Source organism: Equus asinus, chromosome 6 (assembly GCF_041296235.1).
Source record: "Equus asinus isolate D_3611 breed Donkey chromosome 6, EquAss-T2T_v2, whole genome shotgun sequence".
In the NCBI taxonomy this organism is placed as follows: domain Eukaryota; kingdom Metazoa; phylum Chordata; class Mammalia; order Perissodactyla; family Equidae; genus Equus; species Equus asinus.
Genome location: NC_091795.1, coordinates 29,037,659 through 29,159,554, shown reverse-complemented (window position 1 = coordinate 29,159,554; position 121,896 = coordinate 29,037,659). Strand labels below are relative to the sequence as shown.

Here is a 121,896-nt window from a genome sequence, read left to right as displayed (position 1 = left end):
CCCTCCAGTCATCTCTGTTGTTTGAAAATGCTTCCCACATGACTCTGGTAGCATTTTCAAACAGCAGAGCACTCTGCCTGGTTGAAAAACCATCATTAAATAGAATTACACCTCAAGTACTGCTTCAAATCCTTTAATATAATAGTTGATGGTAAGATGAAGTTCCTCTGTTCTTAAGAGAATAAGGTACAAGATAAAGTGAAATTCTGTGGTTTGTCAGCCTAGGATTGTTAGAGGAATTCCTTGAAACCAGCGTGTGTTCATTAAAAGGAAAAGGGGTGACAATGAGTGTTCTAAAACTAGAAGACCAAGTGTGTGTCTATTTATGGGACCAATTAATAAAGCACAGACATTTGATTTGAGATGTAAGAGCCCGAAGCATGGAAGGGCATTCTGTTTTGATGGGTTTTCATTTCCTCATACTTCTGAGATGGCAGAAGCCAACCACTTACTAGGCTCGCACATCATTTCCCACCTGCGTGGCTCTTGCCCTCTCCCACTCAGCCCTGCTAGCAGATGGAACTGGTGCCTGGAGAAGTTGAGGAGGAGGACACTTTCCCACTGCCTCCGTGCCTTCTCTAGTGCAAATATGGACAACAAGGTTCTCTGTTATAGGGGCCTCAGGGCCCCTTGGTTTCTCCTCTAGGCCGGGGACAAGAGAGGTAGAGACAAGGACGGGCAGCCGGGCCTCGGCATCCAGAGCTGAACTGTGGAAGACGGGCTGACGGGTACACGAGTTAGGGGAAGGGACTTTTCATTTATATGATTTTTGTTTTGTGGGTAGCAGGGCTTATCATCAACACTGATTTTATAGCTTGACAACAAAACATCTTTCATTAAATTAAAGGGTCTACCCAAATGACATTGAAGTATCTGTAAAAGTATAGTTTATTGAACACCTACTATGTCCAGCACAGGGATGGGCATGTCTCTATAAAACTGCTAATCCTCATGCCAACCTTGCAAAGGAGAGATTATTTATCCCTAGTTTAGATTTGAGGAAACGAAGGCTTATAGAAGGTTAAACAAACATATAGCTAATAAGTCACAGAACCCAGGTCTGGCTCCTTGGAAACCTGTGTATTCCTCTGAGTCTTCTAAGAGCATATGAAAATTCATATCTAAATCAACAAGTGACTGTAAGCGAGCACTCTAAATGCTAAATACTTCTGGACACCACACCAAGTCTGCTTTTAAGTTTTAGAACTTTGCTGTTCTGTTACTTGTCAGCTCTTAAACCTGGTTACTCTCAGTGCTGTTGACGTTAGCCTTGGCTCAGTAAATGAATGAATGAGTGGCTGTTCAGCCTTTCTTTCCATCTCCTCCTTTTCCGTCCTCTGAATCTGCTGCTCTCTCTGCTGCTGCTTTATTTTACATTCCTCATGTCAAACATGCAGAACTATAAAGGCAAAGAAAATGAGCGTTTCATTTGGATGTTTCAAATTTTGAGTTTCCAAGTCTTTGTGACCACCCAGTGAAGCTTACGTGCGCCTGTTCCTATTTTTAAGGCAAGGGCTGCAGTGGCGTGAAGGGTGTCCGTACCACCCAGTGCACCTCCACGTGCACTACCCTCTTTGGACCTGCACACATACCTTCCCATTTGCAGATGAGGAAACAGGTTCCGGGAAGGAAAACAATGCACCAAAGATCTGTTTGCAGAATTAAACTGCCTAACAGATGAACTACTCTATTTTCACAACTGCCCAGTTTCCACTGGTGACCTTTGTAAAACAAACATACTACCAAGTCTTTATTTATGTAATCTACTAGTTTTCAAAACACTGATATTTAATTTTTTTTCCTTGTAACATTTCTATGCAGTAGGCACCAGGCCAAGTCATCAGGTACCAAGCCAGTTAGTGGATGAGCATTCAGCTTCAAGTCCTTGCTACCTTCCACATTTTTTAAAAGTATTTTCTTTTTCCTCATAAGCCCAACATTACAGAGATATTTTTTAAAAGAAAAATGTTAAGACTTTATTCAAGATATATATCAGGCATTATAACAAAACAGCAGAACTTCAACCTTTGGAATACTGTAATTTTACATCCCTTTGATGCACAGTCCAGTATACTATTTTATTACAGATCGTTCTATAGGGACTACAGAAATAAACTAGGGAAGTACGCACAGTCACAATCTAGGATGTCAGCTGTTCTGTGTGTGCTGTTTGAGAATGAAGCACATCCTTTACCATTTCAAATACTGTGCAAGGTGAAGAACTAGGAAGGTGCTCAATGGTGGGTATGGTTGACAAGCACAATTACCACAAACATACGAACAGTTTACTACGGAAAACACACATTTCAAAGGCCAGCAAAGTGAGCAGGCTATTCACACAAAGCCAGGAGGGACAAACTCTCCAGTTTGTAAGTACAACATGACATCTCACCTCAGAGACAGAACGGGTGCTCAATGGCAGATAACTCAAAGTTATTACATGAAAATCACAGACTTTTGAGCTAGCATTTTGTAAACAGCCTGTGTCTATAATCAGCAAATTAAAAACATTCAGTTATATCCTCTAGACAGAACACCACACCACTATGTGTACACTTTGAGGCATTCACATTTTATGTCAGTCCATACACAAATATACAGCTTGTTGGATAAGTAAACACATTTTGCCAGGAATATGACAGCTGCTCTCAGTTGTACAGTGAGTGTTTTTAAGAGAGGAACCAACTCCCTAGTCAACACTTGAAGGAAAAATAGTTACATTTACATTAAGACAGCAGTTTGGATACCTTTATATATTTTAACTCTTGAATGAGAAGTAATACAGCATGTCTGAGAGTAGAGTGCTTCAAACTTGTTTTTGGCATAGTTGAGTGCAAACTTGATATCCTATACTTGCTAAGATTTTCCACTGTAAAATGATGAAAATAGCTTGTTCACAATAGGATTTTAATCTCTGCTGCTAAAGGCATTTATTATTTTGGCAAAAGAAAGTTGCTAAAAAGCTGCTTAAGCTTTTTCTGCACTTGTTTCTGATAATTCTGGGTACTCCCAACTAACAGGTAAATATGTTTTAAAGTGTATATTTTTCCTCTGAAACTATTCAGTGAGCTTGAAGCAAACAGATTTTCTGTCTTCCCTAACGGGTGTAGGTATCAGTGGGTGTGGGGCACAAACAATGAACAGACAGCCTCTCTTTGCCCTCTGAACCACAAATCTGCTTTTAGGTGTATTTTCCTAAATCTTTTGTAAATTACAAAGTCACCTGCAGAGGAATCGTGGGAAGAAGGGATTTAATTACGCATACCTAGTAAGAATCAATTTCAAGTAAAAACCCTTTCTGAAGTGGCTCTGATCCAGCTGATGTCTCAGCAGAGACCACTGGTGTATGTTCGCGTAGCTCAGTAATGGAACAGTCTAACTGTGCCTGTTTACAGCTGGTTGACAGTTCTATGTGGTACATAACACTAACTCTCTAGTCTTCAGGGCATATCTATGAACAAACACAGTCCAAGTATTATAAGTAACTGGGTTGTGACCACTGCATGCATTACACTGAAGAAAACACCATCTCTAAGCACAAATACACGAGTCCTCCATTTAAGCTCAGCTCTCCAAGGAGAGAGCAGCTGCCTCAGACCCAAATGCTATTTAAACCAGATTCGTCTTTTCAGATAAAATTCTCAGTCTAAGCAGGGACTCTCCTCAGATAGTGCTTTATTCTCCTACTAAGCGATCTGGGCTTGTATAAAATGTCTGTTAAGACATGGAGTGCCCATGAGCTTGCGGCTTCTCTCTTGTTCATGATCTGCACAAGCCAAGAAGGGGACAGGAGGGCGTGAGCCACAGCTGCCCATGTTGCTGAGCAGCAAGTCAGATCCGTAAAGATCTCAACCTCTGAAGCCTTTCTAGAACCCAGCATTCTGATTGTTACACAGGTGTCAGGTGTATTTCATAGGGTATCTGAGACAAAGCACAGTCCTAGGTTTGATTTTCTTGTGGTTGGCTGGTTGGTTTTTGCTTAGTGTTCTCTAAAACAAAGTGCTCAGGTTGTAGGCTCCTCTACGTGGAGGAGTCACAGCACTGGGTACTCTGAAGGAGAAAGAGTCATTCATCAAGCACTCTGCAGCACTCAAAATGGTTCCTCACAACAGTTCTGAGTCCACATCCCCCAAGAAGTTTTCCCAAAGGTGAGCCACCTGCCTTAGGCAATAGTAAATCCCCCTAAAGGATTCGGAGGCTCTGATCCTGAGTCCAAGGGAGAGACAAGCTTTCCGTGACTCTTCTCTTATTCTAGGCTGTTCCCCAGACCTCATTACACTCATCTGTCACTACAATCCCATCTCTCTTCATTCTAAACTTCTCTGGTCTACTGATGAAACAACTGTCAAGAACATGGACCATCGTCCTGCAGGAAAAGGGATGTTTTACTGGAGTTGTATTTGGAATCTCTACAAGCAAATCTGAGACATTCTCTAGAGTCAAAAAATTTTTTACACTTCTGTTTTTGCAGTTTTCTCACAAATCAGAACCTCTGGCAGCCCTTACGAGTCCATTATATTAAGCCAAAAACCATAAGTATGTACATCGTAGTCCAAAGTATTAGTACCAAGAACAAAAAAGTTTTAAAAAATTGCTTTGTTTGCATTTACAGGACTAAAAACAAAGTATGCAACAAATAAATTACAAATGTACATCTCAGCAGTGTTGGGGGGATCTTCTTGTAGTTCTAGAAACCACTGCTGTCTAATTATAACCCAACTGGGGAAAATTACTAACTTCAGAAGACTTAAAGATCACCCCCCACACACACCACCTTTCCCTTTAGCCTCTCCCCACCAAAGAAAGAAAAGAAAAGGGAAAAAAAAAGAAGTGGAAGAGGGGAGAGAGAAAAGGCCGTGTCTGTGAGGCTGCACACTCAAAGCACACCAGCGTGTGGATTTCTATGTTATTAGTGAGTAGCTCTTTAAGGCAGAGAAGAAACATTCTGTGGATCCGTTGCTGTTGGCTCATCTCTCTCACGTGGTTTCAGTGGTCAAGGATGAGGTACTTTTCTTCCTGAAGCGAGATCGAAGGATTCTAGGCGGTGCCTGGTAGAAAAAAACAGAAAAAGGCATCCCTCAATTTGGCATAAACATAGAATCTTTTGAGGATAGCACCTAGATGGGTTTGTGTTGAGAACCTCCAGCTCCTTTGGCCAAATGCACGTGTGTGAGAGTCAGCTGGCTGGGGCTGGGGGCTCACTCTGGGTTTCCACAACAGGAGTCAGAGTCCCATCCCAAGCATCTCTGTGAAGCTGAGCCAACTGAGAAGGCCACTGCCTGGCCCTTCTTCATGCTCTCCTAAGTCCCTGGATCTCCCAAGCAAATGGTTGTGCTGAAGGATGACACATCTTCTTTCTGCCTTGGGAACAAAATGATCTTAACAAGTGACTCAGCAGAGAAAAATGTCCCCCATCTCTTCCCCTGGTCTTTGTTGTTTCCTTTGGTAACCGGCCTGATGTTTCTTGGCACCTGCTTAAAATTTCCATCACCAAATTTCCAGTCCTCTTTCTGGATATGAAACCCTTTAATGCACGGAAAACCACTCAACAAAGGGAAACACTGTCCTTAAGTATAGAGGGTTGCACCTCATCTCCCCTGCAAATGACTATCAAGGGACCCCTCCTTCCATGGTACCCACATATCACAGCAGGAGTTACTACTACCATGAAAGAAGGACAATGTTTTCTCCTAGCATAGTAGTCAAGGGCGTTCACACAGCTGGGTCCAACCTATCCTCATCCCATCTCTGTCTACCTCTCTGAACTCAACTTCTTTTTCTATACTGCCTTTCACACCTCTCTTCCTTCTGACTGGAAGCCTTTCCTTCTTCCCTTCTCTGCCTTGCTATTTCTAGTCCTCTTTAGGACCTAGCTCCAAAGTCACTCCTAAGCCCCCAGCCCCATGGCCCAACCTCACACAACCAGGATTGTCACCTCCTTTGTTTTCGTAGTGTTTTGCACATGAGAGGATATCAGAAGATTCTGTACCCAAGCAGAGTGTGCTAGCTCACTGTCTCCCCCACCGCACTATGAGCTTCCTGAGGCCAGGTCCCTGTTCACCACCATTTCACAGAGGGTAGCTCAGTGCCCAGCAGGCACACAGAAGGGAGGGGGAGGGAACGAAGCAGGGAACAGAAGGCTCAGGCCTCCACATCTTGAGTCCTCATGATACACCTTTATGACTAGGCAATGTCTACCAGCCACCTCTGGACATAGAGTAAAAGAAGAATTGGTGAAGCCCATGTTTTAGTAAACTGCCTCAGGCTGCTTAACAGTAAACAGGAAGGCAGGTTATGCACCTTTAAAAAAAAACAAGACTGGCACAAACCCTCAGGCCCTAGGATGCTTTTGGCACAAACCTTCAGGCCCTGGGATATTTTGGGCCCCTCTCCCCATCATGGGGCTGCCCAGGCCATAATGGACTCCTTGAGCAGTGTCCAAACCCGGAACATCTCGAATCAAAACCTCGAACTTCAAAATCAACCCACGTGTGTCCCACCTTGGGGAGGAATCTGCTGAACTCACGCATACTGCAGTGGTAATAACTTCGGTACCAGCGTGACTGGGGACCACAGGCCATTGTGTTTTAGCAGGGAAACCTTTCAATGCATTTCCTCACCTGAGTCTCACGGGGTCTCTACTCTGTGGACAGAGGGACTCCCAACTTGTTTCAGATGGATTCTCAGGCTGAAGTATTCAGCAGATGGGGAATAGGAGAGGCGACATGAGGGGGCCTCCAATTCTGCTGGCCCTACACCTGAGCCCAAGGCTTGTGACTCCTCACCCAGGTCACAGAGCACAGCCCGCAAGGCTCTAGGCTTGGCCCTCCTGCTGCCCAAACTCCATCCACATCTACAACTGGCAATAGTACATATACCAAGTGTATTGTTTTGGTCCTTTTAAAGGGCTGTGCCCCTTTAAGAACATTCTCTGAATACCTGCTTTGAACCAGGTACCATGCTGTGTCCTGGAGATACAATAATGAACAAGCTTTACTTACAAAAACTTGTCAAATAACAGATTCTGAATTTTGCTTCCAAAAAACACTCACTTGGGTTGCTTTTCACTCACACATCCCAGGTTAGCAGTTGTTAACTTTTATTTTGAGACCTATTTCTAAGTAAAATTAGTAGGGTCTTCTTTGCCCCTTGCCAAATAGCTAGATGGTGCCTAGCGGGAGGGAGATCTTCCCACCCCAGGCACTCGGGAGATGCTGGGCACCTCAAGAGCTGCAGGTCCCAGGACCCCCAGATCTCCAGGGCAAAGCCCTTGTGCAAACACACGCTCCAACCCACAGCCCCGGACACCGTGTACCTCCAGGGGGATCTCCGTCTTTCGAGGCGCCTTATACTTGTACATGAAATCCAGCAGGTCCTCCTCCTCCTCCTCCTCGTCAGAAAACGCCAGTGGGTTTTGGACCTGGTGAGGCTCCCATGCCTTCACACCACCCTCATTCACATCTCCCTCAACCACTTAATGTCCATTTACAATCTACACAGAGGAGACAAAGTACAGCGAGGAGGGATCAGCATAGAAAGGAGCGAGGAAGGGCAGGCAAGGGCACGGTTAGGCGCACAGCACGACAAGCCAGGCCTGTTAGGACAGCCGAGGCCCCTGTGTCTGAAGCCAGCATCCTCTGGGGTTACTGCAGGGGGATCTAGGGTTGTGAGGGGGCAACTGTGAGACTGGTCAGGCACTGTGCACAGGAACAGGCTTCAGAATCTACTGATAAGCTACCAAGGGAGATGGGGCACCGTTCCCCTGGGAGAAGAAAGACGCTGCCTTAATTGAGACGTGTCAAACCCTGCAGCTTAGACCTGTGACGCCACACAAGAAGAATGCTCGGGGAAACAATCTCCTCTAGAAAGGACGGTGGCAGTGATTTCAAGGGAGGGAACAGCACAGTTTTCTGTTATACACACAAGCACCGTTGGCAGTGCATTACACTTGTGTATTCAGCTCCAAGCATTCTTTAAGAACCAGGATGCAAAATGCCAGGAAGCCTTCAGAGAGAACCTTCAGCAAAGCTATGCAGATTTTTCATTTCAAAGGCCGAGTCCCAGAGAAGCAAAGGAACCTAGTGGGAGGAGAATCTAGTAGTCATCTTCCCCTCAAAAATGACAGCAAGTTTCCTCTTTTAGCCTGCCTTGATTAAATCCCCAGGAAAAGCTCCAGGATCAGTTCATGTCATTGAATGCACGGTATTTTTTAAGTGTTCAAATGCTGAGCATATTCCATGTCATCCGGCCAGGTGGTCCTATCTTAGTCGAGATATAAAATATTTCCTGCCTGTACCTGGCTTATCTGACACCAATAGATACATCTTTCCATGCTTCATACGTTGTTTTCACCTAGAATCACAGAAGACAAAGCTACAGGGCCCTCAGACCATCTGGTTCAACCACCCTGAGGCCTGCAGATAGAAACCAGAGCTCTTTCATCTTTCTACTGCCCCTAAAAACATGTTCAGCCATCAAATGAGTTCCTGCCATCAAAGGGGACTCGCTAGACTATAACAGCACCCGCTGCGGGTTGAGTAAAACTAACAACGGAACCCGATCTTGAGCAGCTTTCCCAGTTATTGCTGCTGTGCCCCTCAACGGCCAGCAGGAGGCAGCACAAGAGCATAGTTGTCTTAACCAAGAATTTCAAAGCTGAATTGTAGGCCGGGAGTGACCTGCTCAGAAGGGCCAAGTCGGAGATCATCTTTGATCTTTTTGCTGTGTGCATCCCCCAGCCTGTTCACTTGGGTTTAGATTGTCCTCTGGTCCCTTCCCCTGCCTGAATCAGCTGCACCCTTAGGCCTCTGTTGAACATGAGGACCAGCAACTCCAAAGAGCTCTCCCTGAATACTCTGGCTCTTGATGGGCCCCCACTCGGTGACCCCACCTGCGCTTGGAATCTGTACCACGTAGCTTGTGCTGTGTGCCCTGGTTCTCCTCTCAGTCTCATTGTCTCAGCCCAAGAGAAAGCATCCCAAGCTTAAGGGAGCACAGCTGATCTTCCCTCAGTCCCTCTGAACACCTGATGCAGGGCTGAGCACACAGTGGCCACTTGTCCACTAATCTAGGTGGAATTCTTACATCATCTCAGAGAGCTCAGCTCTTGCCCCAAATCAGAACTCAACACCCATCCAAAAGGAAATTCCTTCTGTGCACAGATAACTCCTGCCTGATAGGATAAAAAAGAGATAGACCTGCCCAGGACCAAAAGCCCTCAGACCAGGGCAGAAATTGCAGAATCAGCTTGGCCAGCTCCACCCCAGCATGAAACCCCGTATCCTTGGAGCGGGCTTGGGGACTGGTTTGAGTCGGTGCCTCTGTATAAGCAGTTCCTTGTAAATCTGGGTCCACGGCTTTCCCTGTACTGATCATTCTGGGGTTCAGAAGGCAGCCCAGTGTCACTACAAGATCCTCAGGCATCTAACAAGTCAGCCTACTCACCCAGTCTGGATTCACTGAGACCGAGCAACGAACTCACACATTACCAAAATAATAATAATAATGACTACCACCACTACCTCAGGACTGAAACCAAATGGCTTTCAGTTTGTTCTCCATTGCATGCTTGAGCAGGGCCTAAAGGGTAGGAAAGAAATGGCCCTCTGGCCCACCAGGAGTGATGGGTCAAGGGGCACCCAGATATCCAGGCAGGAATGGAAAACAAGTGTTCAACTCAGTAGAGGCTGGGAGTAAAGGAGGCGAGTGTGGACAGCTCAGAGGGCTGGAAGCAGCCTTAGAAGGAAGCCACGGAGAGAACCTACTAAAAAGAGAAGAATCCTGCTGGTCACTGTGTTCGCTGAGGGTTTTTGGCCAAGAACGTTGTTTGTAATATTCTGCTTTACTCTCGGGACCCATGAGAATAAACATTCTGGACAAGCTGGGCCTCTGAACCTCTGGTTGGCTATTTTGTTGTGACACTGAATCTCTTACCTGCATTCCCCTCTTTGCACTGGCTGTGTGGAAGCCCAGCATCTTTGGCAGTGTACAACTCTATGGCATGCATTTTACATTTTCTTCTCACCTCTGACTCCATCTTACCTGCCTATTCTCTTTCCCCTCAGCTTCATTTTTCTTAATTTGGTTTGATGTATCATCTATAATTCCACAAGTGGACTTAAATCCTTTTTGGAACAAGGAGTAGTATAAATGAAGAAATAAACCCCACAGAACATGGTCCCACTAAGAGGGGCACCAGGATGAAGATGAGGATGAGTGGCTGGGCAGAAAATTCAGCGGTGTACCTCCTCAGCACTCTCCTCCCTGGAGATCTAACTAGAATGTGTGACTCAATAGGTCCTCACCCCTGGCAACAGGCCTGAGCGGGTATCACTATCCACATCTTAATATTCTGATTCCTCCAGACACAACCTGTACAGGAAGAGCGTCTCTCTTGCAAAGTCATGGCCACAACCACCACCTCCAAACCTCAGGTGGTGGCAGCCATGGCCTGGAGCCCAGAGAGCTGCCACCATGGTGCCCAAGGCCGGGTGGCCTCTAGGAAGAGGCAGGGGTCCTGCTGTCTTCCACTGCAGGGGAATGAGTGTGTGGTTTGGGCTGACATTAAGCATGAACAATCGTGTCATGCTGGGAAGTGGCCCCTCCACTTCTCTCTGTGGGGAGGGCAGGGAGGGAGAAACTGGCAGAGACTCAGCCCTTAAAGGCCTGAGCAGATGGTCTGCACCGAGCCCTAGGCCTCCCCGTCCCCCAGGCAGCAGAACAACCCCCAGGTTAGCAAACACATAGCACACAGCACACATTAGTGGGAGCTATTAATGGAAGTCGGCAAACGTGTCTGAAGAAGAGCACACCCGTCTGGAACACTTACATCCGCGTCCCCGACAGCCACCGAGGAGAAAGAAAAGAATATTCTGTTAGGGAAGGGTCTTTTGAGATGAAATTCACACACACGTGCAAGGATGCGTGCACACGCACACGCACATGCAACGCACTTCACGTGCTCTTAAGAGCCAACGGCTGCTCCTGCTGTCAGAGGAAAGACGCTGCCCCGGGGCCACACTCAAGTAAAACACAATTCTCTCTGTCTCTCCTTTAATAGAGAGTGGAAATAGGGATGGCTGCTTTTTACAATGATGTCCCACACACTTGATCAAAAAAAAAAGGAAAAAAATCCACCTCTATGACTAATTCCAAGCAGTAATACAGAGTTCAGTTCTTTGTTACCTCAGGGGAGGTAGGGAGAAAGGAGGGGAGAAAGGGCGGTGGGCATGAGAGGAAGAGAATAACAGAAAAACAGAGGCAGAGACATGCAGGAAGCAATAAGGAATAGAGCGACAGAGGGGCAGGAATGGGCAGAAGTGGGGAGACAATGCTCTCCTGGGATCTGTGATGCAGATGAAAATCACTTCAGGGGACCAGGAGGGTCCCTCTGACCAAAGCATCTGTGACCCTGAAACCCCCTCTCACGGCATCGCTGCCGGAGAGCTGGCCTCCAGCCCCGGGCGTGAGACAAACCTCCCCCAACACCATGTATGGACACTTCCCAAGCCAGAACCCTTCCCTGGCAGGGATGGACAGAGTGGGCAGGGCCCCAGGGGCACCTAGCTCAATCCCACCATGCTACAGAGGAGGGGACTGAGGCCTCACGTGGAGGGACTTCCCCAGCGACACAGAAGGAAATGGGGTAGACTGAATTGTCAGCTGGTTCCTTGCAAGCAGACCTGGGGTGGTGAGTGGGAATTCCAGGGCCCCAGGTATTAAGAGGGTCCTAGAAAGAGAGGGCTGGGGCAAAGGCCCCCAGATCATGATTCTGAGCAGGGCCACCCCAGCCTGAGGTCCCCACCGAGGCCTACCTGCTACTCACTCCCCAACAACCCCCAGGCCCACAGCTCCAGGGAGAACAAAATTTCCTACAATCAACTGCAGTTATATGTAAATGCACTGGCAATGCAGCCTCTGATTATGAAACCACCAGGTGTCTCAGGAGGTAAGGGCTTCCCAGAGAGCAGCACAGAGCAACCCATGAGGAAAGAATGAAGGAGAGGGCAGCTTTACACTCCCTGGTCCCCCAAGTGACAATATCTCAGAATTAGAGGCTTTCCTAATGGCTCATGGAATTTACAAACTCAGAACTTTAAAGGGTGAATAGATAGAAATAACCACAGTCGCCTGAGGCCACTGGGACTGGTGGTTGTTTCCCAGGAACCAGTTCGTCCACCACGCCCCAGTGTTAGCCTCCAGTGCTGGAAACAGCTGGTGCAGGCTGCAGTCCCTCAGTTTCTTTCTTTCTTTTTATTGAGATATAATCGACATATAACACTGTATTAGTTTTAGGTGTACAACATTATGTTTTGATATATACATATGTCTTTCCATTTCTGATGTGGACCAGGATGCCCCGAGGGACACACAGCTGGTTAGAATCAGAGCCAGGGTGGGATGCTGGTCCCCAGTGTCCGCTGCTCAGGGCTCCTATGACTGTCAGTTCACACTGGGCTTACGGCCTCCAACACCCCCAGGTCTTCTACAGACCTTAAAAAAGCTTAGCACTGAGACGCCTTAAAAATTAAGAAACGGAAGGAAAACAGAAAACTTCTTATCATGCAGCGTCATGTCCTCCTGCTCTCCACAGATGTGGAGGGACCTGCCGTGCCTCAGTGGCACCAGCGCCGGCAGCACAGGCAATAAAGGGCACCACGTGTCCCCTCCTTCTTCCGTCACGCCAGCCAGCAGCTGCGGGCCACGGGCGGCCCCTGTCGCCTTCTAAGCCAAAGGCAGTCCCTCCAAGGGGGTGAAAGGGGAGCTGCGTTAGTCTGGCACCTTATTCTCTAGTCCCTCAGGTGTCCAGTGAAAGTTAGAGGAGCAGGTCAGGAGAGAACAATATGGCCCACCGCGGGGTGGCCACAGCTCCACCAAGCCGTCCTTCACACACGTGGAGGGCAGCTGCGGGACTGTCCAGGACAGGGAGACTCCAGGCTCATCCCCTCTCCCTAAGTTTTCCTGGCTGCTCCAGGCATAGTCATCATCACCACCTTCATCCTGCTAAAAGCCCTTTCATAGCCATTTTCACAACAGTGCAGTGAGGTGGGGAAGCAAGGGACCTTTATCTCTATTTTAAGATAAGGAAACCAAGGCTCTGAGTGGTTAGGGACTCACGCACAGTTACACAGCTAGTAAGTAAGTGGCAAAGCAGGACCAGGGCTCCCTTGGCTGCACCAGGACCAAACCCCCTGGAACTGCAGGGCTTTGTCACTTGAGAGGACCTGGGTAAGTTCCTGTGTCATCACCCAGAGCACAAGGAAATCCGATCCAGTGGTGGTTTTAAAATACCTCCATACATTCTTTGACACTCCTCCCTTCAAGAGGTGGAGAATAATTCCCTTCTCCTTGAGTGTGGGCTGGACTTAAAGACTCACTCCCAACAAACAGAATGAGGCAGAAGTGGTGGTGTGTGACTTCAAAGACTAGGTCCTAAAGGTACTGCGGCTTCCCACTTGCCCTCTCTCTCTTAGACCAGTCACTCTGGGCGAAGTCAGCTGCCATGTTGTAAGGAGGCTCAAGCAGCCCTGGAGAGGCCCATATGGTAGGGACTGAGGCCTCCAGCCAACAGACACAAAAGAGCCATCTGCATCCTCCAGCTCAGTCAAGCCTTCAGATGACTGCAGCTCTGGCCGACAAGTTGACTACAACTCTTGAGAGACCCTGAGCCAGAACTACTTGGTTGAGCTGCTCCCAAATTTCTAACCTGCAGACACTTTAAGAGAATACACGTTGTTGTTTTAAGCACTTAACCTCCTGACCCCTCCCCTAGACCATGCAGCTGAAAGGGAGCCCCAGGATCAGATGCCAGCTCATGGTTAGAACCTCCTCCTGAGGCCAGAGTCCAGCACACTGCAGAGGCTGGCTGCTTACTCACCTTTCCAGGTCCTGCAGGTGGAGCAGCAGGTACATACTGTGGGGATGGGGGGCACATCAGTGATATCCCCCACTAGACAGGAATGAGCCCCAGGCAAACAGGGAGGCCCCAGTGAGGTGTGGGATCCCAGTGTGTTCAATATAGGGGTCCCAGGAATGTGGGTCTCTGTAGAGACACCAAGGTGGGAGAGGGGATCATTCCAGATTCAGCTTCCTCTCAGGTGCTAGAAAATGTCCTTGGCTGGCCCACAGAGGTCAGTCCTTATATCCTGCAGCCCTGGGGAATGCAGGGGATGGGGTCAAAGTTTCCTCTAGGAAATAATTCCAACCACACTTGTTCAGATGCCCTGCTCTTTACGCCCTCCAGTTCAGCAGGCCCTCTGAAGGGCTTAGTGTCTGACCATTTGGTGGAAGGCCTAACTGGCTGCTGCCTTGCACATTCCATTGGTCTCGGTGCACATCCAGGCCTTGGTACACAGGAGGAGCTCACTCAATACGAGCTGAGTGTCTCCACGTCCACACACAGCAAGGATCATTCTTCCAACTCCCTTTGCACCCCTTCTAGGGTCCAATGCCAGGCTTTCACTGGATAGTGTCTGACAAAATGCCTCCCAGTTCCTTCTGCAGGGAGGAAAACTCCATATTGATAGTTTGCACAATGGGCATATATTTTTATTTTACATAACTTGTTACATAATATCTCCTTCTATTTTGTACTTTTTTCTCTAGGCATCATGTATTCAAGATCTGCCCCGACCTACACTGAAACTGCTACTTCCGCTGCTGCACTTAATTCCACCTCTTACCCGTCCTCTCCCAGGTTGCCTTCAACTCCTGCCATCTGTCCAGGGTTTGCAAATTATCTTGTTTGCTCTCCTCAGAACCCTAAGAGGTAGGCTGAATAGAGATTACTGTGCCCTTTTCCCAGAGGAGGAAGCTGAAGGGAATTGGGCTTTTCTCCTGTGCCAAGGTCAAATCCTCTGGTCAGCGGCCGTCTGGGCTATCATTCTGAGAAGGTTCTGAGGCTGAATCTAGGCCCTGTGCCAACAAGCGTGGTGACTGCTCTGTGATGTCTGTCTTGCTGTCTCTGCACAGGCCCAGTGCCACCCAGCCCGGATGGAAGCCAGAGGCCCTTTCTCTTACCCCCCCACACCTGGTGTCCGAGGCCCACAGTGGGGGTTGGGAAGGCACACCAGCCCTGTGTGGCTGGGCCTCCTTTACCAGACTTCCTCCAAGACACCCTCACCCTCAATTCAGGGGTTATGACACCCCCAGGGCCTCTGACCGGGGCGCTTTCGCCCTGTGCCCAGGCCCTGGGCCATCTTTTGCCTGTTTTTCTTTCTGAGATAATTTTTATTTTAGGCCCCAGAACAGCTGGGGCAAGTGCCATACAGCGCCTGTCGTCCCTGCTGGGTCAGCACCTCCCTTCTCTGCCTCCTGAAGCCACAGGTGCCAAGGCCAAGGGCGGGCAGGGAGGAGAACCGGCTCATGTTGCAGCACAGCGGGTTCTCCCTCTGGTTCTCCATGAACTGCACCTGCTCAGCCTGCGACCAGAGTGCTCCCCACTGCCTCCAGGGGCCTAGCAGAGGATGTCACTGCTAACAGAGGGCAGCAGGGCCAGCACCAAAACAAATCATCCCAAAGCCACTTCCATCTGGCGCTGGTCTGGGAAGATGTTCAAAGTCTGGGAGACACCTCCCATTGCCTTTTAGATCCCACCAGCTTCTCACTTTCCCACTTCTGAGGCTGCTCTGAATAATTCACCAAGGGGATATCTAGGCAGGAAGCCTGGGTTCCAGTCCTGTGAGGCCTTGACCCAGTGCATGACCTCTCCGAGCCCACTCCCTCTACTTGGTTCACCTCCATAATGACAACATAGAATCTCAGTGGCAAAGGCACTATGGGACCACCTATGCCCACTTCCCAGCCAGAGCAGGCATCCCTCCCTAGAGCCTGAGAACATGATCATTCAGCTTTGGTTTGGGCCCTTCCAATGTCAGGGGTCTCACTGCCTTACATGGCAGCTCATTTCTCTCCCGGACACTTTCATGTTATAAAGTGCTTTTGGAGGTGAGTTAAAGAAGAACAACACTGACAGCAGCTGCTCCGTGGAGTGCCAGGCATGATCCTAAGCCTTTTACATGGATTATTTCATCTGAATCCCACAACAGCCCTGCATACGCGTACTGTCGTTCCTTGTATACAGATCAGGAAGCTGGGGTGCAGAGGGGGAAGCAGCCTGCCCAGGTCACATAGGGGTAAGTGGCTACTGCCCCTTGAACCTCACCTCAGCTGTTCTCACTCTGCCCTCTGAGCCTCACAGAACTGAGGCCTTGTTTTCTTCCAAATGACAGGTTCATCTGAGGCTCGGTAGCCAGTGAGCTGACCAAGGGTGGAGGTGACACCTAATTCCACTTCGTAACCCTATTTCTGGAACAGTGCCCAGTAGGTCAAAAGCTGCAGATGCTCAGTGGTGAGCGAACAGAGGGCACTGGCCCAGAGTCCAGGCCACAGGAGATGCCACTAGCAGGTGATCCTGGGGACAGCTCCCTTCCCTGGGCCATCATCTCTTCATTGGTAAAATCAGACAGTTAGACTGAGTGATCCCTGAGGTCCCTTCCTGCCTGGCCTTTTGCAATTCCATTCTAAGTTCCCCTGAGGGGGGTTCCCTCAGCAGATACCCCCTCCCTGAGGTGGAACTCCCTCCCACAGCCAAGCCTCCACCTCCCCAACCTGGCCAGGGTTAAAACATCTCCCCTCCAACAGAAAAGCCACACTCTTCAAACCTGGCTTTGGGGTCAAAGGGGGTATTCCCGAGAGGAGAGGAAAGTGATGGCCACCAGGCCTGGCTCTGAGCTGTCCTCCTTTGCCTGGCAGGGAGCATGAGTCATCCTTCTCAGGGCAGCCACAGGGCTACTTCTTTCCCATCCACGTCTAAGACCCTCAAAAGTCAGGTGGGGTCCCTGGGGCTTGGGGCTGAGGTGCCTCCTGCAGGCAGCACCTCACAGCTTGCAGTCAGGGTCCAGATGGCCTGGATGTCCCTGTTTGTACACTTAAGGGCAGGGCAGCCACCAGGCACATGTCACAGCCACCAATTCCAAAAAAGTGGCCCAATTCCCATCCTCAGGTTCAACTTCCCACCAGGGGTGAGAGCAGAGATGGTGATCCAGAACCGGCCCTGCACCCCCTTCACCATCAACTCTTCGCTGGCAGCAGCAGTGCTCAATGTGCTTGTCATCTCCGCAGGGAATGGTCTGGGAAACTGTGAGTCCTGGGCTAGCTCCCTACCCCCTGATCCATGCCCTTACCCTCCATACGCCTGAAACCCACTGACAGGTCAGACATTAGTGGGTCCCAAACGTGGCTGCACCTCAGTGGCATCACACATCTGGGTCTCACCCCAGACCTATGACTCCTCTGGGGATGGACCCAGGACTCTGCAAGTTTAACAAGCACCCAGGTCAATCCCCATACAGGCAACCTCATGCCAGGAGTTTGACAACCGGAAGTAGACAGACATCAGAGGTAGAGGTGCAGTTTCTGTAAAGCCCTGGCCTCCATAGGAATTAGACCTCAGAGCTGATGTGGCCCTTGGCATGTGGTGGCTGAGGGTGTATGTGGTGAATGGGGGCTCAGGGATGGGAGGGGAGGTAGAGTGAGAGAAAGGACAGGAAACAGTCGTGCGGGAAAAAGGGACCATGAAAGCTATAAACCCCAGGTGGGTGGGAGGAGCCACGCAGATCCTCAAGACAGGTAAGCCTTGAGTGTGTGGGTCAGAGGAGTGTGAGCCCTGGGAGTATGGGGTCAGAGAAGAACAGATCAGAGAAAGCTGCCTTGGCCCAGGTCCAGTTGTGCTGGTTGCTTCTAGGTTAGCGAGGCCTACATGAGGTGGAAAAGAGGGGAAGTGAGGTGACACCTACCTGAGCTGCCAGCGCTCTCAGAAGCACTCCTGGACATCTTAGGCTGGCCGTGTTTGCCGCTGGCCCGCCCGGACCCGGGTGGTGGGGGGCCCGAAGGAGCAGGGGCACCGTCTCCCCTGATGGTGCTGAGGTCCTGCATGCTGAAGCTCCGGAGTCTCTCCGATAAGGCACCCTGTCCCTGGACACAACACAGGAGGGGCACACGTCAGAGGCCTGACCCACAGACCATGGGCAGAAGTCGGGGGCAGACACAACAACAGCCAAGAGGGAGCTCTGACAGCCAGCAAGGCGGAAATCAAGACCTGGAAGGACCCTGCAGAGGGGCAGGTACCGTGCACTTGCTGGAAACATTGAGAGGGTCAAGGCTCAGAATATTCCAGGGCCTCCTCTGGGGCTCCCAGCTCCTTCCTCTCCTTGAGACGCCCCCATGAGGAGCGAGAGCCTCAGACAGACCGGGGGCCAAGGAAACAACTGGCGTGTGCAGTTCCTGCTCTTCAGGGTTGTCTGCTGCTTCTCTGGCTTTACGTAAACAAAGATCCTTATATAGCTACACTTTTCTCAGTTCCCAGGACACAAGAATCTGGTTAGAAAATCAAAACCTAATAATCTATGTGCTCAGTCCTTACCCTTTTCAAAGGAAATAAAATAGAGACAGTATTTTTCTAAATGTATGACAACAGCAATTTCCTTTATCTGTTCACGTTACGGTTTATGAGGCACATTTACTTCCACTGTCTCATTTGAGCTTCATAAAATACCCAAAAGGTAATGAATCAGGAGGGAAAACAATGATATTTCAAAAAACCAACCAAACCAACCCTGCTGACTATAACCATTTGATATTCTGAGGGAGCCGCAGAATTCATCTCAGCGGGAAATCGCTCTTTTGTTTAGAAAAGCAAGATCAATCCATTCCATTCATGAAAGGGAAAGTCCTCACTGTTGGGATGAAAGAATCTGTGTCAGAGAGTGAAAACAAGCATGATGAAGACTCAGGGCTGGTGGCATTGCGTTAGGTGCCTCAAGGGCTGCAGAGGGAGACTTGGGGGTGGGCAACCTGAGCAGTGAAGGGGCTGGTAGGAGACTGGGATTATTGAAAGTTGAGTTGGGATTTGAGCAAAAGGTGACAGGCAAGTGACCACCAGGCAAATCGATGAACTTGGGCATCTTCAGAAATACAGTCATGAACCACACAACGACAGTCTGGTGAACCACAGACCACATATACGATGGCGGTCCCAAAGATTAGTACCATATAGCCCAGGTGTGCAGTAGGCTATACCATCTAGGTTTGTGGAACTGCACTCTGTGATGTTCGCACGATGACAAAATGGCCTAACGACGCATTTCTCAGAACGTATCCCTGTTGTTAAATGATGCATGACTGGCCTGGAGGGCGTGCAGACTTCCCACAGGTACCTGGGACAGCAGGGGAGGGGCGAGGAGGTGTTTTATTTGGATAATGAAGGAGAATGGTCCTAGAGGGCTGGAGGACTTGGGGACAATAAGGCACAACAGATATAACAGAACCCACAAATCAGCTCAAAATAAAGGAGAACAGCTAACCAGAGGGCTTTGGGCTGGGGGTGGGATTGGTGACACAAACAGGGGCCACAACAGCTTAGTAAGAGGTTTTCAGGGATGGCCACAGGGATTGGGGAATTTTCTTTCATTTTACTTAATTAAAAAAATTGTAATGAAAATGGGCCACCAAAGCACAGCAATTCACTGAAGTGACTTTAGTTCATGAAGGAGCCTCTAAAGGAGCAAATGCAGAATGAGTCCATCAGCAGGAAGGGGGAAAACAAAGGAGCTTGCAGACAGGTTTAGAAGAAATGTCAGCATAAAACAAAGATGCATTAAAATATGAAAAAGATAAGTTCTCAACCTACCAAAGATATAAAAGGCATGTCTCCAGGAAACTAACAGCAACCAAAAGAAAACTATTTAAAGAGTCAAATATGTACAATTAGAATTATAAATCCAGGCACAGGGGTGTTTGTAGGACATTATACAAAAAAAGACAGAAATCACCATGGTTGACTCAGACACTGCTCTGGAATGAGGGTGGGCACGGGGCCCGAGGCCTCACCTTGTAGACAATAGCAGTTGGGTGGTCTTTGCCAAGAACAAGAGAGTGGGACCTGCCACCCAGTGTAACTCCCCCCAAATCTATCAGCCAATGATCCATGATTATTTTACTCAAAAACATTTTAGATGATATCTAGAATTTAGAAGAAATTAGATGACTAATTTCTAACAAAAACTGATTCTGAAATACTCTGATAATTATAATGGAGTAATTCAATGTTAGGTTAACATTCAGGAAAACCATTCACTGTTTTCTCTTTCATTAATCCTCCCATTTATTCATTTCTCTCTTCAACAACTACTTATCAAGGACTTTCTAAGGGCAAGACATCATGCTGGTGTTATTAGGAAATACCAAAAATACAGCTTGAACTCTGACAAATGTAAAAAGACAACGGTACAAATAACCACGCAGAAGTGCCATACCAGAAGCTATAGAAAGTGAAGATTAAGAACCACAGTTCTAGAGTCAGACGTGGATTCAGATTCCAGACATATCCCTAAGAGCTGGATCACTTAACCCTTGTCCATCTCACTGTTTGCATTTGCAGACTAGCATTCACATGGCAGGATGGTGGTGAGGATCAAATGAGATTAAGCTCATAAAATATCTGTTACAAAGCCCAGTGCACAGTAAGTGTTCAAAAAATGTCAACTATAATGACGATGTTACTGCGCTGCTTGAGACACACAAGTTACTGTTGAAATAAAAGACAGAAAGATCACTTCTAGCGAAAAGGACTAGTAGGGCTTCATGATCCCAAGCCCAAATAAACGGTCAGGCCAGCTGTGTGGCCTAACTCCATCAACGTGTCTCCAGCTCTTACAAATGCTCAGCTGTGCATCTGAGAGAAAGCAGCAGCAGGAATCATACACGTCCATTTCAGCAAAGCACTCAATTCCACTCCCAGAAGCCAGCCAGCCTTGCTCCCACAGCACGAGCGTCATGAAGCCTGGAAGTGGCAGAGGTTAGGAAAGAGAAGATAATAATAGCTCCCTATCAACCTAGTCCTGACTCAGAGGAAATCACAGCGGCATGGATGCAAGACTCTTGAAAACACATTAGGCCGTACCCGTCACAACAATCTGAGATGGTGAAAATCAATACGGCTCTCTCACTTGTAAACCTCTCAGCCCTGCTCAGTGTCTACTCAAAGCCTCATTTCCCTTCACCTGCCAGCCCCATTCCACCCTGCCAATTTGGCCCTGTTCTGGAGAACCTTCATGTTGTTATTCTGGGAATAACCAAGAGTTGTTCACTGGTATTCTGCAAAATTGGGTTCTCTATTTTGGGAAAGTAAATTGGATTCCCTAACTTTGGAAAAGCTTAATACCATATTCTCCATAATTCAATGAGCCACGGTTACCATATTAAAAGCTTTGAGAAGTCCTACAGTGTCTCACTCACTGTATCCCAAACATATTTGACCACAGTGGGATATACTGTTAGTTGACCATCCAAAAGTCATTCTCAAACTCAGTTCTTGAAATGATGAGAAAAAATAGATTTCCCAACCTCCCTTGTAGCTGTGGATGGCCATGTGATATAATTCTGGCCAATGGGATGTAAGGGGAAATCTGCTAAGGGATTTCTAGGAAAGGTGCTTTCTCTTCCTGATAGGAGGAATAAAGCCGGACCCTGCTCCCAGCTTTCTGCCTTTGACTGTGGTGGAAACGCCATCTTGTGACTAGGAGACTCAACAGAGACATCCACCCAGAGCCTTGACATCACTAAGTCACTGGAACAATAACAGCACCCACTTACTTCTAGACTTCTTGCAAATTATTTTCATCAATTCCAAGACATACATTTTTTCATCTTTGAAATTGGAGTGGGTCTTACAATTGTTGTTGCCTGGACATCGTGGTCATTGCACACACATGAATACACTTGGTTGTTACTCCCCAAGGCATGACTGGACAGCTGAAACCCCTCAGTGTTCAATTGACAAACCATTTAAGAAGCACTTGAGGAAGGAATATGAGTCCAACGTGTTGTCCAAAACACATTCCACTGACAACTTCTGGTAAGGTCGACAAAGCGGCAGCATCTGAACTGGCATAACGGGTATCAGCAGCATGGATAAAAATCCCAGAGACAAAAGCTCCGCATCCCTACTGCTCTGGGAGGCAGAGAGTGATGCGGCAGGGTCATAAGTGGATCCTGGTGCACTGAGCTAAAAAGTGACTCAGAAGACTCAGACTCTTCAGAAGAGTCTGAGAGTGAAGGAGTGAGGTTAGGAAGACCTCAATCAATTTATTGTGCTTACCTGTTCCTTTTAAATATGTACAAAAGTGACACACAAAAAAATCTATGTCTGAACAAGCCTAAAAGAGTCTTTTTAATAGGTAGAAGTAGAAAAGTCTGGTGAAAAAGCATTATGTCCTAATTTAATTGACAATATTTTCTTCCTTAGTGGTACATAAGATAGCGACGTCTTAGAAACCACAGCATTTTAGATTCAGCGCAATATGGCTGCACTTTTCAGAGAAGCTTTCTCTAACCATCTGGGCTCCGCATCATGTGCTCTCAGAGCAGTCTGTACTTCTTTCTTGTACTCCATACAATTATATTTAACTATTGGCATTGTTTGTTAGTTTGCCCTCCCTGCAGATTATTTACTATCGCAGCCTTGGCATCTGCCACTCTACCTGATTGCATTAGAGGTCAAGGAGTTGAATGAATGAATGTATGACCGTTTATTGAGCAATCCTCTGAGTAAAGTGTGACAGCGGGAAATCCCCATGTCCCACCCCAATGCATCAGCCAGGGTCCCCAACCTGAAGGAGAATCTTGTGGAACAGGGACTTGGGCTCTGTCCACAAGGAGTATATGAGAGATGCCAGAGTGCTGCAGGGTGCAAAGGTCAGAGGGCACAGATCTGAGAGGCCTGTCTGAGGGGACAGTCTGAGGTGTCCCCGAGGAGACCACACTTGACCTGGCCTTGGAGGACTTGGGTGGGTGAAGATGGGGACTGGGTGGAAAGAGGTGTATATTTCTTAGTGTCTGTCATCACTGCCACTTCATTCCACCCCAGATGAGGTCTTTCTAGTTTTTTCTGCTAAGGAGACAGGGGTCCAGTTATACTGTGTTAATGGCCAAATGAATGCATTTGTGAAAGTTCCTGCTGAAAGGTTACAGAGTTTTTTTTAAAGTAACTATGCCAGTGGAGGGCAGGGGCAGGAGTGAAAGTTACTCTTTACCGAATGCCCTCTTCTGTACTTTTAGAATTTTGTACCATGAACGCGTATTACTTTTAAGAAATCATTAGGATTTCATTTTTAGTAACAGCCATAGCACTCTCCCAAGGTAACTGAGGACCCCATTTTGTAAATAGAGGGCTTTCATGATGTTGAAAAATGCCATCCACACCAAAAAAAAAAAAAAAAAAGTAGAACTGTTTAAAAAAAATAAGCAAGAATAGAGAAGGAAGAAGTAACTATTTAAAAAAAAAACAAGAACAGAGAAGGAAGAAGTGGTGTCTCCAGAAATTGCATTATATTCGCTCTCCAACTCCGAGAGCCTAGTCTCAACTCTGGTACAGGGGGCCTTGACCAAGTCAACATCGTCTTTCTCAGCCTTGCAACCTCATTGGGAAATTAAAGGGTTGAACAAGATTCCCTTCCAACTGGAAAATTCTGAGTTCAAGACCCTCCTCTATGGCTCACTATCTGGCTCTAATTGCATCCAAAATAAGAGTTTCTAGTATGATTTAAATCTCTAGAATAAATGTTGGGCCTCTCTAGGCAACTCAGATGAAGGGTGAATAAATTCCAGCCCGTGTGTGTGTGTTTTTTTAAAGTCCTCTATCAATTTCCTCACGAGCCAACACTGAGTTTAGAATATGAGCCATAGGAAAAGCTAAGAATTCTGGGGTCCTTTCGTGAACCAAGGTCAGCTTATTTCAGGTACATGTGAGCACCTGCCCCCAGGGCTCTCACCCCACATGTCAGCACTGTCCTCAGCATCCCACCCCTGGAAGAACCTCTCCACAGCTTAGCATCGTGGGACTGGAAAGGGAGACATACTCGGCCTTCCATGAAAACGAATCCCCTACTTAAATTCTGTCTTACTCTTGACCTCTTTATCCCCCACAGTGTTATAAGCATGGTCTACCCAGTTTTGTTGTTGTTACTTGTTTATTTGCTGTTTATTTTCACAGACTCACCTTGTGGCCCTCTGGGCATGTCAACAAAACGTGGCCAAAGGGTTCTTTCAGCTGTGCTCCTAGAACCCCAGAATTCTGCAGAAGTATCTTCTGGGCAAGGGAGGGTAATCCATTCCTGGTTATTTTAATCTTTTTTTTTTTTTCCTGGCTAAAACTCTTAGAAAATTGGACTTTAAAAGGTAAACTGTGTCACTGAATTTTCTATTAATCTGAGATCTTTAATTTCCAATCTTTCTCCCAATTTGTAAGGGATAAGAAAGCCATGTATCCAACACAAACCAAATTTTGTAGGTTTTGATGTCTTTCTTAGTCAGGGGAGGGGATGGGTGTGTTCTTGGGAAAACCTAGACCTTTAATAATCTGGTATTCCCAGTGAAACAATTTACCACTAATAGACTGCCTGCCATTAAGGTCCATAGAGCCCCGATTTAACACAGCAGCTGAGCCTGGTTCTAAGTCCTTGATGAGGTCCTCTTTTCCAGAGGGACACACCAAGTCACAGGGGAAGGCTCCAGCAGAGCAGGAATTTTAGCCCATCTCAGCTCATACATATCTAACGCCTGTGACTGATGACAATGAGAGTAAAGACAAAAGGTTTGTGAGTCAGGCAATTGATAACAGAGCCACCAGTGTAACCACGTTGCCCACTGGTAATTCAAAAAGAGTTAGTACTTCCCTCTAAAGGGGTACCCACCTCACTGATGGAGTTAACCTCTACAGCTACACATGCTCCATATCAATGCCAAGCAGGCTCCTTATCAACATGCTGGAGGAAGATGGGGGGCTTTTTTTGTGACATAAAATTGGACTAACAAACAAAAGAGAAAGAGAGAAAGAGACAGAATTTCTCCCACAATAGCATCAATTATCAAATCCAATTCATTCTCCAGGCGTTAAGCAAACAAAGAAAAAAACCCAAATAAGTTAATCACATGTTAGACGCTACCAAATTAACACAATAAAAGGCTCTAGAAGGACACGAAGTGGCTCTGGGATTAACACACACGTACACACACAGGTGTTGGTAGGAGAGACACCTGGCTCGGATCCAGACCATGTGTTGGTGGGCAGAGGGGGCTGCTGGCCTCTCTACCCGACTGGATCAGTTTGGAGTTAGTCACGCCTCTCAACGGGGTTACCTGCCCTTCTCTGAGGTCCAAAGAGGAGACAAAATGAAAGAGTCGAGCCACCTGATAAAGGGGAAAAGAAAAGAAAGCCATGGGCACCAAGCCTAAAAAACGAGGTTGAAGCGAGCCATGCTGCCCTCACCTCCTACACTCACTCACTCACTCACTCACTCACTCACACACTCACTCACCCACACATCTCTTCATTCATTCATTCGCAAGAAGGGCTGATGGAGTGTTTACAAAGCTCTGTGTGAAGCCCCACAGAGGAACAAGGACGAATATGATACCATTCCTGCTCCCAAGGAGCTCACAGTCTAGCTGGGGCATCAAGACACAAATGCACACAAGGGAGCAAATGACAAAGACGATAAAATGTGTGACAGAAGTTCAGGAGATGGAGAGAGCACTGTTGGCTGAAACACCCAGGGGAGGCCTCATTCAAACTTGAGGGAGGCAAGGGCTGTATCATCATCAGAAAGGGGAAGGATATGGAGGCCGGAGAGTGGTCTGAGCCAAGGTGTGAGCGTGGAAACCCGAGGAGCATTTGGGACACTGACACTGACCATTGTGAGGAGAAGAGGCTCTGGAACTGGCGAACAACGGGAGATTAGCCTGGAAAAACTGTACTTCAGCTGCCTAAATTTGGACTTTGATGAGATGAGAGCTCCACTGAAGGCTTTTGAGTAGTGAGCAATGTGAAGAAAGCAGGACTTTAGAATAATGAGAACATTCTGGATATACCATGTGGTACACACTGAGAACTAGCTCCTGATATTTGCTCTCCCCTCCTTCCTCAGGTTGCAGGTGGGCACACAGACGTCTGGATAAAGACCATATTTCCTAGCCTCTCTTGTCACTTAATGGAAGACAGAATGCAAACACAAACAACTGGTGAGAGAAGGCTGGTTTTGTGCTTCTGTCTGGAACACTGGCTGGATCTGAGGTGCTGACAGAAGCTGCTGAGGAGGTGACGAGCAGAAGCTGGGAGGTGAGACAGGGTTGTGTTGAATAATGATAGTGCACAGATGAGTCGAGTCCCTGTAATCCAGATCAGGGCCAGTCATCTGAGCCAGGCCAGCACCCAGGTGATGGGGTTTCGGGGTCACCAGGAAGGACTCCACACACAGCAGCAGTCCCTGCCCTCACAGTATAAGTCCGCCATTGAGACACATTGTCTCAGCTGGAAGCTTTGCCTTGTCCGCGCTTCCTCGTGAGGAGAAGTGAAGGCCCTGAGGGGAGGTTAATGTGGTAGCAGATCGCTCTTCCTGAGGGGGAGGGGGGACACCAGAGGCGTATGGGAAAGGGACAATGAGACGAGAGAAAGGACTAAGGGGGAAGGAGGGCATCCACAAGACAAATTTGTTCAGCTGTTAGTGAAAAGTGGAGCTATAGCTATACTCGCATTTACAAACGTGCCCATGTTATCACAAGCGATACAGCTTTAAAGGAACTATATCTTAGGATGACACATATTTGTGATCTAAGTTCCTTCACCTAGTATGTACCACCGACTGCATTTCAGTGTTGCCCCAGCCTTGCCTGCCATGGCCAGGATTTGCTGGCTGCCTTTTGCATATTAATGCACTTTCTTAACTCCTATAGGTGTTTGATATAAAATGGTCAGAAGAGCAGTCAGACAACCTTAAAAGTATCCATGGCTGCAAGCGACTCTGAAATTCTCTATGGCAGACGCTCATCTCTCAGGTATTCAGCCACGGTCCTCAGGGTCTGGTGGTGTAACCCAAATAGAAAAGGGTCAGGAAGTGTCAATCAGGGTGCAGGGATCAGGGAGGGAGCCATGGGGTGCATGGAATGATGCAAGAAACAGTGGACTGGGAGCTAGACCCTGTCACTCTGATCCCAGCTCAGCAACTAACAGCTGTGTGACCTTGGACAAGCCACTCAACATGCAGGTCTCAGTGTCCTCCCCTGTGAAGTAAGCAGTTACAGAGATGGTGTCTTAGGTTCCCTCCTGCTCTAGCAACCCACGGTCTGAGGTTCCCCCTCTCTTGGTGGGGAGGTGCTCACGTGTTGTAAGCTGTCCCTCAGGGACCCACTCACCTCAAGGCTGAAGAGGCCCAGAGCCATGAGGGACCCGAGGCCCAGGGCAGGTGAGTGGCTTGCCCAGAGAGACACAGCACAGGCAAGGCAGACCGGGACAACACCCAATACCACACTCACACCACCACACCACAGAGACAAGACAGGAAGAGAGCCTAGATCCACACCAGTGGGAAACACAGCCTCCTCTCCAGAAGAGTCTGAATTGTAAATAACTTCCCAATGCCAGCATCTGATTTGTTTCTTTTTTTAAGATTGGCACCTGAGCTAACATCTGTTGCCAATCTTCTTTTTTCCCCTTTGTCCTAAAGTCCCCCAGCACACAGTTGTATATTCTAATTGTAGGTCCTTCTGGCTGTGCTATGTGGCCTGATGAGCGATATCTAGGTCCACATCTGGGATCTGAACCAGAGAAACCCTGGGCTGCCGAAGTGGAGCACGTGAACTTAAGCACTCGGCCACGGGGATGGCCCCTGACTTGTTTCTTTTATTTGGTTCAACAGTGAAGAGACAATCATGATCAACTTCAGAGACCAAGCTGCCATACGAGGAGAAGGGAACAATGGTAACCTTTATTAAGAATTTAGTGTGAGCTCTGCACTCTGTGACGTCTTTACGTACATCGTCTTAAACTACTTTGCAGTAGGCACCATTATCACGCCCACTTTGCAGGTGAAGAAGCTGAGGCTCACAGAGGTGCAACAGTAAGTGAGGGAGCTGAGACTTTTACCCCGAGTCTGCTTATCTCCAAGGCCCACACTTGATGCTACCCACGGCTCTACTGGCAGAGACAGCTAAAGATATGCACAACCGTCCTTCATTCCTTTAACATTTACTGAGCACCTACAGGGCATGCAGATAAGACATGAATGTAAATGACTACAAGAGTGCCACAGGGGGATCAAGGAGCAAGAGACCAGTTCCACCTGGAATCCAGGAAGGTTCTGTGGAGGCAGCAGCATTTGACCTTGAAGGGTGGACAGGATTTCAAACAGGAAACAGGGGCAGATGAAGGACTAATAAGCAGAGGCAGGAAAGAGAAAATTCTAGAAACAGGGCACAGAGTTGCGATTTCTAGAACAGCACAGAAGGTGGTGCTGTGAGTGCAGCACAATAAGAGCCAAAAATGTAAGGACAGACAACACAAGAAGGCTAGGATCAGGTTTGGACTGCACCGGCCTCAAACAGGAAGGGAGAGTAGCAGTGACTACTTGGGTGGCTACTGGAATAGTCCAAGCTAGGGGAGGGAAGCTGTGAAGAAGGTCTGGAAGCAAGGAAAGGATGTCAAATAGGCAGGACTTGAAGATAAGTGGGAGGAAGGAGGAGCATGAAGATGACTGAGAATGGGAGCCTGGGGCCTGAAAGGATGGTGATTTCATTATCATCAGAAAGATGGGACACAGAGTGGCAGATTTGGAGCTAGGCAAATGTTGACTAAAGGTACCAAGGAGAGACAGGGAGGATAAGTTCAGCAGAGAATCAGAAACGCTGGACTTGAGTCCCACGGAAGCCGATCTGGGAACCAAGTGCATCAGGTGACAGCCGGAGGTGAGGGAAAGGATGAGATGGTTCTGGGAGGCAGAGGAGAGTAAGGGGCAGGGCCCATGGAGAAATCTCACCCAATACTGAGGGAGTGACAGGAGGAAGGAGGGAGTGAGCAAGAGAGAAGAGTCAGGAAGGAAGAGGTGACCAAGAAGGCATCATGCCAAGAAACAGCTCTTCCCACTCATGTGTGAGCCTAAAAATGCTTTCTCAGACTTCTCAGGTCAACCAGGCTCTTCTTAGCAGTCAGAGAGGCGGGCAGGCTTCTCTCTTTCCACGTGGACCCTGGCTTGTCTGGCTACATATAATCTCCACAAGTAAACTTGGAACAGAAACTAGGCAAGTCACATTAGACCAGCAACTCCGCAAGAGTCCCTGGCCCTTCTTCTTCAGCGGACTTGTGACGCTGGGCCTCTTGTTTGTTTTAATCCACCTCACCATCTATGGAGTGAGTGAGGTGAGGCAACATTCCAAGAAGAAATACTGGGAGGATGGGAATCCAGAATGATGGGGGGGTGAATGTCAAAGGCGAGTATGGTGGAACCACACTGGTCAAAAGTCTTGCTTGGCTCTGCTTCAACACGTTTTGGAAAGCTAAGCTCAGGTGCAAGCTGCTTGTTTGGGAGACGAGAGGGTAGGGCATACTTCCAAACTTTTCCAGCAGGTTGTCCACAACAGTTTAGATAATCTTGATGTTTAAAACTGGTTGCCAAGGTGAATTCTAAATATTAATTTTATGTCACACAGTCTTTGGCTATAATCGAAGAAAGAAGGCTAACTTGGTATAAGCTAGCACAGTGGCTGGGAAGGTTCCTCGGACAGGTGTAGAGACAGCATGAGGCTTCTTGGAGCCCTTGGCCACTTGGATTCAACAGACACAAGGGTGTGACGCCAGAAAAACGAGACGCAGGGACCTGGAGGGGACAGCAGTCTTCTCTCCTTCCTTAGAAATACCCTCTCAGCATGAGCTGATACAGGGAGGTTTTATAAAAAGAAAATCAATACCTGCCCTCTGATTAATTTTAAACAAGTAGTTTTTTGCTAGAAAGAAAACAAAGGTCAGGGCAAATGATTTCAGTCTGGTCAGCAGCCCCAAATCACTAGGCTTATGAATTTCTTGGAATGAGCTTCTGGTTCCAAAAATAAAGTTTCATGGTGGTTTGCAGGCAGTATTTTATTCAAGCAAGAGGTTTAGGTAAAGCAGTGATGGATAAAAGATAAGAAGAAGAGGGAGAGGACTGTTTTTTTAATAACTATTTATGCTGAACTGTTTTGTAGAGTTTGTTTTAATTTTAAGGCAAAATTGAGTGAGAATTTTAAAAAATGAGTAGGAAAACACTACAGTTTCTCTCTCTGTGGACTGTGCCTAGCTGTTCAGATGCTATAACCAAGGCTTGGCTATATCCTGGTGGCCGCTGACCATAATTTCAGGCAAAGTGCCTGAGTTTTGGCCAGGAGGTAGGGAAAGTGGAAGTCACGGTATGAAAGCAAGGCTGGACCAGGGGAGAGGATGAAGAAACGGAAGGTATACCATGGGGGATGCTATAGGCTGAGTTTCCATCTCCTTATTTTCCCAGCGAACCTCATATCCAGAGGCCCCAAAGTGCCAAGTGGGGAAGGGCAGGGTCCTTGTCAAAGTAGAGCACTGCCGGTGAAGGGGTGAAAATAAGACAAAGGAGAACCCAAGAGGTTTAACAGAGGGCTTGGGGCAGTGCTGCCCAATAGAACTTTCAGCAATGATGGAAATGTTCTACGTTTGTGCTAGCCAGCAGCCATGGTGGCTGCTGAGGACCTGAAATGGGGTTAGTACAAGTGAGAAACTGAATTTTAAATTTACTTAATTTTAATTAATTTAAATTTAAATAGCCACATGGGGCAACTGGCTACCATATTGGACAGAGCAGGATTGGAGGAACCAAAAGGTTTCTTCTTCAGATCCATCAATGAGGTTTAATGAGTGGCTATGAGTACAGAACAGTAAACAAGTAGTAACTGTTTGGTTTTATTCTTTTTTTTTTAAAGAGTGGCACCTTAGCTAACATCTGTTGCCAATCTTTTTTTTTCCTTCTCCCCAAAGCCCCCAGTACATTCTTGTATATTCTAGTTGTAAGTCCTTCTGGTTCTGCTATGTGGGACGCCACCTCAGCATGGCCTGATGAGCAGTGCTAGGTCCTCACCCAGGATCCAAAGTGGCAAAACCCTGGGCTGCCAAAGCAGAGTGTGCAAACTTAACCACTTGGCCACGGCGCCAGCCGGTTTGGTTTTTTTTTTTTTTTTTGTCTAAGCAAGAAACAAAGGAAAAGAATCCAAAGTCCCTCCTCTCCAGAAGCTGACAGTCTAATAGGAAACATTAGATTCTAAGCAGAAAAAAACACACACAATCTGGGGAAGAAGAACCCCTAATTCACCGAAGGCCAGCTTCCCTCGGAGCAGCTGTCTTCCACAGACGACTTTAATCACAGCATTGGTACCACTGGAACTGTTCTGGGGAGAGGATCTCCAGAGGAAGGCAAACAGCATTATTTTTTCAAGCGATGAGACCGAGTAAAAAGCAAGGCTGGTTTACCAGGTTTGAGAACTGGGCAGGTGGAAGAGATCTAATATGTGGTTCAAATTTCAAGAGGAATAAGGCAGCCTGGATACCTCGCGGTTTTAAAACTTTTGATCGATTGGTTTTTTTCACTATCGTTTCTCCTATGTGACAATGTGTTTTGCTTAACAAATGAATTTCTAGAGCATTATTTTTAAAAGGCAAAGAGATTTCCAGTTTTAGTCTTAAAAAGACCTGGGGCTCAATTTTCCCTCAAGGTGGAATTACCGGCTGGGAAACAGTTAAGATCTAGGCGCGGAGCCAGCCAAGAACCTAGGGACGCTTAGACAGAAGGTGTTAGAGAAGTGTGTTCTCAGCAAGGACACAAAGCAGCTGTCATAGAAAAGAAGCATCCACATGTCTGGAGGAGACGGATTAGACCTTGGGGAAGCCTGGGAGAAATCTCCCATGTGTCATTTCTTTGTTTTAGCTTTTCCAGTTCTCAGATAAAATACTAACATTAATAACAACTTATATCTGTACAGTGATACAGTTTACAAAGTTTCTTCACACTTCATGATGATGCAAAAACCCTGAAAACATTCTTTTTTTTTTTTTTTTAGGGAAAGGGCTCAGGGCTCGATATTATGAAACAAAAAAAAGGATTAATGAAAAGTGTAGCTACGTTATGTTGGACACCTGAAACTAACATAATGTTATTTGTCAATTATACCGTCATTGAAAAAAAAGTGTAGCCAAACCATCTTTTAAGCTCCGTACTTGGGAGCCATCAAAGGATGGAAAACAGAGCAGAAGACGGGTGGAGGAGGGTTCCCCCAGGGTAACCGAAAAGGCTGCTGTTCAGGGCTCAGGCGGGTGCAGCGCACTGAGCTGGGCTCTTGGGAGCACAACAGATGTCCAAGAGCATGTATTCTCACCATAGTATTTCCCAACTGGCATTAAGTTTTGAGGAAATTAAACATTCATATACTCAAACACACCCCAGTTTCTCATTCTCAAGGTTAATGCTTCTAAGGAGTGAAAGCTGCACCCCAGGAATGCTAAAGCAGGGAACTGTTTAAACTCCAATCACCTGTGCGCTTATAGTTCTGAACGGGGTCTCAGGCAGTGACCCACACAGAGCTGGCTGTTTAAAAAACATCAGGGGAACTTGTTAAAAATAGAGATTCATGGGCCCACTGCCTGAGATTCTGGTTCAGCACATCTGAGAATCTATTAAAAAACAAAGAACAAAGCTTTCCAGGTGGTTTGGACACAAGAGCCAGAAATGGACCCACTGGTGGAGTCATTCTCCTTTGACCCCTGTCTGGCATGATCCATTGTTGCTATGGAAACCACTGATTGACTCCTCAGCCAGACTGGATTTTACTTTTTTTTTTCTTTTAAGTACACAACTGCTTCAAAAATAGAGGGCATTATTTTTGGAAAAGAAGATATATTTCTCTCTCAAGATATTTGTATTTAGAGAGGAAGAGCAAAGCCCCCAAAAGGCAGCAAATTTTCTCATCTGAAACCAAATTCAGCAGGAAGCCAGCGGCATCCCTCACTACTTTAGTCCAACTAGAAAGAATTAATGAGCAGTTATTTCATGAGGCAAGTTTCAGACTGTCTGGAGCTTCCTTCAGGTTTAGCTGTTGTAAGGTGCCCGGGTGGAGGTTTGGGCTCAGGGGAAATTTCCCCAGTGGTCTGAGGGGCTGGCAGTGGCTGACCAAGATGGTATCAAGGTTCTGGAGGCTTCAGCTCGAGGCAGACCTGGAAAAGGATGGCCCTACGGTATTACTGTCAGAATAAAATGTACACACCTGCGGCTGAGTGGCCGGGTGACCCGTGTTGAGCTACCCTGATAAAAGTACCACAGTTACGCTCCATGACTGAACTGAGGAAGGAGCAGTAACCCATTTTCCTTCAGGCTTCAGAAGCAGAGGAGATGAGATGGAGAAATGGGCAGAGAGAGGTTCTCTGTAGCTTTATGTTGCAAAGTTGGTCTGATGAATTCAGAATTTAGCAGTTCTGAGTTCTCTTTTCTTTCAACTTAATAAAAGCATAAAACGGTTGCAACTCCAACAGAAGGATCTTGGAATTCACTGGTCATTGTAAATCCTGATACAGTTCCTTGGGACACCAAAGTGGAATTTCCCCTCCAAAGATACTCACTGGAATCCATCACCTTGCCAGCAACTATTGTCCTAAGGTGGGCAGGGCCCCTCCAGGCACCAGCTGTATGGAGCAGGGCGACACTTCACTACAGTTCTGTGTTATAGAAGGAGCTGGTCCTTCTCTGAAATAAGAATCATTCCCTTTTGGTTCTCCTGTCTCTAACAGCCTTTTTTTTTTTTTTTGAGGAAGATTAGCCCTGAGCTAACATCTGCTGCCAATCCTCTTTTTGCTGAGGAAGACTGGCCCTGAGCTAACATCCATGCCCATCTTCCTCTACTTTATATGTGGGACACCTGCCACAGCATGGCTTGCCAAGCAGTGCCATGTCTGCACCCAGGATCCGAACCGGGAAACCCCGGGCCACTGAAGTGGAACGTGCAAACACCGGGCGGGCCCCTTTCCCAGCCTTTGTCTGCACAACTCCTTCATTTCACGTGCTTTTCAAACAAACACTCAGCCCCAGGTGCTAAGTCTTTATCTCAGAAATGCTCCTAATGTGCTTCTCTCTGTTTCGGCGCAGGGAAAATCCAGCTCAGTCCCCCAACCTGGCTGGCTGTCAGCAAACCTCCATCGCACCATCCACTCAAAGTCCATGGGGCACCAAGATCTGCATTAATCATCTACTTGCAATCCCTTTCACAGCTCTGGCCCCTTCTCTAAAACCCTCCCATCACCATCCAGGACTTATAGCTTCCCTTTGCTAATCCAACTCACCTCCCAACCAATGTGTCTTCCCAACCATTAGCATAACTCTCTCTCCTCCACCCGCAGCTGATCGTAGACCCTGCCCCACCTTTGGATTTAGGGGAAGGGATTGACACCAGAAAACACGAGCGCCAACTGCTGAATTTACTCTGAGAGTAAACATCTCCCAATTTAATTTTTCAGGGCTGAGCACACAATGAGAAACTGACACAACGACAAGGAGAACAGGATGTGAGAAGAAGCCGGGAAGGAATGCAGAGGACTTGTGAACAGGGCTGGAGGGGAACGAGAAGGAAGTCATGCTTGTGTCACAATATCCCACAAACCAGTGTTTATTTCAAACCTCCTCCACCACTAGCTGCTACTGCTACACTCATCATCGTCCTCCATGTTGGAACCACTCAACTTACTCTGGGACCCTGGGTTCCCTCCCCTGGATCTTTTGGGCCACATGAGTGTAAAGGCCACCCATTCACTCAGGTAGCCTCTCCACCTGTCTATTGTGAGTTTAGGTGATTCCCAGTGCATCCTGGGAAACTGCAGAGAAGAGCTCACTCCCTCACTTTTCCTATTCTCCTTCTCCTGGGCTTAAGTTCCAAGTACTTCAGAGGTTCTTTACCTGGGACCCAGAGATGAGCTTCAGGGGCTCTGGGAACCTCTTGATATTGCATATATCATTTTTGTGTTTGTGTGTGTGTGTGCGCATGCATGCATGCAATTTTATGGGGGCAAGAGTCACCAATTTTTCCATGAGTTTTTCAAAGGAACCCCAAAAACAATGAGGATCCACTGATTGGTCCTTAGCCCATCCTGTGTGAGTTGCATGGATGACGAGCAGGGCAGGCTGGAGGGACCGAGATGCTCACACAGCCGGGGTGCTCAAGGCCGGGCACAGTACCTTGGAAGCAGCCATCACTGCTGCGGTGGCCGCCACGTTCAAGCCCCGCTTCCCATAGTGCACAAGGGCATCGTAACTTCGGTCTTTCGCTTGGACCAGGCAATCATCGATTTCCTGCCAAAGGAAAAACAGAGGCATACTGAGTTGGAAGGCTCAAATAAATCTCTGTTCTTTCTCCCTTCTCCCGAGCTCTGGTCTTGGCAGCTTGCCCAACCACTGATTCTCCCTGGGACTGGAAAGTTATAGGCATTAGAGGGTGTGTGTATAGACGGGAGGAGGGAGAGAGACCAAAGAGATATGGGAGAGTGGAAAAAGGGATTTTGAAAAAACAACAACTTACTGACCCAGGAAAGTTTTCTTCAAGTGACACCCTAGGATTGGTCCTAAAGTCCTCTAACCTTCCAGGGGGCCTCCAGGGGGTCCTGGATGTGGACAACCCTACCCTCTACACATAGCCACTCTAAAAGACACTGTAGGAACCTGGGGTGGAGAGAATGCCAAGAATTGAACATCGACCCTCACAGCTGCCACCACCCAGCTGTCAGCCTCTACACACAGTTTCGTCTTCTGAAAAATGAGGACAGTGACAGCACCTAACTCATAGAGCACCCTGAGGACGACATCAGATCATTCCAGTAAAGCATCTGACACTGGGGCTGGTTTCAGTAAGTGAGAACCATTGTCATCTTCCTTATCTCAAGGGGGTCGGGCCCTGGCAGCTCTAAAATTCTATTATTCTATAGCTATTTCATATTATACCCCACTAGCTCCCTATGTGTGTATCAATGGGAGGGACTAGGATACAGAAAGAGATAGATTTTATTTTTGTTGATCAGGGAGATTATTTTACAGATAACGAAATAAAAGCAGAAATTAGAAGTCATCCAGCATCATACCACAAGGTAAAGGTAGGGTGGGAAAGAGGATTGAGGTCTCCTTCAGGGACCAAAACCAAGTAAAATATTGGTTTAGTTCAAATTTGGATCAACTCTGGCTTATTCTTCTTGTTTGTTTGTTTCGGGTTGTTTTGCTGTCATTATTTTGAGAAAACAGCTGTCTTGCGATTACAGTAGCTCCTTTCAGAGTTCAGTAAGACAATGACATTTGGCCTCAGTCTCGTTTGAAGTTCAGCCCATCAGTGCATTTCCTCTGCTCTGAGGTAGGCCGGTGGGGCAGAAAACCCCCTGCTCACTCCTTGTGTAGGCTTCCCCGGGAAGTCATGACCATCAGTTTCCACTGCAACCTGTGACTGACTCTGGAAGCGATTCTTGGCAGCTCCTAAGAGTCAGTCACCTTCACTTCAATGGGAATTACAGTGGTGGCTTCAGGGAAAGCCTGGCGTTTGTGCAAAGGGACGTAGGTACAGTAGGGATCTGATAACCAGGTCAAGAGAGGGATTGCCATTCCTCAAAATCCACCCTTCAGAGACAGGAAGTGCTGTGTCCTGGTTCCTAAAGGGATTCTCAGAAATGTCTACGGTAGTCAGCGCATCCAATCGATATGCTCCCCCAAAGCCTTCCCTAGAAGTCCAAAGTATTCAACTTTCAGAAACAACAGAATTAATATACAAAGCCACTTCTATTTTTCCTATTTTATGTTAAAGAAACCTATCACACAATCAGTCTAGAAAGTCATATAATGTAATTAGCAAATTATACAGTGTTGGACCCGATATGTAATCCCACGCCTGGGAATTTATTCTAGGATAATAAGTCAAAAGAGGGAACTAAACTTCACACTTGGCGTTGTTTGTGGGTCATTATGAAGACCAAGTAGAAATGGATTATGTACAAACAAGTTTAAGATCTCAGAATACAACTATTGTATCTATGTTAAGGTTTTTCTCTTGTTATTTTTGGGTTTTGGATCTTTTTGGTGCACTTACAATTGTATTTTAAAGAAAGGTTACACAGACTGGTATGCATAAGTTATCAAACAAATTAGTAAAACAGAGGTAATGTTTATTGTAATGGACTTTGCATTTATTACTGTATGAAACCTTAACAAAACAATGGAATAATCCATTGAAAGCAAATCCGGTAAATTAGGTTCAGTGGAGACATTAAACAAAAAATAATTTTATAGACAGTGACATTATCTTTTTTTTTTAAAGATTGGCACCTGAGCTAACATCTGTTGCCAATCTTTTTTTCTTCTTCTTCTTCTCCCCAAACCCCCCAGAACATAGTTGTATATTCTAGTTGTAGGTCCCTCTGGTTGTGCTATATGGGACACCACCTCAGCATAGCTTGATGAGCGGTGCTAGGTCAGTGCCCGGGATCTGAACCGGCAAAACCCCGGGCCTCCGAAGCAGAGTGCGTGAACCTAACCACTCGGCCACGGGGCCAGCCCTGACATTATCTTATATGTAACTTAGAATTAAATTTCTTCTCAAGAGATACAAGTTTTAATTCCTACTTGAATCCTTAGTTATTGTTGGTCTTTTCATCCAATTTCTCCCTGTCTGATTTCTTCCAACTCTGACATTAGACAAATCTACATTTTCGTTTCAAGGATTTTGCGAACTACTTTGAAGCAAAGCAAACACAAATAGTAAATGACATGAAACAAATCATTATGACTATTCTCATTAACACTTATTGACGGATAATTACCACAATAGCAGGCATTTTATCGGTAGCATGTGTTTTATCATTGAACAATAAAGTTAATAAAAAATAATGTACTAAAAATTTATTATATTCCCGTCTCTGTTAGCAGCTGTCTGGATATAAGTTCAAGTCATTTAATCTCTCTATGCTTCAGCTTTCCTACCTATGTTAAGTTTTAAAGGTATCTTCTTAAGTTGATGTAAAAATCACATCTGCAAAAGGACAGGGGTGGAACATGATAAAAAGAAGGAAATTCAGTTTGGTGGTTGAAGTATGAGTGAATCTTCTCCTACTTTTGTTTCAACTTATGGAAACGCTGTACAATAAATAATGATAAACAACATATTTTAGAGAATTTCACCACTACTTCTAAATATATCAGAAAAACAGATTTTAAAAAAAAAGATAGAAGGAACAACTTGTTGGGGGCAAATAAGAGCCAATCGAGGGTCTCTTGAAATAAAATAATCTGCCCTTTTTCTTTCTCACTTTTAAATTTTTCACTGGCTGGAAGGAGTGAAAGGCAGAGCAGCACAAGTTACCTTTTCTTTTGAAGACAGCGTGGGATGCACAAACTTCCTGTATAGGAGGCTGGAGCCTTTTGTGTAGGGAGACAGCAGCCAGGCTACAAATGCTATTTTTAGTTCATAATAGAATGGAAACCTGGAGAGAAATGAGAAAATACACATTCCATTAGGTTCTCGGAAGCACCGCCCTGGGCCTATGAAGGACGGAACCTGGCGACACAGACACCTCTCCCGCCTGCGCATGGCGACAAGGCCCCCAGAGTCCTCCTTTCTCCCCTGTGGAGGTGTGTGCACACACATGCACACGCACAGCACAAAACCAAGGCCTCTTTTAAAGCCAGTTCGTGTTTTCTTGTGTTGCCCAAGCAAGCTAGGAGCCCAGGTTCTCTCCAGCAATCCTAGGGCCATGCCTGGCAACAGCTGGCACTTCCTGCAGGCCGCGCCCATTTAGGTGGGAGCCAGGGTTCCAGCCACAGGCTCAGAAGGCCACCCTCCTGCTGCATACCCAGTCATTCACTCTTTTTTATTATTTATTTATTTTTTTGAGGAAGACTAGCCCTGAGCTAACATCTGCTGCCAATCCTCCTCTTTTTGCTGAGGAAGACTGGCCCTGAGCTAACATCCATGCCCATCTTCCTCTACTTTATATGTGGGACGCCTGCCACAGCATAGCTTGTCAAGCGGTGCCATGTCCGCACCCGGGATCTGAACTGGTGAACCCTGGGCCGCCAAAATGGAACGTGCACACTTAACCACTGCACCACCAGGCTGGCCCCCAGTCATTCACTCTTTACTCACAGCCAAGATAGCATAAACAGCTGGAGGATTTACAAGAGGGGGGAGCTGACAAAGAATCTCCAGACTGGGGGCTGGCCCCGTGGCCGAGTGGTTAAGTTCGCGCACTCCGCTGCAGGCGGCCCAGTGTTTCGTTGGTTCGAATCCTGGGCGCGGACACAGCACTGCTCATCAAACCACGCTGAGGCAGCGTCCCACATGCCACAACTAGAAGGACCCACAACGAAGAATATACAACTATGTACCGGGGGGCTTTGGGGAGGAAAAATAAAATCTTTGGGAAAAAAAAAAGAATCTCCAGACTGGGAATAAAAACCTCTCCTTCTTGGCCGTCTTCTTGTTCCAAAAAGAGGCAGAGACAGGAGCCTAAGAGGCAGAGACAGGAGCCTAACTCTTGCCAGGAAAGAGATGCTACCCATCCTACTGAGGTCGATGGCAGGCAAACAGATCTTGATCTTTCTGGTACCAAAAGGAAGATAAGTTTGGGGTGCAGCTACATATTAATTCTGGAGTTTGAAGTCCTGCCTACCATTCGTTTATTCATTCCATAAACACTTACCTGGCATCTGTATGTCCAGCTTGTGCTGAGCACTGAGGAGACAATGGTGAGCAAAGAAGACCCGTTCCCTGCCCTCTTGGAGCTTCCTGTCTAGTGGGAAACGGACAAGATACTGGAGTCCTTGGAACTGACAGTCCAGTCAGGGAAACAGAGATTGATCAAATAATTGCAAATAATATAGAACAGCAACCTGAGACAAATGCTATAATAGGCCTCTGCTAATCCACGTAGGTGCCTTTGTATGTGTTAGAAGAAGCCAGCCCCTTCAACTGGATGCAGTCCTGCAAGTACAAGACTTGCAAAAAGCACTTCATCTGGCCTCTTTTGCCAGATATCTTGTGCTATGAACAACCTGTGCAACCATATTTGGCAGTCCTGATGTGTGCTAACCTTGTCTTTCTATTTTCTGTATTCTGATGCTTGGACATCTTGGGGCCTTGCTGACTGGAAAGACTGCCCCTCCTAGGGTTAGCCAATTCCTGAAGACAGTGAACAACTGGCCTGCAAGCAAGCCTTTCATATGTACAACCAACCCAGAGCCCAGACCCCCAACTGCCTCCTTTATGGAGCTCTCACTCTCTGGGCCACTGTGGCCTGCCCTAAACACCCGAGGGCCAGGTACCAGACAACTAGGGACACCCCCACACCCTGGTGCCCACTGAAATTATTCAGACTAGCCAATCCTAAACCTGCTTCCCCTGCCTTGCCTGTTCCATCCAGGGCAACCAGAATAAAGGTTCTTGCCAACATTTCCTCCCTCTGCCTCCTGATCGACCTCAGTGCTTCCCCTTGTGGCCCTGGGTGGAGAGCTGTGCCTCCTGTTTCCAGGGATCTGTGAGTACAATGAACTACTTCCTTCATGACAGTCATTTCCTTGTCTGTGGGTCTTACCACACCTGATTAAAACAAATCCTGGGTGCCCTTAAAACATGATGCTCTGAGGGAAACTGACACCTGAGCCTGAGGACTCAGAAAAGTAAATTCCTCCCAGGCATCTGAAAATAAGGAGCAATTGCCAGCAAGTCATCTCAGAGCCCTTCGGCTCTCACACAGACCCCCACATCAGCAGCGCTCACCACTCCTTTCCTCATCGAGGTCTCCTGGCCCACTGCCTTCTGCCTCTAGCAGGCTCTTCCTGAATATTCCCTCAGCAACTAGAGGACACTTTCATGTCGAGATTGTTTAATATTTCACGGCCAGAACAGAGACGGGGTTGATGGAACAGAGGTGTGATTCCCCCACATTTGAACACTCCAGTGATTAATAATGGAGGAAATTTTGTCTTGAAAACAACTACTTGCCAGCCCCAAGGGGAAAGCCAACGAATCTGGCAAGCTCAGGCATCAACACAAGATACGCAGATAATCCCAAGGGGATCTGTTGCACTGCAGCTCTTGTTTATTATGTAAAAGATGTATTTTTTAAATAGGTAATGCATGCATATGGTTTTAAAAATTCTGAATGTCCAGAAGAGCGTAGAAGGAAGAATCTCCTTCCCATCCTAGACCCCTGGTCCCTTTTCCAAAGGCAAAAACATTATCAGTTTCTAGCCTGTCCTCCCAGAAGCAGACTAGCACCAAGATATACAATCATGTGGGTAAATGCGACTCCCTTAACCCCCAGACACACACAGTAGCACCCTCCTACACCTGCTTCCCCCAACACACACACAATTAACAGGATACTTTGGGAATTATCTCAAACTGCCTCTGGAATCATCACACCAGGACCAGGCCCTGGCCAGGGATCATAAGGGTCTCCAGGTTGAGCCACTCAGACCCTGTGTTTCCCAGAGGCCTTGGGGTCTCCTGGCTCTACCAACACAATCACCACCAACCAAGTCTGCCTCCAGCCGACCTACTAAATCCCAGCCTTCACCCAAGAAGTGGAGAACGACCCTGCTCATTCTGTGAGGATAAGCCTTTTAATCCTCCTGACCTCTAGGACGTATTTGAGGAGAAAAGGCCAGATGCACCCATCACATTTCCTTCATAGCTCCCAAGGCATATGCACAGCCCTGGGCTGCATGGAGTAGCTGTAGTCTCCCCACCCTCCTCACAGAACCCCTTCACACTCCGGAGGCGTAAGCCTTTTCTAAGAGGGTTGGACTAGTGATGAAATTGTCAAAAATGCATGCAATTAATGTGTAGAGAAGATTTCTGAAAGAAAACACAAGTACCTTCTAACAGTGGTACCTCTGGAGAGGCAGACTGAGGGCCAGGGGAGGAGAGACTGACTTTTTAGTGTGTTTCAATTTATTTTCCCATGTGCATGTAGTATTTTATAATTTTTAAAAAACTAAATGAAATCATCCACACAAATTGTGAACCAAGCCACCATCCCAACTCTCCTGTGGCCATACACAATTGCTGTTTTCATTAAGATAGAAAGTTTTAACATGTCAAACTATGAAGAGGGCACCGCCCTAGGGGAGGGGTGGAAAGAGGTGGAATGGGGTGAGAGAAGAGTGAGGGGCAGAATATAAACATGGGGGGTGGTCTCCACTCCTGGAAGTGAACAAAAGTTTAAGATGCTTCTAGGAAGCCAGAGGTGCATGTTAGGACCTATTTTTTCTTGTAAATAGAGCTCAGAGCTGCTAAGCTGGTGTCCATGTCCCTGGAAGGGACACAGGGCTCTGTCTGTCTGATGGGCCTGTCCGTTGCCCATTCCCAGGGCAAGAGGGAGGAGGGAGAGGGAAGACTCTCCCAAAAGAAGACCATGATCTGTAATATTTGGAGGTTGGCAGAAAAAGAGGAAGCAGGCAGAGGGCGTGACCAGGCTGTGGGCTAAAGTAGGCAGGGAAGGTTCCCAAGGAACCCCTTCCCTGCAGAAATGGAGCTCAGGGCATCAGGAGAGGGGCAAGAGACCCTCACTTCCCACCCACAAACCACCGGGACAGCTCCAGTGAGAGGGACCAGATGAGGCCTCCACACAGGTCAGGAAGATCGGAGGATTCTCCCCAAACCTGTGCACATGCTCCAAATGCACCACATATCAGATGCCCTCTCGTAGTATGTAGAACATTGGCTCCACGACCTTCTCATCCTGGTGTTACTCCCATAAATATGTTCTCTTAACATGGCAAAAGGGATTTTGCAAATATCATTAAGATTATTAATCAGCTGACTTTAAGATAGGGAGTGAAAAAGCGAAACCCTCACTGTTTGCAGATGACATGATCTTATATATAGAAAATCCTAAAGAATCCATTGGAAAACTATTAGAAATAATTAACAATTACAGTAAAGTTGCAGGGTACAAAATCAACTTACAAAAATCAGTTGCATTTCTATACCCTAATAATGGGCTTACAGAAAGAGAACTCAAGAATAAAATTCCATTTACAATCACAACAAAAAGAATAAAATATCTAGGAATAAATTTAACCAAGGTGGTGAAGGACTCACACAATGAAAACTATAAGACATTATTGAAAGAAATAGATGATGACACAAAGAAATGGAAAGAGATTCCATGTACATGGATTGGAAGAATAAACATAGTTAAAATGTCCATACTATCCAAAGCAATCTACAGATTCAATGCAATCCCAATCAGAACCCTAATGACATTCTTCACGGAAATAGAACAAAGAATCCTAAAATTCATACGGGGCAACCAAAGACCCCGAATTGCTAAAGCAATCCTGAGAAAAAAGAATAAAGCTGGAGGCATCACAATCTCTAACTTCAAAATGTATTACAAAGCCATAGTAATCAAAACAGCATGGGACTGGTACAAAAACAGGCACACAGATCAGTGAAACAGAAATGAAAGCCCAGAAATAAAGCCACATATCTACGGAAAGCTAATTTTCGACAAAGGTGACAAGAACACACAATGGAGAAAAGATAGTCTCTTCAACAAATGGTGCTGGGAAACTTGGACAACCACTTGCAAAAGAATGAAAGTAGACCATTATCTCATGCCATAAGCAAAAAAATTTTCAACATCACTAATCATCAGGGAAATGCAAATCAAAACTACACTAAGATACCAACTAAGATCTGTTAAAATGGCTATACTCACTAAGACTAAAAATAACAAACGTTGTAGAGGGTGTGGAGAAAGGGGAGCCCTCATACAGTGCTGGTGGAAAGCAAACTGGTGCAGCCACTATGGAAAATGTATGGAGATTCCTCAAAAAACTAAAAATAAAAATACCATATGACCCAGCCTTCCCACTACTGGGTATCAACCCAAACGACATGAAATCAACAATCCAAAGTAACATATGTACACCCATGTCCATTGCAGCACTATTCACAACAGCCAAGACATGGAAGCAATCCAAGAGCCCATTGACCAATGATTGGATAAAGAAGATGAGGTATATATGTGTATATATATACACACACAATGGAATATTACTCAGCCATAAAAAAGACAAAATCATGCCATTTGCAACAACATGGATGGACCTGGAGGGTAGTATGCTAAGCGAAATAAGCCAGACAGAGAAAGACAAATACCATATGATTTCACTTATATGCAGAATATAGACAAACATATGGACAAAGAGAACAGTTCAGTGGTTCTGGGGAAGGGAGGTGGAGGCTGAGCACAGGGGGGTGAAGGGGAGCACGCATACAGTGACGGACAACAAATAATGTACAACTGAAATTTCACAATGATGTAAACTATTATGAACTAAAAAACAAAAGAAAAAATGTGTACATGTGTGTACATACACACACAAAAATTTTTTCAAAGTATATACAACTATGAATAATAGTTGTGGTGAGAGTGAATGGCATGGGAAGGAAACAGTTTTATCTCACACTTTTGTGTACTATCTCTTCCTTTCCTTTTTTTTTTTTAAACACATGAATGCTTCTTTACCAACTCCATTAATTGAGGAACGGTGTTCATCTTATCCATCATCATATCCTTATACTATAAGAACAATATCTGCTTTTACAAGGTCATTCAATAAATATTTACTTGAAGAACAACTTTATAGACTAATTTATTAAGAATGTTCCACTTAACATCCCAGCACCTGCTCCTCTGCTCTGAAGTAAGGTTTGAGACTGCTTTCAGACCTTTCCTATCTCTCCCCTGACAGCAGACAACATCTTCCCTTGAAATGTCCCAATTCCTGAAGTACTTACCAACAAAGGAAGATGTCGGTGAATGTCTCTGCTGTGGTGAAAAGTGCAAATATAATCCAGTACATCATCCATTTGACCTGTTGAAAGGGAAAACAACACAGGTGGTAGGAAAGGTCCAGAAGAAAGGGCTATCCAACGTCAAGAGGAACAGGCCCAGACAGTGGATGCTGAGGCAAGCCAGGCGGTGTATCCCGCACTGGCAATCCCTTCCCCCTCTCCCTCCCCAGCTCATGTCCCGTTAAACCCCAAACCTTGGGGCTAGAGGTAAACAGGCTATTTCCACAACTGACCCAGGCTCAAGGTCAAAGTAGACCCTGGGTGACCTTCAATAGCTCTCAGGTGGTCTAGGGAGACCTGCAGACCAGGAGTGACTCAGGATCCAGTCAGGTCATTATTCCACGACACAACCAGGGGAGTAAGTCTCCAGGCCTTCACAGAGACCCCCTGGAATGAATTTTAACCAGGCCAGACTCTCTGGGATGGAATGGTGGTAATCTTCACTAGTCACTTAAGAACCGTTTCCCATTGGAAAGTCCCACAGCCCCTCACAGAAACTGGATCTTTTAAAAAATATCTCCCACGCGACTATGCTTTTCCATTTTCACTGCCTCTCTCCCCAGTTGAGGGCTTCATCTCCTTTCTCCTGAACTACTTAAGAGTGTCCTGCTCCCCTGTCTCTTGGCTCTCCCCTCACCAACCCATCATAAAAACTAACGTCATCCTGATCTCCCAAAAGCAAAAACTCATCAGACTGCTCCCCAGTTTAAAATCTTCCAGCCTGCAGAATAAAGTCCAAATTCCTTAGTCTGCTCCTTCTGGCTTCTGGTAATGGTGGAGCAGTTTATATTGGACCAACCTTCCTGCCACTAATAATAATAAACTCTGAACAAAACATTTAAAAACAACTGTTTGAAGGTACTAAGAAAGCTATCAAAAGCTGGCAGAAACTAGAAGGGATTCAGGTCTTGAAATAAGGGAACCACACCAAGATGTGCTGGGGACACTCCCAGCCTGCAAATCATCGGGCAGACAGAGCTCAAGAAGAAACTCACAGTCTTATGTGCCTGAGGAATTGGAGAATGAAGTATGAGACTGCTAGAGATGCTGGAAATTGCGAGGAAAAACACCCCAGAAAGAGGGAAACCATAAGGAGGCAGGCCCTCAAATTCACACACAAAATTCCTTCAGACCCTTGGCTGGTCCCTGAACTGCACAAAATCAGGTAATCCTCCAAGGTGGCTGAGTGAAAAAGACAGCTCTAAAGCTGAGAGAGTTGAGCAGAGATTCAGCTTCTTCCCACTGTAGGAGAAACAGGGTTTGGAGTTCAAGTCCCGCCAAGTTAGAGGAGCTTGGTAAACACTCGGGAATTTCCATCCACTGCCAAGTTTATCATCAGCAGAACAGGCTCCTCAGCAGGAGGCAGACAAGGTCTTGTCCAGTTGTAAAGCCCACGGCATGCTAAGGCCCAGGATCCAGGAGTTCCCAACACTGGTATCCAGATACACAGCCAGGAGCCTGAATTCCCTCTCTACAGGCTTTTTCTTTTTAGTATTCAAACTATACTCTAATATCTTCAATTAAAACAAAGGACGACAACAACAACAACAAAAATCCCTTCCTTGACACAACCCTTAGGTCACAAACTTCTCCAGTGAGTCAGCTATACGTCAGCATCTACTTCCTCACCCCCACTTACTCAGTGCGCTGCACCCATTACATCCATACTGCTCTCACTGGGTTTCCACTGCGGAGCGTACTTCCCAATCTTTCCTCCATATTCCAGTCATAACGATCTTCTTAAATCCAAATGTGATGATTCTGCTTCCTAGCTTAAGGTTTTCAATAGTTGCTTATGGTTGTTAAGAAAAAGCCCAAGTTCCTTAAATTGGCTTACAAGTTCTTGCATGAACTGGACCCTAATTATCTCTATAAAAGCTCTCCTCCTTTCTTGAATTTTTCACTCCAGTTATAATGAACCTCTTTCAGTTCCCTGAACAGCGCATCTTCTTTTGTCTCCAGATTTCAGCCCTCGCATCTCAGCCTAAATGTCATTTCCTCCAGAAGGTATCCAAAGTTTGGGTAAGTGTGCTCTCCCTTCTTCCCCCAACAGTGTCATACATGCTCCCTCTCATAACACTTATCACTCTGCTTTGAAAGTACCTGTTTATTTCTATGATTTTCTTACTAGATTGTAAGTTCCCTGAGAGTGGAGATGAGTTGTTCTTGCACATCATTTTATCTCTAGTACCCAAAACAGTTCCTGGTACACAGTGGGTATTCAATGAATATGTTTTGAATGACTGGATTAGAATGGTGGCATTGTGAATGGGAAAGAAAGGATGGTTTCAAAAAGGTTGAGAAGGAATATACTCTGGGAAATACTGGTCTAGGTGGCTTTTTGAGAAGAAAAGACAAATTAGCTTGCAAGGTAACAGATGCTCCACATGAGTGCCTGCTGAATGGATAGCATAGGAGGAAAGGGGCCTGTTGAAGTCCGGGTGTGGTGGGATATGGAGCCATTCACACCACAAGAAACTAAAGACAGAGGCAGTTTAGAGAGAAGAGGTTGAGATCCATGAAGCTGAGGGCAGTCTCAGGGTCCAGGAGGACATCCAAGAATACCCAAGGCCTCCAGAAAGGTAAGACCAAATCTCAGGAGGCAGACTGGGGCTACGGACAAAGATGAGGGAGCCATGGCAGAGAGGGAGCTTGAAGTGTTAGCCTAAAGAAGTTTCCATCCTGTACTCCTCACTTGAAAATACTTTCGTGCAGGAAGAAGGGCCTGAGAATGACTCACTGAGCCTAACAAGGTAAATGGAATACTGGTGACGCAGAGACGGAAACCATAAATAAATTACCAGGAAATGGTTTTCCCCATCATGCTGCAGAAAAACCAAATGAAGGTTATTTTTTCCAAGGTTTGAAATAGAACTTTCCAGGTTCAAGAGATTCTATCCAAAACTCCCTGCAAGATGAGGAGGAGCCTGGGCGGGCAGCATCCAGAATAGAGAGAGGGAACTATGGCTCATTTGAGAGGTAATGACTAGAGCAATTCTGGAATGGACAGTTGACAGCAGGACTGGGGAATCCCTCTAGACTGAACAGGGGCAGGATCCAGGAGTAAGGAGAGAAGCTGTGACCCTAGGTCACAGCAAGAGGGTGGGAAGCAGAGCCTGGAGACCTTCCATGAGCCACAAAGGTAGGCTGAGACCCCAGGGCCCATCACACTCTGCCCCCAGGGCTCCTGGCAGCCTCCCCCATGGGCTGTGGAGGTAGCAGGCTTAGCCAGCTCTTTAGCCACAGCCCACCTACACACTCACCCTTCACCAGTCACACTAATATTTCTTGAGCCTTTCATACTTCCTCTTGCATTTGGGCTCTGCTTCAGCCTCACAGGAATTCCCTCTGCCAAATGACTGAGAAAGAAAAAGTCTGAGCCTGGTTTATAGATAAGTCTGCACCATCTGCTGGCACGAACTCATAGTGGACAGCTATATAGTCAGCGGTGGCCCCGAGGAAGCGGGGAAGTGAAATTTCCCTGCAGGCAGAACTTTGAGCAGAGCGCTTAACCGGGAAGAAGAAAGATCCTGAGGTAATGGGTTTACACTGTCATCAGGTATACCAACTGTGTATTTTCTTATTTTCTGTATTCTTGATGCTCTGGCATCTGGGGCCTCACTGACTAGGGAGAGACTGCCCCTCCCAGGACTAGCCAATTCTTAGGGATAGCAAAAGACTTGCCCCAGGGGACCTTTCATATGCAAAGTGACCAATCCAGAGCCCATACTCCAAACTACCTCCCTTTTGGAGCTTTCCCAGGTTGAGCCAATATTCTCCTGCTCTAATCACCCCAGGGCCAGGTACCAGACAAGCAGGGGCAGCCCCCACACTCCAGAGCCTCCTGAAACTATTCAAAGGAGCCAATCCTAACCCTGCTTACTCTGCCTCACCTTGACTTCTCTGCAGAGACCACAATAAAGGTTGTTGCCCGTGCTTCCCACTTGCTCTCCCTCTGACCCCTGACAGCCCCGGTGCCACCCCAGGTGGCCCTGCATGGCACGCTGTGCCTCCTACTTCTAGGGAACTGTGAGTAAAAGCTTGTTCCTTCATGGCAGTCATTTCTGTGTCTGCATGCCTCACCATACCTGACTAAAACAAGTCACCAGGTAAGGATTTGGCCAGATGTTGAGGTACTTTGAAGGGACAAGAGCTTGTTGTTGAAGTGTGATCACATTTTGGAATGATGTGAATGGACTCATAGAATACAGATGTGTGGCCTGTGCTTGACCAGCACCATCAGAATCATTTAGGAGCTTGTTAGAAATGCAGAATCCCAGGCCTCACCCCAGACCTAATGGATCGGAATCCGCATTTTAATGAAATCCAGTGTTCGTTCATATGCATGTTAAAGTTTGAGAATCACTGGTCTAACTGACTCACAACAGTTTTGCTTCTCAATCCCAAACTTCTGAGCTCTGCTTCTTAATTTCAGAAGCTGAGGGATAGATAGGTCCACCAGGGATCCAAAATGGTTCCAGTGAAGTAGAAGCAGAGACTAGACTGTCACCTGGCCATTTTGGGACCACCATACCACTAGGAAATAGATAATAAAGGGACTTATGGGCTTTGATGGGGTGACTGATCCTGATTATCAAGGGGAACCAGGTTTGCTGCTATACGAAATAGCAGGAAGTTAAGGATCCTCTGGGGCAATCTCCCAGTCCTGTCTTGTTGGGAGAGAAAAGTCAACAGATCACTACTACAACCCTACAGACAAGATTACTAAAGCCTCAGATTCCTCAGGAATGAAGACTTGGGCCACACCCTTGCATAAGGAACCCCACTCTCTAAAGCTCTAACTGAAGGCCAAGGGAGCATGCACTGGACGGGAGAAGAGGAAAGAGGGGCAAAATTGTGAAAGACTTTGGAAAGGGGATCCGTGGGATGCTAGGTCCTGAGGGATGAGCATCCATCTGAATTACCTTGATTCTACAGGTGTCTTGTTCGTCAATGTCTTTGAGCTATTTTACAACTTTGTAAGTTATAGAAAACTGATTGCAATGCAAGTGAATTTTGTCCAGTGGAGGTACAATTGATCTCCCCACCCTCCCAAGAAGTCAGATGAATATCTCTTCATTTCAAATGAAGAGCTATTCATAACAAATTCATTTCATCATTCCTGATTTCTTATATGTGTCTGTTCTTTGGAGTTTCCTTGAACTGTTTTTTTAGCACCTTATTGGTTCCTTCATTATAATGAGTTAAGTAAAATTTGTGACCATGTTAATTTTATATTTGTACAAAAGTCATGGTTTTACCCTTTTAAAAAAATTATCTTTTCACAAAAGACATAAACACCAGCTATGAACTTATGATCACTTACATGACTAAGGACTGTAGCTTCTACCCATAGTGAGTGGGGTTCCTTATGTGTAGAGTTAAATATCTTAAGTAATTTTCTCCCCTAATATAGTATATAGAGTATATCAGTGATGGCTCACTTCATAATTTAATTTTCAGAGCGTTGAATATTAAGGTTGGATCCTGTCAGAGCCAGAGGAGGAGAGGACTTGCCAGAGATACTGGACCTGGAGCTCGACTCAGCTGAAGAAATTTGGATTTGGCAAGTAAATGGGTTGTAGAGAATTCTTGTTGGAGGTTTTTTAAAGTCCAAAATCTGGATAAAAGCTGTGGACCTTGAGCAGCCAAAGAAGTAAGTAATGGATATATAGGTTTATAGATATAAATATATATATATATATATACCCATGCATAAATATATGTATTATAGTTATGTATTTATGTATATTATGTATTATATATTATATTTTAATATTTTATATTGTTTTATATTTTAATTTTATTTTATATTTTTATCTATGTCATATATATATTTTTTACTACCAGCATCCAAAGCCTTCTCATTTGGGAGAGTGTCCCAGCATGAGGGTCTTTGTGGGAGGCAAGGCCTGTTATCTAGGCTTGGAAAATTCAAGTGCCCCTATCCAGGACACAGGGAATGTTCCAAAGGCATGGGCAGCTAGCAGCCCATGTCCATGGTGGTAACATCGGCAGCAGCTTCCTAACCAGACCTGTCCTGTGACATGAGCTTGGCTGTCACTACCACCCAGGCTTCTCAGATCCTCCCCAATTTCTGACTATCTTTCTCTAGCCTTCTAGTTAATTCTATGAGTTCCCATAAATTCCTTTCTGTTTAAGTTTTCATCCAAAAACCTTGACTAGTGCAGTATGTTTTGAAAGACATAAGAAGCTCTAAATGTTAAGAGCAGTGTTTCTCAAATTGCAGATCTTGTTAAAAATGCTGATTTTTATTTAGGAGGTGTGGGTAGGGCTTGCGAGTCTTCATTTCTAACAAGCTCCCAGGTGCTGTTGATAATGCTGGTCCACAGACCACTCTTTGGGTACCGAGATCAAGAGCAGAGAATGCTTGTAGAGAAGTGGCTGGAAAGTAGGAAGAAGCAAGATCAGGAAGGGTGTCAAGCACTGTATAATGGAGTCTGGACTCGATCTTGCAGGTGATAAGCAGCTATTAAAGGATCCAGAGGAAATAAAATGAATAGGTTTCCATTTTAAAAAGGCTTCTAGAAGTTATGTGGACACAGAGTGTGAGATGAGAGACAGTAGGCAAGGGAACCAGTTAAGTTGTATGGCAGGCCGAATGGCCCCCAAAAATGTCCTTGTCCTAGTCTCCAGAACCTGTGAATATGTTGCCTCATATGGGAAATGGGACTCTGTGGCATTAAGTAGTCAAGGACTTTCAGATGGGAAGATTGTCCTGGATTATCCAGGCGGGCCCAGTGTAACCACACGGATCCTTAAAAGCGGAGAACCTCCCGGGCTGTGGTCAGACGGGGACAGGACTACGGAAGAATGGTCAGAGATGCAAGGTTGCTGCTCTGAAGGTGGAGGAAGGGGCATGAGCCGAGGAAGGCAGGTGCTTTCTAGGAACTGGAAAAGGCAAGGAAATGGGTTCTCCCCTGCAGCCTCCACAAGGAGCACAGCCTGCTCGATTTTAGCCCAGTGAGACCCATCGTGCTTCTGACCTCCAGAACTGTGAGGTAGTGAATTTGTGTCATTTTAAGTCACTCAGTTCATGGTAATTCATTACAGTGGCAGGAAGAAATCAACAGAGGAGGCCACTGCAACATTCCAGGAAGAAATGATGAGAACTTCATTTAAGGGAGCAGCAGCAGAGGAGAGACCTGGTTTGAAAGATTATTAGGAGGATAAAGATGAAGGGATGTAGTCGCTCACTGGGGGTGTGTATGGGGTTGGGTGGTGAAGGAGAGGCAGGAGTCGAAGGAAATTCCCAGGTTTCTCTCTTGAACAAATGGGTCTATTGGTCAAAAGGAGGGAAAGAAGTAAGTGTGACTGGGCGTGTGAGACAGCATATGTGAGAGGGTGTGTGAGTGTGTGTGAGCAAGTGCAGGAAAAGGAGCAGGTCTTCCCTAATACTACTGGGCTCTTTTTTTCCAATTCCGTTTTTACCAAGAAACCTATCTTCACTCTTAAGCTTTCCCTACTGGCAAAAGCACGTGCTCACCAGCCAACACAAACAGCTGCTCTGCTTGTCAGTTACACTTTTCACTCTCAATTAATGAATTGCCATTCTAGTCATAAACCAGGCTCCGGTGAGTTCAGTCAGAGTGAAACAATTTACCGGGGTTTGATCTCTCCCAGATGAGCCGACAAAATTAAGTTTCTACCCCTGCAAAGCGGAAGATCAGACCTTGAACCTCCGCGACCCCAGTTTTGCCTCCTTCCCTGGCACAGCTTCCTGCGCCCTAGGCTGGAAGGGGTCGGGGAACGGGAGACCCCGAAGAGGCTGCCTCATGCTTTACTCTTGTGCCAAGTCAATTGAGAACCAAAGCTATTTATAGTCCACGCGCTGAGATTCTCGCGCATATACCCGGGACCCAGTCTCCAGAGGAGAACACGCCGGGCTGGATCCCCTGCTTAGCAGCGAATGCAAGCTGAGGTGAGCGGCTCTGGGAAACCAGAGAGTGGGGCGTGAGTTCTGGTTGGCTGACTTTATCTGGGGGTGGCTGGTTTGGTCATGAACACATCCCGGGAAATCTGAGAAAGAAAGTAATGATTTTCCGAACCCACTTTGAATTATTTCTTTACCTGTGCCAAACTTGCCAAGTGACATCTTTTGAGTGAAAGAGAGAAAGCAAAGACCCTTTGTTCCTCACAACACCAGGGGCTCAGATTGCTGCTGTCCACCCTCGGCTCAGATCAGGGCAGCAAGGCTCTTGTAAGTGCAGCTTCTTGTCCAGCATTGATTAATCAGACGTCAGAGCCAGGGCCTGACTTCAGTCTTTTGAAGACAAAATCCACATCTTTTGTACTTTGACTGGGGTCTCTGTCCCACGGGGGAAGGGCCACCCTTTCCTCACCACCCACCCCGCAGGGCTTTGTCAGTTGGGGGTGGTCTGATGGCTCTCCGGCCTAGAGGTGCCCAGCATGTCTAGGGCTGTAACTGCAGCGCCCGAATCCCCAAGCAGGGATGCGATCCTCCAGCCAGGAAGCACTCCAGAGTCCCTTCCCCCGTGCTCAGCCCTGTGCTCGGTGCTGTGGGAAACAGTCATGGGATGACGAACAGCTCCTGCCCTCTACAAGCTCATAAAGCAACAGGGCTTAGATCACAGCGTGCTCGAATCACAGAACCGGAATCAGAGCCAGAAGCTGCCCCAGGTCTGCTGGACTCGAGGACCCGCGTTCCTGCCCCCGAGGCCAGACTGTCTCCCAGTCATGGCGCTTTACGGTCTACACAGTGTTTTCCAGACGAGAAAACTGAGGCTCAGAGAGGTGACGCCACTGATCCAAGGCCGTACAGTGGCATGTGGCAGACTAGGGGGCCTCCGATTCCAGGTGCCACTTCCTCTCCCTGTACCCCCCGGCCTTCCTCACTTCCGCACTCTAGTTCTAAAGACAAGGTCTAGACAGGCAAGAGGACTCCTGGGTCACCCCAGGCACGTCTCATGACAAGAAGGGATTCCCGCTACCGGTGCCCACACCAAAGAGGGCTCCCGCCTTCTCCCTCCACTTCATACCCAGCTTCCCCCGCCTCACCCCATTAGCACCCCCAAAGTGGTACTTACATATTCTTTAATGTCCTTTGATTTCACAGCCTTGTAGGAATAATATGCAGGGTAAAGGGTGCCAAATATAAGCCTGGAGGGAAGAGCAAGAGAAGAAAAGAGAAACGTGATTTTCATTCATCCTATTTGAAGGAAGATGTCTGTCTTTTATACCAGGAGCAGTTCTCCAAGCTACCGAAAATGCTGCTGTGGGGCTTGATTTATTTTTACAAATGCCCTCAAGGTTTCTGCTCATGGCTGGGATGTGCTTAGGAACCTGTGTCTCCTTCTCCTGTTACAGCTCCACACCCACCTTCCTTCAATCTGTAGTTTGGCAGCATGGAAGGGTGGTTTGAGGTCATGGAAGCGAAAAATGGTGGAGTAGGGGGTAAGGACGGAAAGCAAGCTGAGCAGCCGAGACCCCTGAAATTAAAAGCCAAACCTTCCTCCCTCCTGCAAATCCCCTCTGATGCTCTACAAAGCCCACCCACACCACGCGCTTCCTTCTCCACCAAACCTTTCGCTCCAACTCCCTTCCCACTCACTCCCCTCAGACTTGATTTCAGCATCCTGCAGCCAGAATAAGCTTTTCAAATTGTAAATCCAATCAAGCCAACACCTCCTCCTGCCACACACATCCCCACCCTGCATTAACCTGCTCATCACTCTTAAGATGAAGAAGCAAAAATTATGTCACCAGCATGACTGGGCATCAGCACTCACTGACTCATGCCAAGGGCTGCGCTAGGTCATTAAATAATTGGACTCTCAGCCCTGCCTCTAAGGACCTCATGGCATAGTTCTACCAGCCCTCATTCTTTTTACCTTGCACTATCCCCTACAAAGACTCTGACCGAGCTGTCCTCTCCTTCTGGAACCTTCCCTCCCGCTTCTTTGTCTGTTAATGCCTGCACATCCATGAGATCCCAGCTCCATCATGACTTCATGGAAGCCTTCCCTGACCTTCCTGACTAGATTAAACCTCCCAACTACCCTCTTGTAGCACAACATACATGTGACCAGGGTGCTCATTTACAATTCTTTGTGTGATGCTTTGATTGACAGCATCTCCCCACTGGACTGTAAGCACCTTCAGAGCACAGAATGGATCTGTTTTGTTCAACAATGTGTCCCCAGGATGAACCACACAGTAGGCTCTCAAGGGGTTTTTTTTTTTTTTAAAGATTTTATTTTTTTCCTTTTTCTCCCCAAAGCCCCCCGGTACATAGTTGTATATTCTTCGTTGTGGGTCCTTCTAGTTGTGGCATGTGGGATGCTGCCTCAGCGTGGTTTGATGAGCAGTGCCATGTCCGTGCCCAGGATTCAAACCAACGAAACACTGGGCCGTCTGCAGTGGAGGATGGGAACTTAACCACTCGGCCACGGGGCCAGCCCCCAGGGGTTTTTTTTTTTTAAAGATTGGCACCTGAGCTAACAACTGTTGCCAATCTTTTTTTTTTTTGCTTTTTCTCCCCAAATCCCCCCAGTACATAGTTATATATTTCAGCTGTGGGTCCTTCTAGTTGTGGCATGTGGGACGCCGCCTCAGCATGGCTTGATGAGCAGTGCTGTGTTCGCACCCAGGATCCGAACTGGTGAAACCCTGGTCTGCCGAAGTAGAGCGCGCAAACTTAACCACTCGGTTAACAGGGATATTTTTAAGCGCGTGGACAAAATATCAGAGCTGGAAGAGTTAATCCTTTCACCTGACAGATGTCACCCCTAGGTGTGGATCAATTCAGGTGCAAGCAATTGAGTATGGGAGCCACCAGGCCCCAGGCCCCACAGGAGCCAACTTCTGTGACAACCCCAAAGACAGAGCTTCCAGGGTCTCTGCAAGGAGACACCACACTCAGGAAGCCCAAAGCTACGGCTTGGACAGAGAACTCCCAGTGCAGATGCAGTTTACCAAGCAGAGGTCAGCTTTACCATAAGCACTGCAGCCAGGTCTGCCCACAGGGTCTGGTCACAAGCCGGCTCCACCCTACCCCACCCCTGGGCATTCTCACATATCAGGGAGAGTCATCTTCCTCCGTGAGGCCTTTCCTGACCTCGTCACTCTGCTAAGGATTGGGTCCCTCCCCCAGTTCCTCACTGCCACACTTCCTGGATGTTCCCCTTCTTAGCCATCATCCAGAACACCTGCAATGGTTTATTCGATGTCTCTCCCACAAGGCTATATGTTCCACAAAGACAAGGATGGTGTCAGTCACATTCACAACTGCACCCCACCAGGGCCTGGCAAGTACTTAATAAGTACGTGGTGCTCACTGTGTGAAGTTTCAGAGAGCAGTGAAGCAAAAGTCAGAGCTATCCAGGGGACACTCGCGACCTTGGGACTCAGGTCTCAGCAGTAACGGGGATGCCAGACGGCACTGGGCTGATTCAGCAAAGCCTCGGGCCAACGCCACAGGCTCCGGAGAAATAAACACGCTGCTCCTTTGGCACAGATGTCCTGGTTATTAGCCACGTGTGCCAGGATGGTTTCTAGCCCCTGCCCTGAGGCAGCATGCGAGTGGCAGAAGACAGACAGGTGGGAAGTGCATCGTGACCCCACAGCCTTGCTTAGTTCCTCTGTGGACTCCACGAGCAGTGACACCCTCTGAGCGGTCACAGAACTGGGGGGCCCATGCTCCTCTGCTGGACTCCAGGCATGGAGTGCATCCCCCTTCCTGGCCCCGCTCTGACAGCACAGGGACGCAAGATAAGTCTGCTCTTCAGCCTCTAAAAGCTCAATAACCCTGGCAGGTCAGAGAGCACACTCAGCATCCCACTGCCGAGGCAAGGCAAATGGGATTAAAATGACAAGTTCTTCTAAATCTATTTTGGAGAAAAGAAAGAAAGGAAGCAGGTCCAAGCCAAAGGGGTTTGGTACTAACATCCATTCAGACCAAGGCCCCCTTGCAAGGCCCTTCTCCCCAGGCCCCACATGACTTCCCTCCCAGCCTTAGGGCCTACCGTCGCTCAGCTTCTGGATCTCACAGCCAGCGGCTGTCCCCCAATAAGCCACGCTTGCTCGCTCACAATCTGTGACTTCCTGCCTGCTCTTTCTTCTGGCTGAATTCTGTAGGATCCTCCCACAACCCCACAACTTTTTTTTCGTGATAAAGTCCTACTAATCCTTTAAGACCCATCTCAAAAAAAGCCTCTTCTTCTGAATCTTGATTGCTTGTCCCTCAGAAATTTCTTGACACTCTTTAAGTCTCTTTCAGCCCTTATGTAGTAGTAGTAATAAAAAAACATTAAAAAAAGATAACTTATATCACCGAGTCCTCACTAACACCAGTCACTGCTCTACAGGCTTAGACATTCTCTTCCTTAATCCTCTCCACGCTCATAAGGATAAGAATTCTTATGACTTCATTTTTACAGACTAGACCCTGAGGCCCAAGGAGACACAACAGCCAGGGGCAGAGCTGAGATGGGGACCTGGGCAGCCTGACAACAGGGCCTGCCTTCTTTCTTCTCCCAGGGCTGCCCGTGCTGGCTGAGTGGGTCTCCCCGTCCAGACCACACAGTCCTGGGTGATTAGTGGGGTGCCTGCTACAGCCCCTGCCTAAGTGGGTGCTTGACAAATGTCTGTTGAGTGAATAAAGATCAAACAATTGCGATCTCTCTCCAAGGAACTTAACCCACCTGATAGATTCTCACAACTCTCTCCAGAAGGTCAGGAGGAAAGCAGTAAAATACTTTAGGAGGATCCAGCGCTACTTAAGTGCCCAAGGTTGGCTCAAGAGAGGGAAGGTGAAGGCTTGAGGCCCATCCTCTGGAGAGGAGACTGGCTCTGTGCTAACACACTTCTCCCAGTTACCTGTGAACGAAGCCTCACGCTGCACCTCACAGCCTCAGAACTCTGCGCCCGCCCTCCCTTCTCCCCACTGTCATTTACTGCTACCCTGAAGCCCCCACCCTTAACTTACTGGCTCCATTTATCTGCCCGCATTTCTCCTTTCTTTGCCCTTCATTCCTCCTCTCTTCAAGTTAGGGGCCTTGTGAATATATCACAATTTATTTACTCATTCTATAGATGCATATTTAGGATCTTTACAATTTTCCACAATTGCAAACAGGGCGGTAATGAACATTCTTATGCATGTCTCCTTGTGCACATATGAGACTTCCTCCTTCCTCTAGGCTACACGCATAGTGTGGAACTGCTGGCTCAAAAGGGTACAGCACCTTCCAGGAGTTAATGTAACACCACTAGCCAGAGAGGCTGTATAAGTTTCTACTACTCCCTGCAGTGTAAAAGGTTCTGATGCTCCCCATTCTTGTCAAACTGATATAGTCTGATTTTAAAATTTTTGCCAGTCTGATGGGTGTGAAATGGTATCTCCTGTTTATTTTAATTTGCATTTCCTCAATTACAAGTGAAGTCAAGCAACTTTTTATGCCTATTGGTCATGTGGGCTTCTTAACTGGTTTATTTATATCCCCCCAATAAGTTGTTTATCTCTCTCTTACTGATTTTTAGGAATTCTTTGTAAATTATGGGTATAAATCCTTCCTTGGACATAAGCATTGCAAACATCTTTCCCCAATAGAAAATTCTTTTAACTTTGTTTGTAGTGCCTTCTGTTGTACAGAAGTTTCAAATTTTATATGGACAAATACATCAATCTTTTCTTTTACAGCTTTTTTTATGTGTGTGTGAGGAAGATTGGCCCTGAGCTAACATCTGTGCCAATCTTCCTCTATTTTGTATATGGGATGCTGCCACAGTGTGGCTTGATGAGCAGTGTGTAGGTCCATGCCTGGAATCTGAACCTGTGAATCCCGGGCCACCAAAGCAGCACGTGTGAACTTAACCACTACGACACTGGGCCAGCTCCCATTATAGCTTATTTTTTATATCTTGATGAAGAAATCTTGATCACATATATATTTTCTTAAAAAAGTTTTTAACTTTTGCTTTTTCACTATTAGTTTTTAATTCACCTGGAATTTATGTATGCTGTGAGTAAGGGATTCAACTTTATTCTTTTCTGAATGGAGCCCAATTGTCCCAGTAGTGTTTACTGAATCCTTTCCCACTGATTTTCAGTTCTAACTGTCATGTACAAAGTTCTCCAACTTGTACAGGTATGATTTCAGCTCTCTATTCTGTTCCTCTGGTCTACCATCTAACCACGCACCTATACCACTGTGTCTTAATTTCCATAGCTTTATAATAAATCCTGATATTCTTAAAATTGTCCTGCTTATTCTTGGCCCTTTGTTTTTCTATATGGATTTCATGATAGCTTGTCAAGTTGCATGAAAAACTTTCTGTATTTTGATTGGAATTGCACTGAATTTACAGATTTACTCGGGAAGAATCGCTATCTTTAGGTTATCAGGTTTTTTCTTCACGAATGTGGATGCTCTCCTCCACTTATTCAGGTCTTAATGTCTTTTCATGATATGTCGTAAATTTCTTCATAAAGATCTTAGACATGTTTTATTTATTCCTAAGTACTTTAGGATTTTTTGGTGGTATTGTGAACTTTTTAAATTAGATTTTCTGTTGGTTATTAATGGTATTCAGGACTGTTATTGATTTTCCACGTTGATCTCAGAACCGCTAATCTTGCAATCAAAAGCATTTAGAGTCTTAAATGCATTACTCTAAGTGAAGGAAGCCAAACTCGAATCAACATGCTGCATGATTCCATTTACATGCTGTTCTGAAAAAGGAAATTTTAAGAGGCAACAAACAGACCAGTGGTTGCCAGGGCCCAGAGTGGTGGGAGTGGATGACTACACAGGAGAGTGAAGGGATTCTGGGAAATGATGGAACTGTCCTGCATCTGTATTGTGGGGGTGGTTACACAAGTGTATACATTTACCAAAACTCAGAATTCAAACTCACAATTTTAAAAAGATCACACTAAAAAGAGTGAGTTTTGCTAATTTTATCTCAATAAACCTGACCTTATAAAAAAAAGCATTTGGAGGAATTCATGCTCATAAATGTGAATGTGAGACAGAGTGCACATGTGTGTGTGTATGTCTTCAAAAATAGATAAAGTGGATAAACCTGGACATCAGCCTCCAAGCTCTGAGGCAACTTCCTGATACCAGAGGGTCCATCTGTGACAAAACAAGGATTCCAAAAAACCACAATGCACCTCAAGGGCCTGTTAAGACTCTAACCCTGAAGGGACTATCTCAGGTATCCCATGGGCATGGGTTCCAAATGCACTGGGCAAGCCTATCTTCCCTACGCTGCTGCAGGGAGGGCCCTTACTCACAGTGGTGATCCTGAAGCCGAGCTGGGCAGAGGCACTCAGGTCCCTGCAGTACAGCAAACCCCCTGGGTTTTGGGTGCCATGGGTCCCAACCCTTGGGTCTCTGCTTCTGCTTCCCCACCATGACCTTCTAAAACGCTAAAGGGAGAAAATATGAAAACAGCAGACCTGGCCCACGGTGCAATTTGGCTCCTTGGCAATATGATGATGATGTATAAGCTACTATTTATTTGAGTGCTCATTATGTCCAGGAACTGTGCAAACTTCCTTACAAGCACTATCACTTTTAATCTTCATATAAGCCTATGAAACAGGTATTACTGTTTTCCTTCTAAGAAGAGGAAACTGGGGTTTAGTGAAATTAAATAATTAAGTTTCATAATTAGTCAGGGGAGGAGGCCAGTCTCGACTCCATTAACATTTGGTTCTTGAACTTCTTTTGGCGTTCCACTAAATATGCAATAATTTTTAATACGGAGAAACTCTAAAACATGACAGATACGGTAGAAGTGTCCTTCAATATATTCTCTAGACATACTCTTTTGCTAGTATATCTGACTCGATTGCCCATGATACATTCCCTTCTTGACTTGACTGCAGTGCCTGGCTCAGAGCCTGCAGGTGATACCTGAATGAATGGATGGATGAACGGATGGATGGATGGATGGATGGATGGATGAATGGATGGATGAGGACTAGAAGCGGGGAGGGGGGAGAATGTTGCCTGCTTCCTTGCCTAAGAGAATTCCAGTCTGGCCCCAAATTATATATTTAGACTCCAGGTGACAGTATAATTACAGGGTTCCAAGCACATAAACTGTTGGCACAAATGAGGTTCTCTCTCAACCCAAGCTGATCTTGGCAGAACAGAAACAAGCCACATCCTTCCTTCTCACCTTGGCACGTGATTCCGCTGACCTCTCTCTGTGGAGGCTGTCTGTTCCCAGCGTGTTTCAGGCCCTACTCCTCTCTGCAGACTTGGGACAACTAACACATACAGAACACTTCCTGGGTCAACCCCCTTACAAACATCTCCTTCACCTATTTGCTCTTTGATCCACACCACAACCCTCTGAGGTAACGGGGGTTACTTTCCCAGTTAACAAATGAAAACACTGAGGCTCAGGGTGGTTCAGGGATCTGACAAAGTCCCCTCCCCTCCCCAACAAGATTCAAACCCAGCCCTCCTGCCTCCAAGTTCACAACCATCCTCCAGCCCACACCACCTCGGGCACAGAGAGCAGGGTTTACTGCTTCAAGAGCTGTGTGTAGTGCGTGCAGCAAAAATCCCAATTTAAACTGGATTACAGAAATACTCCCAAACCCAACTTAGAAAAGCACAAAACAGAATAAATATTCTGCAAATTTTTAATTCATGCTGTTAAGCTTTAAACTCTGCAATCCAGCCCACTCAGATCCTGCTCATGTATCCCGTCTGAGTATTTTTTTTTTAAAGTGTAAATGATAGAGATTGCTATTCTTAAGAAATCCAGAGGCTGGGCTCTAGCATCAGACCCGAGTTTGAATCCAGCTCCATCACTGACTAGCTGTGGGATCGTGGGTGTGTTTCTTAACTATTCTGAACTGGTTTCTTTGAGTGTAGAGAAGAAAAACACCTACTTTCAACAGCCACTGTGCAGGTGAAACAAGGAGACTGTAGGTAAAGATTTCACCTCCCAGAGACACCATAGATGAATGACAAATATTAGCTCCCTTCCCTTCTACAGAAACAGTAACTTCAAATGCCAGTTCTTTTAACCAGAAAATATTTTTCATTCAATCATTAGCTATTTGTTGAGCATCTCCTGTGTGCCCTGGGTCCTCTGGTAGGGAAGGCAGCCAGCAAACAGATAAATGACTAATAACAACCATTGTGTTGAGTCCTGCTGAGTGCGTTTTGAAAGAGAGAACAGATTCCTTTACAATGACAGCCTTGTGGCCTCCCATCTCCCCCACGCCCCCTCCCAGGGTCTGAGAGCCAGAGACATGACCCTCAGCCAGACAGTCCCCTGGTAAAGGGTTACAGTTTTCTCCTCCTGGTGGACTTCCTCTAAAGCCCCCTAAAAGGAATATATTTGATGAGCAGAAAGGACTGACAGGCCTTCCTGTCTGTCCATGAAAGAGGGGCTGGAGCAATACGTGTAGGGGCTCTGTGAGCTGGACTTCGGAGGGTGGCACCTGTAGGGTATCTGTGGGGTACCTGTGGGGTTTTCTGGGTGCTTGCCTGCTCATCTTGTGCCACTCCCAGCTCTCCCATGGCAGGTGCCGGTGTCATCCTGCCCAGCCAGCTTGGAGGTCTGGACAAGGTGCATGTGCCCTTCTGGGGGAGGGTATCAAAAGGCCCTAGAGAAGGCGAGGGCAAGAGGACAAACCTTTACCAATGCCCATCAGGCACTGTACCAGGCACTGAGCCCCACAACAGTCAGATGGAGTTGTGACTATTATCCCCTTTTTACACAGGAGGGACTGGGACTTATGGATATTTCATTCATTCATTCATTCATTCGACAAATATTTATTCGATACCTCATCTGTGCCAAAATCTGAACCCAACACAAGGTCATAGAGCTGCTGGGTGGATGAGCTGCAATCAAACAGGCTGCCTGGCTTCAAACCCCTAGCTCTTTCCAATCCAGTGCGAGCCCTCAAGAAGGTCAGAGAGTCTATCCTCAGGGCAATCACCAAGTGGTAGGGGTGCCAGGTGTATCAGGGCAAGACAATTAGTAGGGCAAAGCTACAAGTATTAAGCCTGTGACAATGGGCCCTAGTGCCTCCTCGACTAGACTGTGAGCTCTTTGAGGGCAGGGGCTGGGCTTTCCCCATCTCAGCATCTCCAGTGCTGGCACAGAGTGGGTGACACGCATGACAACATGGATGAAATACAAATGCATTGTGCTAAGTGAAAGAAAAGGGCATATGCCGCATGACTCCATTTATGTGACATTCTGAAAAAGACAAAACTAAAGAGAGACAAAACCAATGAGCTGCCAGAGGCTGGGGGTGAGCGGAGGACATGGGGAAATGTTTTGGACATGATAGGACTGTTCTATATACTGTGATCGTGGTTACACAACTGTGCATTTGTCAAAGCTCCCAGAAGTACACAATAAAAAGGGTGAATTTCACCCTAGCAAATCATACCAAATTTTTAAAATTGGAAAAAAAGAATGACTACAAGCATAAACAGACTTACGTGAAGGTAATCAAGTTTAGGCTCCAGGGCTCCTCAGCTGCCTAGGCCTTGGGAGGGGTCCCAGCAATGTGATCATCAAATTTCCTACGATTATTTCTGAAAAAGCTTCTCCTCTCCCCATTGTAAAAGCTTCAGGCCCCCTGAAACCTAGACCCATCCCTGAACACAAGTACAAGAATAGATCAAGAAAGGAAGAATGGCGGGCTCCCAAGGAGTTAGACTCAAGTGGGACCCTAGAGAAAGACAAGATCTAGTTCCAGCAGACAGAGGTAAGAAAGACAACCCATGGAGAGGAACCAGCATGGACAAAAGTGCAGAGGTTTCCCAAGCTTTCCAATGACCACATGAGCACCAGGTGGTCCTACACTATATGTCCACCACCCCAAGTACATGTGTACACCCCAATCTTTTTTTTTTTAAGATTGGCACCTGAGCTAACAACTGTTGCCAATCTTCCTTTTCTTTTTTTTCCTGCTTTTTCTCCCCCAATCCCCCCAGTACATATCGTATATTTTAGTTGTGGGTCCTTCTAGTTGTGGCATGTGGGACACCACCTCAAAGTGGCCTAATGAGTGGTGCCATGTCCGGGCCCAGGATCTGAACTGGCGAAACCAGGGGCCGTCAAAGTGGATTGCGTGAACTTAACCACCTGGCCACGGGGCAGGCCCTGGGTGCCAATTTTAAAAGAAAAAAAAAAAAAATAGGTTCTGGGGGCCAGCCTGGGGCCCAAATGGTTAAGTTTGTGTGCTCCTCTTCGGTGGTCCAGGGTTTCACCAACTTGGATCCTGGGTGCAGTCCTAGCACCGCGCATCAAGCCATGCTGAAGTGGCGTCCCACACAGCAGAACCAGAAGGACCTACAACCAGAATATACAACTATGTATTGGGGGCCTCTGGGGAGAAGAAAAAAGAAGAGAGTTGGCAACAGATATTAGCTCAGGGCCAATCTTTAAGAGAAAATAAATAAATAAATAAATAAATAGAAATGGTTTTGTATCAGAGATAGTTGCACACCCTTGTTCATAGCAGCATTATTACAAGAGCCAAGAGATGGAAATAACTTGTGTCCATTGACACATGAATGGATAAACAAAATATTCATATATATATGAATATTATTCGGCCTTAAAAAAGAGGGAAATCCTGATATATGCTACAATATGGATGAAACTTGAGGATATTACTCTAAGGGAAATAAGCCAGTCACAAAAAGACAAATATCATAGGATTCCACTTATGAGCAGATTACCCTACATAAGTCTACTACTTGTCTAGACACTACTCTAGATAAGCCAAATTCATAGAAACAGAAAGAAAAATGGTAGTTGCCAGGGGCTGGGGAGAGAGGGAAGTAGGGAATTATTGCTTACTGGGTACAGTTTCAATTTTTAATTTTGCAAGATGAAAAAATTCTGGAGATTGGTTGCACAACGATGTGAAAATACTTAAAACTACTGAACTGTACACTTAAAAGTGGTTAAGATGGTGAATTCTGTTGTTTTACCACAATTAAAATAAAATAAATGTATGATGTTTATGAACCAAAAAAAATCTTTACATGAATATTTGTTCAAAATCATCCATCTTTGAAAATTTTACAAAAACAGAATTTACTTAGTTTAGCTCATTAGCTCAGTTAATCCATAAAATGCTCATTCTAACAAATTTAGAAGAAAACAGAACATATAATCTTTCAAGTTACATCTGTTCTGTTTCAATGTCCCATGCTATTTATTTAATTTACTGAAATTTTCAAACAAAATAAAATTTACCAATTTTAGCAGGCACTGTAAACCCCTCTCAATTCATTATAGAGGATAGAAAGACATAAGATGAGTGAAAATTAACAAGTAGGGCAAATGTGTTTTTTAAATGGTTCTGGTTGTAGAGAAAAAAAATGCTGTATATTATGTTCTATCCAGACATTATACTATGCAATATGTTCCTGATATTGATATTCTATATATTTATTTTTTATATCTTGATTTGTTCTGAGGAAATGATCTGAGGTGGCTTGGTTATAAGTAATCACAAGGCTCATAAGAAACTGCCATGATTCTAGGCCACTGGGCTTGTTAGCAGAAAGGCTCAGATGACACTGTTGTCATCTCACCTGAAGGGAGGGAGGACCTCAAGGAAGGCAAACCACGCCCAGACCTGACTCACCTGCTCCTGGAAGAACAAAGATGGTCTGAAACAGGGATGTTTGGCTCGTGCCTCCGTGATTAGACCACAAAATCCCAAGAAAAGAAAGCGAGCTGGAAAGCAGCCAGGTTTCCTTCAGTGAGTGAAATCTAAATTTCGGGAGAATCTCCAGCACATGTCCTAATTACGAGGAAGTTGTGTTAATTACGAGGGACAGTTAGGGAACACACCCAGCTGGTGGCTGCTAAAGGCAGCTCTGGCTGGAGTTCTCCTGGAGCTCGCGCCAGAGCTGGCCAGCCTGGGGAAGCACAGAGCAGCACAGCAGCCCTGAAGAGGACCCCTGCCCTGCGGACGACATGAGGATCCCACTGCTTCCCAGGGAGAATGCCCGGTGTGCTGTGCAGGTCGCACAACTCCAGGGGCCTGGCCACCCAGCGCAAACGGGCCGAGTGACTGAGGAAGGAGAGGCCCTGGTTTGGGTAATAACTGTTTATTTTTGATGCTTGGAGAGGTAATCCTTGGTACTGCTCTAAAGGTGTGGTGGAATACTGCTTACTAGTTAGGAAGTAGAAAAATAAACAGTTTTCTTTGTTTAGGAAATAAAGATCTCCTCTCGATCAGCACAGAGTGAGAACTACTCTTCAACAACTGTGTCATTTGCTTTTGCAGATCTGAAGGGAACGAATAAAACTAGGTCACTAAGAAGGAGAGAAAAATTCCAGGACAGAATAACAAAGAATTGGCTTTGAGGATGGGGACATAAGAAAGTTTCTTCGCTTCAGAATGATACAACATGTTTCTTTCCATTTGTGAACCCCGAATGGTCATGACCACATGGTGGGCGTAAGAGAATGTCCTAGTGAGGGATGTCTTGGTATCCAGGAACCATCACCAAGCAGGAAAGCTTCACAGTGTGAAAAAAAAGTTACCCTCACGTTATAACCGGTGCCGATTACTGAACGCTCGCGGTGTGCTGGGCACGGCTGGTAAGCACTGCACATGTATTTGCATGTACAAAAACTCTACGAAGTAGGCATGATTACAGTCTGCATTTCACAGACCAGAAATGAAGATCAGAGAAGTTAAATAATTGGGCTAAGGTCACACAGTGAGTCCATGGCAGGGCTGCAACTAGAATGTGAGATTTCAAAGCTTGGGTGCTAAACCACTGATGTCCCCACTTTTTTGATCACAGAAAATCAGTATTTTGATTACACATTATTTGTATGGCCATGAATCCTCAGCTTGGCTGAGGAAATCTTTCTAAGTCATCATGAGGACTGGTTTATTTAAAATGAGGTCTTCTAATATATAAGCCCACTGAGCAAGGCTCACGCAAACTGTAACAAGACTTGGTTCTGCTGAAAGCAAACGAAAGAGTGAGGGACCGAGTCGATCCCACTGTGTTGTGGACCACTCCTTCTCCCTCCAGATCTCCCATGGGGACTATGTGTCACATGCCCATCTGACATGCAGCCCCAGTGCCCACTCGGCTGAGCACTGGGCTACAAGCCACCCACTTGATCTCCTTCCACACTCACAACACCCAGTGGCTTTCCCTGTCCACAGAGCTGGCCAGCACGTGTGAATGGGGGATGTGGCCTGGCTGTAAGGCCACTTGAACCCTAGGCTGAGCACAGAAGGAGGGACAACCTCGGAGGCCTTGGAGCTCGGGGACCTCGGTGCTGGTCTGTGCCCACCACTCACCAGATGAGGGTCCTTGGACAAGCGCCCAGGAGCCTCACTTGTTTTAACTCCTCTGCACAGTGGGGCGATCCCACAGTGCTGGTGGGAGGGTCAAATGATATACAAGAAAATACTGTGAAAATGGAAATGCTGCACAGATCTGTGAAAGTATTTTCCCGATGAGGGAGGCTCTGAGCACAGGGCCACGGATAGTGGTGTCCCACCACCAGGGTGTGGGAGCCATTGTGGGACCAGTCCTGGGGTGGGGCTGGGTCAAGCCCTTACGCCTATAAGGCCCAGGAATGCCCCGTGGCTGGGAGACCAAGCACAGCCACTGCCTGCATGGCAGATTCTCCCCGGTGGTTGAGGTGGGGAAGAGACACTGACATTTCCAATGCAGATGGTTTTTGGAGGTGTGGGGAGGGGCGCCACTGTCTCAGTGGAATCATAAAAGTATCCCACCCCAATTCATTGCTTCGTTCTGGGGGTGTGACATCAGGAAAAATGCCTCTTCCCAGAAGGTTCTGGGGGTCTCAGAGGACACCTGAGGTCCAGCCAGGTCCCTCCTAAAATAAAGAGGGTGAATGACTGATAAGTTCACACCACTTTTCCTATGTGCATTTGACCCAAGAAGGCTTTACTATAAATAGTATAGTTTGGCCAAAACTTCAGCACCTATAGGATCTTACCTTCCATCCCCAATCCCAACTGGTCTGACAAGAAATGCCTGGGTTGAGGCATCCCTGGGGAGGCCCCTGAGGGTATAAAGTAACTGGTGTCTCCAACATTTCAGTGTAGAGTCGTTCTCTGCAGCTCCTTCGCCATGGCAGTAGATAGAGAAGGCAACTTGTTTTTTAGGGTGGGTTGGTTGGTTAGTCGGTTGGCTGGTTTGGGGAGTGGTGGATTACAAGGAATGGGACAGGTTTGGAACACAGAGAGCTGGGTAAGATACCCGAACTGGGGGAAGATCCATATCAGCCAGGGGCCAGGATGACATCTCTGGGTCCCTGTGCACTGAAGGGGGGACGTGGCACAGGGGAAGGGCTCCCAACTGAGGGTCAGGAACCCTGGTTCTGGGCTCAGCTCTGATCTCAACTGGTGGGGTGATCTTGGGCCATCACACCCACTCCCTGGACTTCAGTCTCCTTATTCTTTCATTCAGAAAACACTGACCTACTGACCTGGTACACGTTGTGCTGACTTGGTACAGTAGGCGTCCAGCACCGTTCTATTGCTGGCGAGCCAGCAGTGAACAGATGGGGAGAGCACCCTGTTGAGTTCTGGGGCACCCCCTCCCCCAGCTCAGGCATTCTTTCATCCCGTGACTGCAGCCTGACCCAGGTCCAGCCCCGGCCTCTGCTCAGCTGCTTGCACTGTGTGGACACAGCTGAGCATGAACAGCCCTCCCACCCCTGTACTCTGCATCCTGAGATAGTGTGAGGATAACAAACATCCAAACAGTGGTGATAAGCAAAGCAAGCAAAGCTGCTGCAAGGCCATCAGGACAGCCACCCTTCCCCGTAGCATATGCCTGGAAATCGCAGCAGGAAGTAGAGTGGTCAAAAGGGAATCACTTTTTTGCTGTATCCCTTTGTCACCAGCAGATGGGAATCATGGGTCAGCAAGGCAGAGTGCTGACAGAGCTTTCCTTTAGACGAGTGGAAAACAAAGAATGGATGGACTGGGGTGGAAAACAGGAAAATACGGTGTGTTTTAGTCTCTGTGGATGTGCAGACGAGTAAGCAATGAAGCCAAGCTCGGGTAACATCATTCTTCATGGAACAATTCCACTGCTCAAAACACTTCCAGGGCTCCCTACTGCCCAGAGAAAAACATCCAAACTGCTTACCTTGGCATTGAGGGCCTCCACGACATCTAGCCACGGCCCAACCCACCAGCTTCATGTGCCCTCCACTAACTCCTTGCACACCTCATGGATTTTTGCCTCTGTGCTCTGCCATCATTCTCTCTATCTAGAATGTTCTTCCCTCATCTCTGTCTGCCCAAATCCTCTGTATGCTTCTAATGCATTGGATTAGAAGCCCTGGCACTACTGACATTTGGGGCCAGATAGTTCTATGTTGGGGGTGGCGGGGCTGTCCTGAGGATTGCAGGATGTCCAGCAGCATCCCTGGGCTCTACCCACTAGATGCCAGCAGCATTCCCTCCATCCCAGGTGGGACAATCAAAAATGTCTCCAGACACTGTCAAATGTCCCCTGGGGGCAAAATAACACTGGCTGAGAACCAGTGTTCTACACCCAGATCCACTCCACTCTTTTCACGAAACCCTTCCCTGAACTTCTTAGAGAGAGGGGTATATTCCACATACTTTGTAACAGTCCATTACCATTTAACATAGCCTCCTTTCAGCTTGATTTGTGTGTGGGTACATCACCCCCTCCCCATTAGGCCACAAGTTCCTTGAGGGCAAGAACCACGTTTTGTTCATCCTATATAAGCCACAATACCACCCAGAGTAGACACTCAGTACATATTGGCCTAGGTTTGAACCCCTGCACGCACAGGAACTCAATATCACCCAAAACAGTCTGGTCCACCTTGGACCACTCTAAAGAGCTCTTTCTTTTACTCACCTAAAATCTGTTATCTGGGAGCCTCCATTCCTTGGTCCTGTCCAAATTCTAACTCTTTAGCCAAATTAATCTACTCACTCTATTTCCCACTCCCAGCCCACCTTCCTCCCCTCTGAGAACTTCCCTTCTCAACTGCCGGGCTGGGCCCCAGTAGCCAAGTTCATACTACATGACTGCCCCTCCGATCCAGTCAAATTCTCTCTCTCAGAGGTTGGCATTGTGGCTGAGAAACTTGAGTTAGTAGTTCCTGCTGGATACCGGGACTAAAGAGATATAAAGTCAAGAGTGGGGACTGCCACTGTGGATGCTCATGTCTCGCCCTATAGACATGAAAAGTAGAAGTCTGGAGAGAGACAGACAGAGTTAGAGAGAACAACACGCACACACACACACATGCACAGAAAATAAAGCAGATGTGCCTAGAGAAGCCAAGAAGTAAGATCAGGGTCTGGGGAGAGGGAGAGGAAGTGAGAGCAGCAGGATTCCCAACAGATTCCCAGGCTGGGTTCTAGAACCCCATGGAGTTCAGCTGCAACTCCTGCCTCTTTACAATGAATTCTCCTTTGGCTCATGCTCAGTCCAGGTGGTTTTTATCTATCCTCATTCATGCAACAAAAACAAAATAGGGAAAGGCTTTGACTAAGACACAGCCCTTCAGATCTCTGACAACTCATGCCCGAAAGCTCAAGGCCCCTTAGCCTTCTCCTCTCCAACCTGAACTCATGTCCAGTGGGGCTAACGGAGGCCTCTTTGATGGTAGATCATGCATCTATGTGCACAAAGCCCTTCACACCTCAGTACCCGCAACAAACCCAATTTATGATGGTACCAAAAGGTGAAGATCTGATTCCTGAGCTGAGAGAGCCAGAAATCCAATCGAGCAGTGCCCAGGAGTGAATAAGGCGGCCACCAAAACCATGTGTTTGCGTAAGAATTCACAGCACCCCAACTAAACACAAGCACCCACAATGAGGCTCTAAGACCAGAGAAGCTGGGAGCCGTCCAACTCCTCCATTTCTGTTCCCTTTGAAGCCGGCTCTTCTCAAAGCAGATCCCACCCCAGCAGAAACCACCACGGGCTTTCCTAGCAGCTCACGGCCTACCTTCCCCAGGAGCAGATGATGGCAGCTGGCTCAAAAAGCCCTTTCTTCCAGCTCCCGCCAGAGCCAGGAAGAAAACCACCCCCTGAATACTGGGAAGGGTGGGGGCTCTGGAGCAGATAGACGTAGATTCTTATCTTATTTCTACCACTTATTGGCTTTGACTCTGATTCCGTTAACCTAAGTTTCAGTTTCCTCATCTAAAAACTAAGAAATAACAACAGTTCCCATTTTAAGGAGTAAATGAGACAAGAGAGTTTTAAAGAGAGCAGAGAATTTTAATATTCACCAGGTGTTAGTTTTCTATTTCCGATTTTGTTCATATTAAAGGTCTTAACTAATTTTTTCAATTTACTACGTGACAAGACATCCATCTTGAAACGTAATTTATGAGAGATCATTCTCACTATATACAATCAGCTGGAAAATAAAAACTTGATTAGCGCTCATTTTATTTTCGAAGTGTCCTCTAAACAGCAACAATTCCAGAAGCATGTCAGCAAAAATTAGCAATGCCAACAGACTATACTTAATCCCTCAACAGACGTGCACGCCTAGGAGGGTATAAGTTCAGTTCCCAGGTGGGTCTGAATCCCTATCAGGCAAATGACTCACCTCCTGGAACCTGCTCCTGGGCTTATCTGGCCAGGAGGCCCCATGCGGATGAAGGCACAGCACTGACCGCTCCACTCTGTGCCGGCAGCCAATGCTGCCCTCACACTCCGTGTTCCTTTAATTCCCAATAGGCTTTACAAAGCCAGGTGCACTTCCCGAAGCTTGAGTTCCTGACGGATGGATGTGTTAGCTAGAGGATGTGCCGTGTGGAGCCCCCTGCCCAAAGGTCGACAAGCAGCTTCTCTCCCTCCCTGCTTCAGAAAGCTGTGCAATCTCTCTGGAGGCTCCAGAGTCCCAGAGTCCTGCCTGGACAAGGGTCGCTGTGCTGATAGTGCTGGCCCTTGTCACTGAGAAAAAGCCACAGGTCTTTCTCCACACCTTGGCTCCTAACACAGGAAAAGCTGCTGCTTCCTCATTAGGAGGCCACCAGCGCTTTGTTTTTGCCTCTGCCTTCCTTAAGAATTTACAAACCCAACCGTCAAAAACTGCAGAGGGCGTAGAGAGTGGTACAGTCTTTCTGAGGGCAAGTTGCCATTATTGCTCAAATCTTAGCAGCGTTGCTACCCTCTGACTTAGTAATTGTACTCCTGGGAGTCCCTCCAAAAGAAATAATCAGAGAGAAAGATTAAGGCACAAATTCATTCCATGGCTTTTTTTTTTTTTTTTAAAGATTTTTTATTTTTTCCTTTTTCTCCCCAAAGCCCCCCGGTACATAGTTGTGCATTCTTCGTTGTGGGTTCCTCTAGTTGTGGCATGTGGGACGCTGCCTCAGCGTGGTCTGACGAGCAGTGCCATGTCCGCGCCCAGGATTCGAACCGACGAAACACTGGGCCGCCTGCAGCGGAGCGCGTGAACTTAACCACTTGGCCACGGGGCCAGCCCCCATTCCATGGCTTTTGTAATGATGTCCAAAAATTGAAAATAATATAAATATCCAGTAATAAAAAAAGGAATTGACTATATGATTTAAAGAGATCACTAAAATCCTGTTTAGAAATCTTTTGGACACAAGAAAATATTAATATATTGATGTTAATGGAAAAGCATGATACATAGTAACTTTAACCACAAAAAATTTTTGTGTTCAAAAAGTCTTAAGGGTCCCTCCAGAATACAGCTCTGGGTAATGGAATTATGAGTGGTTTTTACTTTCTTCTTTATCCTTTCCTTTTCTCCCCCATCCTATTGCCCACAGTAGCATTTGATCCTTTATCCGTCGCTGTCATGATATAAAGTCGAGTGGGACAGTCCCAGACATCACAAGTTTCAAGTCCAGCCGGACGACACTCAAGCTGACCATCCTACCCACAATTCTGCGCTGTAAACCAAGGCTGGACTTCTAAATCGGCAACATCTCCAGGCAGGGAATGCTCCAGCAGATCTTGAAAGATGAACATGGGGTTGGTAGATTGAGGAAGAGGGCAGAGAGACATTCCAGGAAGGGAGAGCAGCATGAGCAAAGAAACTGGAGACAGCACTGTAGGTTTGGGGCTACAAGTGGCTCAATGCATCCGGGGCCAGGCTAGCTGGGCATAGGCTGAGGGGAGCTCTCACTCCCCAGAGCACATTCTGCCAGCGTCCATCCAAAGGCTGAGGGGAGGAGGGAAAATGAAAGAGGAAAGTGGCAAGGCTGGTGACTGAAAATATGGAGTAGGAAGAACTCTACCTCCTAGCACCATGCTTGGCACATAGTATGTGCGCACTAAACATGAATGAATGAATGAAGGAGTGAATGAATGAATGGCTCGGGGCAGAGAGAAGCAGTTTACAACCAAGACTGTGAAGGGAACCAGGGGGTTGAAGTTCCCCCTCTAAGGAAGGTGAGTAAAGATCCCTTCACACATATGCCCTGTGATCTCTCAGGACTCATAAATATTCCAATATAACAGAGGAACAATTCCTGTAAAACCATTAGCAACCAAGCCCTAGATTTCACAGCAAAGAAAGATGAGTGCATCCAAATTCACCACAGCACTATCTAGATGAAAGAGGAGTCTACTCCGGTTCAGAGGAAGGAACACAGAAGCCACTGTGATACCCTTCTCTCCCCCACTCTTCCCTCCAAGCCAAGAACCCACCCTTCAGGCTTGGATGCCCAAACTCTGTGGTTTCATTTATAATCACAGACTCTCAGGGTGAAGGAGTAACTTTAAAGGCCATCTACACACCCTCAAAAAGAAAAAAGCAATGCTTCAATGTCCTCTGCACCAGCTAGCTCCTCCCCAACAATGAGAGTTTCTAATAATTAGCACACACAAACCCGCAATGGGGCCCTCTTGTCCTCCCTCTGGATGCAGCCACACCGTTGCTGGCGTGCTTTGTTGAAAAGTTCATTATGAAAGAAAACAAAACCCATTTTTTCCCCACAGATCACACTAATGAAGATGAAAACAGTGCACTCTGGAACAGATGCTGTTTGGCACAACAATGCTGCCTGGTCCCTTTTCACGAGTCCACCCACCCCCACCCCCAGGGCATATACCAGGGACCCTGCCTCCAGCCAGAGCTGATCCACTCAACACTGGGCCCAAGCTGGGCCTCTCAGATTTTTCCCCCTAGGAATTTAGAATCAGGGCTGAGGGGTCTGCAGGTTACCTAATATGAAGACTGCTTTAGCAGCTGCGGGGTGGCCACATCAGGCCAAATGCTCATCAAAGCAGAAATGGCTGTCTGCAGAGACAGAAAGAACGGACCACAGAGAAGCAGAGACAATATTTCATGCTAAGACAGACAGACATGCTGTATGAGGGCAGAGCTGAGTTTTTTTTTTAAGCTCATCATTGTTACCTAAAACAGGCACACAGTTAAGAGTTGAACAGATACTGGTTTGATGAATTAAAAGAGAGAGAGACAGAGAGAGAAGCTGTCTGGGATCTCCCATTGCTCAGCTCCTGGTGTCAGTCCCTCATGAGTCCAGGTGGACTCTCTACCCTCATGTTCCAGGGGCTGCCCCAGCATCCTTCCTATAAATGTCCTCTCTTGCTTACGCTGAGCTGAAGCAGATTTCTGTTACTTGCAACCAAAGGAGTCCCACTGAGACGCCCTGAAGATTGCCTGGGCCCTCTGCCACCTCTTCCCTCAGAGCACCCCTTATGCCCCTTGGGCACCTATTGCATGAGCCCCAGTGTCCACACCAGCCCAGCTGCTCTCCTCCCTGGACTCCAGCCCCCTGTCTCCAACAGCCTGTTGGATTCTCCCTCTTGGATCATACACCCCCACGCAAATACAACTTCCCTCTGTCAGCAGCTTCTAAACTTGAGGGTGCATCAGAATTCCCTGGTGGGCTTGTTAACGCAGATTGCTGGCCCCACTCTCAGAGCATCTGATTCTGCAGGTCTGAGTCGGGGGCTGAGAGTCTGCATTTTTAACAAGTTCCCACATGGCGCTGCTGCTGGTGGCCCAAGGACTACTCTCTACACAAAAGCAGTTGAGTAAAAGCAATGTAGTTCTGCATTTTCCCACCTTTCGCTTGAAAACGTGTGATCATAATAAAATAGTCCCAGTTTGCTTAAATTGTTACCTAGTCTTTATCTACCCATCAAAAAAAAAGGACAACTGAAGGATTTTTATGTAAAACTATCTACAGTATCACATTGGCAACATTTTTCCATATACTGGGGACAGTTACTGTAACTTCATCAAATGAAAGAACAAAATGCATTTCTCTCCCCCTTGGTAAGTGTCATCTGATCTACAAAGAACACTATAGAAACAGCTATTTATTCTTACACACGTTACCTATTTAGAGTCTAGGGCCGGGAAATGTACAGTGAAAGTCTGATAGGGCCTCTCACACTGCTGGTTAGCTGGGGGCAACTCGGCACTTCCTGTGTGAAAAGATCTGATGACTCATATCAGAACTCCCTCAAAGAGTCAGAACTGTTATCCATCATCCCACTTTATGGAATCCAGCATCCGAAAACATCCGGAAAACCAAGGCAAAGACTGTGCCCTTACCTATAGCCACACACACACAAAATCAGAAACAAACGAAATGTCTCACAAACAGAAGCACGGCTCTCACATTTCACGTATTTATTTATTGTCCATTCACGCCAAAAAGGGTTCTCTAGACACTTCAGTTAATTGTGCTCAACTTACTAGAATGGATACTGCCATTAAAAATAATATTTACAAAATGTTTGAAACAGTGCAAAACTGTTTAGATTATCACGTTTAGGGAAAAAGTGGGATACAAAATTGTTAATATGTATAATTACAACTATATAGTTTTACAAATTAAGTTCACAAGTAGGAAACTACTGGAAAGATTCTCTACAATGTTATTGACAGTTGTGGTGGGATGGTAGAAATAGTAATAACTTTTCCTTTCTATTTTTATAAATTTTCCAGTTAATGATGAGCTCATTTCAAAAACATCTTAAAATAAATATAGAAACCAAACAGGGCATGGGTGTCAGGCATTCCCTATCATATAGCTCAGAGAAAATCACCTGTTCTTGATAGAAGTGTGGATCAGATGACAAGAACAAAAGGAAGACAAATGAAAGGACGCACAAAGGATTTGGAAGACCTTTGTTGTCAGCCAGCTCACGCTGCTCAGAATCTCTTAGATACAAGATTCAAAGGCACAAATGCAAGTGGTAACAGCCCTGACACTCAATCCGACAGGATTACAGAAAAAAGGGGCAAACACTTGTGATATTAGAAAGGCACTCTCAAGCATGACAGAAGCCAGACTGTGTTTTAAAAGGCCAGTGGTAGAGGAGTAACAGAATTTCTCCTTATGGTTTCAGAACCTCCCTGGGTCTGTGTCACTAGTTCACCGTGACAGCCTGGAAGGGCAGGAATGGCAGAGAACTGGTCTGAAGACGCAGCCTGAACTCTGTCACTCACTCGCGGAACCCTGGGCTAGTCAGCCTCTCTGCTCTTGTTTTCCTCATCTGTAAAATGGGCCAGTCTCGGTAGAGGTTCTTTTGGTTGACTCAAGCTGGTGTAAGCAATACAGGGAATTTGTGGGGAGGACACCGGGCAGTGCAAGAACCCAGGGCAGCTGGGCCTTGTAAGTGTCTGGAATCAGGGCCTGAAGAGTCCTGGGAAAGCCATGCAGCATTTCTGCCACCTCAGCGTTCTCTGAACATCTTCGTCATTCCTTCTTCTCTGCTGGCCCACGCTCCACATGCTCTTCATGGCAGAAGGCAGCCTGCACACCTCCTCGCTCTTACTCTTTGCAGCTCCTGCCTCTTGAATAGCTGGTGTCTTAGCTCAGGCTACCATAAGAAAAGAATACAGACTGGGCGGCTTCAACAACAGAAATTTATTCTCCCATAGTTCTGGGGGCCGGAAGTCCAAGAGCAGGGGGCTGGTGTGACCAGATTCTGGTGAGGACTTAAGGATGGCTGCCTTCTCTTTGTGTCCTCACAGGGCAGAGAAAGAGCAAGAGGGAGCAAGCTCTCTGGTGTCTCTTCTTCTAAGGGCACTAATCCCATCATGGGGGCTCCACCCTCATGACCTCACCTGAACCTAATTACCTCCCAAAGGCCTCACCTCCAAATACTATCACACTAGGGGTTAGGACTTCAACAAACGAATTTGCAGGAAACACAATTCAGTCCATAGCAACTGGCTACCTCTGAATCTCACTTCTTTGCTACCAGGAAACGTAAAATATAACTGGTTCAGTCCGAGCCAAGAGTCCACCTCTGATCCATAGCCAAGTAGAGAGAGTGCGTCATACAGCACAAACATGGCTCCCAGGAGCCTCTCCTGATCTCCAGGCCTGTCTTTGTCTTGCCACCTGAATGAAAAGCCTTAGGGCGGCAGGTCGAGAGTATTCATTTCCTTTTTGTCAATATTTCCCACAAAACTAAATGCTCATTGAGCATAAAGGTCATGCCCCCATGGCCCATCACAGAACCAGGCACACAGAAGATGTTCAATGACTCTGTCATTGCTTTTTGGATAAATGAGGCTGGACTTGCTGAGAGAAGGATAAAGAATTTGTGCTCCAAGGATATATACAGACATGTCATCACCTTCTAGGAGCCAGTGTATGCTTTCTACCTGAATAGTCAAGAAGATTTCCCTTCAAGTCAATGTTTCTTTTTAGTCTTTCCCAAGGAAAATTGTCATTTACCATTGCTTAGAAATCCCTCTATGTGTATGCTGAGCAATAACACGGTACAAAGTGTATAGAGGAGAAAAGGAAGCCAAAGACAGGCTGTCTTCCTTCAGGGGACTGAGACCTGAGCCCAAGTGGCAAGCCATCAACATTGGTGAAGTTAAAAAAAAAAATGTATGAGTTAACAAATAAAAAAACATGTGAGATGTCTGAGGACAGCTCGATATTGCCCAATGATTGGTGCTAGCTAGCAGTATGTGCTTTGAGGTTGCAGGGCAAAGAATCCACTTTAGTCCAGAATCGTCCAGAAGGAAAACTAGGCATTAAAGACAAGTAGGATATAGCTGGGAGGCGGGGGGTGTGCAGTTCAGGAGAGGGGTAGCAATGACTCAAGTCAAAGCATGGAAAGCTCATGACATATGTAGGGATGGTCACGGAGAACAGTGAAAAATAAGGTGATTTAGAACCGCACTGTGGAGGATCCGGAACATCAATGCCAAATTCTAGATTGGACTATTAAAACGACTGTGAACACTAGAAAGGCAAGAGACAGGGCCTGGAACCTGCACAGGTTCTCTAATGACGGACCATCATTCTGGGGAGCCTTGTTTCCTCTTACAATAGGGAGGCCAGCCTGAGACTATGGGTTTTTCAAGGTAATGGGCACTGCATTAGTTTCCTAAGGCTGCTGGAACAAAGTACCACAAACTTCACGGCTTCAAACAGAAGTTTATTCTCCCATAGTTCTGCAGGCTAGAAGTCTGAAATCAAGCTTTCGGCAGGGCCATGCTCCCTCCAAAGGCCCTAAGGGAGAATCCTTCCTTGCCATTCCTAGTTTCTAGTGGTTGCCAGCAACCCTTGGTGTTCCTTGGCCTGTAGAGGCATCACTCCAAAATGCCTCAGTTGTCACATGGTATTCTCCCTGCATGTCTCAGTCTGTGCCCAAATTTCCTTCTTCTTATAAGGACATCAGTCAGTGGATTAGAGCCAACCCTAAGCCAGTATGAACTCATCCTAACTTGACTATATTTGCAAAGACTCTATTCCCAAATAAAGTCACATTCTGAGGTTCCAGGAGGACATAAATTTGGAGGGGCCACTATTCTCCCCAGTGCAGACACTGAGTAACTCTAACCCTTATGGGCTGTCTTTAGAAGCTAACAGCCATGTAAGAAACTGTCCCACATCATGCACTGGAAGTGGCTCAAGGCACAGCTGTTACAGGCGTCACCAAAGGAGTCCTTGCACCAAGATGAGACTAGATGACTTCCAAAATTCCTTTCAATTCTACACATGTGTGTTTCAAGGTCCTATCAATTATTTCTGTTCTACTCATTCACCAATTCAGCCCTCTCTTTCCATTCCCACTGCCAAGGCTCTGGTTCAACCTATCGCTTCAAACTTGACATCGATACACTGTTTTCACACCACTCCCCCTTATAAAAACCTTCATTGGCTCACCCCACCTAAAAGAAAAGTTCTATATTATAACCTCAAATCCACCTTTCCCACCCAAACTCCCAAGATGTCACTACACTAATTCTCAACTCAACTCAATTCTTCAAACACAACCTGGACATTCTCATCCCTACACCTAACCTCATACCACCTGGAAATTGCCTCCCTCCCTGCAGAAGGGGATCCGAACTGCATTTGGAAGACTATTTACTTCCCTTTCATGCAGCCTCTCGGGACCAGCCAGTCCAGCCACAGTACTCTGGAATTTCCACGAGTCTTGCTGTTTGCAGAAGCACCGGACCCTGACTCTCACTGCCCTCCACTATTGACAATCCTTTCATGGAGACACGGGATGCAGCACCGCTCAGGCAAAGACAAAGCAAAGGCTGTGAAATCGGACAGACCTGATGGCTCTCACATTTAAGAGCTGGGCAAATTCCTTAACCTTTCTAAACCTCAGTGGCTCATCTGTAAAATGGAAATAATACTACCTACCCCATAGCACTACTCTCAGGATTAACTGAAACAATGTACGCAAACTGCCAGTGCAACACTTGATCTAAGAGTATAGATATGTGTCAATAAAAGTACTTATTTGTAGGGCCTGGTTCCATGGCCGAGTGGTTAAGTTTGTGTGCTCCGCTGCAGGCAGCCCAGTGTTTCGTTGGTTCGAATCCTGGGTGCAGACATGGCACTGCTCATCAAACCACACTGAGGCAGCGTCCCACGTGCCACAACTAGAAGAATCCACACAACTATGTACCGGGGGGCTTTGGGGAGAAAAAGGAAATAATAAAATCTTTAAAAAAAAAAAAAGTACTTATTTGTATTACTTTAAAATGGACCTAAGTTTTGCCGTTAGGTTGGGGGAACAAGGCACAGATTTGTGTCCCTCCCACACCTGGCAGCATACTGTCAAAGACTACCCAGAGTGACAGATATCAGTGCAAGTGGGACCCAAGTGAGCATTTAGTTACCCCCGGCCCATACACACTTCATTTTATGAATGGGGATATTGGGACCCCAACAGGACAAGTGACTCATCCAAGGTCACAGAACTGTTAAGTGGCAGAGCCACGACTGAAACGGGCCGTATCTATTTTCCTACATCACATGTTGAAACCAGTTTGAGCTTTGGTTACCTCACCGGCAAAACAGGGCCACTAATGCCCATCTCCCCAGGTTGCTCTGGAAATACTGCATCAGGCTGGTGACGGAAACGACCAGGTGTAAGAGGAGAAATGGTAACCACCAGCAGCCTGCAGTAAGTGGGCCAGCTGGGGGCTGAGCAGACCGGGAGCACTTGCTCCATGGCAGCCACACGGCTCAGGTCTGCTGCTGCTGCCCAGCTGGAATCATCCTGGCGCCCCAGATCTCTGATTCTTCAAAAGAAGACAGAAATCTGGATTTGAGTGTCACATCTCTTAATTTTAAGTGTTGGTGACTGGTTTAAATTTAAAAAACGACAAGGCAAACAAGCACCCGCAGGCTGGTCTAAGCCTGGGAGCCACCACGTTTGTGACCTGGATCCAAGAATAGAAGCAAAAGCAGTTTGCAAACTGCCAAGTTGCACACTGGTGTAAAGAAAGGACCGACCCACAAGGACTGGTATGATCCCTCTACCCAGGAACTGTCTCCAAATTCTGGTTCTGAGATCAGAGCTCCCATCCTGAGTGACTTCACCCAGCCCCACAGCTCCTCGCCTGGTGCCAGGCACGCTGCAACCACAGCCGACCTCATCCTGCCGCCAGCCTGCTAGCCCAGTGGCGGCAGCTCGGCTGCCTGGCTGCCTAGGCATCCGTGTCAGCAGGGGAATTTGCCCATGCCCTGCGGGGAAACCACCTCCCCACCCAGCACCTCATTAAGCTGGATGAGCTGCCTCCAGGGAAGTGCTGAGCCTCAGTCACGGTCCAGAAGATGCTTCAGGGCTGGGCTGGCCCAGGCTGACCTCAGAGTTTGGATGCCAACCTCTTCTGAGATGAGGCAGGCCCAAGTAGGGTGAGCACGTAGGTGGGGCTGAGCCAGCCAGGACAGCAAGCCCAGCAACTGGGCTAAAGTGTTACAAAGGAAGACAGACAAGAGCATATCCAACAGCTCCTTAAATGGATTCTCTTGGGTCTAAGTGGGTGGAAGCCACATTAACAACTCACCAGCCAATCCTGCACTCCTGCCCTGCTCGTTTCCCCCATTGTGTGTCAGGGTGGTGGGGAGGCAATTCCTAAGAGTCTTGCCTTTTTCCTCGTTGGTAGCTTGTCCTCAACAGCTCCCCACCACGAACCTGATAGCGTCCCAACACTTGAAGACTTTTCTGATATGACTGATGGTGACATTAACGATCATGATTTTTGGATATGGTATAACAAAATTTGTCAACATTTAGAAGATCTGCATTTAACTTGGTGAACCAATGCATGATGTTACAAATCACGCATGGATAAAAGATCCATTCAAAGTGTAAGAGAGATCAACCTTTATTAACAAGGTGTCAGGTTCCACATTGCAATTAGCCTTCACATGAAGGAGACTTGCAAAACTGTACAATGCCCTCTTCTCACCTTTTTTTGTTGTTGTTGTTCTGGAAAATGTAGTTATTTTTAGTAAAAATATATTATTTATTTTAACATGTAATGGGTTTTTATTGTTATTTTAAACCTAACCAATAAATACATATTTCAAAATGTTTCCATTTTAATGATTTTTTTTGTTTTGGGGTTTTTTTGGGTTTTTTTTGGCGAGGAAGATAGGCCCTGAGCTAACATCTGTTGCCAATCTTCCTCTTTTTGCTTGAGGAAGATTGTCGCTGAGCTAACATCTGTGCCAATCTTCCTCTCTGTCATGTGGGATGCCGCCACAGCATGGCCCAAAAAGTGGTGCTAGGTCTGTACCCGGGATCCAAACCTGCAAACCCCGGGCCACCAAAGCAGAGCACACGAACTCAACCACCACACCATGGGGCCAACCCCTCCATTTAAATTTTTAATATGGTAAATATTGAAAGATGTAAGGCACAGAAACAAAAGTTTTTTGGGATCCTCAATTTTCTTAAGAGCATGAAAGGGTTGTGAAACCAGCAAGTTTGAGAACCACTGGTGTAGAAGAATAACCTCGCCCTTGAATGACATGCTAAAGTATTAGGGGTGAAGGGGCATGAAGTCTGCAGCCCACTTTCAGATGATTAAGCAAGAGGGAAATGTGCGTATTTGTATAGAAAGAGATGGAGTGGGTGTGCCAAGACAAGAATAATACAGGTATTCACTGTATTGTTCTTTCAACTTTTCTGTGAGTTTCAAAGTTTTTGAAATAGAAAGATGTAATCAATTTAAAGGATCTTTTGAAACACACTGATGTACTGTATCAATATAAGGATGTCATAAAGGCCAAAGACCAAGTCAAAATGGGGCCCCAGGGCACTTGATGAGCTGAGGCGTTGAACTTCAGATTGTAAGGCTTGACAGGGTGTCAGCTACAGGAGACAAAGTCTAGGGTAATGCTTCTGAAACTTCAGCCTGCATCAGAAGGTCCAGAGAGCTTATTAATACACAGACTCTGGGGCCCCACCCCCAGGTAGTCTCATTCAGTATGTCTGGGGAGCCTGAAAATGTACAGTTCTAATAAATCATCAGGCGAGGTGATGCTGTAGGTCCTCAGACCACATTTTAAGTAACACTGCATCCCTCTATAAAGCTTGGACTCCATTATGGATTGAATTGTGTCCCTCAAGAAGATATATTGAAGTTCTAACCCCTGGTACCTGCGAATGTGACTGCACTAGAATAGGGTCCTTGTGGAAGTAACCAAGTTAAGATAAGGTCAGTAGTCTGGACCCTAACATGATATGACTAATGTCCTTATAAGAAGGAGAAAAGAGACACAGACACAGGGAGAAAATCTTGTGACAACGGAGGCAGACGTTAGAGTGATACATCTACAAGCCAAGGAAGGCCAAGGATTGCCAACAACCACCAGGAGCTAAGAGAAAGGCATGGAACAGATTCTCCCGCAGGGCCTTCAGGGAGAGTATGACCCTGCCAATGCACTGAATTTGGACATCGATAGCCAAAGGTGTCATACAAGGGGGCATTTTATCTCTATCTGTTTAATCTATACGCAGAAGATATCATACGAAAAACTGGGCTAGACTCAGATGAAAGAGGAGTGAAAAATCAGTGGAAGAAATATCAACAATCTAAGATATGCAGATGACACCATCTTACTGGCAGAAAGCAGCAATGACTTGAAACGACTTCTGACGAAAGTGAAAGAAGAAAGTGCCAAAGCAGGACTGCATTTGAACATCAAGAAGACAAAAATCACGACTACAGAAGAACTACACAACTTTAATGTAGACAAAGAAGACACTGAAATTGTTGAAGATTTTGTTTACCTTGGTTCAGTCATCAATTTAAATGGAGATGCAGCCAAGAAATCAAGAGAAGACTGAGACTTGGAAGGGCAGCAATGGAAGAATTAGGACAGATCATCAAGTGGAAGGAAGTGTCATTAGAGACTAAGGCCAACGTTATCCACACCCTCGTATTCCAAATTACTATGTATGGTGCGGAAGCGGGACAGTGAAGAAGGCTGACAGGAAAAAAAATTCATTCATTTGAAACCTGGTGTTGGAGGACAGCTCTATGGATACCCTGGACTGCCAGAGAGACAAACAAGTGGGTCCAAGAGGAAAGTAAGCCTGAACTATGACTGGAGGAAAAATGATAAAGCTGAGGCTGGACCACTATGGGCACCTCATGAGAAAGCAGGATTCTTTGGAAAAGACAATGATGCTGGGAAAATTAGAAGGCAGCAGGAAAAGAGGAAGACCAAATATGAGATGGATTGACTCCAGAAAGGAAGCCACAGGCATGAGTCTAGAGAAGCTGAGAAAGGCTGCTGAAGACAGGACATTGTGGACACCACTCATTCATAGGGTCACCAGGAGTCAGAGCCAACTTAACGGCATGTAAAACACACAGCCTCCAGAACTGTGAGAGAATAAATTTCTGTTGTTTTCAGCCACTCAGCTTGTGGTACTTGGGGGCAGCAGCCCCAGGAAACTAATACAGACACCACAGAAGTACGCCAGCAGTAAAAGCATGAACTAGAGATAAGCTTGCTACCACGCCTAAAGGTGCAGAAAAGGAAAATGCCCATTCTTTAGCCATGACAGTGGGTGGAGAGAAAAAAATTATTGCCCCTGAGAATCTGTAACCACTAGCCTGCCCTCACACAAGTCTGCAGCACAAATTTACAGCACCCAAGTAGTTAAATAAAAAAACTCAAAAATTTACCTTCTAATGTCTAATACTCTAGTGCCACTAGACCCCCAGCAGAAGGGAATGTAAATCTCTGGAGGAACCTCCCCTTAACCCAGGTCTCAAAGAGTTGCTACAGGTAAAGTCTCAAAGAATACAAGCTCACAGCAAAATAAACAAATAAATAAAAACTTTTAAAATTGGAAAATGTAGAATGTACCTCGATTAAGAGCCAAGAGAAGTAAGAGACAGTTGATTTTGACTTTCAAAAAGAGTTTAAATGCTAGAATTATCAGACTCAGAATATAAAATAAATGTTCAATACGTTTAGAGGAATAAAAGTGAATTTAAAATATGTGGAAGGAACAGAGACCATAAAATATGACCAAATAATTTGAAACAGAACTAAATAGGATTTCTAAAACATAATAATTGAAATTTAAAAATCAGTGAGTACATTCAGCAGCTGATTAGATATGGCTAAGGAGGCAGATGTGAAGAAAATTATTCATAATGCAATGGAGACAGGGAAACAAATCAGAAATAAGAAAGAGTAAGAACATTTAAGATGCATCTAATGATTACAATGCTAGCGGGAGAGGGAAAAAGGCATGGGGTGCAGAAGCAATGTTGTTAACTGTCGATAAATTTGAAAAATTACTAAAGTGAATGAAGTCTTAAGCTAATATTGACTCAAGAAAATACAGAAAATCTATAACCATTAAAGAAATCGAATCAGTAGTTTAATACCTTCCCACAGAAAAAGCACCTGGCCCTGATGATTTTACTGGCAAGTTGGCAGTACTGGCAATAGATGACCATTTTACATGCAAGAAAGAAACTCAATCTTACACAGACTATTCCAGAGTACAGAAAAAGGAGATACCTCCCCAACTTAGTTTATGAGTCTAGCATAATCTTGATATCAAAACCAGATAAGGACAATATAACCAACACCCCTCACAAATATAGCTCAAAAAAAATCAACTAAATATTAACAAAATGACTCTAGGATTATTCTAACAACAACCAAGAAGAAAAACAACTTTATGACCAAATTGGGTTTATCCAGGAAGGCAAAGTTGGTTAATGGTAAAACTAATTAATACAATTTGCCACTTAACAGATTAAAGGCCAAAAATATATATTATCATCTCAATAGAAGCTTTAGATAAAATACAATACCATTCATTATAAAAACTCTTAGCAAACTAGGAAGAGAAGAAAATATAGAGTGATAAAGGATATTTCTGAAAACTCTACAGCAAACACCACACTTTATGGGAAAATGTTGAAGCATTCCTTTTAAAATCAGGAACAAGGCAAAAATGTCTGCCTTCGCCACTATTAGTCATCTTGCACTAGAGATCTTTTTTTTTTTTTTTTGAGGAAGATTAGCCCTGAGCTAACATCCGTGCCCATCTTCCTCTACTTTATATGTGGGACGCCTGCTACAGCATGGCTTGCCAAGTGGTACCATGTCCCCACCCGGGATCCAAACCGGCAAACCCCGGGCTGCCGAAGCGGAATGTGTGCACTTAACCACTGCGCCACCGGGCCGGCCCCAAAACTAAAGATCTTAACCAGGACAATAAGGGGAAGGAAAAAAAACGAATCATTACTGGAAAGAGACAACAGATGACATGATGATTTATCTGGAAAGCCCAAAAGAATCTACAGTTTAGCACGGTTGCATTCTTCAAATAGTTGGAAGATGAAAATTTTAATCAGATGCTAAATACGCTGGCATCAACAAACATCAAGTACCCGGGAATACACCTAACAAATGATGCACAAGACATTTACAGCCAAAATTATAAAGTTTTATTGAAAATCATTAAAGAAGAACTAAATAGAGATAGATACCATGTTTATGGATTGGAACACTCATTATCTTAAGAAAATCAACTTTTTGTTGTCCCATACACTCAATGTTATTCCAATCAAACTAACAGATTTGTGTCAGTGTGTGTGTGTGTGTGTGTGTGTTGTATGTAACACAATTCTAAGATAATTCTAAACATAAACATCAAAGAGGAAAGTGCTAAGACACTTTTGAAGGAGGGGGGACTCACCATGCCAGATAGGAAGAATGTTCCCAAAGCTACAGTAATTAAGACAGTGGAACAAAATAAAGAGCCCAGAACCAGACTCACACATCTATAGAAACTTAATTTATGACAGAGCTGGGCATTGCAGATATAAAGAGAAAGGATAAACTTTATAATAAATGGTGCTGGAACAATTGGTTTTTCCTACGGAAAAAAAATTCTGGAGTCCTACTTCATATCATATACAAAAAACATCTCAAGAAGGATTAAGAAATCAAATGTGAATGGCAAAACTATAAACCTGCTAGGAGCAATATAGGAGAATATCTTCACGATTTCAAGTAGGTAAGGTTTTCCCAAGACACAAAAAGTAGAAACCATAAATGAAAAAATTGATAAAACCACTGCATCAATATTAAGAACTTCTATTCATCAAAATACACCATAAAGAAAATAAAAACATAAACCACAGACTGGGAGAAGACATTTGTAACATATAAGTGACAGAGGATTAGCATCCAGAATACTTAAAGAATTCCTACAAATCAGTAAGATAAGGACAAGAGAAAAATTGGCAAGACTCGAACAGGCTCTTCACAGAAGAGAGAACATGAATGGGCAATAAACATAAGAAAACATGCTCGATCTCATTAGTATTCAGGGAAATGCAAACTAAAACCATAATGAGGTTCCATTTTGTACCCACCAGAATGGCAAAAATTCTAAAGTGTGACAATATCAAGTGATGGTAAAGATATGACATAACTCAAATTGTATATTTTGCTGAAGGAAAACCATTTTGGAAAAAAATTTCTGAAGAAAAAAATGTGGAGGGGACTTGCCTAGCCAGATAGCAAGAATTTTCATAAAGTTATAGTAATTAAGACAACGTGGTCCTGGTGCAGGCTCAGACAAATTGATTAATGGAACAGAATAAAGAGCCTGGAAACAGAGCCAACCATCTATGGAAACAATTTATGTTACTTGGTCAAGGGAAAGATGCATATACCCCACGCCTCAGCCATTCCATTCCTAAAGAAATCTGTGCAGAGGTGCACCCGGAAACATGTATAAGAATGTTCATGGCAGAATTCTTTTCAAAAGCAAAGGAGAAAAACAAAAATCTAGAAAGAACCTAAATGTCCCTAAACAGTGGTATATTGATACAAGGAAGGTAATGCTCTATTTTTCAAACTGGGTGGTGAGTAAAGGAGTATTCATTGAATTGTTACCCATTATACCCTAACCATTTCTCAGTAATTAATTTTTACAAATCAAAGAGAGTCCAAAAATGGAGACAAAATAAGACGTTAGAAGATCAATGTTCTCTTTTCTGTAGGCTCTTCTTAAATGAACTCCCCTCAGCTTGGTGGCAGCAGGGCCAGCAGTCATGGGTTTGGTGGCTGAATAATGGCCCCCAAAGATATCCAAGTTCTAACTCCTGGAACCTATAAATGTTACCTTATATGGAAAAGAGACTTTGCAGATCTGATTCAGTTAAGGATTTCGAGATGGGGAGATTATCTTGGATTATCCAGGTGGGCACTAAATGTAATTGTGAGTCTTCTTCTAAAAGGGAGGAGATGAAGATATAAAGACAGAAGAGACGGCAACGTGACTACAGAGGCAGAGACTGGAGTGATGCGGCCACAAGCCAAGGAATGCCAAGAGCCACTAGATGCTGGAAGAAGCAAGAGATGGATTCTCCTCTGGAGCTCCCAGAAGAAAACTGTCAGGCCAACACCTTGATTTTAGCCCCAAAGACTCATTTCAGGCTTAAGGCCTCCAGAACTGTAGAAGATTAAATTTCTGTTGTTATAAACCACTAAGTCTGTGGTTATTTGTTACAGCAGCAGTCTGTTACAGTCGACTAATTCAGTGGGTAAGGATGTTCAACCTCACTCATCTCTTTGTCCCAGATTGTTTTCACTCAGCACACCCTCTCCTCTGCTTTCTCCACTCTCAACATTGAATGCCACATTGTCTCCCAGGCAGAGAGAGACAGCAGTGGTTCAATCCCTTCATATGTCAGATGCACCACTTCCCCTGCTGAATGGGCTCCTCTCTACAATTTCCAACCAAAGCCAGAAAAGTCTTTCAAATACACCCACAAAATAGCTACCCAATGGAAAGAGCACTGGCAGGTAGGAGGGACATTTGAATTCAAATCCAAGTTTCCCACTGACTGGCTATATGACCTCATAAACTTCTCAAAGACGGAACTGGAACTCACTCATCTTTATACCCCTGGTTCCTGGTGTAGTGCTTGACACAAAGCAAACAGTCAATAAATGGGCAGTGAATGAATGAATGAATCAATCAATCAATCTTGAACAAGGATGGAAGGCCTACCCACCAGAAAAGAAAATCCTCCCAATAACTCTTATCTCTCTCCCTCCACTACAATAAGGGAAAAGATTAAAATCATAGAGGTTTAGAGTTGGAAATTCTTAGGGTTGGATGCCTTGAGTTCATTGTCTCACATTAGCACCAATTACTGGGTATCTTTTCCTTCTATCAAGCCAAAAATTTGTCTTCTAGTCACCTACTGGTCCGAGTCCAACTCTCTAACCACATAAAACAAACCTCCTTTCTTCCACATCAAAACACTTTGAGAAACTGGACGCCTGGCCTCAAGTCTTGGTCTAGCCAATCGGGCTACTGACCTTAATGAATGACCTAAGTCCTCCAGTCCCACCGTCCTTGTCTGTCAAACACAGCCTGGGATCACTAAGATCTCTTCCAGCTTTAAGATGCAGTGTCGAAAACATCACCCCTCATCATTTTAACCAATCCGCTGGGTTTTTAATCTCAATACTTTATTTTTTACTTTTCCAAGAGGCCCATTCCTCTCTCCTCTCCACCTCAGGATCTGCTGCTTTTTCATATTTTCAATTCTTTATTTATTTTTTCATTTTAGAAAGACTTATTCTAAAGTCTCTAATAGTTATTTTATATAAATAATATATAATTAGTATACGTTATTGATTCATTGATTGATCGATTGAGGGAGGGCGAATCCTGCTGCTTGCAGTGTTCGTTAACTCCTGCTTAGGGCGGTTGTTGCCGCATGCGTTTTGTAATTTTGGTGTGTGAATTCATGTTCTTTGGGGCTCATTCTGTATGATGTGTACTGAGAGCCCTTAGAGAGACTGGATTAATTTCTGCCAGATGCCCTAGGGGTATCACCGGCCCAGGACCAATTTTTATGTGAAGCACTCATTCAGGGGTACTCAGACCATGCAGGATATGTTAATTTAAACCTCAAACCCATATAAGGACAGGTCCATGGATAGTTTCAAATTCCCAAACTTCACTGTCACCTCCCTGTGCTTGTGGGTCCATCTTTCCACTCAGGTCTCTACTACGGAACATCCCTTCAAATCTCAGCTTTATGCAAACATCCAGCTCTGACTTATTACCTTCACAGACTCAAGGTCCCTCTTTTCTCTACGGAGATATTGAAACCAAGCTGGGCCAGTCCTTGACTTATATTAAGGTATATTAAGGATGGCTACAAATTATTTGCTACCCCTCCTATTGAGAGGTGAAGTCTAATCCCCCGTCTTCAAATCTAGGATGGCCTTAGTGACTTATTTGGCCAACAGAATGTACCAGAAGTGTCATCCTGGGACTTCTGAGATGAGAGCACAAAAAGTCTTGCAGTTTCTACTGATGCTTCTTGGACACTCACTCTTGGAGCTCTGAGCCACCACATAAGAAATTTGACTATCCTGAGGTCCCCACGCAAGAGAAATCACATGGAAAGACCACATGGGGAGGCCTTGGAACACATGAAAAGAAAGATGCCCAGTCTACCAGTGCCATTTGCATCACCCAGTTGAGACCCAGATATCATGAAGCAGAGATAAGTTTTGTGTCCTGGGTCCTGTCTAATTCCTGGCCCACAGAGCCAGGGGAGACGTTAACAAAACGGCTGCTGTTTTAAGCTAAATTTCAGGGTGGTCTCTTATACAGCTGCTACAGTACTAGCTTCCACCCTTGCAAAATGTTTTCCTCTCTATCTTGTCTCCTGGCAAATTCCCTCACTTCCTTAAAAGCTCAGCAATGCACTTAAGGGGATCCATGTTATATTTTATCCAACATTTTTAGAAAATTTTTTATTTGGTTTTATTATGGGAGGAGTTTCAGAATATTTAGTTTTCCGTATTTCCAGAAACAGAAATCAAACTCTTCATTTTACAGATGAAAAAACTGAGGCTTAGAGAGGTTAAGTCACTTGCCACGGTCACAAATCAAGGTTCTACAAACCTAGGTTTTAAAAAGGATCTTCTAACCCCAAAGGGAATACTAAGTCATCGTTCACATATTTTTTAAACACCTGCTACCAGCTTAGAGCTGCCCTAGGCACTGGGAAAACAGCTGTGAACACGATAAAAGTCTCAAAAGTTATGAAGATTAAATCCTAGTGGAGAGAGAGATCATAAATAAGTAAACAACTGAACTAAAAGCACAGTGTCAGGGTGTGATAAGGGGATAGAGTGGTGTGTGCAGTGTACTTGGAGAAGGGGGTCAGAAAAGGCCTCTCCTGCAGAGGTGACATGTGAGCGGAGACCAAAATGGAGAGAGGGAGAAGGCCATGGACGAGCTAGGGGAGAGGCAAGAGAGAAGAGCAAGTGCAAAGGCCCCCGGGTGGGACAAGCTTGTCGCCTTCCAGGAACAGTGAGGAGGTTGGAGCTGAGTGAGTATGGGGAGAGCAGTGCAAGGTGAGGTCAGGGCAGCGGGCAGGGGCCTTGCTGAGTCTTGTGGAGAATGGAAAGGAGTCCATTTTATTCTTAGTGCGATGGGAGGTCTTTGGACAGTTTTTAAACACAGCAGGGCAAAGGTATGACCTATCCCACATGTTAAACAAATCACTGAAGGGACAAGAGTAGAAGAAAGGAAAACAATTAGGAGAGTTTTGAAATGATCTGGGGGAGCAATAATTTTGAGTGGGAACAGGGTGGCGGCAGTGGAGGTGGGAGTCGGTTGGATGGGGGAGTATTTTGAAGGTAGTGCTGAGAGGACTCGCTGATAAGACAGGATGACACAGCACACAGGGCCTGGCCTGCAGCATTGACAGATCCTGCTGGATGCTGCAGCTTCCTCAGGAGGGACACAGGGGAAGCAGTTCTTCTCAGCCTCACGTGCTCATGAGAAGAAGCCCCTGTGTGTTCCTGTAAATCCACCGTGAGTCCCCAGCGTCAGCTGTGTTTCACCATGCCTCTTTTTCAAGGCAGGTTGTATCCCACTTGCCTCTGAGTAGTATGACCCACTCAGCTCCATATTCTGGCTGACAGGCATTGCCTTGGTAGTCTAACCCCAAATGTGGCAAAACTAAATTTTACACATCACAATTAAGAAGCCTACCTGCAAAAGGTTCACAGTTGGGCACTGGGTTTGTGGAGTCCAATTATGCCATCAGAACTCATAAAAAGTCAGAGTTGGGACCTGTCAGACCAGAAAGGATGAACCACACTCTAGCACAAATGGATGACTTGGGATTGAATTTACAGCCAATAATGGGAATCTTAGGCAAGACCATTTCTTTTCCTTTTACACAGGAGATGACGGTACCCTGTCCCCTGACTCAGTGCTTCTCAAGCTTCATGGGGATCTTGTTAAAATGCAGATTCACCAGGTCGTGGGTGGGGCCCAGGATTCTGCATTCCTAACTATCTCCCGGTGATGCCAATGCTGCTGATGCACAGACCACTCTTTAAGTAGTGAGGTCCTGACTCATTTGTGATCCAACATGCATTCATTGGGCACCTTCTACACATAAAGAGCCGTGAGGGAGACTAAGAAACAGATATGGTTCTTAAGGGGACATAAACGTATCACAAGGTACAAAGTGACAATGCCACTCCAGAGACCCAGAGGACAGAAATCTTCCTTCAGTTAGGGCACCCAAGGGAGGTTTCATGCAGGAAGGTGAACGGAGACAAACATGGAGAGTGTAACGAAAATCGTAGGGCACCTTGAGGGCTTCGGCCATGGAACAGCATCGGTTCTTTACAATTGCTAATTTCTCCCCCAAAATTAAGACCTCCTTTTTGAACTCCCAAACAGAATAAAGAAAAGGGGTCAAAAGGGGCGTGAGAGATTTTTCTAATATAAGGAGGTAAAGGAGTGTGTTAAAACTCTCCCAGTTGCAAGAGGGGGAAAAAAATCCCCATCTTACACCAACTTTAGCAAAAAACGACATTTACAGGGTTGCAAAGCTGGTGAGGATTAATCCATTCAACACACATCATGGTCACTGGGGCTGTTCACAGATGTTTAGTACAATTATACTTTTCCACGCACAGGCATGGCCATATGATCTTCTTTGAACAATCAAATGTGAGTGACACATGTCACTTCTGGTTAGAGGGACTTAAGAGACAGTGCCTGACTCTCCATCTTTCTTTCCCTACCACAGTGAATCCTGGTGCAACGCTAGCACCCTAAGACAAAGGAGACGCAGTCAGCCTGGGCCTCTGGTGATTACAACGAGCAGAGTACCTCTGCCAGCCCACAGCGAACAGGCAGCATAAAGCAAGAAATAAACCTCTGCTGTCTTCAGCCACTGGGATTTGGGAGTTGTTACTGCAGCATAACCCAGTCCAGCCTCACCACTACAATAAACAGTTAATTAACATAAGCGCTACTCAAGGCTTTCATTCTAGGATATGGACCAGCTCAAGGCATCAAAGGAGAAGCGGCAGGAACCGGGGCCTGAGTAACTAGAATCAAGGCTCCCGTGCCAGCTTCCTTTTCTCTCTGCCCGCGTCTCATCTCTGTTTCTCTCTGCTTCGCTGTATTTGACCCTTTGGCCGACAGGCCTTCTCCATGTGCCAAGGTGTTTAGCCACCAGCTGCCCCACCTTCATATCTTTCCAGCTCTGGGCCCCATAGGCAAGGCTCTCCTCTCCCAGCTTCAAATCAAAAAACCCTGGGGAAAGATCTGTGGCTCAGTTGGGTAACATACCCACCTCTGGACCAATCTTTGTGCCCAGGGAAATGTGTAGCTAGGCCTGGGTCACATGCCCACTCCTTTGGCTGAGTGGCACAAGGTAGGATGGCGTATGGTACCAGAAGGGAATGGGAAACTTATTTTGAAGCCCAAGGTACCAACCACAGGCACCTATAAGGAGGTAGAAAAGATGTGAAAGCATAAGTCACAAAGAAAAGAAAAGGCGGAATTTAACTGAGCTGTGACTGGTGAAAGGCAAAGAAAAAAGGGAAAAAGTCGAATAGGCATGATCATCCTAAGAGGAAAGAGGCAGACTAGAGAGCCACTAGGCTGGACAGCTCCCTATGCCAGAAACGAGGAGGCACCTTTGGCCAAAACTGCCAGGTGACTGACAAGGCCTGGTGTGGGCGGGATGTCAGAAGGTAATGTCAACTCAGGTAAAGGATGCTGCTCTCTGTTTACTAATTTAGGGAAGCATGTGAAACTCTGACAGTGGGACAGGCCTTCTCGGATCAGGAACCCATAGAGCAAATACTGAACCAACGTGTGTGCCCCCACTACCATCTTCCCTGCGCAAATCACTCAGGGGACTCTCCCCGCTGAGCCCAACCCAGCTTCATACTCTCCTCAAGACAGTGTCCCAAGGCAGCTTCCCATCAATTATAAGAGATGAAACTCATTTGCCATCCCTGGTCCTGGTACGCACGCCATGCTTGAAGGCCTATACCAGATTGTCAAGATTCCTTCAGACATCCCTACTGCATGCCAAATATTTGGTCCTTTATCTGTATTTCCTTTTTCTCTATAATCCCAGGAAAGCCCCGGGCGTGACTAAAAAACCGCAAAGGGAAAACAATGTGCTTCTGTGTAAAGACAGATAAGATTTGAAAGTTTAGAACAAACAATATATATATAACTAGTCATCTTCCAACCCATCAGGGCCTTCCCAAGGCCCAGAAGTGAGAAGAAAATATCCTCATAGCCCAAATGCAACCCTCCTTAGCTCTCGTTGGTTCCTGGAGAAATTCCCACAGACACCAAGAATCCTGGTAACCGGGTGGGCATGTGTGTGGCTCATCCTTGGCAATGAAATTCCAAAGGGGCCGTATGCAGTGACTACTGCACGGCCAAATCTTCCCCTCCCCCAGTTGTTAAGCCCCCTTGGAAAACATACACACACAACTCAGCTACACAATACAAAACAGCAGCCTCACTAGCTGCCTTGACTCCCTTTTCTCTTGTTCTTCTCAGCGTTCTTCCTCCCCACAAATAACACACACTCTGAGGAAGATGGCGCGCTTCAGAAGGAAAGGGAGGACTGAGCCAGTAAGAACCAGGTGAGACCCTCACTTGTCAGCTCACCTTCAAATAAGACACAGTGGGAGAAGTACACAAAAGCTACTTCCCAGCAGGCAGGCAGGCAGGATTAATCAACAAAGAAGAGGGCAGCAGAACAGTGGTGAAATCTAAGCTGGTATTCTTCACTTCCTTGAGGAGACTTCTCTTGTTTATAAACAAACATGGTGCTCTTGGGCCAGGGGAGCCTAGGGCCCTAGGGGAGCACTGGCTCTTGGAATTATTAAGACCTCCAAGGTGATGCTGGCCTACTCCCTGTCTCCTAGACCAGGAGCAGGGCCCCAGGGTGGGTGCAAGTTGCCCTGAGGACTGACGGTGGATGAGACCAGAGCTGGGACTAGAAGCCAAGTTTGCTGACTTTCAGCACAAATCTTTCCTCTCACAACCCAACTGAAATATTTACCCAGCTCCTACCCTGGACCACTCCACAGTGCCAGGAAACAAATCCTCAACCAACTTGAACCCTCCATTAACGGGATCATTTTTCTGCATTCCGCTTTTGAAAAGCAGACCCCAAAGAAAGGCAAGCTTATGTTTAAGAATTTATGGCCTTTTGTTTTTTTTCCATTTGTTTTGTAACCGTTGGGGGACATCTTGAGGACAACCCACATTCCTTCCAGTCTCCTCTACTTGAACACCCCTGACCAGGGCACACAGACTTCAGGCTTCAAATCACAGTCCTAGGATGCAGTCAGAGCTTCAGCCGTCAAACTAACACTCTGTTTTAAGCATCAGACTGTACTTTCTAAAAACTAACATTTGTAAAAGATGTACAATGTGGAAAAAAGGGTTTTTTTCTGCATAGCTACCAGTTATTTAGAAAATTTGTTGAATTAGGACTCTCTTCTTCCCCATGCAGTGCATTGGAGTTTTGGTCTACTAACCCCATGAATGGTGGGAAGCTCTGGATCCGTTTAGCCAACAATCTGGGCCTCGGCCAAAATTCTGTCCGGAGATGATGAGGCAATAACCGCTCCTTGGAATAAATGCTTCAGGAGACGACATTCTCCCAAAAAGCCACAGAGCAACCTCTGCATGCCCCCTCCAGGGCACACAAACACACTCAGCCCAGTTTGAAATTCATTCGTGCCTCGGCCTTGAGTGGTTTGTAAAGAAGACAAAGTATTTTAAAGGAGGCAAGCAGCCCAGTCCTAAATGAGCTCCCGTGTTCCATGCAGATATCAACCAGCTTCTGACAAGGCCAACCTTGCTACCGCACTAAGTATCTCTTCCTTAATTCTTCCTAGGCGGAGCCAAGGGAGTTAGGAGGAAGACAGCTGGCAAGATAGCAGCATGTCAAATTGGTCCTCACTCCAACAGCTTTGCCCCGTGGGTACAAGCCTGTCCCGATGCCCACTAACCTCCATCCCCAGGGGACAACACTGGTCAGCTCCCCTGCTTATCCCAGGGCCTCTGACCTCCTTCAACACAACCCACCTTTAGTGCATGCACTCAGGTGCCAGGTACTGCAAAAAGAGCCTTGGGAGGGGGTGAGAGGTTGGAGAGGGAAATAAGCCACAATCACTGCCCTAAAAACGTTCACAGCCGATGGTGACTCAGACATCTATAAGCACCGGCTGGCTGTCCCTAGGCGCCACCAACTTGTCTTAAGGCCTCTGGCTGGAAGGAAGACACTCCCTCTCTATCCTCAGAACACAGTGATACGTCTTCCTTAAACGTTCTTCTATGTGACAGAGGCTTATAAAACCATGAAAAGATTGCTTACAGGAAATGGAACTTGTGGATAAAATCATAGGACAGCATACCAGAGGTCTTGGGAGCTTGAAAGAGATCCATTTAGGACAACTGTCAAGGACAGGCAGAGGTAGAAAGGGCGTTGGACCAAAAACCCAGAGCCTGTTTTCTTCGCCAGCTCACCTCATGTCCTTGGGCAGGGCACACGCCCTCTGCAGTTTTAGAGATGAAGGGAAGGCTGGAGCAGCGCTTTTCATTGGCAGAAAAACCCATATATTTTCCAAATTATATTTTGTCTAGAAGCTCCACGTATAAAACAAATGAAAGGGGAGTTACTCATGTTGAAGCAGGGCTGGGGAGCCCAGAGCCCACCCACTCAGGCTGGGTGGTCCTCAGAGAAGCCAGTTTGAAAACCACAGGAGTAAAGTCTAAGGGCCCCTCAGGAGCTCTTACGCCCTCTCTTAGGTACCTGGGACGACAGAAGGAGGGAGTCATCATTGATTTGACACCCTCCGTGGTGCTTGGCAATTTATATATCATGTGTCATTGAAATCTTTGCAACAGCAACATGAGGTTAACTAGCTTGTGAACTAGGATCTCTCGTGATCTGAGTTGTGAACTGGGATCAGCTGGCAAGAGGCAGCACTGGGATTGGAACCATGGGTTGTCTGACTCCAAACACAGTATTCCTACTCTTTGCTAAGAGGTTTGTGGAAATTTGGGCTGAACTGATAATTTCCCTGAATGGTAAATATAAATATATATGCATATACGCATAGGGAAAAACATCTTGAAGAATATACCTCCCAAAATTACCATTTGCTATCTCTGTGTGGCGATAATGTGGATGATTTTCAGTCTATCTAGATTTTCTAATGTTCCTATAATTAATAAAGTATTATTTATGTGAAAAAGGCACTGCTTATTAAAGTGGTTTTAATAATTCACAGCTGACACTTCCATGGGGGGTTTCTATAGAGAATTAGGGACTCGGGGGCTAGGTGGTACTCCTGACCTTTCGGAGCTGACAGTGGAAATAACAACCCCAAATTTCACAAACTCTCCCTTGGGGCAGAGGGTCCTGGGCTGACCAGAGGGGTAGCTATTACGGTCATTTAAGTTCTCTGAAGCTTCATTTTGGGGGAGTATAGTTGTTTTAGAAAGTAACAGCAAGTCCCTGAGACCACCCTCCGCAAATGTGTGCCTTTCCAGCTGCCTTTATGTAAGGGGAACGGTGTTCATAAAATCAGAGATGGTCACATGGACCCCAGATCAGAAGCCCTCACTCCCCAGTGCTCCTGCCCCAGCCCAGTAGGACCCATACAGAGTGAGCCCTCCAGCCAGGCCAACTAAACTCTCCAGCCCCACCCTGAGGCTCCTCAGAAGCCACCTGCAAATACGAAGATCAGAGCACCACCTCAGGAGAGAAAGGACCACCCTGAAGTCAAGACCGGCTTCGGTCAGGCATGAGGTGGGGCGAGGCATGCCAGCTGCTTCCCTGCGTTATCATACCAGCTCTGCCCGCAGAGATCTTCCACATATTTAACACGCCATCTCCAGGTACAGCACAAACCCCAGCAGTCTACATGAAATGAACTTGGGGGCTGAGAGGCACCGACACTGGCTTTGGCAGGAAAGCCCAGAATGGTGGCCAGGATACAATGCTGAGAACGACTTCAGAAACCTGCCCCTGACTGCTTCTTTGAAAATCAGTAAAGGATAGGAGATGGGAGATGTTTCAAAACGTGGGGAGTGATGGTGCACAATTAACCAGCGTCCAGAGCCGTCCTTCTCAGACAAAGAAAAAGCCCGAGGCGCACCACCCACCCCGACTCTTCCGACCAATTTCAGCCCCGGCTCCCTGAGCAGGTGGCAGACCTGTCCTGACTCAGGCGAGAGCGCTTAGGGAAGCAGAGGTTCTGGACAGCCACGTCTAGCTGCAAAGGCGAATAAATCCACGAGGGTGGGAGCTCTTCAAAGGTCTCCTCAGCTCTGGAGCTTGACAGAGAAAAACGCCCCCCACGCCCACCCGCAATGACTTCACACAGGCCTCACCCGAGATGACTCTGCGCTCTCCAGCAAGGCCTGGGAGGTGTCATCGCCACCATCCGGGTGGCTATCCGTCACTTGGAAATTTCCCGTGAATTCTTGGAGATGCCTGCCCCTATGTCCCCCTCAAACCCCCGCCAAAGGAATCGGACTCGGGGACGCGAGGCGTCTACCCCGAGATTCATATAGGTCCTCCTAAGTCCCACTTGCCTTTGCCGCTGTCAATTCTGAAAAACCTAAAAAGGAGTATTTGTTCAACCCCGTTAGGAGCCCCGCCTCCATCTCGCCGCCCTTCTCCGCGCTCACCCCTCCGGGCAGCGCCCCAGGCTCGTCTGGACTCGGTCTGTCATTTTCACCTGACAAAAGCGTGGCGGCGGCGGGCGACCCCGGCCAGGGCTTCTCCCAGGGGAAAGGGACGCGTGTCCTCGCGGAGCGCCGGTCGGGCCCCCGCCAATCCCCCACCCGGGGGAACAAAGCGCAGCCCCCGGCGGAGCCCCGGTGCGCCCCCGCGCTCGCCGCCCCGCCTGCCGGTCCCCCGCGCCCGGGCCCGGCCCGCAGGGCAGCCGCCGCCGCGTCCTGTGCCGCCCGCTCGCCGGCGTCCTCGGCAGCTACTGTACCTGCTAAATTTAGCGGCCGCGGGGTATTAATAGCCGGGGCGACCGGGGCCGGGCGCTGCAGGGGCGGCGCGCAGCCCGGGGGCCGGGGGTGGAGAAGGAGGGCGAGGAAGGGGCGCGGGGAAGAAGGCCACTTACACCACCAGCCTGGAGATGATCCATGACACCATGGCGGGCGGCAGGGCGGGCGCGCGCGGTTCGGCTCGGCTGCGGGCGGCTGCGGCGCTCCGGGCACGTCCGTCCGCGCACGGCCGCCGCCGCCAGACTGAGCGCGCCCGCTGCCCTGCCCGGCGCTCGAGCGTCGCGCAGCCGCGGCACGTTCCGGCGGCGGCGGCGGCGGCCCCAGCCCCCCGGGGCTCGGCGGGCCCGCGGCGATTGGGCGGCGAGCCGGTCGGGTGCTCACGGGACCCGCCCCGCCCAGACCGCCCCGGCCCGCGGCTGAATGCGGGCGGTTCCTCCGCGCGCCCTGATGCTCGGGCGCTCGGATGGAGCCCTGGGGAGGCCCAGATGACAGGGCGGAGACCCGGGTGCCGCCGCACCCACAGTGCTATGGTGGGGAAACTGAGGCCTGCACCTGGACCTTGGGGATCTGTCTACACCTGTTCTGGTTGGGATACAGTCGTCCTTCACTCAGAAGGCTCTTACCTGCGTCCACACCCGACTCCTCCAATCTGTCCCCTACATGGCATTATCAGCATAAGAAACAAATCTGGGCATGTGTCTCCCCGAGTTAAGATTCTAAAGAGTCACTGCTTGGTCTGGTCCCTGCCTAACCCATTGCCACCACCATTCCCCCAAATCCCTCTGGCTCTTTTCCCCTCGGGCATTTAGGACTTGCAGATGTGCTGTTTCCTCTCCCCTGTCATATGCTCTATGCCTCACCTCCTTCAAGGCTCAGATAAAGGTTATTTCCCAAGGAAGGCCTTTCCTAGGGCGCTGCTCCAGCATTTCCGTGTGGAAGTGGCTCAGGGCTACAATCTGGCCAGGAGGAAGCTAGAAGCTGCTATTGCCTGGCACCAGAGCCCTGCTGAGCCATTTTGGAGCCTTAGGCAAAAGGCTGAGGCTTTTCATATGTATGTGTGTGTGTATGTACTTATGATATATAGATGCATCCTATACACATTTTTAATATATTTTTCAGTATTATTAATCTTGATTACTGCATTCTATAGCATTCCCTTAAATTTCCCCCCTGAGGCCAGTGCCTCACTCTCTTCACCCTAGTCTTGGCCCTTATTTTATAAGTCCTCGCACACCATTCTGTTGCTTGGAAAACCTTTGTCCCCTGCTCCTTGGCTCTGCCGCCGCCTTCTCACCCCGCTCCATGGTGCTCTCTCAGAGCACTGCTCTCCTTTGCTGATGCTCACAGTCATGTATAATTCAGCGTCAGACGTGAGAGCTAGCCTGAAGCCTTTTCAAAAGGAACCCTGCCCAAAGACAGCTTCCTAGCAGAGGCAAGGAGACCTCAGACCTTGGCACGAATGGGCTGGAAATGTACCAGTAGAATGACTCTGTGTGTGTGTGTGTGTGTGTGTGTGTGTATGCACGTATGTGTGTATGAGAGAGAGACAGACAGACAGAGAGAGGGAGAGAGAGAAACAGAAGAAAGACCTTGCCCACAATAAGGGGACTGCAGATCAGACATCCTCTATGATAAGGGGTCTCCAAAGAACCTATAAAATACCTGTAATATAGTTTTTTGTTTTTTTAATGCTGTCTTGACTCAGTTTTGAGGCCCTGTTTAGAGGTTGGTTAGTTCCCCTTCTTAGGCAGCCGATTAAGTCCACATGCCCAACCACTCCCTTATCAGGCTCTCACACTTCAGACCACTATAGACCTGCCTTAATTGCCCCAGAGCCCGGTACCAGACAACCAGGGACAGCTCCTGTGCCCTAGAGCCCACTGAGATTATTCAAACTAGCCAGTAAATCTGCTTGTCCTGCCTTGCCCTTTCCTTCCACTGAAGGAAACCTCAGTTCCCCTCTCTCCGTCTGCCTTGTAGCCATCCCAGTGTTTACCCTAAGTGACCCTGCAAGGCGTACTGTGCTCTGTCCAGAGAACGGTGGGTGTAACAAACTGTAAAACTTTCTGGCTTCTCGCTCTTGATCTGTGTCTAGCCTCACCATACCTCACCCAAGGTAATATGGTCAAAACAATACCCCTACAAGAAAAAGCTTGGAATATCCACTGGAAAGATCAGGACAGTACCTAGCAAATAGGACCTTCCTAAGAACTCCCCTCCCCTTCATCCACGCCCCTCCCCTCACTCCATGGAGAGGTCAGAAATTTCTGCTAGTGATCTTAGGGGTGGAGGGAGGTGGAATATTGTGGTTCAGAGATCCTTTCGGTGGGAAAATAAAGAAGCGGATCACATGCTGTTTTCCTCTTGGAGCATGCCCGCTGTTCCTGTAAGTGGAATTCTCAGGTTTGACTGCTGCACAGAACTGGACATTTGAATTAATGAAATGAGACTATTAATGGGGTTCAATGTCTGGAGGTGTTTCTGTTATCTGAAGAGGACCAGAAAACTAGTGGGACCAACCCCAGATTCCACTTGAGGGTTGGGAAAAAATATGTTCAACAGAGCAAGTTTCAACAGGTGGAAGGGAGAGAAGAAAGTTGCTTTTTTACTTTATTCTATCTCTTTCAGTGTAACTGTTACACATGTTACATCTTTCCATCCTAAACCCCTCCACTTTGTCCTTGACTCTGGAAAACGTGAGGCCAGAGAATGAACACAGTCTTCTAGACAATGGGGCTCCTACAGCCCTATCAGCTAGTTCTCTTGAAGTCTTTTTTTTCACATGAACTGCTGTTATGGTGGGTGCTTATTATCTGTGTTTGCCTCCTTTCTTCTGGGAAGACCTCTCCATTTTGTATTGGGGAATGATTCTGCCCACACTCCAATCTTTTAAGTGTCATTTTCTCACAGGTCCTTCCTACCTTGAACGCTTCATGAGTGATCACTGGACACAAGCTGGATCAAAGTTCTCCCCTTGGATTTTGAAAATTAAAGATACTAAGGAGAGACGTCCGCTTCCATCCATTTTTATGAAATTCTAGATGAGACAAAACCTTTTGCATTCTAGCTGCTTCTGCCTCCCCGAATTCTATCATAGTGACAGAAAGTACATCAGAGGTTCCCAGATGCCAGGAATGAGGAGGGAAATTGATTATAAAAGGGCAAGAGGGAATTTGGAGTTGGTGGAAAAATTCTATACGCTGACTGGGGTGGTAATTACCAACCATATACATTTGTCAAAACTCATCAAACTTTACACATAAAGTTAGTGAATTTTATTGTATGTAAATTATATCCCAGTAAAGCTAATTTTAAAAATCAGAAAAAAATTTGTGATATGCTATGTGAAACTCAGTAGTTCTGGGTAATCATGTTTTGTATTGGTCTTTTTTTATTGATTGATTTTAAAAATTTGTATCTTAAGAAAATAAGGCTTTCAATCTGCCTTGAAAATGTTTTTTCCCAGTTTATAATTTTTTCTTCAGTCATTCTTCATGGTGCTCTTTTCTTTTCAGAGTGTCCAAAATTTTATATGGTCATATTTATGTATTTTTTATGGCTTCTGAAGTTTGTATTTTGCTTAGATAGGCAAAATCAAAAACATTTTAAATTTTACACGAAAATTACATATTTAAAATATTTTTTAATTAAAACATCTCCCCATGTTCTTGGTTTTGTTGGGTTTTTTTAATTGCAGTAACATTGGTTTATAACATTATATAACTTTCAGGCGTACATTGTAATAGATTTTGAGTTCTGTGTAGATTACATCGTGGTCACCACCCAAAGACTAATTACAATGCATCACCACGCATGTGTGCCTAATCACCCCTTCACCCCGCTTCCTTCCCCATTCCTCCTTTCCCTCTAGTAACCACCAATCCAATCTCTGTTGCTAGGTGTTTGTTTGTCATTGTTTTTATCTTCTACTTATGAGTGAGATCATGGGGTATTTGACTTTCTCCCTCTGACTTATTTCACTTAGCATAATACCCTCAAGGTCCATCCATGTTGTCACAAATGGCCAGATTTCGTCATTTCTTATGGCTGAGTAGTATTCCATTGTGTATACACACCACATCTTATTTATCCATTTGTCCCTTGATGGGCACCTACCTTGCTTCCAGTTCTTGGCTATTGTGAATAATGCTGCGATGAACATAGGGGTGCATGTATCTTTATGCATTTGTGTTTTCAAGTTCTTTGGATAAATACCCAGCAGTGGAATAGCTCTAGTCTTAATTTTCTGAGGAAACTCCATACTGTTGTCCATATTGGCTGCACCAGTTGGCACTCCCACCAGCAGTATATGAGAGTTCCCTTCTCTCTACATCCTCTCCAAACTTATTGTTTCCTGTCTTGTTAATTATAGCCAGTCTGATGCGAGTGAGGTGATATCTCATTGTAGTTTTGATTTGCATTTCCCTGATAGTTAATGATGTTGAACATCTTTTCATGTGCCTGTTGGCCATCCATATGTCTTCTTTGGAGAAATCTCTATTCAGATTCTTTGCCCATTTTTTAATTTGGTTGTTAATTTTGTTGTTGTTGAGATGTATGAGTTCTTTGTATATTTTGGATATTAACCCCTTACCTGATATATGGTTTGCAAATATCTTCTCCCAATTGTTAGGTTGTCTTTTGGGGGGTTTTTTGATGGTTTCCTTTGCTGTGCAGAACATTTTTAGTTTGATGTAGTCCCATTTGTTGATTTTTCCTATTGTTTCCCTTGCCCGGTCAGACACATTATTTGAAAATATGCTGCTAAGACCGATGTCGAAGAGCATACTGCCTATGTTTTCTTCTAGAAGTTTCATGGTTTCAGATGTTAAATTAAAGTCTTTAATCCATTTTGAGTGGATTTTTGTGCATGGTGTAAGACAATGGTCTATTTTCATTCTTTTGCACATGGCTGTCCAGTTTCCCCAACATCTTTTATGGAAGAGACTCTCCTTTCTCCCTTGTATATTCTTGGCTCCCTTGTACAAAATTAGCTGTCCATAGATGTGTGGGTTTATTTCTGGGCTCTTGATTCTGTTCCATTGATCTGTGTGTCTGTTTTTGTGCCAGTACCATGCTGTTTTGGTTACTATGGCTTTGTAGCATATTTTGAAATCAGGGAATGTGATACCTCCAGCTTTTTAATTTTTCCTCAGGATTCCTTTGGCTATTTGGGGTCTTTTGTTGTTCCATATAAGTTTTAGGATTCTTTGTTCTATTTCTGTGAAAAATGTTGTTGGAACTTTGATAGGGATTGCATTGAATCTATAGATTGCTTTAGGAAGTATGCACATTTTAATGATGATAATTCTTCCAATCCAAGAACCTAGAATATCTTTCCATTTCTTTGTGTCTTCTTCAATTTCTGTCAACAATGTTTTATAGTTTTTGGTATATAGATCTTTCACCTCTTTGATTAAGTTTATTCCTAGGTATTTTATTCTTTTTGTCTCAATTGTAAATGGGATTATATTCTTAATTTCTCTTTCTGCTACTTTGTTGTTAGTGTACAGAAATGCCACCAATTTTTGTATGTTCATTTTGTCTCCTGCAACTTGACTGTATTCATTTATTATTTCTAAAAGTTTTTTAGTGGATTCTTTAGGGTTTTCTATATGTAAAATCATGTCATCTGCAAAGAGTGACAGTTTCACTTCATCTTTTCCACTGTGGATCCCTTTTATTTCTTTTTCTTGCCTGATTGCTGTGGCTAGGACTTCCAATACTATGTTAAATAAGCATAGTGACAGTGGGCATCCTTGTTTGGTTCCTGTTCTTAGAGGGATAGCTTTCAGTTTTTCTCCATTGAGAATGATATTAGCTGTGGGTTTGTCATATATGGCCTTTATTATGTTGAGGTATTTTCCTTCTATACCCATTTTATTTAGAATTTTTATCATAAATGGATGCTGTATCTTGTCAAATGCTTTCTCTGCATCTATTGAGAGGATCATGTGATTTTTATTCTCCATTTTGTTAATGTGGTGTATCACATTAATTGATTTGTGGATGTTGAAACATCCCTGCATCCCTGGAATAAATCTCACTTGATCATGGTGTGTGATTTTTTAATGCATTGTTGTATTCAATTTTCTAGTATTTTGTTGAAGATTTTTGCATCGATGTTCATCAATGATATTGGCCTGTAGGTTTATTTTTTTGTGTCCTTGTCTGGTTTTGGTATCAGGATAATGTTTGCTTCATAGAATGAGTTAGGAGGTTTCCCTTCTTCTTCAATTTTTTGGAAGAGTTTGAGAAGGATGGGTATTAGGTCTCCTTTGAATGTTTGGTAGAATTCACCAAGGAAGCCATCTGGTCCTGGACTTTTATTTTGGGGGAAGTTTTTGATTACTGCTTCGATCTCCTTACTGGTGATTGGTCTATTCAAATTCTCTACTTCTTGATTCAGTTTTGGAAGGTTGTATGATTCTGAGAATTGATCCAATAAAATCACTGGTAAAGGCAAAAATATAGAAAAGCTAGCAGATCAACCACCTATGAAGACAATATGAAGATTAAAAGACAAAAGTACTAAAATTACCTATTTCAATGATAAGAAGGTAATGGATAAACACATACAAAATAAGAGATTATATATGATTTCAAAAACATAAAATGTGGGAGGAGGGGAATAAAAGAGTAGAGCTTATAGAAAGAGGTCAAACTAAAGAGCCTATCAACTCAATATAGATTGCTATATATGCAGAATATTATATATGAACCTTATGGTAATCACAAACCAGAAATCTATAATAAATAAACAAATAATTGAGAAGGAAATCAAACATATTACTAAAGAAAGCCATCAAACCACAAGACAAGAGAGCAAGAGAAGAAGAAAGGAACAGAGAAGAACTAGTAAAACATCCACATTTTATTGCCTTTTTTTGTGATAATTTTCTTATTCCTACTTGTAGTCTTCTCTTTCCCACTTAAATAAGTCCCTTCAGTATTTCTTGTAGAAGTGGTCTCTTGGTGATCAACTCCTTTAATTTTTGCTCGTTTGGGAAACTGTTTATCTCTCCTTCCATTCTGAATGATCAACTTGCCAGGTAGAGTATTCTTGGCTGTAGTTTTTTCCTTTTAGCACTTTAAATATGCTGTGCCACTCTCTTCTAGCCTGTAGGGTTTTGGGTGAGAAGTCCACTGGTAGCCTTATGTGGTTTCCTTTGTATGTCACTTGTTGCCTTTCTCTTGTAGCTTTTAGGATTCTCTCTTTAATTTTGGACATTTTAATTATAATGTGTCTTGGTCTGGGCCTCTTTGGGTTTATCTTGTTTGGTGCTCTCTGTGCTTCCTGTACTTGGATGTCTGTTTCCTTCCTTTGATTAGGAACATTTTCAGCTATTATTTCTTCAAATAGATTCCCTGCCCCTTTGTCTCTCTCTTCTCCTTTTGCAACACCTATAATACGGATGTTAGCGTGCTTGATATTGTCCCAGAGTTCCCTTAGACTGTTCTCATTCTTTTTAATTCTGTTTTCTTTTACCTGTGGCTTGAGGAAAAACTCCTTGTGTTAGACCCTTATGGACCAAATGAGTAACTTTTTACTGTATACAATTTTATGCCTTAAATATTGACATTGATATGGAAACTTAACATAAAGTACAGGTACTCCAGAAGTGGTTTACCGTGAAGATAAAACCTCAGTTTTAGGACCTCTCATTTTTCCTTTTTAAGGCTCTGGGCAGGACCCTATTAATATAGTCATATGATTATATGTGCAAAAGTAAAATATTTTGATTAAAATCTCTTAAGGTGGCTATTTTCCCCACTCCAACCCTCAACCGTACTTTGCTGAGTTTTATTCAAGTGGCCAAAGGCATTTTGGAGAGCCGGCTAAGATGAAATTGAGTTGGAAATACATTTTATTAGGGTTTGGAGAGATATATTTATGGGGTTGCAGTCATTTCCATGTCTGGTTAAGTTATAGCTATTTGCCAGTAGAGGAATGGCTTCCAAAAATACTCCTACTTCCCCCTGTGCCAACTCACCCAGCTTCATGACACAAAGAGGCAGAGCTAAAGATTGTATCAGGGTGTGAATATGCCCGGCAGCCTTGGCCCTGGAAATGTTTGGATAGTGGAAGAGAACAAGGTTTGAGATGTACAGAGCCAAAATCTGGTCTATGAGTATTTTTCCAATCATTGGGTGTGTAAAACTGTAAGCAGAAGATTCAGTTCTTACTGAACTGCCTAGCCATAAGTGTTCTCTTCTTTCAGGAATATACTCAGTAATACAGTGTACACAATTATAAATATACCGTATCTACATTTTTTACCTTTTTGATGGGCATGATGAAAAATGGAATGTATCAAGATCCCTGTGTTTATAGAGTACAAACCTGTAGTAGTATTACAAAGAGCAAGCAAATCTGTGTGAAGTTATATATTTTATGAATTGCAACTATAAATAAAAAACATTTCAACCAACCATGCTAGGATAAATACTGCATTATATTTCTATCCTTTCCATAGAAAATGCTAATACAAAATTGTTGTCAAATGAAGAGACGATGAAATAATATGTAGCCAGGAAGGATAGAAAAATATTATAAACAAACATTAGACAATTAATAAAAATACTATGTTCTTTTTACTAGCTTTAGTGACATTTATGATTCTTTTCAGCTTTTTAAAATTTGTAATTTGTTATGATTTCTTTTCTCTTTCCAAAAAAAATTCACAATCATAGTTAATTTTGTATTCATAGTTTTGAGGATCCAGCTCCCAAATTCTTTAAGTTTCAGGCCTCAGAAGCCTGAATATGCCCCTGCACATTTTACTGTACTGTATTTAATTTGTATTCCCTACTGTGGCCAGTGAGATTGAATTTCATCTGTTAATTAGCCATTTATGTTTCTTCTTTTGACAACTGCCTTTTCTTATTCCTTACCGTTTTTCTATTGGAGTGTTTTGCCATTTTCTTATTGGTTTGCAAGAGTTTTTCATATAAGGATACCAGCCTCTTGTCTGTTACGTATGTTAGAATTTTTCTGCTCTGTTATTTGCCTTTTAAATTTGTCTATGATATTTTTGACATACAGAATTTGAAAAATATATAGTCACTTATATTTTTATCCTAATACAGCAACTAATCTTTATACCTAATGCAGAAACCGTATATTTATTCCCATTTTAATTTGTCTTTTTTGTTTGGGGCAAGTGTTCCAGTCTTATCAAATTACGTTTAGTCCTGTCATCAGTGGCACTAACTATTACACCCAGTGTATCTATTAGATCGTTTTCAGCTGCGGGTAGGACGCCCAACCAAATAGTAGTTCATTTCTCTCATGTAACAATAAGTGCAGCAGAGGTTGTGGGTTGAACAGCTCAGTGACATCAGGGCCTTGAGTCAGCCTCTGAAATGCACTCGGCCTTTCTCTCACAGCTGGGAGAGGGCTGCAGCAGCATCAGATAACATGCTCTCACGCAACCATGTTCCGAGGCAGGAAGGGAGGTGCAGGGGCCTCTCACATTTTTAATAAGGAGGAAATACTTCCCAGAAGCACCCCCCCCAGCAGACTTCCTCTTACATTTCAGAGGCCATAACAGGGTCAAATGGCCACCCCAACCAATCCTTGGCAAAGGGGAATGAATGTACTCTGGCAGGCTTGATTGACCATTTATGATTTTTTTCTCAGGAGCTGGGCCATCTTCCCTGAGCACACTGCTGTCTGATACTGAACAAAATTGGGATTAGGATAGTCAGAAAGAATGGTGAATGGCAGTTGGGTGGGCAACCAGCAGTGTCTTATCTACAAGATTGATAAAATCACTGCATAAGTTTGCTTGGGCCACAATAACAAATTATCACAAACTAAGTGGCTTAAAGCAACAAAAATGTGCTCTCTCACAGTTCTAGAGGCTGAAAGTCTGAAACTAAGGTAACTGCAAGGCCAGGCAACTTCTGAAGGCTCAGGGAAGAGCCCTTTCTTGCTTCCTCCTAGCTTCTGATGGCTGCTGGCAGTCCTTGGCATTCCTCAGCTTGTAACCACATCACTCCAGTTTCTGCCTCTGTCTTCATGGGGCCATCTTCCCTTTGCGCCTGGCTGTGTCTTTACATGGGCTTCTTATAAGGACACCAGTCATTGAATTTAGGGCCCATCCTAGTACAATACGACCTCATCTTAACTAATTATGTCTGAAAAGAACCTGTTTTCAAATCAGGCCACATTCATAGGAACTGAGGTTTAGGACTTCAAGATACCTTTTGGGGGAACACAATTCAATCCTCAACAATTACCACCTATGCCTATATCCAAATCTCTGATGCAATGCTGAGAGACGAGAACCTAGGACAGACCCTCGGCACACACTTCCAGTGGCCTCAGTTGTAATAGTCAGTTGTCCTATCCCACATTATGTCAGTCTTGACAACTCATGTTCTAAAAGCTCTCCCTGCTTTCCCAAAAGAAACTGTCTTAGTGCCAGTCTCCCAGCCTCCAGCCCTTCCTGGAAACCACTCTAGAGCATTTGACCTAACGATTTGTCACATGGTTTAGCTCCTGTCAGCTTCCTCATTCACTGGTAATTCTGAAACATCCTTCAAAGAACCCCACCCTTCCTGCCAATTCTCACCTCCAGGCTCAGAGAACCCATTAGGTCTAAGTAGCTTCTTTGGAGGCTACTGACAGCTTTAGGAGGAAGAAAGGAAGGAAGGAGGTTAGGAGGAAAAGGAGGAAGGGAGAGGAGGGAAAAATAAATGGTCTGGATGAGAATGCAAAAAAAGAAAGGAAAACAGAGACAGGAATGGAAGAAAAACCCACACCAAGCTATTGACCACAGGAGCAAACTCAGGGATGTGGCGGGGAAAGGAAAAGAGGAACAAATTTAACCTTGAGCCCTAGCCCTGACTGAGACATCTCTGAAATCCACCTGGCCTGCTTGACCCATATCTCCTCTTCCCATGATCCTGATTGACCATATAAAGAGCTCAATCATCTCCTACTGAGTGCCCTCAGTACCCTCAGAGCCAACACTAGCCTTTGTCTCCAGGCTCTACCTGGGCATCTCTGGACCCACCTGGGCCCAGGAGACTGTGGCTTCAGCACCATCTTCCATAGGGCCCTCCTTGGTTTTGAGCTCAGAGAATGAGGTAGCCACAATAATAAAACAGTTGCTCACAGACCAACCTTGTGAATGTGGGCAGCAAATTCTTCTCAGCACTTTGGAACTAAGTGAGCAGGCAGTTTGAATTCTCTGCCTAGTGGGTTAGAAAGTGGGACTCTTTCCAGGCAGCCAATAGATGGTGCTCTCTATACCACCTCAAACACCACGTGGGACTTTCTTTCCTCAGTCTATTACGGGACTCCTGCTGAAATAACTGAGTTGAACAGAAGTTCGTGTAAGGTGTAGACCATAGGGCCACTAACTCCATTCACACTCCATTCACACTGTTCAGAGGTTGTGTCCAGAAGCCCTGGACACCAGGAAGATGACTGTAGTGTGAATTGAGAAATGGTCAACATTTCCTTAATACTCAGCCTGATATTGTAAGCCAAGGTCAGTGGTCTCTGCCTTAGGATACCCATGGATTTTGGTCATGTCATACTGAGGTACACAACACATAGGGTGGCTGCTTAACTCATGGGAAAATACCCAGATATGGGAGGGTAGGGTCCAAGAGGTCAAGTCTGGGCCTCCTCTCTGACCATAGTTGATTGGTCCAGGCATGGGCACGTGACTCAAGACAGGCCAATAAGAACACTTTCTTGGATTTTTCAAGCCAGAGTAAGGGAAATATAAGAATCTTGCTCCGATGCTATTGCCCTCCTTTTCCCCTTTGTGTGGAAGAAGACCATCAGGATTAGGAGGAATTTAAACTGACATATAGAAACAAGAGAAAGGAAGAAACATAGCAGCAGCATTTAAATCTTTGGTTCTAAAGCTCTGAGTGGAGCTTCATCCCTGCCCTCCTGTGTTGTGTAAATATCCTTACCGCATATGCCTCTTTGGGCATAGGGTGGGCTTCTGGCACTTGGAAGCAAGAGTCCTGAGAAAAAAATGTATTACCCTGACTATAGGGCCCTGGGCCCCTGGCCAGTGCAGCTCCTCAGGAGCCTCAGTGAGGAATGGCCCAGCTGTCACTGCTAACTCTTATCATACCTGTGTCACAGCTGTTGAATGTCTCAGGTTGTCTGAATCCCCTGGCTGCAGGCAAGGCCAGTGTAGACCCTGGTGCCAGCCAAGTGGGTCAATCTCCATGCTTCAACCTGCTGAAAGTAGAGGGACAAATCAGGGAACAGTCCTTGAAGGCAAACAGATAGTTAAAACTCAGAGAGACAAAACCCTACACCAAGCCCAAAGGGCAGCCTGGGAGCCCAAGAACGAGAGGCAGAACCAGGGGCCTGGGAAGCCGATTTATAGGAATGGATTAGCCAAGGCGGAAGGCAGGTCCCTGGCGTTTCTTCAAGCAGTGTTAGGCTGTTCAGCTCCTTCACCTGCTGGGTGACAGGGTGTGGTCTGCTGGCCTAGAGGTTCAGGATGAGAGGCCACGAGCACAGGAAAATGCAGGGAGTCAGACGTCAGCTCAGTACTTTACTAGTTTGGAGTGAATTTCTTGGCCTTTGTGAGACTCTTTTCTTTTTCATCTATAAAATGGAGATAATGATACATAACCTGTGCTGTCGTTGTTGTGAAGATTAAATGCAATAACCCTTGATGTGGTGGTTTCAAAAAATGTCTACAAATTCTTAGACAGGTCTCCCATCAAGAGGTGGGGTCCGTGTTCCATCCTGTTGAATCTGGGTGAGTATGTGAATGACTTGATCAATATTTTACAGAGGAATTCACTCCATATGACTTCCAGGGCCGGGTCATAAAAGTCCATGTAGTTTCTGCCTTATCTACTACTCATTCTTGGAGCGCTGAGCCACCAGCTTCATAAAAGAAGCGTGACTACCCTGAGGCCACCATGCTATCAGGAAGCCCAAGTCACATGTAGAGGCCACCTGTAGGTCCTCTGGTTGACAGTCCTAGCTGAGCCCAGCCTTCAAGACATCCCAGCCCAGGCAACAGACATGTGAGCAAAGAAGTCTTCAAATAATTCTAGCCCCTCGTCATGAGAGTCACCCCAGCCATTTGAGTCTTCCCAGCTAAATTTCCACATATGATGGCGCAGAGATAAGCCCATCTCTCTTGCTGTGCCCTGTCCAAATTCCTGACCCACAGAACACATGAGTGTAATAAAATGGTGGTCGTTTTTTGCCAGTAGGTTTTGAGGTTGTTTGTTATACAGCAATAGACAGATAACCAGAATACCATGTAATGGTCCAGGTATAGTAAATAGGTATCTGAACTTATCTCTCTGATCCTCCAGACCATGAACCTCCCATTTCACCAGTAGTTCCTGGGAACCAGTGCCTGGCAATGATAGCATTTTCAGTGAGAAAAATCAGGATAATGTAGTGAATTTTTCATAAGGCTAATGTCTTACATTTAAAAGACCATCTCTTATTCTGAGATTGTCTTTTCTATCTCTGGGGCTATCGTATATCCTTTCTTTTATGACATAATGGTGATAGCAATTAGTGATTGTTGTTTTATTAATGTCTTTCTTGGCAAAGTAAAAAAATACCGAGGTTATGTCATTCCTTTCAGTTGCCTTTTTTTTAAGCTTCACTGATGTTTGAAATTCAAAAGTCCAGGAGCCACTGCTCTGTTCTATTCCTTGAGTATCATAGAATCAGAGGAAGACACATTGGAAACTTGACACTGTCATAGAGTTTTGAGTTTTCTTTGGTTGTTCTCTATTCCCTTATAGGACTAGCACAAGTGTTCATTTATAATTTATACCCCACCTGTTTCCAAAAAGGATTCAAGGCGGCAGGATAGTCTTTCCCCCTGGCACACCCCAGATTCTTGTAACAGTTACTGCGTCAGATGGGGCCTTTCCCCAGGCGCTGACAGGTTCAAATAGCAGAAGGGGGTAGATAAAGGATGACGTTACACTATCTGTTGAAGGCAGAGCCATTTGGCGGAGCTCAGCAGGGAAAGACAGAGATTGAGACCAGCAGCCCTTGGCCCTCATCCTGGTCCAGTCCCCAACTGTGGGCTGGCAGCTGCAGCTTCTTCTGTTTCCTCATGTGTGTCTCTTCAGATGTCTATCTTTAGGCTGTAAAGCTTTATCTTAGGCAACACTCTTTCTCTTCAGGTGCCTGGCTGCTGTTTCCAGCTCTCCTTATAAAAGACCACCCATGTGGAGCCCAAGAACTTCTTGGGAGGCTAGTGTGGCAGAGAAGTTCAGAGTTTGACCCCTGGAGTCAGAGTGCCTTGATTGAACCCTGGCTCTGCCACTTACTAGGTATGTCACGACCTTGTGCAAACTACTTAACCTTTCTGTCCCTCTGTTTCCTCATAGGTAAAATGGGGATAATAATAATAGTATGTACTGCATAAGGTTGTTGTGAGAAGTTAATGAAGCACTTAAAACAGTGGCTGGGAAAGGCATGAGATATCCCACCATGAGAACGGGTAAACTTAAACAGACTGACAGTATCAAGTGCTGACAAGCATGAGGAACAACTGGAACTCTTATACATTCTTTTTCATTCATTCTTTCTTTTTTTTTAAAGATTTTATTTTTCCTTTTTTTCCCCAAAGTCCCCCAGTACATAGTTGTATATATTTAGTTGTGGGTCCTTCTAGTTGTGGTACGTGGGACATCACCTCAGCGTGGCCTGATGAGCAGTGCCATGTCCGCGCCCAGGATTCAAACCAGTGAAACCCTGGGCCGCAGAAGCGGAGCATGCGAACTTAACCACTTAGCTACAGGGCTGGCCCCCATCTTATACATTCTTGATGGAAATGTAGAATGATATAACCACTTTGGAAAACAGGTTGGCAGTTTCTGATAAAATGCAACATACACACACAAAATGCATAAATATGAAAAAATGCATTGGTCTTTACAAAAAAAATGTATATTTACCACATGGCCCAACAACTCTACTACTGGTATTTACATAAGAGAAATGAAAACATATGATCACACAAAGACTTTGACATGAATGTTCATAGTTGCATTATTTGTACCAGCTAAGAAAGTAAACAACCCAAATGGCCATTAACAGATGAATGGATGAACAAAATGTGGCGTAGCCATAAAATGGAATACTACTCAGCAATAAAAAGGAATGAACTCCTGCTACATGCAACAACATTCATGAATCTCAAAAAACTTTGTGATGAGCGAAAAAAAAAAAATCCAGTTACAAAAGAGGGTATACTGTGTGATTCATTTGTAGGAAATTCTAGGGAAGACAAATCTAACCTAAATCTAGAGTGACAGAGAGCAGACTGGTATTTGTGCAGGGTGGAGAGAGAAGACTGACTAGGAAGGAGTACAAGGGAATTTTGGGGGTGACAGAAATGTTCTATATCTTGACTGCAGTGGAGGCTATATAGTATATACATTTTTTAAAACTCAGCAAACTGTAGAATTAAAATGTACAAATTTTATTATATGGAAATTATACCTCAATAAAGTTGGCTTTTTAAAAAAATCTCCCTATTTGTATATAATATGATGCTCTGGCTGAAACTTGGTTTAGAACATATCTTTGGAATTCTGAAGGGAAGAAACAAATGTGGGATGGAGGAATAAACTACCATTTAATATTTGCAAGAAGTTGTCTGTCTCTGGAGCTCTATTCTGGAACAGAAACCACACAAGGACAGGGTTCTCGATTGCTTTTACTCTCTGATGGATCCCATGCATCTGTCAATTAGCACCTGATACTTGGTTGGAATTTGGTTAACATATATTGAATGAATGAACCTTTGGGGCATACTGTTTCTTTGTCTCAATAAAAATGACCAGATAGGCTCTTATATTTGCTAAAGGTAAAGCAAATGTTCATATGTTGTTCTTGGTGAAGATGCAGGCATTAGTGTCATATGGATCCAGGCTTTGAGGGCCCTTCTTGGGAATGAGAAATTGTTGCGTGTTCTTGTACCCTGTAGCTGTGGAAAGTATCCAGCCTTGTCTCTGTCTCTCTTTTATTTTAAGGCATGGGTGTGAGTAAATGCTATTTGGCTGTGAGTGAAACTAGAAGACACTCTCCTTGAGAGTTGTCTCTTGTTGTGGTGATGGGGGCGGGGTCTTGGTTTGGCTTGGTTGGGGGAGGGTGTTGCTTTCAGGATCTGAGGAGTGGATAGGACAAGAGGAAGGGCTTGATTTAATGAGACTGTGTGGGATGCTAGACACAAGCTGGGCTGCTTTGGGACGCAGGTGAAGATGTGTGCTGTTGGGGAGAGAGGAAAGGGAATCCTTGACCTCTTCAGACAGAACCCAGATCTTTGTGGATGAATGAACTGGGACCCAGGGAGGCAGCTCCTTTGGTCTGATGCTCATGATCACCAAGGGCATCATTGGCAGTGGCTGTGGTGACATTTCCTAAGGTCTTTGGAGCAGGAAAGGAAGGACATCTCAGATGCTGTATGGGAACTTAGCAGTCAGAGAGGTTTGTGGGCTCCTGTGAGGCGCTCCTTTGGGGACCCCAGAGATAATGAGGGAGACACCTTATGTGGCTAGGTGTCTCCCTAGCTTTGAGAGGCTCTGAGAGTCAATAATCAAAGCAGAGGAGGCTCTGAGCCCTTGTTTATTGAGCATTAAAGTTAATGAGAATCCAATAACCAATAATGTATATTATTTATGAATATACATGTATAGAGTAAAAATAGAAATGCAAAATACCAAATTTGAGATCCTGATTACTTCTGGGCAGAGGATAGAGTGGGATGTAATCAGGTAGAAGTAAAAAAGGTGTGTCAGTTAGAGAAGCAAAATCTCAAGAAGATACCTATCCATCTCTGTCTATCTATCTTTCTATCTACCTACGTACGGTTCTATTTCTATCTGTTCTTTTTTTTGATTGGCACCTGAGCTAACATCTATTACCAATCTTCTTTTTTTTCTTCTTCTCCTACCCAAAGTCCCCCAGTACATAGTTGTGTATTCTAGTCATAGGTCCTTCTGGCTCTGCTATGTGGGACACCACCTCAGCACGGCTTGATGAGTGGTGCCAGGTCCATGCCCAGCATCTGAACCAGCGAAATCCTGGGCCGCTGAAGGAGACCATGCCAACTTAACCACTCGGCCATCGGGCCAGCCCCTTCATATGTTCTTTGTTATGGGATTTGAATTTATGCAATAGCAGGGGCTGGTTAAATAGTCTCTGGAGGGCTGTTTCTTCTATGATTCTGCAGCTGTAAGTCCACAGGGCAGGCAGGCAGGAAGAGAAGATGGATGCAAAGTGGGGAAGGATGAGAACAAGGTGGAACCCACAGCATGAACTGAAACCCACAAGGATGGACAGGAAGCGGTGTCAGTCACTCACCACCTCCACCCTTGATGAAGAGTGTCCTGTGGGAGAAGCTAGCACCTTTGTCATGGACCAAAGCACACACATGGCTCAGCAGTCAGAGAAACTGAAGGAAGAGGCAGGACAAGATGAAGCATTGCAGGCCTGGATGCTGCTCCAGCCAACAAGGTGAGCAGAGAAGCCACAATGTGCAATAAAATCAACTTCCCTGAACTTCCATGCGTAAAAAAATAATATGGCTGCTGCTTCAGCTCTGTCCTCCATATCTCAGGAAAAGTCTCTTGTGACCCACCTGAAGAAGAAACATGCAGGGAAGGGGATTCTGGGAAATGTAGTTCGGCCCAGCCAAATTGATACACTACAAAGCCACTTTGAATTTGCAGTTTCATGTCTTAAAGCTGGCAGGTAGGTACTTAAGTGTTCATTATGTTATTCTCTATATTTTTTGGTACGTCTGAAATGTTTGATTACAGTTAACAATGTTCCTCCTGGCTGGGGAACTGTAAACATGTTGGTTACACCTGTGTCTGAGCTCCATGGCCTGTACACATGTTGAATCATAGATGTGGCAACTAAGACTCAAGGGGCAGCAGTGGGACCCAGGACAGCCTTCCATGCTCTTTCCTCTATAGCAGGTTACCTTCAACACACACGAGTTATAAGCGACCTAAAGAGGCGGCTGCTACAGCGTACTCTTTTTCACTTAATTTTCACGTTTTTTTTTATCTTATCACTGAAATGTAAGTTCCATGAAAACAAGGATATGTGTTCCTTTTGTTCACTGCTGTAGCCTCAGAACCTAGAACAGTGACAAGCATATAGCAGGTGCTCAATAAGAATTTGTTGAATGAATGAATAAATGTTCTAAGAGGAATCAGAAAAGGATTATATTCTTCACATCACAAGAGTGCTTTGGATACACTTTTGTTTAATCCAACAAGACATCCCTGGAAGTCTGAAGTGGGGCATTCTCCACATACCCCTTCCAGCCTGAGGCTTCTAAATATCAGCAATTTTCCAGAATCATCATGGTCATCATATAGCATTGACTTATTGTCCATATTCATAAAAGAAGAACAAATCCTAAGGAATTCAAAAGCTTCATTGAGAAGGGCCCTACATTCTGAAGGCTGCGTCAGCAGGACTGAGTTGTGTGCCTGGATGGTGTGATTCCGGTGGTGTTCAACTACTGAGCCTGGAGATACAGGCTTATTACCTCCCACCAGGATGCCTAGGATAGCCTCCTACTGTTTTACGGATCTGGACGTATCAATTAAGAGAGGCTATCTTATTCCACATTAACAAAAAACCCCAAACTCTCCATAGCTTATCCCCAAAGTTGCTTCTCACTTGTCACTATATGACAATTACAGGTTAGCTGGGGGCTCTACTCCATGTCTCTTCACTCTGGGACTGAGGTTGACAGAAAAGCCACCGCTGAAATGTTGCTCAGGAAGGAACACTCTGGAAAGTCTCATACTGGCAATTAAATTCTCTAGCCCAAAAGTGACATACGCCCATGGAGCTCATATCTCATTGACCAGACCTATTCACATGGCTCCGCCACACCACAGAGGAGCTAAGAAGTACAATCCCATCATATGACCCAAAGCAAGAAGCCAGAAATAACTATACTACCATTATCAGGATAACCTACTCCGTTGCCTCCTGCCTGATAACCCCAGGCTTCTACTGTTCTCCTCTTATCTATTAGAAGGCAAAACTGACCTGTCTAGTGTCCCATTCCCTCAGAATCCTGCACTCTACTCTCCATGGTGACATCTGGCTAAATCGATCAACTAGTTCAGATTGTGCTAATATGTCACATATTAGGTTGTTATGGACTGAACTGTGTTCCCCTGTAACTGATATGTTGAAGTCCTAACCCGCAATGTGATGGTATTTGGAGACGGGGCCTTTAGGAGATAATTAGGTTTAGATGAGGTCCTGAGAGTGGGGTCTTCACATGGGACTAGTAAGAACAGACACTAGAGAGCTTGCTCTCCTCTCTCTGCACCGTGTGAGGACACAAGAAGGCGACTGGTGCACGCTAGGAAGAAAATCCTCACCAGGAACAGAATCAGCCAGCACCCAATCTTGGACTCCCCAGCCTCCAGAACTGTGGGAAATAATTCCTGTTGTTTAAGCACCCGTCTACAGTATTTTTGTTACAGCAGCTCAAGCTTCAAGGTCTTCAAGGTTGGAGCCTTGCGTTTAAAGGGCTATGTGGAGACAAAAACTTCAATTCAGGCATGGAAGGAAGCTCTTTGGGGAAAACTGCTTGGGGTCTATGGGTCCTCTGAGGCCCCTGAACTTGTCCCACACAAGTTTAGCTACTAACACACACACAGCAAGATCCATGCTGGAGAACAATGTGGATTAAGCAGTGCGGACTGTCCTGGGAATCAAAATTTTCGGAGTTCTGCCTCCAAAACAAATGAGCTGTTGACCTTGGAACAAGTTACAACCTGTCTGAGCTTTAGGTTTTATTGTCCACCTGTAAAGTAGGGGAAATTACCTTTGCCCTGCTCCCCGCCTGAGGTTGTTGTGAGGCTCATGGGATGCTATGTAAAGTCCTAAAACAGCTCCCATTACTTCGATGAGGTGCTTATTCACGCCTGGAGAGGAAAGGAAAACAGGATCACAGATGGACACAAAGGTATGCAAAGGGCCAACTGTTTCCATCGAAGGCTTTCTGACTGCTGGGGACCCCTGGAGGCTAACGGATATTCACCAACAGCCAACTATAGGTATTGCAAGGCCCTAGTGCCAGTTCTCTGGGACAGGAACCCTGATGCCCACACCCACAGCCCAGACCCCCAAACCACCCCATAGCTCAGACAAGCCCTCGAGAGAGCTTTATCATCTTTTAGTATATTACATACAGTCCATCCTCATTATTTGTGGATTCTGTATTTGTAAATCACCTACTTACTACAATTTATTTGTAACCCCCATATCAATACATGCAGCACTTTCATGGTCATTTGTGGACAGGCACAGAATGGTGAAAAGTTGAGCTGCCCTTGAGCTCACATTCCCAACGGAGGTCAGAGAAGGCAATGCTTTGCCCTTTTGTTTTAGTTCTTGTACTGTAGGCAGTATGCTTTCTGCGGCTTATTTAATGCCATTTTATTCGTTGAGTTTTTGTGCTTTTTGTTGGTCATTTCACTATTTAGACGTCCCCAGGCATGGTGCTGCAGCGCTGTCTGGGGCTCCTACGCACAAGAGACTGTGATGTGCCTGACGGAGAAAATGCACGTGTTAGATGAGCTTTGTTCAGGCATGAGTTCTAGTGCTGTTGGCTGCGTGAGTTCAGTGATCAGTAGTGCACACTAAACAAGGTGTCTTTCAACTGAAACACACATAAAACAGGGTTACGTATTGATGGGTTGATGAAAATGTTGTGACCAGAGGCGTGCAGGAACCTAACCCTGTATTTCTTCTAGGAGCACCGGTTCAGTATTTACTAATTCACTGTCTGTGGTGACTTTATAAAACTACCATGAATAAAGAAAATAGACTGTACTTTGCTGATTTATTTTATTTGCTGTCTCCTCTCAGAATGTAAGTGCACAAGGACAGAGATTTTTGTCTTTTTTAAATTCAATCTGTTATGTTCATTGTTGCCTCTCTGGTCCCTAGAACAGTGCCTAATACAGACAGGCACTCAGTGAATCTTGTGGCATGAGTGAGTTGGAAGGGGAGGAGTAGGGCTTGAAGCTATAGCACAACCTTTCTGTAGGTGGATTTCAATATTGCTTCGCTCACGGCTGGCTTTCTTCCCACATTACAGAGTGCAACAGAGTCCACCTAGTACTTATCCTGGCTGTGCTTAATGTCAGGCAGACCCTTCCTCATCTGCCTCCTGGCCTCTTACACATCTTAAAAGATCCTGTCTGGAGCAAACCTAATTGCTCCCTACTTTGCTTCTCCTGAAGTTTTGTTCACACCTAACAGGGGGTGCTGAAATGGCTTGTATTTGATAACACACCTTTCAATCCCAGTAGACTGGGAGATCCGAGAGAGCATGGCCTGGCTTATTTGTTGATGGTTTTTGGCTCCTTGGCTCACGGCCCTGTGGTAGGCATGTGGCAGTTGCTACATATAAGTTTGTTGTATGATGAATTAATGAATGAATGCAAAACACTAGACAAACTCCCTACATCATGCCTACATCACCAGAGCTGGATTTTTCTACCCAAATCAACCCCATTTAGCTCTGTCTCACTCTTCCTCTCCTACATGTGTCTGCGTGGAGGTGGTGGCCACACAGAGGGCTGAAGACAGACGGCCCCAGCACCTCCAGACTTACCTCCCCCAAGGATGGCAGCCCCAGAAGAGAGAGCACTTCTTCTCCCCTGGGTACACATATCAAACCCAGAGAAGAGGCTGATCCGCCTTCTCTCCCCATCCCCAGCTTCCATGCAACCTCTTAGCTTCCTGACGTCTTTCAAGTGTGTCTACAATCTCATTTGTGAGCTCACCTAAGGAGTTCATTTATTACTCTACAAAACTGGTGCTATAGACTGAATGTTTGTGTCCCCCAGCAAATTCATATGTTGAAACCAATCCCCAATGTGATGGTATTTGGAGTGGGGTCTTTGGGAGGTGATTAGGTCATGAGGGTGGAGCCTTCATGAATGGGACTAGTCCCCTTATAAAAGAGACCCCAGAGAGCTCTCCCACCCCTTCTGCAAGTGAGGCCACAGCAAAAACACGGCCAACTATGAACCAGGAAGCAGATCCTCACCAGATGTGGAATCTGCCTGAGTCTTGATCTCAGACTTCCCAGTCTCCAGAACTATGGGGAATAAACGTTTGTTTTTTAAGCCACCCAGTCTATGGTATTTTTTTATAGCAGCCCTAATGGACTAAGACAGCTGGGCTGGACAAATGCTGTGCAGAGCCCACTGCACACCCCTCCTTCCCCAAGGGCCCAGGATCCTCTTGGTGAGGGCCTGGAGAGAGCTGGTTAGAGTCCAAGGAAACGTCCCCTGAGAAATGTGAAGGAAGCTCACGCTGCCCTGCAATGCCGTTGCTCTGGAAGACCTGGCTGACAGTCAGGAAAAACAAGCGACTCTCACTCCAAAAGTGAGAACTGTGCAGCTTATACAAGAGGAGAATTTCCAGATCGAAAGAAACCGGGTTCATCCCCCTGCCTTCAGGAAACATAAAATGTAGGCTACCCAGCAAAGAAGAGTCTGCCTCCGTAGAAATAATTATAATATAATGATAATAATAATAATAATGCATGGTAGCTTTTGGAACCTCAGTTTCTTATCCACAAAATGGATCTACAGGGTTGTTTCTAAGATAAAATAGAATAAAATGAAGTAACACATATGAAGCAGGTGGCAAGTACCAGGGTGGGGACAAAGGAAGCACTCTGCACAGTTTAGCTGCTTCTCTGCCACAACCAGTCGCGATCCCAGTGCATTGGAGAATGAAAGTCCACAGATGGCAGTTTAAATTCACACACACACAGACACACACTTTTATTCTTGATATTTATACTCTTTTCATTCAATGACCAGGTACTATTATTTTAAAAAAAAAACTTTCGTTTTTATGTTTTAATTGACGTGGTTTACAATGGTTACTTCAGACACAAGATCAACATTAATAATTTGAGCCAGCCGAGTGTGTGAAACTGGAAG

At 45.7% G+C, this 121,896-nt stretch overlaps 1 protein-coding gene across 23 annotated transcripts; it reads right to left on the bottom strand.

Annotated features, from left to right (window-relative positions):
- Positions 1 to 1,950: 1,950 nt before the first annotated feature.
- On the bottom strand, positions 1,951 to 99,348 carry REEP1 (receptor accessory protein 1). 23 transcript variants are annotated; one of them, XM_070511838.1, is made up of 11 exons: positions 99,027 to 99,348; positions 53,832 to 53,904; positions 44,707 to 44,783; positions 38,254 to 38,374; positions 35,100 to 35,213; positions 25,066 to 25,245; positions 24,056 to 24,145; positions 17,796 to 17,973; positions 13,877 to 13,912; positions 7,316 to 7,473; positions 1,951 to 5,048 (listed from the first exon to the last, which is right to left on the bottom strand). In XM_070511838.1, exons 1-11 carry the CDS (start codon positions 99,056 to 99,058, stop codon positions 4,977 to 4,979), a joined length of 1,131 nt encoding a protein of 376 aa, XP_070367939.1. In that variant the 5' UTR covers positions 99,059 to 99,348; the 3' UTR covers positions 1,951 to 4,976. The 23 variants fall into 23 exon arrangements, with proteins under 23 accessions (XP_070367939.1, XP_070367929.1, XP_070367934.1 ...); XM_070511828.1 differs by having other exon boundaries at positions 25,093 to 25,245; positions 99,027 to 99,201; XM_070511833.1 differs by having other exon boundaries at positions 25,195 to 25,245; positions 99,027 to 99,201.
- Between the last annotated feature and the right edge of the window lie 22,548 nt (positions 99,349 to 121,896).

Coding starts and splice junctions, on each gene's coding strand:
- REEP1 (XM_070511819.1), bottom strand. CDS start 70,959: ATGAGGAAACTGAAACTTAGGTTAACGGAATCAGAGTCAAAGCCAATA. Junction 38,375..44,706: donor ACCGACATCTTCCTTTGTTG/GTAAGTACTTCA, acceptor ATTTCTCTCCAG/GTTTCCATTCTATTATGAAC. Junction 7,474..13,876: donor CACCTGCAGGACCTGGAAAG/GTGAGTAAGCAG, acceptor ATGGACATTAAG/TGGTTGAGGGAGATGTGAAT.